This window comes from Lathyrus oleraceus, chromosome 5, assembly GCF_024323335.1.
Source record: "Lathyrus oleraceus cultivar Zhongwan6 chromosome 5, CAAS_Psat_ZW6_1.0, whole genome shotgun sequence".
Classification (NCBI taxonomy): domain Eukaryota; kingdom Viridiplantae; phylum Streptophyta; class Magnoliopsida; order Fabales; family Fabaceae; genus Lathyrus; species Lathyrus oleraceus.
In genome coordinates, this window is record NC_066583.1 from 377,311,524 (window position 1) to 377,455,702 (window position 144,179).

The window sequence follows — 144,179 nt, forward strand, 5'->3', positions numbered from 1 at the left end:
AATACTGAGTTGTAGGCTGATGAGCCAAAGTTGATTTAAGTTGTTTTGTTGAAAAGCTGTTGTGTTGCTGTTGCTATTATGTTGTTAAAGTTTCAAGTCATACATGTCATATACATCCATATGCATTAAGTCGGAGCTTCGTCTCACACCACGTTGGCCTGGATTGGCAAAAATATGGGGCTTTTGCTCACACCACGTTGGCCTGGATTGGCAAAATTTTAAGTTGAAAGTTGAAGGCTTATGCCTTGATGCCCACTAAACTGGCAATGATTTTAAGTTGGGAGTTTTACTCCAAATGGTACCACATGCATGAAGAGTCGAGTCTCATTGAGTTGCATTTTATGTTGTTATTGAGTTGCCTTTACGTTGTGTTTGAATATGATAATTGAGTTGACTGTGCCGTTGCCTAATGCATGATATAATTAGGGTGATTAACGTGTAGAATTACTTAACATAACATGATAAATTATAATATTTGTTATATCGATTGAGGAACTCACCCTTACAGCTATATTTTTCAGGTAACGAGCAGTGAGTCGAATAGAAGCTAGTGCTTGAAGTCTAGTGTGGTTAGAGGGTCATGCTCTGATAGATGTAACATCGGGACGGGATGTTTGAATTGTTGAATAAATGTTAATTTTGATGAATTACAGATGTTGAAATATTTTATCCGCTGCGTATTGTTAAAGAAGTTTTATGTTGAATAAAATTGAGCATGACTGATTTTATATTGACTTTTGTGAAGAAGTTGTTATGTGACACCCTTGAGATGCATGATTACTCTGATATGTATGATTTAATTGTTGTTGTTTTATTATTAAACATTTGGGGTATTTTAGAAGGGTGTTACATAAAACATCAATTGTGCTCTCGTACTATCCAATTTTCATTTCTATTGGGATTTAAACCTCAGAGAACATCCTTGTGAATTTCAACATACGGCTCAACCTCATTCTCATTGTGCAGAACATACAAATGCACTTGATCCCGTTCGACCCTTGATACTGCCACGATTTTATTTCCAATTAGATTTTTTCCTTCTTTCTTTTCGACAAGCTGAGACTTGGGGAGTCCGATTGACTGAACATTAGACAAATATTCAGTACAAAACTCAATCGCTTCTTCAACAATGTATCTTTCAACCATACAACCTTCTGGTCGACTTCGGTTCTTCACGTACCCTTTTAATATTTTCATATAACGTTCAACAGGGTACATCCATCTCATATAAGCTGGTCCACACAATTGTGTCTCTTTCACAAGATGAACAACTAGATGTACCATTATGTCAAAAAATGATGGAGGAAAAAACATTTCAAGCTCACACAAAGTAATAACGATTTCTTTTTGCAACATTGGTAAGATCGCAGGATTGATCACCTTACTGCAAATTGACTTGAAGAAAGAACACAACTTAGTTATAGAGCTTCTTACTTTTTCTGGAAGAATAGAACGTATACCTATTGGGAGAAAATGTTCTATTATAACATGGCAATCTTGGGTCTTTAAACTCTTTAACTTGAGGTCTTTCATAGACACAAGTCTTCTAATATCTGAAGAGTACCCTTCTGGAACTTTAACTTCACTTAGAAACTTACACAATGTTTTTTTCTCCTTTCTAGATGGAGTATAAGCAGCAGGCGGTAGATATGTTCGTTTTCCTTTCTTCAAGGGTCCTAATTCAGTTCTTATTCCCATCGCTATCAAGTCCTTTCTTGCCTTAAGGCCATCCTTAGACTTTCCTTGTATATTGAGTAACGTGCCAATAACACTTTCAAATACATTTTTTTTAATATGCATAACATCAAGAAAATGTCTCACATACAAGGACTTCCAATACGGCAATTCAAAAAAAACTGACCTCTTCTTCCACCCACTTTTGACAAGTGTGTGGGCAAAAGGCTTGCCAAACTGAGTATCCAAATCTTTCACCTTTTCAAAAATTTGATCACTCGTCAATATAGGTGGAGCTCTGCCTTGTTCTGTCTCTCCATTGAACGCCTTTCTCCATCCACGGTAGTGATGATTTGAATTTAAGAATCTCCGATGACCGAGAAAGACATTCTTCTGACGAAACTCCAAGCGCTTCCAATCTGTTTTATCTTCACAAATAGGACACGCACATTGACCTTTTATGCTATACCCTGATAGATTTCCGTATGCTGGAAAATCATTAATTGTGCCAAACAACATCGCCCTCAAGTTGAAACTTTCTTTCCTATATCCATCATAAACCTCCACACCGGTCTCCCACAAAATCTTTAAATCTTCGATTAAGGGCTTCAAGTACACGTCTATGTCATTCCCTGGTTGTTTAGGTCCAGAAATCAACATAGACAACATCATGTACTTACGCTTCATACATAGCCATGGAGGTAGGTTATAAATCATAATAATTACAGGCCATGTACTGTGTGAGATACTCTGGATACCGTGTGGGTTCATTCCATCAGTAGATAATGCCAAGCGAAGGTTTCTTGATTCTTCTCCAAATTCAGGATAATCATTATCAATTTTCAACCACTGTGGTGAATCTGCCGGATGTCGATACTTTCCATCTATAATTCTTTCATCTGCATGCCAGGTCAAGTGTCTTGAATCGGTTTCACTACGAAACATGCGTCTAAATCTCGGAATAACAGGAAAATACCACAAGACTTTTGCTGGAGACAACTTGTTCTTATATCGCGAGACACCGCATTTAGGACACTCATTTAACGATGCATACTCATTTCGAAACAAAACGCAATCGTTTGGACATGCATGTATCTTATCATAGCTCATGCCAATAGAGCACAACATCTTTTTGGTCTCATATGGTCGATTGGGAAGAACATTATCCTCAGGAAGCATATCTTTCAAAAGGGCTAATAACTCTGTGAAACTTTTATCCGACCATCCATTGCCCGCCTTTAAGTTGTACAACTTTAATACCGCAGACAATCTTGTGAATTTAGTGCAACCATCATACAAAGGTTTCTCTGCATCACTTACCAACCTCTCAAACATTTCGGGACAATCCTTAAGATCTCTTTCAAGTGCTTCTGCAATCTCTTCAACTCGATCACAATCGTATGTATCTGCGCCACTATAGTTTGAGGCATAGGTCGTACTATCCCCCGGTTCAACATTCTCGTTACTTTTCTCACCATGCAAATTCTAACATGTATAACTTCGATCAATTCCATGCCTCATTAGATGCGATGTCAACTGAACTGCGTCAACCCGTTTCCCATAACAACAACCCAAGCAAGGACATATCATTCTACTGGGGTCTTCGGCGTGCACAACGGCAAACTTAACGAATTCTGATACCCCATTCTCGTACTCTCTCGACAATCGATTCATGTATTATCCATTACTAATTAGAATAAATAAAAAACAATTTCAGAAGAGAAACCAAAAATGGGATGAGACAAAACAATTTCGCTTTATTGAGTTAGTCTCTGTGCAGGGCATTCATGTCTCCATTTACTCTATCAAATAACATCCATACCTAAACTTCTTAAGTTACTAGCTACGCTATGTATGCTAGAATAAATACACTCATAAGCTGCATAGTGTACCTTTGATTGGTAGAAGGTGTTTTAGATATTGCTGCCTGAATAGTCAAAAATTTGAAACTTTTTTAGGGTTTTACAAAATGTTGTTAAACTACAATCTAAGCCGCGAAATCAAAGGTTTCTAATGTCTCTATAATGCAACCATAACCGAACCCTAACAACAGTCTTTGAATGTGATTCATAGCGATATCAAATTCAGCAATTTAAAAACCAACCGTCAATTGCCTAATAAACCCAAACTATTTAAATGACTATGAATATTGAAACTTTACAGGTCGAAACAAATGTAGCAAGACAACAATAACATAAAACTGAAATGGGGCAAAGCTAAAACAAAGCAATAGTGCAAGTAATAATGTATGCTAGAATAAATACACTCATAAGCTGCATCGTGTACCTTTGATTGGTAGAAGGAGGAAACGTCGTAGATCTAACAGAGGTGGAAGGAGAACGCCTTAGAAGTAGCGAAAATCGTAGCAGTGAGAACCCTAACGTGAAAAAGAACGAAAATAACAGAGAGTGAAATAACAAAACGCGCAGTATGTTATAGTTTTAATGTTTACTAAAGGGGACCTTAGAGGGCGCTTGTGGAAAAAAAGCGCCCTCTAAAGGGGGCCTAAGAGGGCGCTTATGAAAGCGCTCTCTAAGGCTTTCCAGAAGCGCTTTATAAACTGGAAATGCACATGGACTTATAACAGCTCTTTTTTAAAAGCGCCCTCTAAGGGTAACCTTAGAGGGCGCTTTCTAAAAAGCGCCATGTATTGTTGTCCCTCTATCTCCTCCTTATTTTTTCGCTTCACCTTAGAGGGCGCTTTATTACAAAAACGCCCTCTAAAGTGCGCTATCTATTGCTCCTTATTTTTTTGCTTCACTTTAGAGAGCGCTTTTGTAATAAAGCGCCCTCTAAGGTGCGCTGTCTATTTCAGTTTTTGGCGTAGTGGCTCTTCAAAGCAATGGTTCATTCTCTATTAATTTATATTGCAAAACATCAAATTTGTTGAGAAATTGAATCATCTTCATCAATGTCATCATAATAATCTTCATCATTGATTAAAATAATGATGTTGATAGCGATGATGATGATTTCGAATTAGTCAACATATTGACGGTTTGCAAAATAAACAAGGAATGAACGGTTGTTTCGAATAACTCGGGGTATTAAATCAAATTCTACATGTTAAGAAGCAAGAGATGAATTATGATATTAATGCAATTTGAAAAGAGTGGTTCGTTTAAGTTGTTTTTAAAGAATAATTTAATTTATTAAATTATTATCTTCTACATTAATTTTAATGGTTGTATATCTTTAGTGAGGTGTAAGGAAAAACAATCAATCTACATATTTTATAATAAACTCATGGTACTTTTCACAACGGTTATCTTCTGTAACCATGGTGAAATGTTAATTATATTCCAAATAAATAGTTCCTGCTCTGGGTTTCGAATCCATGACCTAAATATATATGTCACAGCAGTTGTTTACTATAACCATTGTGATAGGTAGTGCGTTACCTAGCTTATAACCACAGCCATACGCCCATTGTGGAAACCACCATACATACAATCACACGCTACCTAACAACGGACGTGAAATCATTATTATATGTGTTTCGCTACAATCATTATATGTGTTTTCCATAGTAGTGAGTACATACAATATATATATACACCAAGAAAAAATGTATAAAACATTCTAAGGTAATAATTCCAAGTTTAAAACAAGCATACCCTTTAAAAAAAGATAATGCGCCCAAGCGCCTCCTACTTGTTATCAAATTTGTGTGGTAGAGTGTTTGTTGTTTGTCTTTGTTTCTCGAAGAGTTTTAGTTTATTCTTTTAATCTTTATATATAAACAAAACAAAAAGTTAAATATATTTTTTAAGCACGTGATTTTTTAGACACAAAATTTAAATATATCTTTTTACCGTTGAAAGAGATTAGACACGAAAGGGTGATCATGCAGCGATCACGTGATTTAATCTAGTCTAGGTTAATACACCTCATTCACATATCGCCTAACCAAACCTAATATGTCTTAGTCATGTAACACATGGGAATGTGTCAAGCCACATATTGGTAAGGTAACTATAGTTATCTTCGACTTCTGGCAAGTCAAACAAGCATAAACAAACTGCACAATGTATCTATTCGCTTATGGCCATCCAAAATATCTTCTTAAGATCTTGGTACATTTTAGTAGCCCTTGGATAGACACTTAAACTACTTCTGTGACTTTCCTCTAAAATCATTCTCTCATGCTCCGACACATCGGATATACACACTTTATTTTGAAACCTCAAGATTCCATTCTTATCAATTTTAAAGTCCTCAACTTCGCTTTAGTTAACTGATACCGAACGATTCAACAAACCAACATCTAACTTCCAACTCTCTCTATAATCTCTTTAAGAAGACCACTTACTAAGCTTCAGCATACTCAATCTCACACTATTGGTAGTCATATGTTTGAATTAATCGATCAAATCCAACTCTCCAACCATCAATGCTAACGTGTGCAAGGATTTCCGACTCGAAACATCTACTACAACATTGGTTTTACCGGGATGGTAATTCAAATTAACATCATAGTCCTTTAAAAGTTCTAACCATGTTAGATATCTCAAACTCCCATGATTTCTGAACACTTCGAACCTCGACCATATAACTAGTGCCTCCATATCTTCAGCATAAACCCTACAGCTGCCCACTCCAAATCACGTGTAGCATAATTCCTCACATGAATCTTTAATTGTCTCAAAGCATAAGTCACAACATGTTTACTATTTGTAAGTGTTCCACCTAGACTCATCTTATATGTGTCATAATAAACCATGAAGGACTTTTTTGCATTTGCCAAAATCATCGTTGGTGTTTTCGTTAACCTTTCTTCGGTCCTTGAAAAATTTATCCGCACTAAACAACCAGCGTAAAAGCTTGACCCTTTCGAATCAAATGGGTCAAAGGAAAAACTAACTAACCTCTTACCAATTGATCCATAAGGTTGTCAATCCTAGAAAGATGATACTTGTTCTTGATAGTAATCTAATTCAGCTTCCGATTCCTTTACCAAAACCACTAGAATTCCTCACGGCATAATACTTGAGCCGACAAATTTATTTTCAAACTGATTTTCTAATCAATTCTTCAGCTCACTCAACTTTGCCTGAGGCATTCTGTACGGAGCCATTAATATAACCCAGTATTGTAAACAAATTCTATGTTGAATTCTAATTATTCTAACAACTACTAAAAATCAAATTATTTAACAATTATTAATGATCTAAATTTTATTTTATCCGCTCTTAACCTCAATATTTTCCGTAATTATTAAATTACTAAAATACCACAAAATCCCCCCAAGAAACCAAAATAGCTCAAATACTCCAGAATAATTTAAATACACCAAATATCAAACACATCAACCCTTCAAAAATAAAAAATATTTATCTAAATTTGGGGTGTTACATCGATGAATTCCACACGCATGCGCCATCTCTTGTTTTCTTTCCTTACAAAAAACATGTTGGTTAACTAGGTAATGTATTTTGTTTCTGTAATGAACCAAGCGTCAGATTTCTTGCCTACTTCCTCGTCAATGGCGGTCATATTCTCCTCGCCATCTTTTTGCTTCATATGCGCCACTGGTTTGGAAAATGGATGGATGACGAGGAGATGGTTCACCACCTTAGTGTATGTATCTAGTATATCAAAGGGGACCTAAATGAACAAGTTGACGTTTTTAATGAGTTGGTCGACTAGCTTGTGTTCTTCTTCCTCCGTAAGCAAAGTACATATCTTTGTAACCTGATAGCGTGAGTCTTTTAACGTCCGCGCCCAACCTAGGAACCCAACAGTCGAGGTATACATTTGGGAATTCAGGGAGGGGGCACCCACAAGGGTGAGCTCTTCCCTCACTGTTTCTAGGATATTTTGATAGCATTATTGAGTGATCTTCTAGTCTCTCTTATCATACTGACTCACGCTTCAGGCAGTGGGTACTTCAAGACCAAATATTGGGTACAAATAATCATCTTTAGTACATTAGTGACAGGTCGACCTAAGATAATATTATAGGGCGATAAGGCGTCCATAATGAGGTAGCTAACATCAATCGTCTTGGCATCTACTCTCCCGCCAGATGTTGTCTCTAGGGTCACGTGGCCCCTTACTTGTACTTATTTGTTTGAATATCCTATTAACGATCCATTGAACACTTTGACATCGTTAGCATTAAGCTGGATTTTTCAGAAAGCATCCTAGAATAAGACATCATAAGAGCTCCCAGGATCTATCAAGACTCGTATGATATCTCAATTTCCATGTTGCACAGTGATGACCACAAGGTCATTATCATGATGGTTGACTCTGATGGCATCCCTGTCAAAAAATGTGACATTAACTTCTATTCCCCTCGTTCTCCCATGAGGAAACCAGGGGATATCACATCTGTAGCAAGCACTTGCCTTGCGTATATCCCCTAGGAGGAGCTGGAACTACCTCCACAAACGAAACCCCTGGAAATTGTGTTAGTGTTGGAGCGTAGAGTTTTATCGACCATCTTCGGAAGGGAGATGGAAGGAACAATATTAAAAGAGGTGAGGCTGAAGTTAGTTTTATCGGGCCCAACGGTAGGCGCCATTGTACTGGTCCAAAAGTACATATATGCATGGTATATATACAAGGGTGTTGCACCTCGAAAAATGAGAACACGACTTAGCGAAGCACAATCACACGCTCGCATGATGGACTGAATAGAGTCGCCACCGAACTTTATTTATTCCTAAAAAGGAAAGGGGAAATATCGATAAAACCCAAGAAAGAACGACAATGATTATGGTCGTCGCAACCAATATCAGGGTTCGGGAGTCGATTACGCAAGGGGAAGGTTGTTGAGACAGTTTTTAAGTGTCGGGTTTTTGTTATCGTATCCACAGAGATTGTAAGATATCACGGCCGTTCAATGGTTGAATTAATCTTAACTTAATGTAACACTAGGGTTTTGGTTTTAATCAAGTTATCTTGCATACAAAGTAATTAATTGCGGTAAAAGTTACGTTTTGATTAATATGAGAAATATTGTCAAAGTTAGGTTTCAATGATTACATTTGCTTTGCATGTATTTGCTCGGTCAATCATCTTATAAACTCCTTTAGATGATAAATAATTTCACAAAGTCCTCTCAATGCGTTTCTCTCGAACACCCATTGTGAGTTTTGCCATTTTGATCCATTGTTTCTCTCGAACACAATCTATCAAAAAGACAACGTTTTGGTTCAACCTTATGGTGAACAAAATCATTCGTTACTATCTCTAGCTAACAAACAAGTTTGGATGAAAACCTAGGTCAAGAATCGGTAAACATCTCTCGATCAAATACCAACACAAAGAGTTTTAAATAGAAACAAAGTTTTCATCATATATTTACCGTTAAAGAGTTTACATATGAGGATCCTTACATTTACACACAAAGCTTAGCAATCACCTACATCTAACCTTGACAAATGGAAGACTTAGCTACTCATTTTCATGGTAGCTTGGTCGGCAAGTAAGAAAAGAGGGTTGATCAACATCCAAGTCGAATAATCGAAGTTGGATGGGAATCCACCTTCTTTTTGTGGAAGATGGTAGCTAGATGAAGAGAAATGAAATTAGGGCATAAAATCTCCCACAAAGCAATGCTGTAAAATATCTAGGAGAAAGTACAAAAAATGGAAAAGTTGGTAAAAATGAGGTATGGTGCCCAAAAGTGGCACCTGCTACTTATAGACAAGTGCAGAACTGTCATGTTCGCTAGGCGAGCATAATATCTCGCCTAGCGAGGTCCTAAAATGGGCACAAAAAGCCCCTGCGCCCAGAGCAAACAGGGCCTGCTAAACTGTCATGTTCGCCTAGCGAACATACCTTCGCCTAGCGAAGGAAACGCTTCAAGCTCGCCCCCAGCGAGGTTGAGAGGTTTTGCTACTGGAATGCTCGCTGGGGACTCGCTAGAGCCTCGCCTAGCGAGTGAGTGCTGGCTGCACTTTTTCACCAAAATAGAATGAATTCGCTGCAGACTTCGCCATGAGCTCGCCTAGCGAATTAATTTGCTAATTTACTGGAGCTGTTCGCCAGGAGCTCGCCTAGCGAACCCATTCTTCGCCACAGCCTCGCCTAGCGAGCAGGCAGATGAAATGCTCCTTTGCTTTGGTTCCTTTGCCAATTCTCTTGTGTCTTTATTATCAATTAATTCATGCCTTTCCTGCACAATAACAAACACATCAAAGGCACCAAGCTTGTTTATCAATGTACGCATTCCATGTAAAATAAATGTGATTTTGACAATTTTAGCAAGGCAAAAGAGTGAAAGATGCCCACATATGATAGCTCAAATAAGCACTTTTGGGCATCTAACAAAGGTATTAGCACCCCTCACGTCCGTTGTACTCAACGGGAACCATTAGGTTAATTGTGCGTGTTAGTGTTAGTTTAGAAATGTTAGGCTTTCTCAAATTATTATGAGGGAAAGAATAATAGGATCAAAAGAAAAAGAGAAGATATTTTTAGATTTTTTACAACGAAGGGGACTAAACCTAAGCTTTTTATTAATGGGTCTGACAAGATTTCACAATCCTGCTCCTACGTATCTCAATAGAGAACTCAAGGCTCACGTAGTTCTGGGCAGAAAATGTTTGTTTGTTGGTCGATTTTAGCGAAAGCTATATTGTATTAATCGAAGAAAACATTGTTTTACCCAAAATAGATGAGGAGCGGACGTATACCACACATCGAATGGATTTACAAATCAACATTCGGAAAAACGTCACTTATCTCAACTCAACAATTGTGGCCGGAACATTGCTTTACATCACCTTAAAACAAGATGTCTTTCATTTTGAAAAGGTTTTTCTGATCAATCGCACGGCGGCGAAGAAAAGAGTTTGATTGGTCGGATGTATTTTTGGGCTTGAAAGACGAGTATTTATGACTCGCAAGCTCTTACAACTTGGGTCTAATACTCGGGACTACGTAATCTTTTTCTTTCAATTTTATTGAGAAAATACGTTTGAATATTTACAAATATTTTAAAGAGAAGACGAATACATAAGGCTTACAAGCTCTTACAACTTGAGTCTAATATTCGGGATTACGACTGGATATTCCATCCAGGGTTATCTTTTTCTTCAGATTTTATTGAGAAAAATATGTTTGAATATTTACAAATATTTTGAAAAGAAGACGAATACATAGGGCTTACAAGCTCTTACAACTTAGGCCTAATATTCGGGATTACGACTGGATATTTCATCCAGGTAATCTTTTTCTTCAGATTTTATTGAGAAAAATATGTTTGAATATTTACAAATATTTTGAAGAGAAGACGAATACATAGGGCTTACAAGCTCTTACAACTTGGGCCTAATATTCGGGATTACGACTGGATATTTCATCCAGGTAATCTTTTTCTTCATATTTAATTATGAAAATGTATTGAATAACAAATTAAAATAATTAAAGTACAGAGGTTTAAAATTATTGAAAGTTAAGTTGATGTTGCTTAAGAGCTCATTGTAAGAAGGCCCAAGAATAAGCCACGAGACCGAAATCCAACCGAAATCGAAAGCAAACCGAATTTTGCTCTAAACTAACTTAAAGTGGACTCATATATGAATCACTTTATAAGAAGTCGAGCAAGAGAATCTATGCGTCCAAGCGATTTTCGGAAGTCAAATTGGATTTTAACTCCCGAATCGCAATGCAATGAAAAATCAAATATGTTTATTATCATTATTGCACTTTTATAGTTTTTACATCAACTCAAAATAATAATAAAAAATACAAATTTAATACGACACATACATACTACTCACAATAAATCCATATTATTACGAAATCGACATAAAGCTAAGAATAAAATAAAATATAAAAACAATATTAACACACTATAATATATATATATATATATATATATATATATATATATATATATATATATATATATATATATATATATATATATATATATATATATATATATATATATATATTAAAAAACATTACAAAATATATAAACTTCATAGATGTATATATATAAAAAACAAATTAACTAAGATTATATATATCTATATATGAAACACAAAAGTATCCTAACTATATATACATATATAACTAAAAATAGAACAGTATATATATAATATATAAAACCCACGTAAAGCAAAAGTATATAAAATGAAAAATGAAAAAAAACAGAAAGTAATATATATATATATATATATATATATATATATATATATATATATATATATATATATATATATATATATATATATATATATATATATATATATAGATTCAAACTGGAAAAAATATATATATTATAAAACTATAAAAAAAATAAAAAAAATCTGCAAGTATATATATTATAAAAATATAAATAAAATAAAAAATCTGGAAGTATATATATTATAAAATTATAAATAAATAAAAAATCAGAATGTATGTATATATATGGTTGGTGTGAATAGAAATGGTTTACTTATTGTCATGAAGTTGTGAGGTGTTATGTGTAGAAATTAAGATGATATGGTGTGGGAAGAGGTTGTAGAGATTTGGAGTTGTGTTTTCTTTCTCTCTACACATTATTTAACATGGAATAAGTGTGAGTATGATTTGAAGCTTTTAATGGTGTTGTTGAAGAATGGATGAAGGTTGGTGTTGATACGGATGTGTATTCCTTCTAATGTGTAAGAAAGAAAACAAAAGAATGAAGAAAGAGTGTCTAGGTTGCAAGTGGTATCAATGTATCAGCTCTTCAAAATGAGATATAATTTTATTATGAATGGTCCTCTCAAAACCGTGTTGGATCTTAGCCTATGAAATATGACTTTTTTTTCTCTCTTATTCAATGCAAGTGAGAGAGAGGGTTCCAAGTCTAATTGAGAAAGAGAAAGTGAGGTGATGTTGGAGTTTTAAAAGGTGAAAAATAATGAGATGATGTTATGTGATGTAGAAAAGATGCAAGATGTGATTGAAAAGAAGAAGGAAATGTTGCAGGTGGTATGTTGAAAACGTGTTCTCTCCCTCCAACTTGCCTTGTCTCTATTTTTATTTTTCTAATTTGAAAATGAGAGTGATGTTGGATGTGAGGGGGCGCCGCATGTTGATTGGGATTCGTCCTCCGTTCCTCCTCTTCCACATTCTTATTTATACCAAAACTTATGGTTACTCATGCAATACAAATGTCATAAATGTCCTTGTGAATTAAAAAGAATTTAAATTATTCAAAACAAACAAACTCAAATAAATTAAATAAACATAATAAAATTGAAATGAAAACATGACTAATCTTATTTATTTATTTAGCACATATGGACAAAATGCAAAAACTAAAAGGGATAAAAATGAATAAAATTTGAGCACGAAAGTGCTCGAAAAATTAAACTGAATGCACCAAAATGATCACTGCGAAATAAACCTCTCAGAAATATACAGAGTTTGAGCCAATTTTGAAATAAAATTTGACCGGTTAAAAGGCTCAGACTATTTAAAATTCAACTGAAAAAGTAGTCGAAAAATTAGACGAGCACACCAGATTAAATTACACGAAACGTAGATCAATAAAACTGATATTTGCAAGCTTGATTTTGAAACTTTTTCGCCCGCTATTTTGACACACATTTGATAATTGATTCAACCGGTTTGCCTGTAGATCTGAAAACTTATTTCGATTTACATTTTAGGCATTATGCGATATGGAATGCATGTTATGATACGCAAAGATGCAACGACTATGACAAATGTGTTACATTGGTGATTCAGGGTTAAAATCGGGGTGTGACAAAGGGTAAGGGATAATCAAAAGTCTTAGTAGGTTTATAACAATTTAGGATGGTTAGAGCTTTTCTGTGGCGGCAGGAAGCCATGTGTGGTTGTTTTGCGGTGAATTTAGAGGACCTGTTCATGTAAGGTAAGAGGCTCTGTATATCAGAGTAATGTTTAGGTTTAAGTATGTAAGTAATGATATGTCATTTCTCCCGCTAGGGGAGAAATATTTATAGAGGCATTAAGCCTAGGGTATTTTTGGGAAGGGTCAATGTCCACTAAGTCAATTGTGTACTATTAAATCCCTATTTTTTAGAGAGACGTGGATCATCTACTAACACTAACTTATCTCTGTCTAAAAAAGCGTCTTTTCTCAAGTTTCCCATATTTAAGCGAGAGGAAGGTACTTAGGGTGAAGCAATACTTCCTTGAAGACAACATATGATCGTCGCTATTCCTATACCATTGAAAAAGGAAAGCAATTTTCATGCATGTACACATGCTTTATTTTATTTATACACAAAAAAGTTATATATATATATATATATATATATATATATATATATATATATATATATATATATATATATATATATATATATATATATATATATATATATATATATATTATATATATATATATATATATATATATATATATATATTACAATTCAAAAAAGAACTATTATTTCATAAAAGCTTTTAAAAAATATATTAAACTTATAATTTTTTAAAATGAATCACTTTATTATATAATGGATTAAGTTTATTGCTTATGTTATTCTTCTAAAGGATTTATTTTAGTTGAAATATTTTACACTCTTAACTAATATTTCTTCCGTCCCAAAATAAATATTATATTTGAAATTTTTACACAGATTAAAAAAATAATTAGAGTATTATAATTATCATTAATATAACGTGCGAAGAATAAATCATGGATATTAATCAAAAAAATAGAATTGAAAGATAAAATGTACATTGAAAAATAAATATGATATTTATTTAGAACAAATTATTTTTTGAAATATGACAATCATTTTAGAACGATGGAATAATAAATTTCTATAAAAAAAAATAGGATTTAATTGATATGTACTGACAGTGTGTTTTACACCGTCAGTTAATCATATTCGTTGGATATTGAAATAAGTTTGATTTTTATTTTAAAAACATATAAAATAATGCAAACGGATGATGGTGATGAATCGGCAATGTAAATCTTTTTACACTGACAATGCATAATGATTAATCCAAAAAAACTAATAACAAATAATTATTTACATGCATGACTTTTAAAATAAATTAGATTAGTCAAATAATACTCATTAGTTAATAATTATCTTTTAACTACAAAGTCTTTACATTGTGGATTTGATTAAGACTCATAATCTAAGTTAGATTTGTATGCCTGCAACAAGTGGGAGACACCTTTGTCGGAAGAGGACTTCTGTTCCGTGAAAGGAATTACTCACAATTGTAAAACCGTCGCAGTCGCCTTTTGCCGTTTGCATTTATATACTTAGCCCCACTATTTAATTTGCATAATTGTAATCTAAAACAAGCTGGCTCCTCTCCTTAAATCTCAAATAATAAATTAGAGAATTCATATAGGGATGTATATGGGGCGATACATCCACCTCTTGATTTTCGTCTTTGAAATTTGTCTTATGCAATCAAGATAATTCATATAGGGATGTATGTGGGGCGATACATCCACCTCTTGATTTTCGTCCTTGAAATTTGTCTTATGCAATCAAGATGCATGTGATCTTGTGAAGAATTGAGTAACACTATTTGAGGATAATGCCAGGAATAAACAAAAGGTTGCACGTAAAGATTTAAAGAAGAAAGATTATAAATTTCTCTATAAATCCATTAATGTGTTGATTCACACAACTTTGAGAAAGTTGATAATGTATATTCATCGAAGAAAGCATGAGACATCTTGGAGAAATATTTTGGAGGTGTTGAGAAGGTGAAAGAAGTGAGGTTACAAACTCATAAAAGAATGTAATAGTTGTTTCATATGGAAGAAAGTGAAAGTGTAGCTGCTTTCTTCACTAGGGTAGCAAGACTAGTAAATCAAATCAAAATATGTGGATAAATGTTGACATCAAGATCGATAAGTTGCGAAGATCTTGAGGTCATTGCTTCCAAAATCCGATCATGTGGTTGTAGCCATAAAAGAATCGAAGGACCTGTCAAGCATGACAAAAGAAGAACTTCAAAGGATGCTTGAATCCCATAAATAAAGAATGGTTGAAAGATCTGCAAGCAAGATGAAATATGATGTAGCTTTGCAAGCACAATCAATAAAAGAAAAAAAGGCAAAGGAAGATGGAACGACAACAAAAATAAAGGAGGTTACAATAATTCAAATGGTTGGAGTCACCAACAAGAAGGAAACTTGTCGACTAGAGACAATCCACAAACCAAAGCAATCACAAAGCTGGTGGTGCTGGTAGAGGGAGGGGTGGTGAAAAGAAACTTGATAAGAGTCATATTCAGTGATTCAATTCTCATAAACATGGTCACTATGCTAGTGATTATCCTGAAAACAAAATAAATAATCGATAAAGTGATCTAAGACTTGTAAAATAGGAAGAAAAATAAGTGTTGTTAATGGTCATAACAAAAGAAGAAGAAATATTCAAGGATCAATGGTACTTAGACTCAGGCTGCTCATCGCACATGACTGGAAGGAGAGATTGGTTTGTTAACATCGGTCCCTCTATGAAGAACATGGTGAAGTTTGAAAATGATAACACCTTAGTTGTTGAAGGTATTGGTGATGTTCTGATCATGAGGAAATATGCAAAAGGTCAATAATTTCCAACGTATTGTACATACCAAGCATGAAAAACAAATTTCTCACTACAAGGCAACTGATTGAAAAGAATTACAAGGTGTTGGTAAAAGATAAGATGATGAGAGTACTCAACTCAAGTGGCAAGCTAATCATGAAGGCACCCATGTATCAAAACAGAACCTTCAAGATTGAACTTGATGTGATGGAACACAAGTATCCAACAACTGTAGCTAGCAGTGATGAATGACTATGGCATTACAGACTTGGCCATATCAACTTCAAAGACATCAACAATCTAAAGAGAATAAACATGGTTTTAGGTCTACCATAAATCCAGATTCCAAATAAAGCGTGTGATGAATGTGTTCAGGAAAAGCAGCACAAAAACAACTTCAGCAAAGATGCAAGAAGTAATTCGAAAGTCACTTTTGAGATCATATAGTCGGATGTGTGTGATCCTCTTTAAGTAGATTTGATTGGAGGTAATTGTAACACACTAAACCCCAATAATAATTTATAAAACATTGCAGAAAATATTAAGATGAAATAAAGGTATCACATTGATAAAACATTAAATTTTCATTCCAAAGGTGTAATTTAAATGTAAGCATATCATAATAATCCAGTTTAAAAACGAGTCATAAGACATAACAAAGTATTTTTAACCTGGTGTTACACTATTAGATCAAAATCCGAAATATACTAATAGTCGACAAGGTCCGACGAAGACATAAATCAGAAGCAAAAAAAACTGAAGAGGAAAACTACGTCATGCTCCATAAATTCAACAACTATCACTCTCAGTATCGACTTGGGAATTATTCGTATAATGTGTGGAATCTTGTTTTGCAGGTGATGTGCTTTTAACAAGGACATCAACTTTTGATGATGACAACTAAAGTATTATGATAAGTCAAGCATGAATGATTAAACAAATAAAGATGCAAACCTATCTTTAGGATTTAATTAACTTTACTATCCGATGATGGAAAACAAAGAATGCAACTAAAGCCTCGTCTTAAGCCACTCAAGCATGTGTCAACATAAAGAGAAGTATCCAACAAAGGCTTGAAGCAATATATGGTGATATCCTAACTTAGTATTAGTGATTTCCTATTTTAGTATTGATTGAAGGGTTGTAAGGAAAAAGGACTTTAGCAAAAAAAGTTTAAGGCTAAAGTACACATACACACACACACACACACACTAAACCCTTTTCAAAATACTTTACCAAAAGAAAATACTTTGAAAAACATCTGGAAGTTGTATCAGGTGAATTGGGAGTAGTCAAAATAGCTACATGCAATTTTTTGACTTAGCTAATCGGTTAGAGTATTTATCCAATCGATTAGAAATGTTCAAACTTAAGGCCCAAGCTATCTTGAAGGGGCTTTGATTATGTGCAACGACTATAAATCTTAAACTTCCTTTTTGAGAACTTACAAACAATTATTTACATCTTCTAATCAATTAGGAATAAGTGTTAATCGATTAAATAATGGTAAAATGCATTTATTTCAAATTCCTTCTTTAGCCAACCTCGAGCCAGTAAATAGAGGTTCTATTTTTCGTTTCAAATAATCTAGAATCGTATTTTGACACTTTCATATCTCACTCTCTCACTCTAAACATTTCTTTAACTTTCTCTTACTATGTTTTTAGCCTAAGTGAGATCATTTTTGTAACTCTAGAATGAGCAGAACTGTAAAATTCACGAGAACCTTTTATGTATACCTTGATTAAATATTGTCGAATTAGGTATTTGATTGAATTAAAGCTAAACCCATAAAAAGCTTATGTTTGGGATTAGGTATTTCAATTCTAGTTTAGGTTGGAGATCAGTCTATGATAAAATATCCTAGGTTCTTGGACAACTCGGTATTAAAACCAAGATAGGTTGAAGCTCAACCCGATACTTAACAACTTCACAGGTTCGAGATCAACCTGATGTTAAAATCTCACTGATTTTATGAAACTTGAAGACTAACCGCTCTAAGGTCCATGTCTGTGGAGAGAAGACTAACTGCTTCAATCCATTATTTGGGAATGAAGATTGACCCCTTTACTCTCAATATTATTATGAAGAAAATACGCAAATGCACATATCCATAGTCTTGTATATTGTGATTGAAGATCAATCACAATTTCCTTGTATAAGGGGGTCCGTGATTCTTTCCTGTGAAATGCTCTCAAAGAATTATTGGAAACTCTCAAGATCAGTTCTTAGAGAGAGATAGTAGGTCCTTTTGTTTTTGACCGAACCTTTATAACTATTGACGTTCCTCTTTTCCCTTAACTCCTGTTATATCCGCAATTTATTTTCCGCTGCTAAGTTTAAAAATATTTTTAAAACTCTTTTTTTTCCAAAGTTTTTCCGATCCAAACAATTCACCCCCCCCCCCCTGTGTGTGAAGTCTCATTTCCAACATATTGTACATATGTAGAAGCATGGAAACAAAGAATGGGTCAAAATATATTCCACAAATTAAATGATGTAAAAACAGCAAGGATAGTACACAACATCATTTATAAACAGCATAGATATATAATTCGCAACATAGACAATATTAATTATGCAATGCTTATTTCCTATACTCCCATGCATGCGGTACAAATCATTGGATATCAGAAGTATGTTATTGAGTGATCCAAAACATTAGACCGAAGTCCTTAGCACTGGACCGAATTCCTAAACACTAAGCCAGAGTCCTAAGCTAACTCTAAAATACATGATGCATGATGTCACAAAAAATGAAATTCTCCATCCAAACCTCCTAGATTAACACTTCCCGTTAAGGATAACACTGGTTCTTATGTACCTAGACATATCAACACTTCCGGTTTTGCCTTGAACCTAAACCATTAATCTTCAACATTGCCTACTCATGAGGTGACTATCAATTAATTTGATCACATCATTATATCTCTTTCTCAACAGTTATCACTTAACAACTTGAAATAAGTCGAAGAACTAAAATTTATGCGAAAAATTGAGTCAAACATTTAAATTCGGTCAATTTAGGGTTGACGGTTGGTCCTTCAAGACCATATCGGTCGTTGCCCTTCTGGGATACTTACTCATCATCGCTGATAATATGGGGGAGTAGTGCACGTCATGAGATGCTGACGGATGGACCGTCATATGTCTGACGCCCATCATCGTTGACAACCTGGTGTCTTCTTCTCTGTTACGATGACGGTTGGACCGTCACGTGGGTGACGCCTGTCATCGCACCAGAATGCGATTTCTGTGTTTATCCATCAAAAACAAATTTGGGTCTTAATTTTTCTCCTATTTCATCTCATTTAAAAATATAGAATTCGACACATATGATTAAACAACAATTTCTACACAAAAATGGATGCAATTCCAACACATATAACCTCAATCAATCAAGTTTATTGATCAAATCAAAACAAACTCATATGAACATCAACAATCCAATTTCAACACATATTTACACGAAAATTCATCAGCAACATAATAAAATCAAAATCACAACACAACTTAATCATAGAGGTTTTACAAAAATCTCACATGTTTCAAAGGTAAGAAATCATAAAGAAAATGGGTTAAGGGAATCCCCAATATCCTTTAACCCATTTTCTTTATGATTTATTTCCTTTGAAACATGTGAGCTTAAATATCCATTATAGAACAATTTATTCCCTTACCTCAATTACGCAAAAAAAAAACTTTGGGTTCTTGGTGAGGGAAAATTCTACTTTGGCTTCTCTCTTTTAGGGTCTGCATTTTTTCTCCTTTTTCTCAACTGATACGGAAATTCATAACTTCCCTCATTCCAATAAAACCCTAGTTCCATTTTATTTATTTTATTTCTACTAATCCCCTTTAAATTTTTATTTTATTCTTTCCATCTCCCTTGTATTTCATAAATTTCTCTCTATTTACCCATAATTTCTATTATTCCTACTATTTTTATATAAACAAACTCTTAATTTATATTAATATTATTATTATAAAAATAACACACAAATAATTAAGAAATTCGCCAAAAATTAAATAAAAATTCTAAATAAAATTTCGGGGTGTTTCAGTAACAAGTACTTTATTACATTCATAGATGATTTCAGTCGAAAATTATGGACATACCTAATCAAGAAGAAAAGTGGTGTGCTTGAGGTGTTCATAAAATTTAAATCTATGGTGGAGAGACAACTGGCCCAAAGATCAAGACCTTGAGGACAGATGGGGTGGAGAATATATTTCAAAAGACGTTGATGCACTATGTGAAAGATAAGGGATTGTACATGAGGTGGTGCCACCATACACTCCTCAACAAAATGGTATTGTTGAAAGGAAGAATAAGACCGTCAGGAACGTGGTAAGGAGTATGTTAAAGGGTAAGCATCTACCAAATGAATTATAGGGTGAAGTTGTGTTAACTGTAACATACATATTAAACAGATGTCCAACCAAGAAGCTAGATGGAATCACACCAGAAGAATGTTAGTCCGATATCAAGCTTAGCTCAACTAGTGGATACAACTTGTTTGATCCCTTGAAAAAGAAAGTTGTGATTAGTAGATGTGTGATCATAGATGAGCTGAAGGAGTGGGATTGGAATGACAATGTCAAAAAGGATTTAGTAAGATTCATATATGATGAACTAACTAGTGAAACTTACAATGGAATTCAACCAAATGGAGGTGGGGTTCAAGCAGGCACAAGCAAACCTCAAAGGACAAGAAACATCCCTACAAGGTTTCATGAATGTGTGATTACATTAGATGATGTGGTAAATGATGAAGGTGGGCTGGTACAATTCTTTCTATGTAAATATTGATCAAATCAATGTAACTGAGGCATCGAAGGACTCAAAATGAATGCAAGCCATGTTGGAGGAACTAAAATCTATAGAGTTAACAATACCTTGTCACTAGTCGAGTTGTCACAAGGTAAGAAGGCAATTGATGTGAAGTGGATGTACAAAGTAAAGATGAATCCAAAATAAGAAGTAACCTGACACAAATCAAGAGTTGTATCCAAAGGATTTATTTAGAGAGAAAGAATTATTGATGAAATTTTCGCACCAGTTTCTAGGATTGAAACAAACAGGTTGGTTGTTGGCCTAACAAACATAAACAACTGATATGTGTCAAATGTACGTGAAATGTGAATTTCTGAATGACCCCTTAGATGAAGAAGTTTATGTAGCATATCAAATTGGTTTTGTAAAGCAAGGCCAAAAGGGTAAGGTATATAGGTTGCATAATGCTATGTATGGACTCAAACAAGCTATAAGAGCTTATAACAAGAAGATAAATGATTTTCTAAGGGAGAGAATGTTTTTAAAATGTACAACTGAGCATGGTGTATATGTTAGAAGAAACAAAAGTGAATTGTTCATACTTTGTGTATATGTAGATGACCTATTGATAATAGGCAGTTGCAAGAAGGAGATTGAAGATTTTAAATGTGACATGATCAAGGAATTTTAAATTTTTGACCTGGGAAATATCTCATATTTCCTTGGTATTGAATTCTAAAAAAGTATTGGAGGCTTGATGTTACACCAAAAGAAGATATACAAGTGAGATACTTAAAATATTTAAGATGGAGGGTTGCAACGCAACTTCGACACCAGCTGAACCAAAATTGCAACTGACAAAGAATCCAAATGAAGATGAAGTCGATCAAACTTAGTATAAAAGACGCATTAGATCATTAAGACACCTTTGTCACACAAGGCATGATTTAGCATACAATGTAGGTATGATGAGTTTTCTTGCAAAAGCCAAAGGTGTCTCATCTTGCAGCCTCCAAGAGGATATTAAGGTATCTCAAAGGAACACTAGAGTATGACATTTTATTTCCTACAATAGGTGAAGGAAAGGTGAAAACTAGTAGGATACACTGAATCAAGTTGGTTTGATGATGCTGAGAATAGAAAATCTACAGTTGGTTATGTGTTTATGCTAGAGTGTGCTCCAGTTGCTTGAAGCTCAAGAAAAATAACTAGATGTAGCTCTATCATCATGTGGAGTACATAAATTCCTCTCTTCGTGTATGTCAAGCAACATGGATGGTGAATCTGATTGAAAAAGTTGCAGGAGAAAATCATGAAGCAATGATCATGAAGATTAATATCACGTCTGCTATCAATTTGGCCAAGAATTCGATAGCACATGGAAGAAGCAAACACATTGAGATGAGATTCCATTATCTTAGAGAGCAAGTACCAAATGGGAAGTTGAACTTGAAACATTGCAGAACTGAAAATTAGATTGCAGACATCATGGTAAAGGTTGTGTAGGTGAAATTGTTCAAGAGATTGAGAACTATTATGAATGTAGATAGCTTAAACACAATGAATTAGGTGGTGTGTTAAATATATAATTCTATGTTAGACATGTTTTGAAGTGCAGAATTTGAAAGAGTCAAAGTCGAATGTATTCGATAGAGTAGTAGTTGAATATAGTTCGTAATAGTTAAATTTGCATGTATTCGACAGAGTTGAAATCAGCTAGTTTGAGATTACTTGATGTTCAAGTAACCTTTTTATAAATAGGAAGACATGTTGCATTTGTAAACAATAAAGAAAAACAGAAAAGAGAGAAACTCTTCATTGATAGAAAGATCAACAAACCTTCCTCCTTTCACTTCAACTCATACTCTCTTAATTACTCTCTTAACTCTACTCACTTATTTTACTTTAAAAAAAAAAATTCTTCTTAAATCATTGTGCGAGGGAATCATCTTTCAATCAAGATGTTGTTGAATCACTTGAGAGAAGAGTGAAGAATGAGAAAATCTTGAAACAATCAAGAAAGTGATTGAATTTTGTTCTATCAAAATTGATTCCAACATCGTCCTCTATACCGTTAGCATGTTTCAAGTTCAGCAAAAACAATTTTGAATTTAATTTTATAAAATGAAGAATATCCCTTTATATAAATTCTTTTAATGTTCTATCTTCCACCAAGGTGGGACTTGAATTTTTTTTAATAATTATAAAAAAGAGATAAGAATTCAAAGCTTTTTTTTCATATTATTCTACCTATATACCGTAATGTTTGTGAGATATAGACTTGTATCTAAGTAATGTGTAAAAGCCCGTACATAAATAGATCAAAAGGTTACTCCAAGCAACGTGAATAATTTCCTTTTTCTGACAATGGCAAGATAAGCAAAGTGTGGGACCTTACAAGACATTAACAGTTAGAAACTATATCCTCTCTTTTTCAAACGGAAACAGTTGAAAACATTTATGTATCCAACGCGTTATTGCATGGTTAAGAAGTTGTCCTTAATTTAAAGCGTTCTCATAATGATTCCAAAGTTCTTAATTATTATTTTTGCTTAAACCTTGCCTTTGGCATTTGCTATATAAACCCTAGCTTCACTTCTCTTTCTCCACACAAAATAACTTCAAGTTTTTTAAGTTTCTAGCCAAAAGCACAAGATGGCTTCAAGTTCTAGGGCTTTTCTTTTTGTGCTTCTTGGTGCTCTTGTTTGTAGTAGCATTGATGCAAGGAAGCTTGGGAGTGATAATGGTTTAAGGGATGAGAAGAATTTCTATCATCGTCCAGGGTTCGGCGGAGGTGCTGGCGCAGGAGGAGGTGGTGGTTTTGGTGGTGGTGGTGGTAGTGGAGGAGGGTTAGGTGGTGGTTCAGGAGGCGGATTTGGTGCTGGCGGTGGTTCTGGCGGTGGACTTGGAGGTGGAGGTGGTTTCGGTGGTGGTGGCGGCGGTGGATTCGGTGGAGGAGGTGGTGTTGGCGGAGGATCAGGGTTTGGAGGAGGATCAGGATTTGGAGGTGGTGCTGGTGCTGGTAGTGGACTCGGAGGAGGTGGTGGAGGAGGATTTGGAGGCGGTGGTGGTAGTGGAGGTGGACTTGGTGGTGCGGGATCCGGAGGAGGATTTGGTGGTGGAGCTGGCGGAGGAGTTGGAGGTGGATTTCCATGAATATAAAGAAGAATATTAATGATTGTCATTTTGCATGCTTTTGGTATTAATAGCATGTGTCTTTATGTGTTTCACGTATTTTCATCTGTAATTTGCTTCAAGCATATTCGTTTCCTTCTCGTGTTTCTAAATTATTCATCAAAGTGGAAATAAGTCAATTGTTTATTATATTATCCTTGTGTTTACAGCTACTATAGTTTGCTACTATTTCAATCTAGAGTTTCTTTTATATTGTCCATCAGTTTCTCAACATTGACCGTCTAATCTGAGAAAATAGCAGTATCACGTAATATTCACAAGGAGCACACAACAGAATATCAAACCAAATCTAGACCTACTTTAATTCTACTTTTCTAGACCTACTTTAACAAAGAGATTATTAGTTGAGTCATGTATCAGGTCCTTCTCATTAAGATATTGTGTGCTATTGTCTAAAGTTGTTCAAATACACTATCAATCACAGTTTTTAGAAAAAAATATTCCATTGCACTCTATGATATCTTAATGTACTGTTCGAACATTCAAGAATGCCCTCTCAAATATGGTATTAAGACCACTTGTAATAGTTTCTCCTATGAAGAGAAGTTTTTTTTATTTTTAAAATCGGCTAATCTACTTAAAGATTTCTTTTTATGCAACTTTTCTCTAAATAAAAGTATTTTTGAAGGCAACAAAGAAATGCTTAGAAATGTCAACAAGTAGAAAACTAAGAGGGAGTTCTATAAACTCAAAGAGCATAAAAAGAGTGAAGCGGAAGACTAAGAAATTTTGGCGTGGGTATTTTTTATTTCTAAACAATTCAGCTTCGTCCAAAGAACAAACCACTCAGAACATTTGATCCTAATAGAATAATAGAAATGGAAAGTCAAATGAAAACTGGTGGGATTGAATTTGGGAAAAAAAATTAATGAAAAAATATATATTAAACAAGAATTTAATTGATATACACCGACAGTGTAAAGATTTTTTACACTGTCAGTTAATTATAACCATTGATTTATTTAAAATGTTTGACTTTTATTTTAACCACTTAAAAAGTAATACAAACGGATGATTGTGATGCATTGACAGTGTAAAACTTTTTATACTGACAGTGCATAACAATTAATCTCAATAAATAAATAAGATAATACAACCAAATATAAGAGACCATGATCACACCTTAGCCTAGCACAAGATATGCCCGATAAAGGTTAGATAAAAACTACTCCAAAAGAAGAAAAGCTCTGAAAAACGAGAGGCAAAAAAAGCACAACCACCCGCAAAAGTACAACCACCAATACAAAACAGAACAACAAAGAAAACAAATCGGAAACTCACATATAGAGCCCAACAACAAGGAAACCCAAATATCTGAGCAGGATCTTGAAGGCGAGAAAAATAAACAAGAGGGGAAGAGGGTTGAATTATGTATAGATAACTATTTCAATTTCTGTAAAGAAACTTCATAATCTGAACAAGTTCATAATCTGATCTTAGAGATAGCAGCGGAGTTTAAAGATTCATAAGTAAATCAGAAATAAAGAATGACACACAAAGTTATTCTGGTTCCTTCCACAAACTAATAGTAGTCCAGTCCTCTTGTACTTCAAAAGACTTTCACTATAATCAAACAGATTACAACTTGCTCAAGCAAACTACCAAGAGACTTCAAATTGCTCAATCACATTCAAAAGAGACTTCTACTCAAGCACACAGGCAAAAGACTTCAACCGATCAACCAAACTAGCAAGAGACTTCCTAGACTATAAACAGTCAGTTTAGAAGAATAGATAACAACTACAATTGAGATATACTCAGAGGTGAAAAAGTGATACAACACACCCAAAGACTCTTAATACTTAAGACTTCTAAGATATACAAAGATAAGAAATCTTAAGGACTTGTACAAAGAAACTACTTTGTTCACGTAAGCTCAAAGTTGTTATGTAATGTGTTGTTATTTTCCTTCAAATATTCATCTTATTTTATATAGGTAAAAAGATAATTTGGAAGATAACTTGGACATGAGGTCTTTGCAGAGAAGCTTTTCCAAAATATACGTTGGAAGTTGTTATATAATGTTACTTCTATTGAGTTTTTGGAGCAGACATAAGGATACAAGTCAACAGTTCTTGAGCCTTGCGCTACCAAGCCCTAGTTGACCTTCTTCAAAGTCTGGTTCTGACAAAGTAGATTTACTTTAGAGTCTGAGCTTTTCAGAAGTCAAGTTCCCTTAAATTGGTCTTCAGAGTCTGAGTCATTAGATTCTCAATCTTCAGAAACTCTGAGTCTTTAGCTTCTCTTCATATGTTCTTTCAGAGTCAAAACTATGGTAGCTTATGATCCTGCAAATTTGAACATATGTTAGTACATCCTATTGTTCTTTAAGTACTTTGTTATCATCAAAGCTTAAGGGATATGAATAATTTTATTCCAACGGAGCTTCTACAATAAGAGGAAAGGAAAAACATTCCATCCGAAGAAGATCATAGACACTCAAAGCTATTATTAGCCCATAACGAGGGTAGGGTTCTCCAACCAAACAGAATAAGAGAAAGAGTAATTAAAGATATTCCCAGAACTTTTTTCAGACCAAAGTGATGCTCATGGCCTTCAGGTCATCCACTTTCATAGCTTTACCTTAAAAACCATATCATTATGACACTTTCAGATAACTCATACCACATAATGTCAGACCATCAAAATACCCCTTTTTTTTTATCTGAAACCCCTAAGAAACTAAAAGACTCAAAAGATGTAGGTATATTGCTATTAATCACATAAAATCAACCCAATCACCTAAATATCATATATTATAGAGGCAAGACAATATCACAAGTGACAAATAAATGATAAGTCGACTATGAACTACTCCTACAAAGCCCATAAGACACCCCTACATCACCCAGAAGAACCCCACCCTTAGCAAAATTCACTTTAGAATGGAACTTGTCTAGAAGAAGTTTCTAAGAGAAGACAATTATCTTTAATGTTAAACAATATCATGTGTTGTTAAATCAAAGTTGAATGTTTCACGGTCACATATGTGTCCTTAGTCAAAGTTGATTGTTCAGCAATCATATGTGTATTAAGTCAAATATAAAAGTTAATACCAAGTAACACGCCCAACCCATGCATGTGCTCGACCCAAACTAGATTGATGGAAGGAAAGTTTGTGGTATTATTTATTGATATCGCTCCTTCCATTGGCAAGAATGATACATCCCTAAAGGCACATCCCAAGGAGACTACCTCCCTTAGATAAACATTTAAAATATGTGAAAATTGTTCAATATGGAACTCAATGAGTTTTCAATTCACTTGTCACACTTGTGATTTAACACATTCTTGGAAAATGTTCCAATAACCCCCTTACTTAAATTTAAAATGATTTTAGAAGTAACATCAGTAAAGTTCTTGATTGACTTGAACCCTAACATAGAAAGTAATGTGTAAATTTAACAAGAGTGACCATGATCTTGAATTCTATTTCAAACATACATCAGTAAATTTAACAAGAGTGACCATGATCTTGAATTCTATTCCAAACATACATCAGACTCACGTATAATTTTTCTTAGGGTGTATTCTTAAAAATTATGTGATATAATGGTCATGCATGTTTATCATAGTTTAGTGAATGTGATAGGTATCTATGCATGAGATTTCATAGAAAGCGAACCTAATTTTACATTCATAAAGGTAAGTCTATCAAAATAATCATATAGATAGGTATTCCACTCCTCATAAAATATAAATCTCATTAAAGTTTCTATAGCTTCAACTTATAATCGCTTCAAATAGAATGGTTAATAACATGTTGATTTTCATATCACTTAATAATTTATTATTATCCATTATGAGTGAGTGACTGACTCATTTATCTAGTTGCAATAGTCTCATCTTCTTAAATGTGCTTTTGACTTTCTCTTTAGCTAATCCTTTTGTTAAAAGATCTTCTAAGTTCTCCTCAATACACTATAATTTATTAATTTTTACTTTATTCAATTATTTTTTAAATCAGAATATTCTAATAAATGATATTAATTTTATAATTAAAATTAACATATCTAATTATTTTCATAAAAATTGTCTATTGTTTAAATAAAAGATTTTTTTATGAATTTGAAGGAGTAACTTTTATAAAAAGTACTCCAATAGATGTTTAAGTCCATCCGCCGCTGGATAGAATGACAGAGCCGCAAATGTGAAAGCATTAATGTGAAACTATATTGATGCAAATAGCCAGAATAAGTGAGCCACAAATGTGAAAGTATTGATTTGAAACCATATAGATGAAAATAATTTATTACACTACTTCAACATTACCTAACCATCATAAATGCTAAGAATAAATTGATGAAATAGAATATGATTCATAGATTCATTAACTTAGCACCGAAAATATTGAATAGGTCTCTTCCTACACAACCATTACTTCATTAGTAGTAGTTTCTTTTCTTACTTTCCTAGCCAACCATTATTTTTATTATAAGCCAATATGAAATTCATTAAAACAGTAAGAAAAAGGGGTATTCCAACATGTTACAAAAACAAAACGCACAATACAACAAAACAGAAAACAAAATCAACAAGTTAAACACAGGCTCGGATTAGCATCTCAATCTACCAATAGAAAATCAAAATTACTTTTGATCTTAACTAATCATCATTCCCAAGTTTGAAATTTGACATTTCCAATATGTTCTTCATTCCTTATAACAAAATATTATATCTAGTCGGCCAAATAACCAAACACCCAGCAATCCACCCACTACAGAAAAAAAATAATTCATTCTTCAATTTTTTACCAACCAAGCAACTAACCATAATTATCTGAAATCACTACGCCAAAAACTGGAATAGACAGCGCACCTTAGAGGGCGCTTTATTACAAAAGCGCACTCTAAAGTGAAGCGAAAAAATAAGGAGCGAACAACTGGAATAGACAGCGCGCTTTAGAGGGCGCTTTTGTAATAAAGCGTCCTCTAAGGTGAAGCAAAAAAATAAGGAGGAGATAGAGGGACAACAATACAGGGCGCTTTTAAAAAAGCGTTCTATAAGTCCACGTGCATTTCCAGTTTATAAAGCGCTTTTGGAAAGCCTTAGAGAGCGCTTTCATAAGCGCCCTCTTAGGCCCCCTTTAGAGGGCGCTTTTTTTCCACAAGCGCCCTCTAAGGTCCCCTTTAGTAAACATTAAAATTATAACATACTGCGCGTTTTGTTATTTCACTCTCTATTATTTTCGTTCTTTTTCACGTTAGGGTTCTCACTGCTACGATTTTCGCTACTTCTAAGGCGTTCTCCTTCCACCTCTGTTAGATCTACGACGTTTCCTCCTTCTATTAATTCGTTGTTAGCTGTTCGATTTTGACACCATAGGTATTTTTCTAATCTTCATATTACTTGGTTTCTCTTCTGACGTTCGCTATTTTTCATTTTTGGTTTCATTTTTCTTGGTTCATACATTTATTGAGTATTCTCAACAATAATTATTGTGTTGCAATGCTAGTAATGGAGACTAGGCATTATGGGTTAAATTTCACCAACTGTTCCATTTGTTTCTCGATGTAGAAAAAGGAGGCAGCAATATCTAGGTTCTTGCTACGATTTTAACTTTGTGGTTAGCAGACAAATCTGGTCGCCGGCTTTTACTTATTGTGAGTCTGAGCTTTTTCGATAATTTTTGCATTCACATTACTATTTGTTTGGAGGGTAATAAGAGATTAATCAAAATCTCCTATTGCAGGTTTCTTCATCTGCAATGGCTTTGAGTCTTTTGGTTGTTTCAATATCATTCTACTTGAAGGTAATAATAATTTTTTTGTTTGTTATATTTTTTGAACATTTTTTTTTGTTTATTTTTATATATACATAATACATTAACTAGATATTACACATGCATTCATGCATAAATGTTCAGAAATTTGTAACACAGATTCACAGGATTATATATCAGTAAATTCTTCTTTATATTTTTGGTTTTTTATATGGATAATATATTTTATGTTGAATTTGCTCTCAGGAATATATATCACCAGATTCTGATTTATATGCGACATTGAGCCTCGTATCGGTGGTTGGAGTTGTGGTGTGTAAATACAACTTTATTACACAAATGATGGTTTCTATTGTTTGTTTCCCTAACTTCATTATTATAAACTTTCAATTTCTTTCAGGTCATGGTTATTGCATTCTCTCTGGGATTAGGAGCAATGCCATGGATTATAATGTCTGAGGTACAATTTTCTTCAATAATAATATGCATGACAACCCTATATGAACAAACCTTTGTTGTAATATAATGTGATAGTTGATGTGTTGAATATATTTTACATAATAGATTCTTCCGATTAACATCAAAGGCCTAGCTGGAAGTTTTGCAACACTTGCCAATTGGTTCTTTTCCTGGTTGGTTACATTAACAGCAAATTTGCTCTTGGATTGGAGTTCGGGAGGTTTGTGTGCATTGCCTATGTTAATTTTCTATAAATATCTATTGTTTCTAACCAGAAGCTTCCTATGTTTTTATCAGGAACCTTCACAATATATACTGCAGTGTGCGTTTTCACAGCAGGATTTGTTGCCATTTGGGTCCCCGAGACAAAGGGAAAAACTCTTGAAGAAATACAACAGTTTTTCAGATGAAGTTTCCTTTCGAGTAGCACTTCAGCTAGTGTTCACTCATGTATTCACATTCATATTTTTTTTTTCTGAATCAACTCAATTCATTTTTGTGCTCTTTGGTCTTGTTAAATATGAAAAATACCAAAATAGTGTGATTTTCTAATCTAGCAGCATACTTGCATTTTTGTTGTAATTGATTGATTATAAACAAATAAATGAAAGAGAGTGGTTATTATACATTTCAATTAGAGTAGCAGTGGTTTCAGTTCATGACATTTCAAATAGCAAGAGGATCATATAAACAATAAGCATATATCAGTATTTGTATTTTAATATTATAAAAGCATAAAAAGAACCTTTAGTTGCTCTTGTGAATTATAACAAGCAGTTGTATGCCATTTTCTTCTGGTTACCTCTTGTGATGCATGTAAATGTTAAATAACCACCCACTTTAGAGGGCGCTTTCCAAAATAAGCGCCCTCTAAACCCTTTAAATTTCCACTTTAGAGGGCGCTTTCCAGTAAAAGCGTCCTCTAAACCCTTAAAGGTTTCCACTTTAGAGGGCGCTTTCCAGTAAAAGCGCCCTCTAAACCCTTAAAAGTTTCCACTTTAGAGGGCGCTTTCTTTAAAAAGCGCCCTCTAAAGTGGCCCTTAAAGGGCTTAAAGAGCCACTTTAGAGAGCGCTTTCACCAGGAAAAAAAGCGCTGTCTTTACCTATGCCAGCGCCAGATTAGAGGGCGCTTTAAAGCGCTGTTATAGGCCAAAAAAAGCGCCCTCTTTTCCCTTATTTGGCGTAGTGAATGTGATGGATTTATTTGGTGTAAATAGTTATAAAAGAAAATAATTAAAAAAAAGTCAAAAAAACATAAATATTATATATATATTGAATTCAATTAGAGTGGTTAAAATGGAGAAGGGCTCCTGCTATTTTATGTGATGCGAATGTACGTTTAAGTTGAGGGGAAAGTTTTGTTAGATTGCGGTAAAATATGCGATTTTGTACAAGACAATGTGTTAGGCGGTTGAGAATCAACACGAGAATAAAGTAAGTGCAGCAGAGATGAGGATGTTGCGGTAGATGTATGGAAAGACTCGACATGATAAAATTATAAATGAAAATATTAAAAAGAGTGTCAGGGTAGTGTCTATAGTGGAGAAGATGATTGAAAATAGACTTAGATGGTTTGAGCATGTAAAGAGAAGACCGATAGATTTTATTTTAAGTATGGTAGACCAGATGGGGAGAAGGAAAATAATTAGAGAAAGGGGGAGACATAGAAAGACTATAAGAGAAGTTATCAAAAAAGATCTTGAGATTAATGATTTGGATAGAAGCATGGTCGTTGATATAACATTATGCCGAAAGTTGATCCATTTAACCAACCCCACTTAGTGGGATAAGACCTAGTTGTTCTTGTTGTATATTGTTCAGTTGTGGAATCAAAATTAGTGTGTATCAATGGTGAATGATCCTGAATCGATGGTGTTGTAGTTGCTTTTGTTGTATAGTAGTTGTTGTTGTTGTATATATGTTGAGCTCTTTTGATCAGACTTGCATTAGGTTGGGCCTTTTCCTTGGGCCTTTGGCAGACCTATGATAGTTGCCCCCAAGGCATGTTGGGAAAATATTAGTCGGGGAAGTCTTTAAAATCGTGGTCAGTTTCTAACAATGATGTTCGCCCTTAAAGAAAAGTGGGAGAGTCTTGGATCCGTTAAAAAAAGTAGTGGAGAATAGGCGAATTAAATGTTTTCCATCATTGAGATGTTTCACCATTCCTTATGAGCGCGTGACTCTAGGGATACAAGTTAGGGAAGGATTCCCCTGCCTAGGGTGCTTGAGTACATTTGATCCTGTAATGACCATGATTGGACGGTTGATTTTCTACCCTTAGATCTTCTTCAACTTTTAATTTGGACTATTGATTTGCTATTTATTTCCTTATAAAAGGCCAGTTTTACACCAAATGTCTCTTTTTGCTTCATTTACTATTCAACACTCACTCATTCTTTGTGGGTTCATTCATTTGTCCTCTTGTTCCGACATTTTGAATTTTTTACTGCTTCCTCACCTGTGGGATGTCTTTCTCTCCGTCATCCGAGCCGCTTCCTTAGCTCGTGCCGAATTCAAATTGGATATTGTTTTAACTAAGATAATATCGCATGAGATTGGTTGCTTCATGCATTATCTTGAGAGAAATCCTTCTAGCCAATGTTCTTGAGTTACTGATCAAATTGATTTATTTTATGATGTAGAAACTTAATTTGTTTGACTTGAGGAATTGATGGCTACGATAGTTGCAGGCAATTATTCTTGGGTAAACCTGGTGTATTTAGGGATATTTTCAATATTGGTATGAATGCTAAGGAAAATAGGTTCCACCCTAAAGAACCTTCTTCAACCTTTTTTTTAACCCTCCTTCAAGGAAAGGGTCTAGTCACATATTAGTTTACTTCTTTCAGGCCGAAAAAAAGATCTTTTCATGTTTACACAAAGAGTTGGAAGAAATTCAAGCATGGCTATTTCTTGGCCACCCCTATCTTCCCTACCGCTCATGCGAAATTTTATGTTGTTCCATCTCCCTCCTCTGAACCAACCAGTTAGATTGTCAAAGTTATATGACTCTAGTTCCAAGTCCACTTTGCAATGATGGTTGGTTCTTACTATGTTTCATATGATTCTCTTACTGCTGTGGAGAAAACCATGAAGGTGACTTTGATTTTGCTTTCCACATATGAGATAAGTTGAGCACGAAATCTGCCGAGAAGAGGAAGAATATCTTTAGTATTTGAGTTTCCTCTGTTCTGTTTGGTTGTTTGTTGAATTGATCGCGCTTACCCCGTCAATTTTTCCTTTTCTTTCATATGAGATCAAAAGGGAGAAGAGAGAAATGCCCTCGACTACGGTTGATCTGCATGTACGAGAGGTTGGATATTCTCTACCTGTGGAGGTAGTCCATATGTCTACTCAACCACCCTTTGAACGTTAGAGTAAGAAGAACAATTATATTCCTGCTCTGGCCAGGGCTAAAAAAGACTGTGATAAGGTGCTTGCCCGAGGAAGTCTCGCTAGAGGATCGAGGTTTTTTGGGTCTACTCATACTATTCACTTGTTGGATAATGTTGGGAACCTTCCTCTCCCGCTACGCCCCGTGTTGGATAGTCGGATATCTCGTACTACTATAGAGATAAAGGAATGTGTATCTGGTGAAGAATATGCACTTACGCGCAAACTCTCCAAAACATGCAATTCAGGCTTTCTTGTGGAGTCAACTTTTCAGCAGTTGCAAGCGACTTCCATCATGACTTTAATCGTTGTTATCCACAGGGAGATAATGTCCACCTATGTTCCTTCTTAAAAGGTTAAGTATTTGAAGGGTCACTACGGACTTGTCGAGTCAAAGGTTATTGGTTTCCAAGGAGATTCCTCGGGGCTACGCCAACGCCTAGATCAAATTTCTCCTTGGACAAGATGGACTTACATGGGGTCTACTGCGATCTTGGTTGTCCGGATAGTTTAACTCAAGGGCTTTCTTGAAGAGGAAAGGAAAGGTTCTCTTGAAGCAGAACTTGCGCTAGAGGCCTTGTTCTCAAGTGTCCTGGTAATTGGGACATATCTTAAGGAAGAGAAAGATGCTCGTTCTAGGGACCTGAAGACTTTCTTGAAGGAACAAATTAGTGTGGATAAACAACTGCTGGATCTTTCTAATGAGAAGTAATGGAGAAAACTTCCTTAAAGAATTTTATGGACCAACTGAAGGTCCTTGTTCCTAACGTTCGAGCATTTCATGGCTCATTTAGATTTGTTCTTAGAAGATCTTCATTGTAAGTTGTTGTTACTCCTTGTTTTGCAAACTAAAGGACATTTATCATAATGTCTTACTTATTATGTTTAGCTTTGACCATGTTATATAGAGTTTTCTTTATAATGCGTGTTACCTTAGTGGGGACCAACGAGATCTAGTAATAAACTTTGTAGTTTGCTTCGAGTGGCTACTTTGTGTCACAGAGAAACATCCTCGGCCAAGGTTTGAATCCCCTTCTTGGCTCCTGAGTTATAACTTGAATCGAGATAAACATCTTTGGGCTCCACCGCTTATGCTCTTGGAGTGGCTAGTTCCTATGAGGGGGTGCACCAGCTATGCAGAGATGCACTTAGTCTTTCTCACTTCCTATTTACTAAGAATAAAGAAAGAAAAAAAAACAAATGAAAGAAACATGGTGGTAGAAAAATATCATTATATTTTTCAATATATCAACATGTTACAAGGAAATGGACATTTCCTTTTAATTATAGTACCACTTTAACATGGAAATAATACAAGTTCTTAGTATCTCCTCTCCCGTGAGAGTTTCCAAGATGTAGGTTCCTTTCCTGATGTTGTCTTGTACTCTCTACGGTCCTTCCTAATTTCCTATCAGCTTTCCATCCTGAGAATTTCTACCTCCGATGTCGGCTCTTCATAGTAGCAGGCCCCCTGTCTAAAATTCCACAGGTTGGAAATGTCGGTTGTAACTAGAAGTTGCGGTCTGATTGACAACGACGCTGGTGAAAGATGGGGATATCCTCTTTTCTTCTAAGAGGTCGATTTATTCTCTGATCTCTCGATCATTCTCTTTTATCAACAAATGGTGAGCAGATCCCCAACTTAGCTCTTTAATTTCCACTAGAATCTCGACTTCAACCCCATAAGTAAGGAGGAAAGGAGTTTCCCCGGTGGTTGACTAAGGAGTTGTATGATAGGTCCACAAGATGTGAAGATGTTCATTGTCCCAATTTCCATTGGCTTTTTTGAGTCTTCTTTTCAGATCTCTAAGAAATACTCAATTAGCTGCTTCTGCTTGTCCATTAAATTGAGGGTGCTCTACCGAGGCGTAGTGTTGCTTGATCTTAAATTCTTCCAATATACTTTTCAATATCTTGTATATGAATTGCTTTCCACTACCCATCACAAAGGCTTAGGGGGACCCTGAATCTAACTAGGATGTACCGTTTGAAAAACACCGGGACATTAGCTATCGTGATGTTTGTTAATGCTTCCACTTCGACCCATTTGGTAAAATAATCCATTAATATGATCAAGTAACCGAGATTTCCTAGGGCTCGCGCGGACGTACTTGAGATATCCAATCCTCCATGTAGGAAGGGCCAAAGTGACGTCAAAATATGTAACCCGTGGATGAGGCGTTAAAGATGTCCCCATGTTGCTGGAATTGTTCCCACATCTTCATGTATTCCTTAAAGTCTTGAAACATGGTCGGTGAGGCTAGAAAAAATATACCTGAACATAGCGCATGCTCAAAGATACAACATAGTCGCCACCGAACTTTATTTATCCCAAAAGAGGGAAGGGAAAATATCGATAAAACCCAAGGGAAAAGAGAAATGGGTAAGAAAGTCAGTTATGAAAGGAGAAGGTATTAGCACCCCTCACATCCATGATACTCCATGGGAAACTTTTTGATTTCTCTTTGCTTGGATGGGTGTTACTATCTTCGTGTACCTGCAAAATAAAAAAATGGGTTAGAAAAAGAGTGCTCGATGGGGATTAGGGCCCTCATGCCTATGTATTCTCATTGTGAAATGAGAAAGTCAGAGCTTTGTAGTTCGTAGAACCAAAGAAAGAAAGGGGAGGGGGAAAGCAAGAAAAATGCTCGCCAAGGATTCGCATCCTCGTGCCTACGTATCCTCATACTGCAATAAGGAAGTCAGAGCTCTGCAGTTCGGAGGACTAAGACTGAAAGAAATATATGAATGGGGGTGGTGTTTAAATTGGAAAAGGCTAGAAACTAACTAAAGCAGTGTTTAAACCAAAGGAAAATGATTGTGGTGTTTAAACCAAAGAAGTTCGTAGTTCGTAGAACCAGAGAAAGAAAGGGGGGGGGGGGAGCAAGACAAATGCTCGCCAAGGATTCGCATCCTCGTGTCTACGTATTCTCATACTAAAATAAGGAAGTCAGAGCTCCGCAATTCGGAGGAATAAGACTGAAAGAAATATATGATTGAGGGTGGTGTTTAAATTGGAAAAGACTAGAAACTAACTAAAGCGGTGTTCAAACCAAAGGAAAATGATTGTGGTGTTTAAACTAGAGGCTACAAAATTGGCGGTGTTTAGACCAAAGAAGTGGTGTTTAAACCAAATGTCAGTGTTTAAACTGGAAAAGAAGCAAGAGTGGTGTTTAAACCAAAAGAGTGGTGTTTAAACCAAAGGCCGATGTTTAAACCGAAAAAGACGAAAAAGTGGTGTTTAAACCAAAAGAGTGGGATATGAGCCATAGGGCTAGCTGCAGACTTGACAGTGAATTGACTTGAATTGCACTAAAGTCTTGAATAGAGGTGGACACTTTGAGAAACTAGGTCATTTTTCTGGTACCCAAAATATTCAGAATGCGGATAGGAATGCTCTCTCTCACCCATTCTCTATTGCTTAAGGCTCGTGACATGGAATCCTTGTCAATGTCTGACAAGTTGTTGAAACAAATCCTCAGGAATGCTCTATGGGGATGAGGTCGATGTATGATACCTTGACTTGAGCTTGAGGCCTTGTACTTGTTGGGAAGCTTGAGCTCCAAAGTAACAAAGACAAGTCCCATCAAGTGACGAAGAGACTTATGGTCACTTGACAAAGACAGAGGGAATATGTGCAAAGTCAAATAAGGTTATTGATTTGATGAACATCATTTTTTGTTGGACTTTCATTCTTGTCCTTTTCATGATAGTTATCTTGCTCCTCATTAGGTTTCATCGTCTTAGGTTGATAAATCCCTTATTCGATTCTCTTGAATATGTCTTTTGAAGATACACCTACATCATGAAACAAAATATCTTTTCTGACATTTCTCGAATAGAAGCATTACACGTAATCTACACACTTTTACCAATTAATGAACACTAGTTGTTGACTTCCTTGGTCACACAGTCCTTCTTCCTTGCCACAAAGTCAATGAAATAGGGAGATGTCATCCGTCATATGTCTTGAGCATCCACAAACGAGATTCCATACTCTCTTCATAGAGCCAAGACATTTGTCCTGCAAGATCAATAAAAAATGCTAGGTACCCAACAAAAAAATTTATTTTCTAATATTTAAAAATATATATATATATATATATATATATATATATATATATATATATATATATATATATATATAAATTTAATGAGTAGTTATTGATTAAACTATAAAAAATATTTTTAAAGTATATTTAAGTAATATATAATGATAATTAAATTTTAAAAAATTAAATAAATATGGTTGATTAAATAACTCATTTAAATAAGTAATAACTTAATTCTGTGAGTAGTTATTCATAAACTCAAAAACAAATTTTATTAAAGAATATTTAAGTAAAAATTAATGATAATTTAGAGAAAAAAATTTAAAAATTTAAAGATGGATGATTAAAAAACCGTGGGGATAAAATTTAATTTAACTTTGTAACTAATTATTGATTAAATCAAAAAGAAATTCTATTAAAAATATTTAAATAAGAAATCATGATAATTAAAAAATAAAAAGTAAAGATGTTTGAATAGAAAGAATCGTGGTAATAAGTTTTAGTTTATTTATTTATTTTGGAAAAAACTTAGTTTCTTTTATAGAAATAAAGGTAGTTTTATTAATAAGTTAGTTATTAGTAAGTTTTTGAAAAGGGGAGTAAGGCAATGACATTATTAAATTTAAAACATATAAGTGACTAAGTTTTAAAAAATTATTTTTTCTTTTTTCTTTTTTTTAACAAAGGGAGGGAATTGAATTTTTTTTTTTAAATAACCGGTTTTTTTAAAATATAACCAATAATTATGAAGAGGAGGCGCCAATAGCATTGACGCATGCATTGGGCTCTTCATGAGGAGGCGCCAATGCTATTGGCGCATGCATTGGGCTCTTCATGAGGAGGCGCCAATGCTATTGGCGCATGCATTGACCCTCATGAGGAGACGTCAATGCTCCTGGCGCCTTAGTGTGTTCTTTATGGTGTATGCGTGTAATACCCCAAAATTTACCTTTCATTTTTCCTGGAAGCATACGCTTTACACCTCATGCATGCATTCATTTTTAGGTCATTTAGCATTTGCATTTCATCATGGCAATCGGAATCAGATCCAAGAAGTTTGAACATCATCCAAGACACTTTGTGGGCTCTATTTAGATGATCAGTCAACACAAGGGAAAGACTTGAGTTACTTCCAACAGGGGTCTATTCGTCAGTCAAAACGTTAATCTTGAAGGAGCAAAGGTCTGTTCATGAGCTGTCATGCTCGCTAGGCGAAGCCCACATGTTTTGAAAATAAATAAATAAATAAATAAATAAATAAAAGAAAAAATCTTGGACTTGGACCTCTCTCATTTGAGCCCACAGGTCCACAAAAATCAGGTTATAAATTCAGAGTTGCAGTGAAACAAAAGGCCATTCTATTCCTATTACCCTGTCTGGGAAAAAGATAGTGAGAGAAGAACCCTGGGGAAAAAGATAGTGAGAGAAGAGCTAACAGAGTTCAGAGCAACCTCCAGGCAACTCTGAAAGTTTCATTCTGACTCACACACTTTCAGCTCAAGCAAACCCTAACATTGGTTTGCAAATCCAGCCATGCCATTTGATTTCAACCGATCTCTCCAATCAGGTTTGCCCTTATTCCCATTACCTTTGTGCTTTGAAGTTGAATACTCTGAATGTTTGAGGTATGACGGATGAATTTCATTAGGTTTTTGCCCACAGGTTCATAATTATGTATGAATGTATAAATAATGCCTTGAATGCTTAATCATTTAATTTCTGAAGTGTATGCCACAGGGTTTGAGGTTACTGAAACCCTACTGTTATCCGTGAAAAACCATATTGTTTTGCTCTAATCTGACTTACGTTTGTCATAGCATGTTTTCTCCTAATCCTTATCTTGTTTCACTAACCCTTTTGTTGAGTTTTTGTGAAGGCTCACATGACTTTTGCAGGGATAGCTCGCTGGATATTCCACTTTGCTTGTGGGATACCATTTGGGAGATTTATTCTGATTGCCTTGTTGGCACATTTACTTTATACATGTTTGTTTTGTATGTGTTAGTATCCCCGCAGGTAGCGTGGTTCCTTCGTCAAGGACTGCCTTTTTACATGAGCATCCCAAACCCTAACCCTTCATTGATTTTTCTTCTCCTAAACACACGTTTACTCCTTCTACTACAGGTGAGTAAGTCTCCAAAGGTCGAGCATCCGGTAGATTGCGTAGTAACGTCGTCCGCCCCCAAACATAATCCTTAACCCCGTAGTTAGCCGAACTACGGCTTGCTCTGATTCTCATTCCAGATGAGATACGTAGGCATAAGACGCGATGTCTTAGCGAGCACACATCCCCCCAATCCATAGGTCAGCCGAGCTACGAAGACTCTGATTCTCATATTCAGATGAGATACGTATGCAGTGGATGCGACATCCGCGCGAGTCATTTTCATTTAACCCCTTTTTTAGTAAACAACACAAGATAAACTCACACCCTTTAGACAAGAACTACAAAAGTGGATCCCGTAGAGTACTACGGATGCGTAGGGGTGCTAATACCTTCCCTTCGCATAACCGACTCCCGAACCCAAGATTTGGTTGCGAGACCTTGTCTTTTCCTTTCCTCTTTTCAGGTTTACTTCGAGCGTTTCCTTTCCCTCCTTTGGGATAAATAACGCACGGTGGCGACTCTTCTGTCATTTTCTTTCGCCGATTGTTTTTTCGCACACTGTATTTTTCAGGTTGCGACAGCTGGCGACTCTGCTGGGGACCCGGTTTCCCTAAGCGAGTCCCTCCTAGCTTTTGTAGTTTGTTTGTTTATTGGGTGTTCATGCTTTTGTACAGTTATTTATTTACCTGCTTTAGCTTATTGCATTGTGTACATATCATTGCTGTATCTGTTGGCTGGCTATGGCTGCTTGGTGATCTTTGTGAGATGAGTTCTATACCCGAACTCGAGTGCACTTAGGATAGGAGAATGGCATAGTCTTGTCGACTTGTGTGGAGTTATTCCTTAGCAAGTTGACTTGCAAGCCCATTCACTTGGTGGAGGTCATGTTGAGATCAATAATGTCACACAAGTAAGTTGTGGTTAGACATTACTTTTTCTAATATAGACCTTAGAAGCCGAGGACCTTAGTTTACCAAACCCATCTTGGCCTATTCGTAGGACGTAGTGCGAAAGTCGTTCAAGTGTAAGATTTGATACGATTGTTACGCGATACTACACTCATAAGAGTCTCTCTTGAGAATATTTTTGGAATACGAGTAGTCGTTCCTCCGATAATATCCGAAAGATGGGATTATGACTATGGGAACCTTTTGTAGAACATGTTTGGCAAGTTTAAACCTTAGTACACTCCTTTTGGGTGGTTCTTAACCTAAACTCCATGCTCGTGACTTGCAACAAACCCTTAATTCATGGTTGATCCGATCAGGTATCCTTAATATCAATGAAACTTGGGTGTTGATAAGGTGTAAACCATAATCCACCAAAATGGGTGGTTGATATTAAGGATAACATGATCCATCCCATGACCTTTGTTTGGTGTGCTCTTAATTTCTCTCCAGACAGTGCAACCTGACAGATGTTCAAGCAGATACAGCGATCCTGATTCCCATGCCACTGCACTGCATTCACATCATTTTGCATCACATCATTTTGCATTCATAATCATTCACACATGTTTATCCATTTCTGTGGGGTTTATATCTTCTACTTGATTCTAGTTGGAATTTTCTCCGTTCTCATCAACGGCTTAGTCTTTTTTTTACATCGTTTATCTATTGAGAGACTGAAAACAAGGGGGTAGAATACCTTTGGAATTGATAAACATGTCATTGCATTTACATATTCATTAGCATGTCTTGCATAACAGGTACCGCCACAGTGTTCTCAGTTTGTTTGGTGTTCCATCAGCAGGATAGCTGACCCAGGCATTCACCGGTACGGTACCCGCAGAAACCAACAGAGAGTAATGGAGAGCCTACAGGCAGAGTTCGCCGAGATGAAAATCTGCATGAATCAATTCATGGATGTGGTTCAAGGGGTGGCTCAGGGACAGCAAGAGCTCAGGCAGATGATACAGAGGAATCCCCCTGCTCAACCAGAGACGATGACTAATCCTCCAGCTGGAGAGGCTAATGGACCCAATGGACCGGGGCCTATCCCAATCCTACATGTCACCTCTGGTCAACAGCTCGTTCATGATGATCAGGACGATCAGTTCCCCCTGCTGCAGGAAGACTTTGGTATAGGTCATGGTGTGGACCCCATGTTTAGAAGATTGGAAGAGAGGTTGAAGGCAGTCGAAGGACAGAATCCTCTGGGAGTAGATGTTGTTGACTTGGGGCTGGTCCCAGGTGTGAGAGTGCCACCGAAATTCAAGGTCCCGATATTTGACAAATACAATGGAAACTCTTGTCCGAAGACCCATGTGCAAGCCTATTTCTGTAAAATGGTTGCATACTCCGATGACGAAAAGTTGCTTATGTACTTTTTCCAGGACAGCCTAGCTGGGGCATCCCTGGAATGGTATATGAGGCTGGATAGAGCCCACATCCGTTGCTGGAGGGATTTGGCAGAGGCTTTCGTGAAGCAGTATCAGTATAATGCAGACATGGCTCCGGACAGAACTCAACTTCAAAATTTGTCTCTTAAAAGCAATGAGTGCTTCAGAGAATACGCTCAACGCTGGAGAGAAACAGCTTCCCGTGTTCAACCTCCTATGTTGGAGAAGGAAATGGCTAACATGTTCATGAACACTCTGCCAGGGCCTTATTTGGAGCGCCTGGTGGGTTGCAATGCCTCCAATTTTGCTGATGTAGTCTCTACCGGAGAGAGGGTGGAGAATTACCTGAGGATATACAAGACCCAGAGTGGAGGTGGATCCTCATCAGGGGTGAAGAAGCCGTTCATTCAGGGACAGAAGAGGAGAGAAGGGGATGCAAGTGTCATATCTTCTTATCAGAACAGGGATAACCGGAGGATTAACTTTCAGAACTATCATCAGCAACCGTATGTTGCGGCTGTGACCATTCCAGCTGCAGCACCACTACAACAACAACAACCACATCGTCAACTAGCTCAGTACCAACCATAACAACCGGGTAATAGACCCGCATATCAACCAAGGCCAAGGACGATGGACTGGCGTTTCGACACTCTTCCAATGCCGTATGCTCAGTTGCTTTCTAGTCTTCAACAACTACAACTTGTGCAGTTGCGCACTCTGGCTCCTCCCGTTGGTAGGCTTCCGGTGGGTTATGACGCCAACGCTAGGTGTAGATTCCACTCTGGGGCACCTGGCCACAATATTGAGAACTGCAAAGTTTTTAAGCACGTAGTTCAGGACCTCATTGATTCAAAGGTCGTTAACTTTGCACCAGCTCCTAATGTCGTCAACAATCCCATGCCCCAGCATGGTGGAGCCAACGTTAACATGGTTGAAGGAGAAGTCAAATTAGTCTCTGCGGTCAACAGTGAAGATGAGGATATTGATTGCGACATCGATAACTGGGTGCGTCCGAGGATCCCGGGTGAAGTTCTCAATAATTGGTCTTCTGAGGAGATTGTCCAAGCCACTTGTCTGGAGGAGTAATTTTCTTTGTTTATTCATGCATATCCAAGTCTTACGTTCCTCCAGGGCGTAATGACTCATTGTAGGGCTCATCTATGTGACACTTGCATTTTTTATCATAAATAAAGGACATCTTTTTGCATTCAAATATTTCGTTCCCTGTCTTTCTATTTTTGCAGTTTTTCAAAAAAAAAATGGCAATGTTTTGTTTAGTTTCCACTTTTTTTTCACACTCATAAGCACATACCATCACTCATGCAGATGCACATCACCAGATCCTATTGATAACGGTTCTGCTATGGCTCGCTTCGACTTTGAAAATCCAATCTTTCAAGCTGAAGAAGAAGGTGATGAAGACTGTGAACTCCCTGAAGAACTTACCAGGTTATTAAAACAAGAGGAAAGGGTCATTCAACCGCATCAAGAGTCTGTGAAGTGATTAATCTCGGCACCGAGGACGCCAAGAGAGAAATCAAGATAGGGGCTGCTTTGGAAGCAATGTGAAGAAGGGGTTGATTGAATTGCTGCAAGAGTATGTTGACATCTTCGCTTGGTCTTATCAGGACATGTCAGGGCTTGACACAGACATCGTGGTACATCGCTTGCCGCTCAAAGAAGGTTGTCCTCCGGTCAAGCAGAAGCTCAGAAGAATAAGACCAGAGATGGCTGTCAAGATAAAGGAAGAAGTGCAAAAACAGTTGGATGCAAGGTTTCTAGCAGTCACAAATTATCCGCCATGGGTTGTAAATATTGTTCCGGTACCTAAGAAGGATGGAAAGGTATGGATGTGTGTTGACTACCGGGATCTGAACAGGGCTAGTCCTAAAGATGATTTCCCCTTACCTCACATTGACGTTTTGGTGGATAACACAGCTCAGTTCTCGGTATTCTCCTTCATGGATGGCTTTTCTGGCTATAATAAAATTAAGATGGCACCAGAAGACATGGAGAAGACAACATTCATAACCCCATGGGGCACCTTCTGCTACAAGGTGATGCCGTTTGGTCTGACAAATGCCGGAGCAACATATCAGCGAGCGATGGTGACTCTGTTCCATGATATGATTCATCATGAAATCGAGGTTTATGTTGATGATATGATTGCCAAATCTCAGACAGAAGGAGAACATTTGGTGAATTTGCAGAAACTGTTTGAGCGTTTGAGGAAATTCAAGCTGAGGCTTAATCCGAACAAGTGTACTTTTGGGGTGAGATCTGGAAAACTACTTGGTTTTATTGTTAGTGAAAAAGGGATTGAGGTGGATTCGGCCAAAGTGAAAGCGATACAGGAAATGCCTGAGCCAAGAACAGAGAAACAAGTTCGTGGTTTCTTAGGGAGGTTGAACTACATTGCAAGGTTCATCTCTCACCTAACAGCCACGTGTGAGCCAATATTCAAAGTGTTGAGAAAAGATCAGGCTATCAGGTGGAATGATGATTGCCAAAGAGCGTTCGAGAAGATAAAAGAGTATTTGCAGATTCCTCCTATCCTTGTGCCTCCTGTCCCAGGGAGACCGCTGATTATGTATTTGACAGTACTAGACAATTCCATGGGTTGTGTTCTCGGTCAACACGACGAGATAGGTAGGAAAAAGCATGCCATCTACTACCTGAGTAAGAAATTCACAGATTGCGAGTCGAGATACTCAATGCTTGAAAAAACATGTTGTGCACTTGCATGGGCTGCGAAGCGATTGAGACAATACATGCTGTCTCACAGAACCTTACTGATCTCCAAAATGGATCCAGTCAAGTATATATTTGAGAAGCCAGCTCTCACCGGAAGAGTTGCTCGTTGGAAAATGGTACTGACAGAGTACGACGTCCAGTATACTTCCCAGAAAGCCATCAAGGGGAGTATTCTGTCAGACTATCTTGCTCAACAGCCGGTTGAAGATTATGAGCCGATGAAGTTTGATTTTCCAGATGAAGACATCATGTTCCTCAAGATGAAAGACTGTGAAGAGCCAGTTGTTGAAGAGGGACCTGATCCAGACGAAAAGTGGACTTTAATGTTTGATGGGACCGTCAACGCCAGAGGAAGTGGAATTGGTGTTGTCATTACAACTCCAAAAGGTGCCCACATGCCTTTCACCGCTCGTCTGACTTTCGAGTGCACCAATAATGAAGCTGAGTATGAAGCCTGTATCTTGGGTATTGAGCAAGCCATTGCTTTGAGAATCAAGACTTTGGACATCTTCGGAGATTCAGCTCTGGTAATCAATCAAGTGAATGGTGATTGGAACACTCTTCGGCCTACTCTGGTCCCCTACAGAGATTACACGAGAAGACTGTTGACTTTCTTCACAACAGTAAAGTTGTACCATATACCTCGTGATGAGAACCAGATGGCAGATGCTCTTGCTACTCTATCCTCCATGATCACGGTGATCCGTTGGAACCATGCTCCCAAGATCGACGTGATGCGCCTTGATAGGGCCGCGTATGTGTTTGTTGTTGAACTGGTAGTTGATGACAAGCCCTGGTATCACGACATCAAGTGCTTTCTGAAGAATCAAGAGTACCCTGCAGGGGCATCCAACAATGATAGAAAGACTTTGAGAAGATTGGCAGGCAGTTTCTTCTTGAACAAAGACGATGTTCTGTATAAGAGGAACTTCGACATGGTTTTGCTCAGATGCGTGGACAGACACGAAGCAGACATGTTAATGCAGGAAGTTCATGAAGGCTCCTTCGGTACTCATGCCGGCGGACATGCAATGGCTAAGAAATTGTTGAGAGCAGGTTATTACTGGATGACCATGGAATCTGATTGTTTCAAATATGCTCGGAAGTGCCATAAATGCCAGATTTATGCTGATAAGGTACATGTGCCGCTGAATCCTTTGAATATGATGTCTTCGCCGTGGCCTTTCGCTATGTGGGGCATCGATATGATTGGAAAGATTGAGCTGACCGCTTCCAATGGGCATCGCTTCATCCTTGTTGCCATCGACTATTTCACCAAGTGGGTCGAAGCAACGTCATTTGCGAAGGTCACCAAACATGTGGTTGCCTGATTCATCAAGAAAGAAATCATTTGTCACTATGGGATTCCCGAAAGAATCATTACTGATAATGGTTTTAATCTCAACAAAAAAATGATGAAGGAGTTGTGCCAGAACTTCAACATTCAGCATCACAATTCTTCCCCTTACCGCCCTAAGATGAACGGTGCTGTTGAAGCGGCAAATAAGAACATAAAGAAGATTGTGCAGAAGATGGTCGTTACGTACAGAGATTGGCATGAGATGCTACCCTTCTCCTTGCATGGGTACCGTACTTTAGTACGTACATCGACCAGGGCAACCCCTTACTCCCTTGTGTATGGTATGGAAGCAGTCCTACCTGTTGAAGTGGAGATTCCTTCTCTAAGAGTCTTGTTGGATGTCAAGTTAGAAGAAGCTGAATGGGTTCGGACAAGGTTCAATGAGTTGAGTCTTATCGAAGAGAAGCGAATGGCAGCCATTTGTCATGGGCAGTTGTATCAGAGTCGGATGAAGAGAGCCTTTGATCAGAAAATGCATCCTCAATGTTTCCAAGTCGAAGATTTAGTGTTGAAAAGGATCCTTCCTCCTCAGACAGATCACAGGGGCAAGTGGAATCCTAACTATGATGGACTGTATATTGTCACCAAGGTTTTTGATGGTGGGGCCTTAATGCTTGCAACGATGGATGGTGAAAACTTCACTTCCCTGGTGAACTCAGACGCAGTTAAAAAATACTTCGCATGAAATAGACCCGTTGGACAATAAAAAGAGTAGTCCAGGCAAAAATGGGCATCCCGGAGAACAAAGAAAATGAAAAAGGTTCGGGCAAAAATTAGGGATTAAAAGTGAAAAGATTGTGCACCCGGTAAGTTGAAAACCTGAAAAGGCAACTTAGGCAAAAATGGGTATCCTGGTGGATTGAAAACCCGAAAAGGGCGATCCAGGCAAAAGTTAGGGATTAAGCGAATGACTGCGTTCTGAGTAGTTCTGAATCTCATCTCGTGTCAATGACTGGAAACTTTTGAAGGATAGGAAACACTCCAATCACTCTTTCAGAAAGCTGATCATCTGGAGGATCTTGAAGACGAGCAAGTCATAGCAGAATTGAAACCCAATAGAAATCCATTTCACATTGCCATTAGATTAATGTTTGTTTTTATCTGTTGTGCGATTACCTCTTTCCAGGGATTGCTTCCTGATGTAAATGCCTATTCAGAGGCCGTTCAATCAATAAAATCATGTTATTCAGTATATCTCTGTTTTCATTTTCATTTTTCTGTTTTGTTTGCAAAAATGACGTCCGAATTTTTTGATAAACATTGCATCATGACACATAAGAGCTTTACAGGTACATGCTTAATAAACATTTAAAATTGCTGTAAATTTTAAGTGCTTTGGATCGTCTATTCAGAACAGGTACCCTCTGGGCATTTCCTTAAAATCCCATGCAGATGATCGTGAATGTTTTCCTCCAACAGACGAATTCGGTATCTTATCCCTGCAGAGCTAATCAGAGCGTTGAATTCTTCAATCCGCAGCAGGTTCTCACCACTGTACCTCCCCCCAAGCGGTGGTTTCAGATTATACACTCCCCAGTAGAGTTGACAGTGTCAAACTATATACCCCCAGCGGAGTTGACAGTGCCAGACTGTATCTTCCCAACAGAAGCGGCTGCTCCTCAGAGTTCGAGGCCAGATTGATAATCCCAATGCCAGATCCATGGTTTCTTTCCTTGAAGCAGAACCTCGGTACCATATCGGTGTTTTCTTCCCCTGCTGAGTCATCTCTCGCAGATCGTGGTTGCCAGAACCACTATCGCTTTCCCCAACAGCAGGTTTTCAGTGTCGTTCTCTCCCCAGTCAGAATCTCGGTATTTCATCATTGCTAGAACACCGTGTGGCGGGTCATTTCCCCACAGAATTCTTTGCGCTGTGCATCTCCAGCAGCCTTGCCAGGGTCCAGAAGATGGTGATCATTTCCCCAGCAGACCCCCTTGCCTCAGCTTGGCATTCTACCCAGCATTTCGTATCCCTGCATGTAGAATCATATTGTATTGCATCCTCCCAAATCGCGTAGCATTTCCATTTTCATGGAGCATTACGCCATTGAAAAATTCAAACATACGCATGTAAGCATAAAACATTCTCGGTATCCCAAGTGATAAGCCAGAAGTTGTTTCTAGTACTCAGACTGAAGATTGTTCATGACTTACCTTTGTTATCCCCAGCAAGTGTCATTGGCCCATACGCCGCCTCTATTATCGTTCCCTATTTCTGCCGATGCTGACAGGCATGAAGTTTCAGGTATTCAGACCGAAGTGGCGTTCAAGCCAGTTTTCCGATGTTCAAATCGAAGAAGTTTCCGACGTTCAGGTCGATGCAACTTGTGGCGTTCAGGCCAGTTTTCTGATGTTCAGATCGAAGAAGTTTCCGACGTTCAGGTCGATGCAACTTGTGGCGTTCAGGCCAGTTTTCCGATGTTCAGATCGAAGAAGTTTCCGACATTCAGGTCGATGCAACTTGTGGCGTTCAGGCCAGTTTTCCGATGTTCAGATTGAAGAAGTTTCCGACATTCAGGTCGATGCAACTTGTGGCATTCAGGCCAATTTTCCGATGTTCAGATCGAAGAAGTTTCCGACGTTCAGGTCGACACAACTTGTGGCATTCAGGCCAGCCTCTCGGTGTTCAGACTGATATTAATAATCTCATATCTCCCGATGTTCAGATCGAAGTCATTTCCAGTATTCAGACTGATGAGCGGCATTCAGGCCATGGTTATTTCTGTGTTACCATTTATTTTGGTATCCAGGTTAACATTCTTTTTCGGTATTCAGACTGACTCTCACCGTACCAGACAGATTCTTCTTTCAAGACCACCTCTTTGCCGATCTGACAGGCATTGTTACTTCACTTCACTTCAGTGCAAATTTTCGGGCTTTTATTGTATTCAATCCCTTGATACCTCGAAAGCACGAAAGCCGCTGCTATTTTCTTTCCAGGTCTCCAGTTGATTGAATAGGGGCAGCTGTAATACCCCAAAATTTACCCTTCATTTTTCCTGGAAGCATACGCTTTACACCTCATGCATGCATTCATTTTTAGGTCATTTAGCACTTGCATTTCATCATGGCAATCGGAATCGGATCCAAGAAGCTTGAACATCATCCAAGACCCTTTGTGGACTCTATTTAGATGATCAGTCAACACAAGGGAAAGACTTGAGTTACTTCCAACAGGGGTCTATTCGTCAGTCAAAACGTTAATCTTGAAGGAGCAAAGGTCTGTTCATGAGCTGTCATGCTCGCTAGGCGAAGCCCACGTGTTTTGAAAAAAATAAAAAATAAAAAATAAAAATAAAATAAAATAAAATAAATAAAATAAATAAATAAATAAATAAGTAAATAAAAGAAAAAATCTTGGACTTGGACCTCTCTCATTTGAGCCCACAGGTCCACAAAAATCAGGTTATAAATTCAGAGTTTCAGTGAAACAAAAGGCCATTCTATTCCTATTACCCTGTCTGATAAAAAGATAGTGAGAGAAGAACCCTGGGGGAAAAGATAGTGAGAGAAGAGCTAACAGAGTTCAGAGCAACCTCCAGGCAACTCTAAAAGGTTCATTCTGACTCACACACTTTCAGCTCAAGCAAACCCTAACATTGGTTTGCAAATCCAGCCGTGCCATTTGATTTCAACCGATCTCTCCAATCAGGTTTGCCCTTATTCCCATTACCTTTGTGCTTTGAAGTTGAATACTCTGAATGTTTGAGGTATGACGGATGAATTTCATTAGGTTTTTGCCCACGGGTTCATAATTATGTATGAATGTATAAATAATGCCTTGAATGCTTAATCGTTTAATTTCTGAAGTGTATGCCACAAGGTTTGAGGTTTCTGAAACCCTACTGTTATCCATGAAAAACCATATTTTTTTGCTCTAATCTGACTTACGTTTGTCATAGCATGTTTTCTCCTAATCCTTATCTTGTTTCACTAACCCTTTTGTTGAGTTTTTGTGAAGGCTCACATGACTTTTGCAAGGATAGCTCGCTGGATATTCCACTTTGCTTGTGGGATACCATTTGGGAGATTTATTCTGATTGCCTTGTTGGCACATTTATTTTATACATGTTTGTTTTGTATGTGTTCATATCCCCGCAGGTAGCGCGGTTCCTTCGTCAAGGACTGCCTTCTTGCATGAGCATCCCAAACCCTAACCCTTCATTGATTTTTCTTCTCCTAAACACACGTTTACTCTTTCTACTACAGGTGAGTAAGTCTCCAAAGGTCGAGCATCCGGTAGATTGCGTAGTAACGTCGTCCGCCCCCAAAACATAATCCTTAACCCCGTAGTTAGTCGAACTACGGCTTGCTCTGATTCTCATTCCAGATGAGATACGTAGGCATCAGACGCGATGTCTTAGCGAGCACACATCCCTCCAATCCATAGGTCAGCCGAGCTACGAAGACTCTGATTCTCATATTCAGATGAGATACGTATGCAGTGGATGCGACATCCGCGCGAGTCATTTTCATTTAACCCCTTTTTTAGTAAACAACACAAGATAAACTCACACCCTTTAGATAAGAACTACAAAAGTGGATCCCGTAGAGTACTATGGATGCGTAGGGGTGCTAATACCTTCCCTTCGCATAACCGACTCCCGAACCCAAGATTTGGTTGCGAGACCTTGTCTTTTCCTTTCCTCTTTTCAGGTTTACTTCGAGCGTTTCCTTTCCCTCCTTTGGGATAAATAACGCACGGTGGAGACTCTTCTGTCATTTTCTTTCGCCGGTTGTTTTTTCGGACACTGTATTTTTCAGGTTGCGACAATGCGCCAATTCATCTGGCGCATACATCCCTTGTATTTTATTTTAATTTTTAATTTTGTTTATTTAATAAATAAAAAATAGTAATGGAAAAAAATAAATTTATTGATGTTGTAATAATTGGTTACATTGGACTGACAATAAACTAATGACCGACCCGATTATAATGTCTCCCTGTTCCACATCCAGGTGCGTTAGTTTGTCTTTGAGGTCTCCCAAGATTTTCTTGAGGTGTTTAAGGTCTTTATGTGCTGACCTAATCGAGCGATGGCTGGTGGGAAGGTCTGGCGGAAGTTCCAGCGGTATTTGAGAGATGTGTCATCATTTGCTCCCAATATCCGGAGGGGCTCTGGCCAACGGCGCTTCCGTAATAGAGTTTGGTTCCCGTGTCATCGTAGTTAGGTCGTTGCGGTTGGGTGGATTGGGGACGGTATAGTTGCCCAAATTGGGCCATTGAGTCTTTTTGGAAATGAAACAATGGTTCTTGGGGCGTACTATAGTTGAGCAATGGTTGCGTGTTATGTTGATGAGTTGTTTGGGTGGTCATTGGTGGGGGGGCTATGATGAAGTGACCCATATGAATCATCTGGGCTATAGACGATTGTGGTTGCGGGATTTATTTCTTGGTATTGTGTTTGGGTAGGTGGTATGAATGGATTGCGACGTTGGATGGTTGGTTGTTGGGTGGATGGCATGAACGAGTTGCGAGGTTGGGTGTTTGGTTGTTGTGTGTATATGGTGGGTTGATGTTGTAAGGTTGGTTGTTGGGTTTGGGTGGGTTGACATTAGTGTTGGATGGGGAATTATTGTGGGGCGTAATATGACGAAGCAAGTTGGCGTGGATCCATCAAATACCGCGACTCAGATACAAATTGTTGAGTTGTTACCGACCTAAACTATGTCATATATTGTTGAGTCGGTCTTGCACCATGGATGACTGGTTCGTTTAAGATGTGTTATCATCGATTCCTCCATTGACGACACATCTCTTTTGCAAAGTCTCTCCAGTCAGAACAATCCCATTGTGCATCAACCCTTTTTTGATGTCAAATCCCCAAACACGTGGGAGATTCTGGAATTTGTTGTAGCATGCCGAACTGCAGTTTTACCCTGTCACTCTGGTGCATTTCCACCGTAGTGAATCAGATAATCAGTGTCTTTGCTGTCCAAAATGCAACATCGTCATGGTTCACATCATGATCAAGACCCAGATATGGTCTCCAGATAAACTGTAAAACAACACGAAACGATTAGAAGAAAAATAATTTGATAAGTATTTTTAAATTAAAATATAGTTATGTAGAAGTATTACATCGTCATGTCCAATGTGGTCCAATAGATTGCGATAGACTATAATAGCGTGTTTCAGACATCTATTGTAGTTCATCCCCCTTACTGACCACCTTAGATAAAAAAAAGTGAAAAATATTATTTACTGTTAATTGTAATATAAAATATAATTAACTAAATGGTAAAGTGTTAGACTTACTTAGTTGCAAACAAAAACACGAATGTGCGCTCGTTTATCGGGGCGAGCGACGACATTCTTGACCAACCCCAAGTTTGTCAATGCAGGTTATGCATTATCAGGATCTTCTTTCAAACACTACCATGGGGAAATAAGATTGTCAAACGAAGATGTAGTATGGTGGATCGATAGTATTCCATTGGAGAAATGGACTAGGGCATACGACAACGGTCAATGTTAGGGCCACATGACAACAAATCTTGTGGAATATATGAACTCTGTCTTCAAAGGCATCCGTAACCTACCTATAACCGCTTTGGTGCAGGCAACATATTTCAGGCTAGGGGCGCTGTTTGAAACCAGACGCTCAAAATGGAGTTCAGTGTTGCAATCTGGACAGTTATTCAGTGATGCTTCAATGAAATTCATTAGATGTGAAGCTGCCAAAGCAAACACACATGTGGTTACGGTCTTTGACTGCATTAAAGGTTGGTGTAGTGTTGCCAAGTCCATGGATCACAATGAGGGCATGCTAATGGGACAGTACAGAGTCGAACTAGACAGAGGTTGGTGCGACTGCGGAAAGTTCCAAGCCTTTCGTACCCCCTGCTCCCATGTAATTGCGGCATGCTCAAAGGTTCGAAGAGATCCATTCTACTTGCTATCTGAAGTTTACAAAGTCGTCAGCCTTTCAAATGTTTATAAAATTAGTTTTTCCGTAGTGGAAAAAGAGGATGATTGGCCAGAATATCAAGGGGACACCTTCTGGCACAACGAAGTTATGCGAAGGAAGAAAAAGGGTCGCCCAAACAACACCTAGATTCGAACAAAAATGGATACGGCGAACAAAATGGTTAGACTATGTAGTTCATACCGTCAGTCAGGTCATAATCGTAATAACTGTCCTAGTGTTGGAACGAGCACAACCAGATAAATTCACATGTACCTCTATTGCAATATATGAAAAACTAAATTTATTTCATATTAGACGTTTGTGACGAAAGTACCATTACATGAATAGTAACACAAATAATTATAACAAATACAATACAAGAACTATGCGATTACAACCATCAAAACAATTTTGAACATGTAATGCATCATCCTACAGGCGTCTTGGTCAGTCTTAATATCCACCCATTCGCGCATTTCTCCGTTTTGGTTGAACGTGGACACAAACCATTGTATTATTCTAATCCTTTCACCCTTTCCAATTTCTCCCTCTAACCAACTGTACGACGTACGATTAAGACGTTCAAACATATTTGTGTTCCAAAGTCGAATATGTACAGGAGCCGCAACGGCGGAAAATATTACATCAATATTTCGTTTTTGAATGTATGCAGACATTGTTAAAACAGAGAAACTTGAAGGTGATGGTGGTTGAACTAGAGAAATTATGGTATTAGGAGATGATTTTGAGTGAAAAATATTGGATCCAAGGCGTGATATTTATGGAGACTGAACATCAAATGTACATGACATGCAGGCGCCAGAGGGATTGGCGTCCACATGACATGAAATGTAAGCGCCAGAGGGATTGACGACCACACTGCAAATTGCACTAAGGCGCCAGGAGCATTGGTGCCTCCTCATGAGGGTCAATGCATGTGTCAATGCTATTGGCGCCTCCTCTTCATGGTTAGGGGATGCACCATTTCATCTAGCGCACCCTCTTGTAAAACTGGTTATTTTTATTTTTTTTTGAATTATTGATTATTTTCGATTTTTTTTTTTGAAAAAACTGGTTATTTTAAAAAAAATCGAGGGAACTAGACCCAAATAAGGAAAGAATTAGACGACAAGCCTTAGAGAAATCCTAGACCAATCCAGACTAACTAAACGCCCCAAACTGAGAGGACACTCATCTAACTAAGAAACCTCCAAAGCTTTAGACAGGCTCAGCTTCGCATGGTAGTCCGCACAAAGATTAGCTTCTGGAAAAATATGTTGAAACTGCACTTCTTCAAAAAGAGGAAGAAGACGACATATATGATTTATCAAAATAGAACCATGTTTGAAACTCCAGGAGGCCCCCGAGAGAGAATTCACCACGGTCTTGTTATCAATTTGAATAATTACTTTCCTAAAACCATGCTTCCAAGCTAAATCCCAACCCAAGAGAACACCCCAAAGCTCTGCAGCAAAATTGTTGCACTTTCCAATACCGCTGTGGAATCCGCCCAGCCAAACACCACAATTGTCGTGGAAATTGTTGGTGTAAGCCCTAGAGGCCAATACTTTTTGGTACTTGTATCGATTTATTTATTAATAATAAAAGGCATTTTCTTTATTATGGTTGATTAATAAAGTCCCTGTTATAGATAGTCCGTTTAATTATTAAGTATGACTTAATCATGAGAACACATTAAACATAAGGACACTATTCTTAAAGTATCCATAGTCGAGCTTTAGTGTGAAGTGGGATAACATTAAAGCATTAAGACTATTATGTTTGTAGACTGATGATCACATCTCATGGATCATGGATAAAGAGTTATCAAGTCTTAAACATAGGTATGAATATTAGGAGTAATATTTATACCGGATTGACCCGCTATGAGAATACTATATAGAAAGTTATGCAAAGTGTCATAAGTTATTCTCATGATGATAATAGTGTATTCCACTCTTCGACCTGAAACCACTATGGACCCTAGATGTAGAGTTGAGTGCTTTATTGCTGATCCAACGTTGTCCGTAACTGGATAACCATAAAGACAGTTGATGGGTACTCCACGAAGCATGCTGAGGGACATGAGTGACCTAGATGGAATTTGCCCATCCTGCATAACAGGATAAATGTCTATGGACCCAATATTGAACTGGACAAGGATGACACGGTATATGCCTTGTGTTCAATATAGACATAAGGGCAAAAGGGTAATTATGCACATAAGTATATCACAGAAGGAATTGTCAGATCACTTGACATTTTCGTGTCTTGGGTAGCAGTGATGTGTTGCTAGATACCGCTCACTGTTTATTATGTTAAATGTGTGATTTAATATAATTGCCAACGTAATGAAAACCTACAGGGTCACACACAAAGGACGGATTGATGAGAGATAGAGTAACTAAGGAATACCGTGAGGTACGGTGCCCTTAAGTGAATTATAGAACATCGTAAGATACGGTGTACTTGAGTAGAATATGAAATATGGTAAGGTACCATAGGCTTAAGTGATTTTGGGCATATTATAAGATATGGGCCAAAATACACTTAAGTGGGCCTTTTAGCTTAAAGCCCATACAAGTGGTTCTATAAATAGAACCCTTGTGCAGAAGCATTCATTGCGGTTGCATTTTTTCGTTTTCTCTCTCTCTCTCTCTCTCTCTCACACACACACACACACACACACACACACTCAAAGCCTTCATTCGTACCAGCTAGCACTGAGATTGAAGGAATCCGTTCGTGTGGACTGAGTAGAGACGTTGTCATCATTCAACGTTCGTGATCGCTCCGTGGATCTGCATCAAAGGTTTTGATCGTCATAAGAGATCTGCACCAAAGGTTTCAATCGTCACAAGAGGTAAATATTGTATCACTGATCATGACCATTCGTAAGGATCTCTAAAGGAGAAAATTTTAATTTCCGCTGCGTTTTGGATCGCAATTTGAATAATTACTTTCCTAAAGCCATGCTTCCAAGCTAAATCCCAACCCAAGAGAACACCCCAAAGCTCTGCAGCAAAATTGTTGCACTTTCCAATACCGCTGTGGAATCCGCCCAGCCAAACACCACAATTGTCGTGGAAATTACCCCCGTACGCAGCACTTGAATCCTCCTTAGCAGTCCCATCAGAATTTAAACAAACCTAACCTGAAGGAGTAGGTTTTCAGATAACTAAAGCGGGATTTCTGGGGATAGGCTGGACTTTATGCGTCAAAAGCTTATTTTCTCTATAAAGAGTAACAAACTTCTGAACCTCAAGACTAAGTTAGATAGGCATGATGGACAAATGACCGTGTAATTTCTTATTCTGCCAAATCCAAAGTTGATGACAACCAAACGCCCAGAGATCGACCTAGTCAACAAAGTTGGCAAGAGAAGGAGGAACGATGTTGGAAGTGATCCAGTTCATCAAAGAAGAAGAGATGAAACGAGCTTCATTTTGATGATTCACAAGTTGAGACCAGAAACGTTTAGGCAAGATACAGTCGTGCAACACATGAAGAATGGAATCTGGATCCAAACCACATAAGTCACACGAATCATTCCGTAAAGAAAGGCGATAAAGGTAAGAATTGGTAATGATACCCTTATGCCACATTTTCCAGATAAAATTACGAGTCCGCTAAGGAACTTGAAGGTTTCAAACGGCTCTCCAGATAGGAGTTTGACATCTTTCGGACATTGGTTTAGCAAGTCATACATACTAGATATCGAGAAGTTCCCAGAATTTGAGCCACTCCAAACACAGGTGTCAGACAGAATATCATTCGCAAAAGAAGGGTGAATAGCTCGAATTTTGTTAGAAATGTGAGTTGGAAATATTCTATCAATTAGAGCCCAGTTCCAAGTACATGTTGCATTCAGTAAGCTAGAAACACGAGGCAAACTATCAGTATTTCCCAACTGTGGAGTGACAAAGTCTTTGAGAAAAACCCTAGAGGCGACCCAAGCATCCTCCCACATCCTTATATTGAGATCGTTGCCCACATCCCAATACGCCATAGAGTCCAACTTTGTCTTAAGCTCAACAAGTGATTTCCAAATGCAAGAATTCGAAGGTTTAGCAATAATCTTGTTAAGAGATTGATACCGAGAAACATATTTGCTTTTCATGAGCCTACTCCAAAGCGAGTTGTGGCCTGTCTTGAACTTCCACCTCAACTTAGCAAGGAAGGCCTTATTCATAATGGACACATTCCTCAACCCAAGCCCTCCAAATTGCTTATCTTTGGTAAGAATATTCCAACGAATAGAGTGTACATGTTTCTTTTCCATCGAATCTCCCCAAATGAATTCTCTTTAACAAAAAAGTATTTATTCTGTATCTTTAACTTTATAAAAAAAATAAAACTTCATTATATTTTTAATATTTGATTTAGACGCATTAATGTGATTGACCGAAACATCGAAAGCCCTTCTGAATTACAAATATTTTCTCAAAAGAAATTCCTAATTTTTAATCATATTAAGATAATAAAAGTTGAAATTCTTAATATAAACATATGACATGCAAAGGTGACAGAAAATTTCAAAATCTTACCTCAAACCTCCAAAGATATATCTCCGGAATGTTTGTTAGTATTCATCTAGGATAACACTCATTTGATGCGACATAATGTTGGTGCATAGCGTGTTTAGAGATGCATCTCCGAAATTTGAGGGACAATTTTGATTTTTCATAAGATGTTTTTTCGCCCTATAAGGTGCTGCTATAAGAAATTCTCATTTTTATTTGAATCGATTTCAATTTGAACACCCTTAACTTTTGGATACCAAACAATAAATAGAGTAAAATGACAATATTAAAAATATTAATATACAATTTTATTAGAAAAAATAAAAAGCTTAATGATATTACACATATTCAATTAAAATATTCTGAAATATCAAATTATATAAATAATTTAAAATTTAAAAATCGATTTGACGGAATACATAATTGGTTAACCGTGTAAATATAATTTACACCGCCGTCTATTTTCTCAAAAATAATTAGAAAACTAAGGGAATAATATCATATACTTTTTTATTCTATATTTTTCACTTTATAAAAAAATCTAAAAATCAACTGTAATTAGCGGACGATGATTTGTCCTTTACCAAATTCTCCTTATCAATAGCGAGAGTTTCTCCAACAAAATCTCTAATTTCTTGTTATATTAAGATAATACAAATTGAAAATTTGAATATAAACCTATCAAACTGCAGCAACAAACTACACATACTTATTAATTAATGAATATTATTAAAATATAAAACATACAAGTAACTAATTTTAAAAAAGTATGTATTCCGTATCTTTAACTTAAAAAAAAAATTAAAACATAATTATATTTTTGAATATTTGATTTAGATGTATTAATGTGATTGACCGAAACATCAAAGCCCTTATGAATCGGAAAGATTTTCTCCAACAGAATTCCTAATTTTTAGTGATATTAAGAATATAAATATATGAAAGTGCAACAACTATGTACACTTTGATTTTGTGATAGTTCTAAACTCCCTTCTTTTTTCTTAGTTTCGGAAAAACTAAAAGGTCTTTCCCTTGTTCATATCTATGGAGGTAGATTGGGGGAATTTAGACTCACTTCCATTAGATTTGATTTTTGATAAGCTAGTAGAACCTGTAGATCGCATATATTTCAGTGTGGTATGCAAGAATTGGTATGCCATTGCAAAGTTTAATTATGAAAACGGACAAATACAAAATAATGTATTGCCGATGCTAATGATTCCCACGAAAAATAAGTGCAGAACAAAAAGAAGTTTATATGGGATTTCAACCAAAACAGATTACAACTTCAAACTACCAGTACCTCATAACAGAAGGTTTTGTGGTTCAAGTCATGGTTGGCTAGCTAAGGTGGATAATAGTTCTCAAGATACACTTATAACTATTAGAAGTAATTCATATTTATTAATTATATTATTTTCTTAGCCCCTAAGTTTGTTAGAGGGTATTTTAGTATTTTATCCTATTCTAGTAACCCTAGTTTTAGCTTATAAATAGGGTGACAATCATTGTAACTTTTTATCATGTTTTGTAGCCGTCATTCTCTTAATAGAATATTCATCTTTCATTCTACCTTTGCACCAACAATTGGTATCTAGAGCTCCGGTTCAGATTCATTGGGAAACACGGGAAACACGAGTGAACGTGAGGTCTTGTGTGTTTGATTTTGATTCTTAGATTCGTGTTGAATCTTGAACAAAATCTGATCAGAATTTTAATTCTGTGGGTTGGGAAACACTGTGTGAGAAATCTGAGTGTACTGTGCAAGGTAGAAAGATGAACGGAAACGACAACATGAACACCAAACTTCCAGTATTTGACGGTAAAAACTGGAATCGTTGGATGATCCAAATGCGTGTACTGTTCGGTGCTCAAGATGTTCTAGATCTTGTCACTGATGGTTATGTTCCGGTAGCAGCAGATGCGACGGATGAACAGAAAAACGCGCAGAAGGAAGTAAGGAAGAAGGATCAGAAAGCATTGTTCTTCATTCATCAATGTGTTGATGTAAATGTGTTTGAGAAGATTGCAGATTCAACGACAGCAAAGGCTGCGTGGGACACACTGGTTAGATGTTATGGTGGTGACGCATCAGTGAAGAAGGTGAAGCTTCAGTCCTTGAGAAAGCAATATGAGAATCTCAACATGAAGAATAATGAGAAAGTTTCTGAATACATCTCCAGAGTGATTCTGATCACTAATGAGATGAAAGCGTGTGGAGAAACTCTTTCTGAAGAAACAATCATGGAGAAGGTATTGAGATCCCTTACCTGTCAATTTGATTACATTGTGGTAGCAATAGAACATTCCAAAGATCTGAGCACCATGAGAATTGAAGAGCTGCAGAGCAGTCTAGAAGCGCAAGAGTTGCGTTTAACTGAGAGAACTTCTGAAAGGGAAGTAGAGCAGCAGGCTCTGAAAGCAACTTCTGATAGGAGGTATCAGAAGCAGTCAGAAGCCAGGAGAAGATCTGATGGTGGTCAGAAGTCAGAAAGCTCAACCTCTGATAGACAAAAGAATGCTCAGAAGGGAAAAGAGAAGTATGACAAGAAGAAAATCCAATGTTACTGCTGTAAGAAGTTTGGTCATTTTGCTAGAGACTGTTGGTCAAACAAGGAGAGAAAATCAGAAGAAGCAAATATAGCCAGAAGTTCTGATGACGAATCTGTGCTATTGATGGCCTCTGAATCTGATGATATGGATCTGATAGACTGGTGGTATATGGACACTGGCTGTTCAAATCATCTTACTGGAAACAAGAAATGGCTGGTTGACTTTAACTCTGAAAAGAGGACAAAGATCAGATGTGCTGATGACAAATATCTTAATGCAGAAGGTATGGGAAATGTCAGAGTGATTCTGAGCAATGGGAAAACAGCATTGATTCAGAACGTGTGGTATGTACCTGGCATCAGAAGCAATCTGATGAGTGTGGGACAATTAATTGAGAAAGGTTTTTCAGTTACCATGAAGGACAATCTTCTGAAGCTGTATGACTGCAATCAGAAGTTGATTATGGAGTCAGAACAGGGAAGGAATAGAACATTCAAGGTGAATGTCAGAACTGCAGACTCAGAATGTCTTAGTGCAACAAGTGCTGAGAAGGAGAGTGAGCTGTGGCACAGAAGATTTGGTCATTTGAATTTCAGAAGCTTAAAACATCTGAATTCAAAGAAGTTGGTACATGGAATTCCTGCAATTAAGAAGCCTGAAAAGTCATGCAAAGTTTGCATGGAAGGAAAACAACCACGATTGCCATTTGCGTCAGAAACTGCTCCAAGAGCAAAACATGCCTTGGGAGTTGTACATTCTGATGTGTGTGGTCCATTTCCAGTAGCATCGATTGGAGAGAATAAATACTTTGTGTTATTTGTTGATGAATTCACAAGAATGACATGGGTATCCCTTATTAAGTTTAAACACGAGGTGTTTGATGAATTTAAGAAGTTCAGAATGAAGGCTGAGAATCAGAGTGATCAGAAGTTGAAGATTCTTAGAACTGACGGTGGAGGTGAGTATAACTCCAAAGAGTTCCAGAAGTTCTGTGAGGAGAATGGAATTGAGTATGAGGTTACTGCTCCTTATACCCCTCAACACAATGGTCTTGCTGAAAGAAAAAACCGCACTTTGCTTGATATGGTGAGAAGCATGCTAAAGGAGAAGAAGCTTCCTCAGAAGCTCTGGGGAGAAGCTGTTGCCACTGCAACGTATGTACTCAACCGATGTCCTACGAAGAAGTTGAAGGAAATAGTTCCAATACAGAAGTGGACTGGAGATAAGCAAAGTGTTAGTCATCTGAAGGTGTTTGGTTCTGTTTGCTATAAACATGTTCCAGAAGCCAGAAGACAGAAGCTGGATGATAGAAGCAAAGTGATGATTCTGATAGGGTACCACAGTACAGGTGCATACAAGCTCTATTGTCCAGAAACCAATAAAATTGAATTCAGCAGAGATGTGATTGTGAAGGAATCAGAAGTTTGGAATTGGGATAAGTCTCAATCTGATTCTGATGTTAGAATTTCTGAAGAAAGGTCAGAGTTAAGAATTTCTGAAGTTGGAGTAAACTCTGACATTGATTCTGATTCTGATAGTGATTCTGACTCTGGAGAAGACTCAGAAGATGAAGGTGACTCTGATGATCCAGACTCTGATGACCCAGACTCTGATGGTAATCCAGATTCTGGTGGCAATTCAGACTCTGGAAATATGCCAGCCCCTGAAGATGGTCAAAGCTCTGGAGGAAGTCAACCATCTGAAGCTAGAAACTCTGAAGCTCAAGACTCTGAACAAGTTCAGAGACCACAAAGAATCAGAAACATCCCCAGAAGATATGTAGAATTTGACATGCTGCAAGACACTGAAGTAGACTCTGAAGGAGAAGTTATTCAGTGTGCCATGTTAGTAGACTCTGAACCCATAAGTACAGAAGAGACTCTTAAGCAGAAGCTCTGGCTGAAGGCCATGAAAGAAGAACTTGATGCTATAGAGAGAAACAAGACTTGGAAGCTGACAGAACTTCCAAAAGATAAGAAAGCCATCAGCGTCAGATGGGTTTTCAAGCAGAAGTTAAAGCCAGATGGTTCAATTGGCAAACATAAAGCAAGGTTGGTAGCCAGAGGATTTCTACAGAAACCTGGGTTGGATTACTCTGAAGTGTTTGCACCTGTAGCAAGACATGAAACAATCAGAATGGTGATTGCAATAGCTGCTAACAGGAATTGGCCTCTGATGCATTTAGATGTAAAATCTGCATTTCTGAACGGTCCATTAGAAGAAGAAGTTTACGTGTCACAACCTCCTGGATTTGTGATAAAGAATCAGGAAGGGATGGTGTACAGATTATACAAAGCTCTATATGGATTGAAACAAGCGTCCAGAGCTTGGAATCAGAAGATTGATTCATTTTTCAAGAAGCAAGGCTTTCAGAAATGTGAGATGGAGTACGGTGTCTATGTTCAGCATACTTCTGAAGGAAATATGACTCTGGTATGTTTATATGTTGATGATATACTGCTGACTGGAAGTTCTGAACAGGAGATAGCCAAGTTCAAGAAAGTTCTGATGAATGAATTCGAAATGACTGATCTAGGCAAAATGACATACTTTCTAGGGATGGAATTCAGATACTCTGAGAAAGGTATTATTTTGCATCAGCTCAAGTATGAATTAGAACTTCTGAAGAGATTTGATCTGAAGAATTGTAAGATTGCTGTCACACCTTCTGATACAAATCAGAAACTGGATTCTGACTCTGATGGAAAGGATGTGGACACTACAACCTTCAAACAGTTGGTTGGTTCTCTGAGGTATTTGTGCAATACCAGACCTGATATTTGCTATTCAGTTGGGATGGTTAGTAGGTTCATGAGTAAACCTAAGTGGTCCCATTACCAAGCTGCTGTCAGGATTCTGAGGTATATCAAGGGAACTCTGAGGTATGGAGTATTATTTCCTTCTGGAAGAAAGGATGAGTCAGAACTTCTGAGTTATTCAGATTCTGATTGGTGTGGAGACAGAGTTGACAGAAGAAGTACGTCTGGGTACTTATTCAAATTTCTGGGAGGTCCCATTTCTTGGTGTTCCAAGAAGCAACCTGTTGTGGCATTGTCAACTTGTGAAGCTGAATACATTGCAGGTGCTGTTACTGCATGCCAAGCTGTGTGGATTCTGAATCTATTGCAGGATCTGAAGATTAAAGTAAACAAACCTCTGAAGCTGATGATTGACAACAAGTCTGCAATCAATCTTGCCAGAAACCCAGTGTTGCATGGGAGAAGCAAGCACATTGAGACCAAGTATCATTTTCTGAGACATCAAGTTCAGAGGGGAGTGTTAGAAGTTGTACACTGCAGCACTCAGAAACAGTTGGCAGATGTTCTGACGAAAGCTATCAAGACTGATCAATTCCTCAGATTAAGGGATGGAATTGGTGTTACAAGCTTTGATGGAATATGAATTAAGGGATGGTATTAGAAGTAATTCATATTTATTAATTATATTATTTTCTTAGCCCCTAAGTTTGTTAGAGGGTATTTTAGTATTTTATCCTATTCTAGTAACCCTAGTTTTAGCTTATAAATAGGGTGACAATCATTGTAACTTTTTATCATGTTTTGTAGCCGTCATTCTCTTAATAGAATATTCATCTTTCATTCTACCTTTGCACCAACAATAACGCTCCTCAATCCTTTTAAAGATGCTCTTTCCATCACTTTACCGCCCATCTACATCATGGATATACAAAGAAGAAAAAAGGATTATGAGTATAATGTTCATAAGGTTGTTTTATCTGCAGATCCTACCATTAGGCCACATGATTATGTTGTTGTAGCTCTTTACAGTATGCGTAAATGTATTGCTTTTCTAAAAGCTGGACAAAAGATTTGGACTTATATTGATCAGGATCATTGTTCTTCTAATGATGCTATATTCTATAAAGACCTAGTCTACGTTGTAGGACGGTGGAATAACATTCTCTCTTTTGATTTGTGTAATTTGAAGAAAAAAAAGGTAATTCCCAAAATTCTTTCTTTGAAGGGGGATGATTATCTTGATCGAGCTTATCTCGTAAAATCATTAGAAGGAGAGTTATGGCTAGTAAGAAAATTTATTGATTTTCCTGAAGATGACGAAATGCCTAGCATTGGTGCCGAAAAATTCGAAGTGTATAATTTAGAATTGGATCATCAAAGTGGTAAACTTAAACGAAGGATAAAGCTTAGTAGTTTGGGAGACAATGTCTTATTTGTCGGTGATAGTGATTCTGTATCTATGTCGGCTTCATATTTCTCTAATTATCTTCAAAAGGATTCAATTTATTATACAGATGATTATTACGACGACGTGCCATATCCTTATCCTAATGGACCATTTGATATGAAAGTCTACAATGTTAAAGAGAAAAAGTTTAGCAAACATTGCCCTTTTCAACCTTGGTTTAGACGATCGCCACCTGCAATTTGGGTTATTCCACCATTTAGACTCGATTGACAATTTCAAATTGAAATAGATTATTTTGTTTTATTTTTTTTTCCTTTTCAAATTTGTTTGTTAGTTAAGTAAAAAATAATTATTTATTTAATTCCGTTTCTTTACTATACTACTTTTGACAAAGATTTACGCTTATGGCTTGTGAAAAGAATTTAAGATTTTTTATTTGAGAATAAAAACACTACATTTTAAACATTTCAATTAATGTCAAATTTTGTTTCTTAGAAGGAAATAATGCTTTGCATTTTTCATATATTCACCATAGTTATACTTTGTGTAATGTATCTTACAATGAATGAATCAGTTACACTAATCTCTTATATATGGTTAATACAAAGGGAAAAATTTGTTTAACAGAAAGCTAATAAACTCTTAACTTCTTCAACTAATTCTAGTTACAACACAAAGGTTGACCTAAGTCAAACTCAGAAATATCTCTCTAATACTTCTCCCACAAGGTCAATGTGGTGGAAGTAAAACCACTTTTAGCTTGTTCCTTAAGTCTTGAAAAGTTGCATTTGATAGAGGTTTTATTATAATGTCTGCTAGTTGAGTTGGGGCAGGAACATGTTGAATTTTGAGTTTATTAGCCATAACTCTTTCTCTAACAAAATGGATATCCAATTCAATATGCTTTGTTCTAGCATGTAGTATTGGATTATGAGACAATAGAACAGTACTTAAGTTGTCACCTAGAAGAGTATGAGAAAAGTACTTAATTCTTAATTCAGCAAGTAATCATTCCAACCAAAGTAACTCAGAAGTTGTATGTGCCAAGGCCCTATTTAGAACTCTAGGAAATCATATTTGAGTCAATGAAGATACAAGTGTCAGAAGTAGATCTTTTATCATCTGGATCATTTGCCTATTCATAGTCACTATATGCTCTTAGGGAGAGAGCTTGGTTAGGATTTGCAAGAGAAAGAAATAAGTTCAGTGTAAAAGTGACACTTAAGTACTTGAGTTGGGTTAGTATCTTCCAAAACAGATTTGTACAGAAGAGGATCCTCCACAAAATCAGTTCCAAACTTGCTAAGTTTGTATTAACTCAGTATAGTAGAAGGAACTCCATTTACAACTTCCATGTTGACTCTAGATAGTAAATCTCTGATATATTTTGTTTGAGTAAGTATAAGAGAACCATTTGTTTGATACTTAACCTCCAGTCCAAAAAAATATTCAGGTCTCCCAATTTTCTTTAGAGCAAATTGATCATGAAGTTGAGTAGTCAACTTGTGAATAAGATGAGAAGAGGATCATGTAACGAGAATATCTACATATACGAGAACATAAAGTGTAATACCTTGGTGATTGTATGTGAACAAGGAGTGATCACATCTGCTTGCTACAAAACTAAAGTGAAACAAGGTTTGATGAAGCTTTTCATACTATGACAGAGGCACCTACTTAAGGTCGTACAAAGCTCTTTTCAGTTTCTAAACAAGGGATGTGTTTTCATGTTCAAAACCTGGTGGTTGGTTCATGTACACTTCTTCATGAAGTGCTACATTGAGGGGTGCATTGTTTGTATCTACCTGCTAAACATCCCACTTATAGGTCTGAGCCAAGGTGAGAAAATGTTTCATGGAAGTAAGACCCATTTTGTTGGTTGAAGCCTTTAGCCACAAGCCTTGTTTTATATTTGTTCAAGGTACCATCAGAATTTTCCGTTAACTTGAATACCCATTTATAGCCTATGGCTTTCCTGTGGGAAGGGAGGGTGGTGAGAGTCAATGTATTCTTAGATACAAGGGCATTATATTCTTTTTGCATAGCCGATTTTGTAGGGATGAGTTAGGTCAAATTTTAATTATTTCATTGTATCACGAGATTATCGATTCTGGTCACCCACCATTTATATATGCGCACCAAGTCCAAAAAGTGTTGAATGCAATGAGGTGTATTGAAAAAACCAAGTCTCATATATCGATAATTCAGGTCATCCCCACCGTTTATACCCATGCGCCAATCTCAATAGTGTTGGGAGTAAAGGGTGTATTAGGAAAAACCCAAGTCCCAAATTGATAAAAGATAGAACACCCCTCACCTTACAAGCCGGTTTTGTAAGGTGTATTTAGGATAAACTATAATTTTATCATTAATTGTATTTTAATTTTAGAAATTGCAATGTAATTTTAAATTACTACATTGACCTTCACAAGGATTTAATAATTCAAGATTTTTAGGGTTATGCTTAGAATCCGTTAATATTAATTTTCTCTCGTTTTAGATATTGTTTGAACCCGCAACAATCTCTCTCCCTCCATCAGCGGAACTAAAGGGATATGAATTGATTTTAATAAGGATTTAAAATTTAAGGTATTTCAAATCCATAGAATATAAAAGGAGAAAATTTATGAGAAAATAAATTAAAGGGTCATTGAATACAAATAAAGAAAATAGAGAAAATATTATATCTTTAGTTCATGGAATTGAATGCATATATTGTTTTTTAAAATAGTTAATTATTTATGTTTTTAATTTATTAAATATACATATTTTAAAAAATAATTGTTTCTTTAATCTCTTAACCAGTGTCCCAGAGGCACTCGTTAACATTTTCCTAAATTATTTTAATTTCTTAAAGAATGTTCAACTTACATTTTTAATCTATTAACTAGTTTCCTGAAGACACTCATTAACATTTTCCTAAATTAAAATAAGGAAGGGACTTAGCTTCTAACACGTAGTCTCTTTCTAACACTTTAAATGTGTATGGTTAAGTTGAATTTTGTGGATCTCATAATTTATTGTAATTTATATATATTTTATTTTTACTCAATAATCACAATTAAAAAATATATCTTTGATAATATAATATTATTACGGTTGTTTAAACAACCATAGTAATAACTCATTTTCTTGCGCTTTAATTTTTTATTATTTTATTGAAGAAATTTCATCACAATCCTTAATAACAACTGTTATGATATGAAAGATTACTTGTTTCCATTCTCAACACCAACAATTTTTTTATTTTTTTGTTACAAAAAGAGTTTGTCCTTATACACTTATAAATATATTAATATTAAAATACTTATTACCATAATTATTATATAAAACCGTTGTGAATAATACTTATATTTTATTACGGTTTTTGTTAACAAGTGTGGTGATGCGTTTTATGTATATATAAGTGAAGTTATCAAGCTTTTGCATAGAATAGCCGTCACCTTGAAAACAAAATCCTAACATTTCTCTCCTCCACACGCAGCAAACTCGTCCTCATTATCTTCTTCATACTAAAAGGTAGTCAAGTTCATACGCTTTATCATTCTTCTTCTTTTTCATAAGCTTTTTTCCATGTTATTTATACGCTTTCTTCCAATTTTATGTGTATAAGTTCTTCCATATATCTTTGTTTTTCATACGCTTTCTCCTTTATTGTTATGCTTTCACATGTCATGATTTTTCGTGCTTTTTAGGTTATGTCAGTTACTATCTCTGATCGTCACTATCATCATCATTATTGTTTAAACTCCTCTTACAAATATAGAAAGTATATATTACTCCTTCTGAGAGTATACTTCTCTTCCTTTGGCGTTATCAAAAAGGCAAGAAATATAAATAGATAGATAAAAGCGAGAAAATATTTAAGCAGATAAATCACAGATAATTAACTAATGAAGGATGAATTTAATAATCAACCAAAAGATTATTCATTTAAAGAAAAACGATTATAAAAGAAAAAGATGTCGGAAACAAGAAAATAAGTTAGACAACAAAACAAGTAAGTCAACCAAGGAGTACTAAGTGTCCTTCTCATCGTCACTAAACATCCTTGACAGTAATGGCATCCCGGTATCAGCGAGCTTCAATGTCAGATCGTCAATCTTCTTGCTTGTATGTTTTTGCTCTTTGATTATGCTGTGGATAAAAGATTCAATAGAAGTAGTTTAACGGATTTCATAATCAAAGTCCTCAAAATTTGCTGGGCTTTATTGCTCATGTGCTTGTTGACTTTGAAAAGCTTTGCTTGCTTTAGCTTCTGCACCACCACTCCATCGATGATGATCATTCGCATCTTCCCCAATACATGTCTCTCTATCCTTTTCGAGTTACTAATGAATTTTTCTTCTTCTAGTTTTAAGTTAATATGCTTTCGTGATTATATCACCATATGGAAACCATGGAATCCCCTTTCTTTGGTTTTCCATCATGTGATAGATCAACTTGCATTCCCAATTAGTTTCAACTTTATTTGTTAGCAGTCAAGTTAAAATCAAATCAATTTTGAATGCTTTCCCAAAATTGTGTTTCCTTTGGATGAGGATATGTGTTGTTTCATAGAATGAGTTAATATATCTGGGCATATAGTCTGTGCTAAAAGGAATATGAATGTCATTATTTAAATTTGACAAGAAGGAAAGATCAATATTAACATAATTAAATTTTTCACCTACATCTATTTCATCCTGCTTGTATAATGAGCCGATGTAGGGAAGATCGCAGATTTCAACAAATTCTTCCACAATCAAGGAGATTGAATGCTTTTGTACCTCATAAATGATGATATCATCCTTGTAGTTGAGGTTGGAATATAACATCCTTGTGAAACATCTCTCTAGGAACATTCTTGATGAAGTCCTTCAACCCTGCTTGTGTGAAGACATTAAAAAGTTGTCAATTTTCAATGAGTAGGATGAGAGAAGATTCTTTGAAGCTAAAGTCTCTATTGAACTTATTCTTTTGTTCTTGCATTGAAAAGTCATTGGAGAATTAACCAGGAACATATGTGCTTTTAGAAGTTCTAATTATTTTTGATGTTATTAATGATGATAATAACACTTCAGTAGAACTGACAAATTAAAAAAAATTGTAAAAATAAATGAAAGCTAGAGAGTAAAAAGATAAAGAGAATATTGAAATGGTGGGAGAAAAATAGGAGGACAAAATTCCTTTCAATGGAATAAATTTGTGGCTAATCATTTAAACAATAATTTTTCGGTATTCTTATTTTCTTTCTTGTTTATTAATTTTATTTGATTCATGTTTACATATTTACCATCTTTTTTATTAATATAGAAATTGAGTGAAGAAAAAAATAAAAATAAAAAGAATTTAATTCTAAATTTAAGTACAGGGTATCATAACTGGCTTGGTTTGGGCTGGTTTTTTATTCTAAAAATGTTTGAATCGATGATACCTCTATCGGTTTGGTTTTGTTCGATTTTTAATGTTTTTCAAAAATGAAACCGAACCAAACTTATCGGGGTTTGATTCAATTGATTGATTTACATCGCTCTTTTTTTCAAACGTTATATGAATTTGTGTATTTTCCGCTATCATGTTTTTAAAAATAATTTCTACTATTATTTTTTCAAATATTATATTTCATATCATCTTTTTTATATATTTCATGCTCTACTTTTCAAATAATTTACAAGTTCATATAATCTTTTTTATTTATTTCATGCTCTACTTTTCAAACAATTTATAAGGTGTACTTAATTCATTAAAATTAGTAACAAATAAAATAAAATAATAATAATAATAAAAGGTTTTCATATACAAAAATAGCATACTTCACACCTCAAACACGTATCAAAATTAATTTACAACAAGACTAGAAAGAATCTTGTAAAATAAGAAGAAGCAAAAAAAATATAAAAAGAGAGAGGAAAACTAAACCAATAAAACTTAAAACACGAAGAAGGATAATTATAATCATCTGTTCAATTTATTGATTTGCCAATTTCTAAAAATTAAAATCAAGAACTAAACCAAACTACATTGATTTTTATCAATTTGGTTTGATTTTTGAATCAAACTATTAAAAATTGATTTTTTTTCAATTTGATTTAATTAAATTGTCGGTGTAATCATTTTTTTCTAATTCATTTACGCCCTTATAGAAATTTAAAAAGAAAACATATATCATGATGCTATAGATAATACTACATTAAATCCTTTTTTTCTTTAATTTATTGCATGGCGATAAATCTTTCTAAAAATCCCCATCTCTCCCGCTGTCAAAACAGCTAGGAACATCAACTCTAAAGACACAGATTTGAATTTGCAACATCTCAATTGTTTATCTGAGAAATAAAAAGATTTAAAAAACAAGTAAATTTTCTTGAGATTATAACTATTTCATAGAGCTCAACTTGTTTGCATTGCTAAATTTATAATAAAACACAATAAACTTGGTAATGAGAGATCATACACAAAAATATCACATTCTAAAGAGAGAAAAGTGATATTTTAAAAGCTATATGAATAACATACAACAGGGTTTTCATATTAATTCAAAGTGCATCTTGAAAATTGTCACTAATATGTTGTAATTTGTAGATCAGGACCATTATTATTATTCTAATGATGGTAAATAGTGATGATTCCCATAAATCATCTACCACAAAATATCGTTTTGGGCTCTAAGGCCACTCAACATCAAAACCAACATATCCAAATAACAAGATAAAAGAGAGCACAACAATATCTCTCAACATCAAAACAAATACAAGTTATCCCATAAACCCAAGTGTTACATGACCAGAGCACTATAGACTACCTAGTCAAAACACAACAAGAACTAGCCTCCGAATCTAATCCTTGTGCGGAGCACCACTATCTCTTGTACCTGAGTGATGTCGTGATAGAACATCATTCCAACAGAAGGGTGAGAATTCAAATCATTATAGAAAAACATAATAATATGAAATGTATAACAAACATACATATATTATGAGAATTTGTCACACTTCATACAAACATGCATCATATCATTTTATTAAAGAATCACATGTTTACCATCATATGACATGACTCAACAATCCACAAGTATTCATTTATAAATACTAAACGATGTACAAAAGTCATATTTCACAACATATCGATTTCATGTATATATTATCATCCATCATCATTTATAAATCATCATCAAATATGTATACAACTTTCACATGATTCCATAATGTATACAAGTCACCATTTCATCAGATGTATCACAAATATGCACACATATCACATCAACAACACATCAACAATCCATATCAAATGGATCACCTAAAATCCACGTATATGCATATCTACCAAAATCATATCCACACAATCATATCACATAATCGCACAAACAACAATTCACACCGACATGTGCGACTAAATGTGTGACTCAATATGATATGCATGTGGATCCCATCCGTTATCATTTACGGCTTACCGAGCATCTCTCAAATAGACTAGATAACCACCTTTAAAGCTCGATTCGGCCTTAAGCTTTCAAACCCCATTCGGCGTCAGGTTTGGGACAAGCAAATAATCTACGCGAGACTATCCAACATTGCCTCTTTCATAGACTCGTGCTAGTGTAAGTGTGCAGTAATAACAACAAGACTCGTGCAATTAAGACGATCGCAACCCCTTAATCATACATAAGCATACCACATCGAACATTTGCACAACATACACCTAACATGACTTCAACCCCAAACAATACATCAAATAGCATTCATCATCTCATCACAACACATTAACATAAAGCAAACAAGTCAATTCATGTTATTCGTCAAATTCACCAATTCACATCATCACATACGTAATTTCAAGTATTATGTTTCTTCACAAAATCCATCTAAAACCATCCAATACATGTCAAACAATAGAAAACATGTAATTCACATTCACCACACATACAACATACATCCATATTAGGATTCTTTTGATAAAATATTAATATATTGTTATCAAAATGAATATCACATTATAGATAATATTCTTAGCTTCGTAACGGTCCAAACGGCGCCTCAAACGGATTTACGGTTCAAAAGTTATTGAATTTACAAGTTTTTCAAAATGCTGTCAAAAACCAGAACAATTGTTGTTGCGAAAATGCTATCAAAAACCAGAAAATTTGTTGTTGCAAAATGCTGTCAAAAACTAGAAAAACTATTGTTTGCAAAATGCTACTGTCCAACACGAATTTTCATCCTAAAACCATATTAATCCATCATTTTTCATGAAATAAATAGTTATACAACCAATCTATTTCATATAGCAACTATTAGGATCATAGAAACAAGATTCTAAGCTCCACTAATTCTCACCAAAATTGCAAATCAACCATTTTCAAGTGAAACTCCAACATGCAATTATACACCAAATCATGTTCTATACACATACCCATTCATGGAATTCAATATAGAAACATCATAGCATAACATAAACATCAATTTCATGGATTAAAACATAAACACATGTTAGGGTTTCTCAAAAATCAAAATCCCCAAATCCTAAGTTCATGATATCTAACCCACATACATTACATATATTATATTTACCCATAACCACTTGAAATCCCACCCTTACCTTAGTATAAATGAAATCTCTAGGTCCTTCTTCTTCTAGTTTCCTCTTCTCCTCTTTCTCTTCTCTTCTCTTCTATTCTCTCTTCTTCTCTTGTTTTTCAAAACTAACTCTAATCTCTAAAACTCTTACTATCTTTTTAACTCATAATGGGCTTAACACACTTATCCACCTAATTAATTAGGCTCATTACTAGACAATTGTTATTTCTACTCATAAAATTCAATTATTCAAATAACACATATATTCAAATAATTCAAATAATCACCAAAACACATATTCAATTAATTATCACACCAAATAATGATTAATTAAAATAAATACCTAATAAATAAATACGGAAATTAAATCGGGGTGTTACAACATGCACCTTGATTATCTTTCTAGAGGTTTAAAGGTGTTTTAGAAAATTCAGAGATGTTTAAAAAATATTATGTGAGTGTGTGAGTTCCGTTAGTAATTTGATACTTACTCTTATATCTTTATATTTAAATGATCACTCAACACAAGACAAGGTGAGGTTTCACACTTCTTTTCTTTACACAACCTTGAAGCTTCAAGATCCCTTTCTTGATTCATAATTAACTTAAAACTTCATCTCGGACTTGATTCTTCTAATAAAAAAGGCTTGATATAACTTCTTTGTTAGATGAAAACATCAAGTTTTATTGGACAATAGATTATCAAACACTTCAACGAACACCGTTTGACATTAGGTGTTGTCCTTATTGAATTTTTCTTTACATCTTGATCTCACAAAAGCATATTGATAGAACATCTTGATCTTTACTTCTTCTTGACATATGAATATTTGACATCATGCAGTTTAACATGTTATGTTGTCATCATGAAAACCATCGTGAATATATGATAGTTGTAGACAGCTGTACCTGCAAGCACATAGATCAAGATTTTCTCCCTTTTTAGATGATGACAATGCATCTCTCAGGCAGGTGGAAAAAATAGGGAAAACATGGCTAAAAGATTGTAATGTTAAACTCCCCATTACAAATATAGAGAGTATATACTACTCCTTCTAAGAGTATACTTCTGTTTCTTTGGCATTATCAAAAAGGCAAGAAATATATACAGATAGATAAAAGAGGGAAATTATCTAAGCAGATAGATCACAAATAATTAACTAACAAAGGATGAATTTAATAATCAACCAAAATATTATTCATTTACAGAAAAACGATCACATAAGAAAAAGATGTCGGAAACAAGAAAATAAGTTAGACAACAAAACAAGTAATTCCAACAAGGACTACTAAGTGTCCTTCTCATCGTCACTAAACATCCTTGACAGTAATGGCATCCCGGTATCAGCAAGCTTCCATGTCAGATCGTCAATCTTCTCGCTTGTCCGATTTTTCTCTTTGATTATGGTGTGGATAAAAGATTCAGTAGAAGTAGTCTTAGGGATCTCATTATCAAAGTCCTCCAAATTTGCGGGGATTTATTGCTCATGTGCTTGTTGACTTTGAAAAGCTTCGTTGGCTTTAGGTTGCTTCTGCACCACCACTCCATCGATGATGATCATTTGCATCTTCCCCATTACATGTCTCTCAATCATTTTTGAGTTACTAATGATTTTTTTTCTCTTCTAGTTTGAAGTTAATATGCTTTCGTGATTATATCACCATATGGAAACCATGAAATCCCCTTTCTTTGGTTTTCCATCATGTGATAGATCAACTTGCATGCCCAATTGGTTTCAACTTTATTTGTTACTAGTCAAGTTAAAATAAAATCAATTTTGAATGCTTTCCCAAAATTGTGTTTCCTTTGGATGAGGATATATGTTGCTTCATATAATGAGTTAATATATATGGGAATATAGTCCGCGCTAAAACGAATATGAATGTCGTTATTTAAATTTGACAAGAAGGAAAGAGTGATATTAACATAATTAAATATTTCACCTGCATCTATTTCATCCTGTTTGTATAATGAGCAGATGTAGGAAAGATCGCATATTTCAACAAATTCTTCCACAATCAAATATATTGGATGCTTTTGTACCTCATAAATTATGATCCCATCCTTGTAGTTGAGGTTGGAATATAACATCCTTGTGAAACATCTCTCTAGGGACATTCTTGATGAAGTCCTTCAACCCTGCTTGTATGAAGACATTGAAAATTGTCAAGTTTCAATGAGTAGGTTGAGAGAAGATTCTTTGAAGCGAAAATCTCTATTGAACTTGTTCTCTTGTTCTTGCATTGAAAAGTCATTGGAGAATTAACCAGGAACATATGTGCTTTTAGATGTTCTAATTATTTTTGGTGTTATTAATGATGATAATAACACTTGAGTAGAACTTGCAAATTAAAAAAAAATGTAAAAACAAATGAAAGCTAGAGAGTAAAAAGATAAAGAGAGAATATTGAAATGGGGGGAGAAAAATAGGCGGACAAAATTCCTTTCAATGGAATAAATTTGTGGCTAATCATTTAAACAATAAGTTTTCAGTATTCTTATTTTCTTTCTTTTTTATTAATTTTATTTGATTCATGTTTACATATTTACCATCTTTTTTATTAATATTGAAATTGAGTGAAGAAAAAAATAAAATAAAAAAAGCATTTAATTCTAAATTTAAGTACTTGTTTGGTTTGGGCTGGTTTTTTATTCAAAAAATGTTTGAATCGATGATATCTCTATCGGTTTGGTTTTGTTCGATTTTTAATGTTTTTCAAAAATGAAACTGAACCAAATTTATCGGGTAATGGTTCAATTAATTGGTTTACATCGCGCTTTTTTTCAAACATTATATGAATTTGTGTATTCTCCACTATCATGTTTTTCAAAATATTTTCTACTATTATTTTTTCAAATAATATATTTCATATAATCTTTTTTATCTATTTCATGCTCTACTTTTCAAATAATTTACAAGTTCATATAATCTTTTTTATCTTTTTCATGCTCTAGTTTTCAAATAATTTACAAGTTGTACTTAATCCATCCAAATAAGTAACAAATAAAATAAAATAATAATAATAAAAGGTTTTCATATACAAAAATAGCATGCTTCACACCTCAAACACGTATCAAAATTAATTTTCAACAAGACTATAAAGAATTTTTTTAAATAAGAAGAAGCAAAAAAATATAAAAAGAGAGAGGAAAACTAAACCAATAAAACTTAAAACACAAAAAAGGATAATTATAATCATTGGTTCAATTTATTGATTTGCTAGTTTCTAAAAATTAAAATCAAGAATTAAACCAAACTACATCGATTTTTATCAATTTGGTTTGATTTTTGACGCAAACCAGAAAAAATTGATATTTTTCAATTTTATTTAATTAAATTGTCGGTGTAATCATTTTTTTTCTAATTCGCTTACGCAATTATATAAATTAAGAAAGAAAACATATATATATTGATGCTATAGATAATACTACATTAAATACTTTTTTCTCTTTAGTTTATGGCATGGCTATAAATCTTTCTAAAAATCCCCATCTCTTCCGCTGTCAAGACTGATAGCAACATCAAATCTAAAGACACAGATTTGAACCTGCAACATCTCAATTGTTTACCTGACAAATAAAAATATTTTAAAAAAATAGGTGAATTTTCTTGAGATTATAACTATTTCATAGAGCTCAGCTGATTTGCATTGATAAATTTATAATAAAACACAATAAACTAGCCTATAAAAATAAAATGTTGTGTGTGTCCATATAGAACCAACCCCAGGCATTACCATGAAAAATATCAAAATCTGTAAAATCAAATGATCAAAGATAGAATTAAACTTGGTAATGAGAGATCATACACAAAAATGTCACATTCTAAAGAGAGAAAAGTGATATTTTAAAAGCTATATGAATAACATACAACAGGGTTTGCATATTAATTCAAAGTGCATCTTGAAAATTGCCACTAATATGTTGTAATTATCAGATCAAGATCATTATTATTCTTCTAATGATGTTTTATTCTATAAAGACCTAGTCTAGGTTGTAGGACGGTGGAATAACATTGTCTCTTTTGATTTGTGTAATTTGAAGGGGGGGAAAGGAATTCCTAAAGTTGTTTCTTTGAAGGGGGATGATTATGTTCATCGAGTTTATCTCGTAAAATCATTAGAAGGAGACTTATGGCTAGTAAGCAAATTTATTGGTTTTCTTGAAGATGATGAATTGCCTAGTAGTGGTGCTGAAAGATTTGAAGTGTATCATTTAGAATTGGATCTCTAAAGTGGTAAACTTATACGAATGGTAAAGCTTAATTGCGTGTGTCCATATAGTAAACTTTTTTTTTTCTTTTTTCAAGTTTCACATTAATTATTGATTCAAATTACCTATAAGCTTAATACAAACAAACCTAAAAAATTCATTGTTTCAAATTTTATGACTTGTGATTCAAGGCACACATACAGTTTACTTTGACCATACGTTCAAACACAAAAACAGTTGTAATGGCTTCAGTCTAAATGACTGGGAGTGATAATTCAAGGTACATTTCTATGATAAAATGATGAAATTTAATAACGGGTAAAATGATACAATAAAATGATAGTCAAGTAACATATAAATTGATAATCCAGAAATATCTAAAAATGAAGTAAAACATGAAAACTACATAAATGATCTTAAACAAAATTAACATTGTTACTGACAATACATTTTCAATTATAAAAGAGACGAAACACTTTTTACTAAATTAAAATAAGTTTATCACACCAGAACTCTCACAAATATTTTTCACTCTCAAAGCATTAAGACAACTTTATGAAGAATTATAAATAGATGAAGTAAGAGAGAGTAGAAAGAAGAGATAATAGCTAGAGATTTAATTTTTGGTGTGAATAAAAAATGCGGAGAGAATGTATAACTATACAAGAATAATTTTCATAAAAAGGAAAAATATCCCTGGGCTTTTTAATAACTTAATCAATCCACACTTGGGTCTAATCGATTAAGATCTTCAAAAAGATGCAACCATAATCCCAAAACGGAATTTCTAATCAGTTATTTGTCTTAATCGATTAAGACTATTTCTAATTGATTAAGAAGTATTTTACATTGCTCTATTCAATTGTACTAAGTCCTTAAATGATTAGGAAGTGTACAAATGCTTCCAAAATGGTTAAGAACACTCTTGGTCAATTCCACATGCACCTTGATAGTTTTTCTTGAGGTTTAAAGGTGTTTTAGTAAATTCAGAGATGTTGAAAAAATATTATGTGAGTGTGTGAGTCGCGTTAGTAATTTGATACTTACACTTATATCTTTATATTTAAATGATCACTCAAATACAAGACTAGGTGAGGTTTCACACTTCTTTTCTTTACACAACCTTGAAGATTCAAGATCCCTTTCATGATTCATAATTAACCTAAAACTTCATCTCGGACTTGATTCTTCTAATAAATAAGGCTTGATATAACTTCTTTGTTAGATGAAAAGATCAAGTTTTGTTGGACAATAGATTATCAAAGACTTCAACGAACACCATTTGACATTAGGTGTTGTCCTTATTGAATTTTTCTTTACATATTGATCTCACAAAAGCATATTGATAGAACATCTTGATCATTACTTCTTCTGGACATATGAATATTTTACATCATGCTATTTAACATGTTATGTTGTCATCATGAAAACCATCGTGAATATATGATAGTTGTAGACAGTTGTACCTGCAAGCACATAGATCAAGATTTCCTCCTTTTTTAGATGATGACAATGCATCTCTCAGGGAGGTGGAAAAAATAGGAAAAACATGGCTAAAAGATTGCAATGTTTAAACTCCCCCTTACAAATATAGAGAGTATATACTACTCTTTCTGAGAATATACTTCTCTCCCTTTGGCCTTCTCAAAAAGGTAAGAAATATAAATAGATAGATAAAAGTGAGAAAATATTTAAGCAAATAGATCACAAATAATTAATTAACAAAGGGTGAATTTTGTAATCTACCAAAAGATTATTCATTTAAAGAAAAAAGATTACAGAAGAAAAAGATGTCAGAAATAAGAAAATAAGTTAGACAACAAAACACGTAATTCCATCAAGGACTACTAAGTGTCCTTCTCATTGTCACTAAACATCCTTGACAGTAACGGCATCCCTATTTCAGCGAGCTTCCATGTCAGATAGTCAATCTTCTTGCTTGTCCGTTTTTTCTCTTTGATTATGGTGTGGAGAAAAGATTCAGTAGAAGTAGTCTGAGGGATCTCATAACCAAAGTCCTTCAAATTTGCGGGGCTTCTTTAATAAGTTTAAGACCCTCAAATTTGTGAACCATTTCTTCAACAAGTTTATGAGCTTGGAAACCCTAATTCATCTAGGTATCTTGTGTGACTTATTCAACAAGTTTCTTCAACAATTGATCAAACCTTCCAAGGTATACCTCATATTAAATCATCTTACACATATATGATCCTCCATGAGTCCCAAAAGTCAAGAGAATGTCAAGCTAGCAAGATGGTTCATGGTGGTTGACCAGAGAAAGTCAACTAGTCAAAACTGGGGTTCCCTAGACCCTATCTCCTACACATTTTGTCATATGAAAATGATTCCAAGAGAAAAATTACTCAAAATGACATTCCAAACAACTTTCATGTTGAAGTCTAGAGCTAGTTTTGCTTGCAAAGTCATTTTTTATGGTGAAAGATTATAGGTCATTTTGTCTAAACCCTAGTTTGGAGGTCAACTTCTCAAGACCATAACTTGCTCAATGTTTATGATATAAAAGCCATTAAAATTCCCTGATCAAATTAAATATGTCGAATTCAACTTTTATGTTTAGAGGAAGTTCAAATTCAACTTGAAAATGCATGTGCCAAGAGGAAACATTATAGGTCATTTATGGCCAATACCATTGAACAAGTGATTTTCCTCAACTTCTAAAATGCATAACTCCTTCATGCCAAATCCAAATGAGGTTAAATTGGTGACCATATTGAAGAGGTTTGAAAGATTTACAACTCTGATTAAGGAACTTTTCTCATTTGAAGTCCATAGAAAACGTTATTCAAGGTGGAAGAAGTGAACATTTGACTTGGGACTTAGAAAATTTTCAAATATGTTTGATTTCCCAAACTTCCACCTCAAAATTTATCATTATCCAAGCTTCAAATGAAAAAGTGTTTAACATGAAAGTCTTTCCCCTTGATCTCACCTTTCCAAAAAGTCTAATATCATCTCATTTGGCCAAAGGATGAAGGACTTGTGCATGGGTGCAAATTGAAGAACCATTTAGATGATTTCCACTTCCACTTTTCATACACGATTGCATGGCCTTTCCACATGATTTCAGCATGGTTTACATTCAATTGTGGATCATATTACATCACTTGATAGGCCTATCACATGCCCATGCAAGCATGCAAGAGAATTACTCAAAATTTGCCAAAATTGGAAGTGTGTAGAAATCAATCTCATGGCCTATAAATAAGACCTTCATTGCTCAGAATTAAGGAACTCATGCCCAAGCTTTGAACCTGCAATCCCAAACCCTCACCATTGAAGGATAAGCTTGAAGATTTTATTTAAAAATCGAGTTTCAATTTTCCATCTGTTTTGAGATTGAAACTCCAAGAGTCCATACCTTTCATTGATCCTAATCACTTCCAACAAGCATCTGAAGCAAGGCCAAGCATAATTGAAAGCAAGATCATGCCAATCTGAAGCTCCATTGAAGGTGAATTTTCAGAATTTTCATCTCTTCGATTCTCCCTCAATTCTTCACCATTCTTGTTGATTTTTGTTTGTCTGAAGTCCTATCAATGTAGGCAAGAAGATTGAGTTGCTTTAAGGTCAAATCGAAGCAACTCAATTCATGATCCTCAAAATTCAAATCCCTATATCTTTTTATATACTTGGAAATGGAGAAAATTGAGGCCAGATTCATGCTCCTAAGCATTTTTCCTTCAAATTAGTGTATTCACTTTTCATTTTCCATAAGGTTTTGGTTGGACCAGTCCGGTGGTCCTCACCGAAGAAGATGACCGGAGCTAGGGCTTCGGTGGTGTGCTGACTTGTCCGGGACCATCTGATCTGAGTCTCATGTATAATCTCACACGTCCATTGTGATTACCCAGCGTGTGGCACAATTGACTCATGTACATGTGGAATGCGTGCTCTTGGCCATCTGATCTGCCACCTCAATTAATGAGGGAGATCAGATGGCCCTTGTTTTTTTTTATTTATATTTTACTTTATGATTTTTTTCATTTAATCCATTTATTTTGATTAATTCATATTAATTTCATTTTTAATCCAAAAAATCTGGGACTTTCACCAAAAAAATTCAAATATTTTCCACTTTCATTTTCTAAATTAAAATTATTTTTTGGATTAATTTTGACATTTTTTATGATTTAATTGTTTTTATGTATATTTTTAATTATTTAAAAATACTTCTGACTTTTCAAAAATTATGAAATTTTTTGTCTAAGGTCTTTTGACCTTGTTTGACCTAGGATAAATCTCTTGGCCATTTATTTGGTGTTTTAAAGAGGTTTTAGGTTTTTGACCAAACATAATTCAATTTAAATGCATTTTAATTTTGTTTTTAATTGATTAATTGTGTAGATATTATGTTGAGCCATTTTTATTTACTTGTGAAGTTTGACTATCTGTTTGGGCCTTGGTCAAGGTTGATTTGACTTTTGTTGGATTAAAATCATTGGACTTAGGGGATTGATGAAATGTACATTTCATCTTCCAAAATGAATGAATGATTTTAATTTGATAAAATTCCTCCCATGACCAATTTGTGTTTCTCTCATTTCCCCTCCCTCTTCATATTCAATCCCATTCTATCATATCCCTTCCATTGGCCAATGAAGTCTTAATATTCTAAGGCTAATTGGTTCATCAATAACTTTATTTAGATGAATCAATATAAGTATGGATGAGATAGGTCCATCCTTTGATCATTTTCTTTTTGTGTGTGGTATGTTTTAGGAGTATGGTTCATTATACCATATCTCTAACATGCATTAACACCAAAATTGTTATTGTCTGGCCTCAAATAGTTGTGACTTCTACATAAGTCCAATTACGATTGCTTAACATAGTGCTAAATTTTGACCCTAAAGGCATAGCATTCTAGTAAGTGAGATTGTAAGTCTCCCCCCTTTCATGGTATTGTGTGGAAACTTGGCCTTTTTTCCTTCCTTTGGAAGATGTCTTGGTTCAAGGATCCATGCTTGTGAATAGAGGGTTGAGTGTTCTCCAAAGAATGACTTAAACAATTGAAAATAAAAACACCACTAACATATAATCAATTAACATTTGACTAACTTTTTATTAATCTCACTTTTATTTTAAAGCCATTTACTTTATGCAATTTAAATTCAAGTCATTTACCAGTTTATTTGCCATTTACATATCATTTAACTTGTTTATGTTTATGTCATTTTCACTTTACTCACTTAAGCCATATATTGTGACCGTATATTTTTGTTTGTATATTTTGTTTGTGTTTGTGGTCTTAGGACCTTAAAATACTTAATAAACCACAAAAACCCTAAAAAAATATTTGTGAGGACTGTTGGATTTGATCTGAGCTTTGGACTTAGAATTAGGCAACATTCCCCATGCAAAAGGACTTGGCCAATGCCAACATTTCTGAGACCAAGTTATTATGATTTGAGCTTTCATCTGATGCAAGTATTGGGATCCACTTGAGTTCATATGCTACATGGTCTTGATCCAACTGTTATTTTGAACCTGTGCCTAATGCCTTATTCTGAGCTAAATCAAGGAGTATGTCATCTGACACATGAGAAGAAGAAGATTGTGAATTTGCTTGCTTGGATGTGGCTACCTTTATTTTATGCCTTGCTCTTCATATTGCTACTTGCTTATTGGTGTTGCCAAGTTTTAAAGTTCAAAGGAAAAGTGGGTTTCTATATGACATTCTTGTCTATTGGATTGCATCCCATTGGTCAGATCTTTTCAACTCTTAACTTTTAATTTTTATGCTTAGGTTAGTCTCTTCATCTCCTCCCACTTCTTAAATTTCAAATCTCTCCCCCTTTCAAAAATATTCTTTGCTTGTGATTTCAAACTTAGACATTTTTTAAATTAGAAACTTTGGCCTTATGCCAATGAATTTTCAAACTCTTTTCTTAAATCAAATTTTTAAATAAACTTAATCATATTGACATAAAATTTCAAAAGACAATAAGAACTAACACTCATTCAAACTTTTGGGCCCTGTGTGCCTCATTTTATTAAATCTTTTGATTAAAAGCAATTCACTCATTTTGAAATTGATACCATGAACTACGAGGTTTTGATCCCTTATTTTTATGTTAGTACGTAGACACAAGTCCGAAGGTCTTGTCAAACACAAAAATATAATCAACGAATTCTTTTCTCATCCTCACACTCTATTTTTCTCAAACATCTTTTATACCAAAACATATACACATATAAAAAAAGGGCTCCCTAGGAGTACCTATGACACTTTGGGTGCTAACACCTTCTCTTTGTGTAATCAACCCCCTTACCTGTAATTTCTGGCATTTTATTAGTTTTAATTTGAAAACTTCTTATCTTTGAGTTTTGTTCATACTTTTCCCTTTTCCTTTGGAAACAATAAAAGTGCGGTGGCAACTCTGGTTTTATTGATGTTAAGTTTATCCATAGCTTAATGGTCATGAACTTACCGCTACACCTCCCCAGTTAATTGTCTGGATGGATCCACTCCCCTTGAGTTATATCCTCATTGGGTTGAGTCCTTGTTTGACCGTTTCTTTCTAGTTATTACCTTGATAGATATTTTGGTCCCCTGAGAATTTACTACCCAATAACTGGTAATATTCTTCTCGATTTTTTAGTACTTTACTTTTTCCCAATACCCGGTAAAATGTAATCTACCCCTTTTGCTCTCCCCAGCGGATTCGTTTTCACATTTCCCCAGGTAGTCTATCCTTGATATGTTTATCCTAACCGGTGATGGATATTCTTCCTTTTGTGGTTTTCTACCCAGTAAAAAGGTAGTTGTAACCCCTATTTTTATTCCCCAGAGAGACTATCCTTGATATGTTCACTTTAACCGGTGAAGGATTTTCTCTCCCTTTTTGGTCTTCTGCCAGTAATCGGTAGTTGTAATTCCTATTTTATCTTTCCCCTCTGAGTCTATCCTTGATATGTTCATCCTAACCGGTGACGGATACTCTCTCTTTGGTATTCTATCCAGTAACTGATAGATATAATTCCTATTTCTCTCCGGCAGTTTATCCTTGATATGTTTACCCTAACCGATAATGGATATTCTTCCCCCTTCCCCAGGCGGTCTATCCTTGATATGTTCATCCTAATCGATGACGAATATTCTTCCTTTGATTTTATCCTTGATATGTTCACTTTAATTAGGTGACGAATACTCTCTCATTGGTCTTCTGCCCAGTAACCGGAAGTTATAAATCCTATTTGAATTCTCTCCCCCAGTAGTCCATCCTTACCTATAGCAGGTAATGAATACACCTTTTTCTCCTCAGGGAGTCATCCTTGATATGTTTACTCTAACCGATAACAAATGTCCCTCTGTCAGAGTGTATTATCTTCCTACCTAGTAATCGGTAATAGATAATATACCTCTGGGACTCCTATGTTGAAGTTCATTCTTCCCTAATTGAGTTTAAGTGCGTATTTCCTTAGTGAAATCACCAATCCTCTGTATGGTTTGGATATTTCAGTTTTGTTCTAATCTATTCCTATCCCCTGCAGATTTCCCTTATCCCCAGACCGAGTCTTTCCAGTGATTTATCTTCATGGAAATTCCCCTCGTGTCTTCAGCAGTTTTCAAGTCGTAACCTGGCCTATGCACAACTTTTATCCCCGGAGTCTTTGTCTCCCCAGTGAGTTTTCCTTACGGAATGCAGTACGCTCTTGTGAATTTTCAGTCTCTCTGGATTCTTTTCCTTTGTGGCAATATATTCCCCATAAATATTATTTTAACATTCATATCATATGCATCATGAGGTCTCTTAGGGACCAAAATTTGTTTCTAGACGTTGTTATTTAAGTTCATTCTACTGAGATGATACGAAGATTTTAACCTTCACATCCTTAGTTAGAATGTCCTTAAATAAGGGCACCTATAAGACCCCAATTTTGACCCTAAGATCCCTCATATTATCACATCATATGCATTGGCTTTGGGATCACACTTTGGCATCCTCCTTACCCCTCATTCATTGGGTTTTCATTGGGAGAGATCACCAAGCACTTTTGATTGTATCATACTTATTTTTTTCATTATTTACTAACCAAAATGCCAAAAATATGTCTATGTATAACTTTGTTTCTTTTGTAGGTAGTGTGTGCATCCACCAATGTCTCATCAAGCTCATATCTAGGGTTTGAGATCGTCAATGCAAGGATATTAATCAAGAGATGGTTCAAATTGTTTCTAGACGTAATATATGGATCCCCGTGATCTTCATTTATTATTTTGATCAAGAAATCAAGAGTTTGAAGCTTGTTTGCCTTGGAAGCCCTAATTCATCTGGGTATCTTATGTGACTTCCTTGACAAGTTTCTTCAACATTTGATTAAATACATCAAGGGATACTTCATTATACATCATATTATACATATATAATCCTCCATGATTCCAAGAGATCAAGATAGCCTCAAGTTTGCAAGTTGGTTCATGGTGGTTGTCTAGAGAAAGTCAATTGGTCAAAATCGGGGTTCACTAAACCCTATCTCCTACAATTTTTGTCATATGAAAATTATTCCAAGATAAACGTTACTTTTTATGACATTCCAAACAACTTTCATGTGTAAATAGCTATTTTTTCTTGGAAAGTCATTTTTTATGGCGAAAGATTATAGGTCATTTTGTTTGTTCCCTAGTTGGGAGGTCAACTTACAAGGACCATAACTCTCTCAATTTTCATGATATGAAGGCCATACAAGTTTCATGATCAAACTAAAGATGTATTATCCAACTTTTATTCTTTGAGAAACTTCAAATTCAACTTGAAAAGGCATGTGCCAAGAGGAAACATTATAGGTCATTTTGGGCCAATACCATTGAACAAGCAATTTTCCTCAACTTCTAAAATGCATACCTCCTTTATGCCAAATCCAAATGAGGTTAAATTTAGGACTAAATTTAAGAGGTTTGAAAGAGCTAGAACTTTTATGAAGGAACATTTTCCATTTGAAGCCCATAGAAAATGTTATTCAAGGTGGAAGCAGTGAACATTTGACTTGGTACTTAGAAAATTTTCAATTATGTTTGATTTTCCAAACTTCCACCTCAAGATTAATCATGATCCAAGCTTCAAATGGAAAAGTGTTCAACAAGAAATTTGTTCCCATTGATCTCACCTTTCCAAAAAGTCTAAAATCACTTCATTTGGATAAGGATTGAATGACTTGCGTATGGCTTTTCTTCAATGTTCCATTTGGATAAATCTCATTACCATTTTTCAATTCCAAATGCATGGCTCCATGTCACACTTTCAACATCACCCATGATCAACTTTGGACCTTTTGACATCACTTCATGGGCCTATCACACGCCCATGCATCCATGCAAGTGAGAATTGTTATTTTTGGTATTTGAATGGAAGTGTGTGTAAATATATTTTTGGCATTCAAATCAAAGCAACTTAGTTCATGATCCTAAAAATTTAAATCCATGTATCTTTCAATATACTTAGAATTGGAGAAAATAGAGGATAAATTCGAGCTCCTGAGCATTTTCCCTTTGAAATAGTGTACTCATTTTTCATTTTTCATTGAGTTGATGGTGGGCTAGTCCGGTGAGGTCCACCGGAGAAAATGACCGGAGCCCTAGCTCTGATGGTGTGTTGGCATGTCTAAAACCCTTTGATCATCATATCATGTTTTAATCTCGTCCCTTGGTTCTAATTACCATGCGTGTGATACATTGATTAAAGTCCATCATAGATAGCACGCGCGTGGCCATCAGATCTACCACCTCAATTTAGGAGGGAGATCTGATGGCCCTTGTTTTTTTGCTTTTTATTTTGAATTTCTTATTTTCTTTTAATTTCGCTTATTTTATTTAATTCATAGAAATTTCATTTTTAATCCAAAAAATATAGGACTTTCACCAAAAATCTTTAAATATTTTTCGTTTCCATATTCTGAATTAAAATTATTTTTTGGATTACTTTTGATATTGTTCATGAATTAAATGTTTTTGTGCATATTTTTAATTATTTAAAACTACTTCTGACTTTTCAAAAATAGTGAAATTTTTTGTCTAAGGTTCTTTGACCTTGTTTGACCAAGGATAAATCCATTGGCCATTTATTTGGTGTTTTGAAGGGATTTTAGGTTTTGACCAAATTAAAATGTATTTTAATTCATTTTTAATTTGATTTTTAATTGATTAAATGTTTAAAAATATTGTTGAGCCATTTTATGGTCTTGTGATGTTTGACTTTCTGTTTAGGCCTTGGTCAAGGTTGATTTGAATTTTGTTGGATCAAAACCATTGGATTTAGGGGATTGATGAAATGAACATTTCATCTCCTAAAATGAATGGATGGTTTTGATTTAATGAAATTCCTCCCATGATCCATTTGTGTTTCTATCTTCTCCTCCATCTTCATCTTCATCCATATTCTTTCCCATTCCCTCATTTGATCAATGAAATCTCTAATGTCTAAAGTCTAATTGATTCATCAATGACCTTGTCTTAGATGAATCAATACAAGTATGACTGAGATAGGTCCCTCCCTCTTGATCTTTTCTTTTAGTGTGTGGTATGTTTTAGGAGTTTAGTTCTTGATACCAAATCTCTAACATGCATTAACACCTAAATTTTTACTGCCCGACCTCAAATAGTTGTGACTTTTACATAAGTCCAATTACGATTGCTTAACATAGAGATAAATTTGACCCTTAAGGCATAACATTCTAGTAAGTGAGATTGTAAATCTCCCATTCTTCATGGCATTGTATGGAGACTTGACCTTTTTTGATTTCATGGGAGATAGTGGCATACTTGTTGAATTATCCAAGTTGGAGCCCTTCTCATGGAAGATGTCTTGGTTTAAGGATTCATACTTGTGAATGAATGGTTGAGTGTTCTCCAAAGAATGACTTAATCAATTAAAAATCACCATTAACTTTTGGCTAACATTTGACTAACTCTTGTTAATATTGCTTTACTTTCAAGTCATTTACTTTATGCAATTTAAATTTAAATCATTTATCATTAATTGCCATTTACATTTCATATAACTTGTTTATGTTTATGTTATTTTCACTTTGCTCCTTTGAGCCATATCTTGTGATTGTTTATATTTGCTTATTGTTTTGATTCTGCTTATGGTCTTAGGACCTTAAAATACTTAATAACAAGAAAAACCTTAAAAAACATCTGGTGGACTGTTGAACTTGATATGAACTTTTGGACTTAGGACTAGGCAACATTCCCTGTGCAAAAGGACTCGGCCAATGCCAACATTTTGAGACTAGGCTATTGTGAACTGAGCCTTCATCTGGTACAAGCCTTGGGAATTGTTTGAATTCATCTGTTACTCTGCCTTTGTGCTTAATTGTTATTTTGATCTTGTGTCTGATGTTTTGCTCTGAGTTGATCAAGGAATATTCCATCTGATACATGAGAAGACAAAGAAGACTGCTAGCTATGGGAATTGCTTGCTTGGATGTGGCTATCTTTATTTGATGCCTTGATCTTCATGATGTCTGGATATTGTTCATTGCTTATTGATGATTGCTTGATTAAAGTCCAAAGGATAATGGGTTTCTATATGACATTCTTGTCTGTTGGATTGCATCTCATTGGTCAGATCTTTTCAACTCTTAACTTTTAAATTTGTGCTTAGAATAGCCTCTTCATCTCCTCCCACTTCTTAAATTTCAAAATCTCTCCCTCTTTTCAAGAACCTTCTTTTCTTGTGATTTCAAACTTAGACTTTATTTTAATGATTAAAAACTTTGGCCTTATGCCATTGAATTTTCAAACTTTTTCTTAAATCAAATTTGTAAATAAACTTAATCATATTGACTTAAAATTTCAAAATACAAAAAGAACTAACAACCCCATTCAAATTTTTGGCCCTTTGTGCCTTTTCATTTAAACTTTTGTTAAACGAAATTCACCAACTTTGAAATTTTTACCACGAACTACGAGGTTTTGATCCCTCATTTTTATGTTGGTACATAGGCACAAGACTGAAGGTCTTGTCAAACACAAAAATATAATTAATAAATTCTTGTTCTCATACCCACACTCTATTTTTCTCAAACATTTTTTATACCAAAAACACATACACACATAAAAAAGGGCTCCCTAGGAGTACCTAGGACACTGTGGGTGCTAACACCTTCCCTTTGTGTAACCAACCCCCTTTACCTGTAATCTCTGGAATTTTATTAGTTTTGATTTGAAAACTTCTTATCTTTGGGTTTTGTTTGTACTTTTCCCTTTTCCTTTGGAAACAATAAAATCATAGTGGCGACTTTGGTTTTATTGACATTAAGCTTATCCATATATTGATGGTCCTGAATTTACCGCTTCAGTTTACAAATGACAAACAAGAAAAATTACACATAAAAAATGATAAAACAAAGTAATGGTTGCTGGAGTGATCAACTTTATTCCCCCCACAACTTGGGGTCTTGGTGCTTGCAGAAGCTAATGAAGTAGTCATATGGATGGAACTTCTTCAAATCTACCACTACTTTGACTACGGCATTGCAGATGTACTTGCTTGCATGGGGTTGTTCATTACATTTGGAACAGCTGGCGTGAACGATATAGCTTTTGAGTCAATCAAGTCTTGTACTTTGTGCTTAAAGACATTACAATTATCGATCGAGTGTCCTGGCATCCCAAAGTGATACTCACAGTTAACGTTCATGTCGTACCCGGGAGGAAGAGGTACTGGAGGAGCCTTGGCTTCTCTTAACTGAACCAACGAATCCTTGAGCAAATAAGCTAGCAGATGACCATATGGCATGGGAATTGGGTCAAACTTCCTGGGAGGCCTCCTTGGTTCTTGTCTACCCTACTGATAATAGTTTTGCCGCTGATTTGGATATGAGTTTGGCACTAGGTTATTCTGCCTTGGTCGGGGAACAGGAAATGACTACTGATGTGGAGCCTTTGAAGATCCAAGCTAAGGATGGCGTCCATAAAGTAACTCCTGGTGTGGATTAGAATCAAGCACGTTTACATGAGTGATCACTTCTGGTACAACAATTGGCATATGATAGCTCAAGATTACATTCATGATATCCAACGCACAGCCAAACTGACTCTTCAGTTCGTTGGGTTCCAAACTCAAAGCTTCATGACTTTCCAGCAACTCGTCCATGGTAACTCGAGACATACTTTTGGCTTGAACGGATGTCAGGTGATCAACTAGCTGTTCAAAAATAAGAGGTGATGTGAGGCCTTATTTAGAGATAGATGTATGGATATATACTTGATGCATCATGTATTCTTATTTTTGTTTTTATTCTCGGAGAAACCTTATATGATTTATAATGTGACAATAAAACATTATAAAATGGCAGATAGAGTAGGAACGCCGAATTCACACAAATCAAGAATTTTATTCATGAATTTGATATTACAATTACAAAGAGGTATAGTAAAGTAATTCAAAACATGAAAAAGGAAAACAATAAAGCTATGGTCAAATGACACGCTTTGCCTTTCGTTCCTTTATCTCCTTCAATTCAACTTTGAACCTTTTCATCATTCGATCACAAAGGTAGATGGATCGGAGCATAGAATGGGGAGTGGTTTTCTCATCAGAATCTTCTAGAGCATCCTCTAGCTTCCAAGGAACTTCCTTAGTTAACTCGTTGCATAGCTTCAACAAACAATCATACTTGGCTCGGTACATAGCGGAAGCATGTTGCAACAAGTTGACAGATCCAACATAAGTATCAAGAAGAATATTCATACAAGCTTTCTCGTTGAGCCATCCCAAACTCTCATTCTTCAAGGCAGAAAAAATATTTCTCCAATGTTCAGTACTCAAGGTGACAAGCTCAGCTTTGTGACATTTCTCTCTCTAGACTTGAGGGGTGATGTAGGAAACCTTGATTGCTTCCTCTTTGAGATGGTGTTCCACCTCTACTTTGGCATTGGCCTCGCGGAGGGAAAGGTCGAGTTTCTGAATCTCCGGGTCAGATTCATCTCTCAATGCTTTCTTCTCTTTGACATCCAACTCGAACAAACGGTGGTTGTCACCTCGCTCCTTTTCTGTCTGCTTTAACTGTCTTCGGAGAATTTAGCCCCATATCTGCTTGAGCTAAACCATCTTGGTATTTCTCTTTGAGGTTCTCCTCAAATTTCGCCTTCTTTCTGCTTTCTGATAAGAGCTCAATATCCTCTTCACTCTTTCTTTTCAACTTAGCATGATCTTTATCCAATGCATGGAGCTTCGATCGCAAGTCTTCGTTCTCTTTGGTTAACTGTGCGATAGTTGCTTTCAATGCATCTACTTCTTCCTTGGATGCATACACTGCTCTGGCTCTAGGGAAGGAATCTGGACATCCACACTGTATGGTAGCTTGACTTATTTCACCCTTTGTACCACCCACTGGCGATACGGCTCCTTAGCTCGATAGACACGTTTGCCTAGCTTTTTGCCTTTGTGATGAATCTGAGTCCAAGTTTGCGTAACCTTTTGCAACAGAGTTGGGTTCTCTATTCCCAAATCGGGCAGGATGAAGTCTTTTGGCAATTCATCCCTAGGTACATTCTCCATCGGATGTCCCAACTACCTCATGGCCAACGAAGGGTTGTAAATGATGTAAGCTCGCGGACCCATGAGTGACACATTTGGGAAGTCTCCACAACTCATGATAACCCGCTCTATGTTGGAGGTAGGAAGGTATCAAACCAAAGTTTCGGCAGTAAGGGATGCAAACTTTTGGGACCACCTTAAGTCCTTCAAGAAATCTACCCAAGGCCCCTTTTGAGGCATGTGAGATAAGATCCATGTGTACAACATTAAAGCACAACTCAGTATCATGCCCTTCCTCTTTTCATTCCTAGTGTGCAAGCAATAGTACACATCAGACACCAATGCAGGGACAAGATTCCCAAATATGAACACACTGATGATGGAATGGTTTATGTAATCGTCGTCATTTGGAAACAGGACGACTCTATAGATCAGTAGAGCTAGAATGGAATTGAAGGGCAACAATTTACCTTCTTTCTCTAAGGACCATTCCTTATCTTCCAAGAGCTTCCTAGAAAACACCATGGGTCCAAGACCAAGGGATACCTCTTCGATAGATAAGTGGAGTGCTTCAGCAACTGGTTCAAGTGTCAATAGTTCACCCAACTTTGTGAAGGGATGGTGGTCTTTCACATACCAACCTATAAGTTTCTCATACTCTTCAATAGTCGAAGCCAACTGAAAGTCTTTGAATGTAAAACATCTGAGTGGTGGATCATAATACTGGGATAAGGCCACCAAAGCTGAGCTGTCTATAGAGGTAGTAAGAAGATCCAGGATCTGTCCATATCTGCAAATGAAGTTGTTCTTATTACAAGGAGTAATCTTGCTGTTGAGAGCTAATAGGGTATCCACTCTTGGAAGCTTGAACTTGAGTAGAAGGGTGTTCTTTCTTTCTGATCCCATCTTGGAATGTTCACTGCACAATTACAAACCTTTAGGATTCTTCGAGAATAAGGCCCAAGTATGTATGCGATGCAATATGTTATGAATGCATGTGATACAAGAGGACATGATCATTGTAGATTCAAGGTGTGTTGGAGGTTAAGTCCCTACAAGAAACCATATACCCTCGCAAGGTGAGTATTAAGACTTTCGAAGATACTTAGATTCACAGATCATGAGGAAAAAGTATCATTATCGCCACATGATAACTTGTAAGTTAAAAACATTTTCGGGATGACCTCTTCCAAGTGAAGTTGCCTTTAACCTCGAAAGTCAAGGGTTGTCTAAAGATCCTCAGAGTCATGGACTCTCCTTGGAAGAATGTCTGTTAGTGTGAATGTGACTCACATGCCAGAAAAACTCCAAAAAAGAATCTATTCCGAGTGAGATCTCTGTATCTCCCCCCAAGACAACTACATCCAACAGGTTAATATGAAGAGCCCTCCTATCTTAGGTGAACTCTCTAAGCCTGTTTATTGGGCTTTTCAATCCATAGTATCCATCCCACAAGATCACAGCAAGATAATATATAACAAGAATGGATAAATAAAGCAATCAATAACAAAGGTAAACATCCAAGGGAAAGGATACATGCAAGTTGTTGATCGGGAAAATAGCCAATGTACTATTTTCACCGATGTAGTAATAAGAGGGGTGTTTCCCAAGATCGATCTCGAGGATTGCGCAACAATATAGGTGTAGCAGTCACTAAATTAAACAACAGTAAGAATTTTAGTTTGGTAAAATTCACTGTAAGTAAAAATAGAGCAAATAAATATTTTCACAGATTAATATGATATGCCAAGGAAGGTGTATAAAAATCTCATGTAATGACCCTTGAGTGTATATCTCCTTAATACTGAACATTGTTTCAATTACCGGATCTTAATATTATTTCCCCCTAAGACCTCAGAGGGAAACCTTTGGTATTCAATCTAACCCTCTAAGTCCTTAGGTGATTATAATGAAACCAAGCATTTTAAATTAACAAGAATAATCCGATAACCATATGGTATCCCTAGTCCTAGGTGATCTCTACTATGGTTTCACTATATGAAAACCTTAACCATTGTAGTCCTGCTAATCGTTAATCATACATCAATCTTAACTTTTGCCAAAAAGAAAGCATTACGCAAATCATACAGTGAAATTGAAATCAAATAACATGCATTAAGGGAAATCAAACATCAGAGTCATTACATGATCAATTCATGGACACCCCCCTAGCATTGGGGGGTTTAGCCTATCATATTATTCAAATCAGATACAAAGTAAAATTGAGAAATTACAAAAAGGTCAGAATTCCGTTGATCTTCAATCGCGTCCCCTCTTGAAGGGTCTCCGTTCTTCTTCGCTTTTCACTGCTTCAATCTTGATCGTCTCTAATTTTCTATCATGTAAAAAAAGTCCCCTTATCCAAATTCAAATCCACTGTATATAGTTCCTGATGACAATTTTCCTTGCATAAAAGTCCAAAATGCCCTCTGTGATAAGCTGTGCCAAAAACAGCAAAAAAAACTGGAAAATCAAGTGCCCAAGCCAACACTGGCTGTGTCAGGCAACACACCTGGTCGTGTTGGCTTCTGGGGACACTTATGCCTTGACATGCCCTTCAGGGAGGCCGTGTCAGGGCTACTGTAAGTCTCATTGATTGTCCTCAAGTGATGCTCGAGACATCAGGACGGTTGCCCCCAAATTTATCCATCCACAATGCTACTGCGATCTTTCGCGTTCTCTTGTTCACTTTTCAATCACAATTTTACTCTTTCCCGATTTCTGACTTTATCCACACTTTAACTTTGACACATCTTTTGGCCTGTAGCTTTTCACACTCTCACCAAATCTCTCGGGATCAAAGTCTTTACACTCAAGAAAACAGAGCATGCAAAGTCAACTCTTAGGTTTGAAATACATATACCTTCATAAAAAGCGACACACAACACACACTATTCGAGGACTTTTTTGGTTGTAACGGGGCTAAGGTATAGAAACAAAAAAAAGGAATACTAGGGGTTCAGGCTCAGATTACGTGTTGTTACCCCTCGTACCGTTGTTCAAATGTAAAACTCGGGGGTATTTCTTTTGGACACCGTTTTTTTGAGGTTCATTGGCGCATATATTTTCTTTTATTGCTCTTTTGATGCATGCTTTTTGCCAACCATAATATTTCTAGATAAGTGCTTCATGATTTTTTTTCTTCTTTTTTTCTCTTCTTTTTATTTGAATTTTTTCATCTTTTTGCACGTATCTAAGGTTTGCCAGTGTCCCCAAATTTGGATGAAACCCCAAACTTAAGATTTTCGGCAGCTTCGGGGTAAACAACACTTATCTAAGCAAGGTGTGGTAGTGTATGGGCTTATGGCTATATACAATGGTAAAATACAAACAAAAGAAAATATGGCTCAAAATTGGTGAACGAAGGGTAATAATGACGGGTTGGCTTGAAAGGCTCAGGGTTAAAATACAAATAAATAATGCCTCAGTGTGTATAGTGTGCTATGCAATTTCAGTATCTCTAATGCAAACCCAGAGAGACAAAGTCATACCTGAACAACTCTCATGATGACAAGTGTTTGGCTTTTTGTAGTTCTCACCATGTTTTGTCTAGCTTTCAGGCTTCCAAGATGTCTCTCAGTGTGATGTAGCTTCATCTTCTCTTCGGTTGTGGAGTATCCCTACATAATCCAGTGACAGAGAGTCGCGTCCGATTTTTCAAGTTGGTAGCATCAACCTTCGGGGGTTTCCAGAAGAGCAAGTAGATGGGTGTGTCTTCCATCCAATCGCTCCAAGCTTCATCGTTCATCCGACATGAATGTCCTTTATCTGTAACACATAGAGTATCACACAACTAATTAAAACAAGAATATTAAGAACAAAACAAACAATAAAAATAAATAAATAACCAAAAACAACAAATAATAAAAAAAACCACACTTGAACTAAACATTGTCTGTAATGTTTAAATCCAAGATAGAGAGGGATTCACACCGGCTCACTGCGGTGGCGGAAATTGCAACATCAGAAGTTGCATCATCGCGTGCATCTCATCCATCAGATTCCCTTGACTGGCTTGCTCTACACCTTTGCGTGTTTGCTCCGCTCGGAGATCTCCAATTTCTGTTTGCATCCATGGCCATTGGTCTGGCATCACATATGACGAACCGGCACCAGGGTGCATGGAGTCCTCAGGTGGTGCAACAAATTGCTCCTGATCCTGCATATATTCCTGTACTTCTTCCTCCTGTGGGTCACCTGCAGCAAATTTGTCAGCATTGTGCTCGTCCATATCATCTTGGACGACACTTTCATATAGCCAATTGGCTGTGTTTGAGATGCTAATTCGTGAAGGGTCAGGAAGAGCCATAATAAACTGACCCGAACTCATTAAGGCATAATAATCAGAAACTTGTGAAATCATACCTTGTTGGACCAATGCGTTCATGTCCAGTTTGTTCTTACCTGCTACCGGTGTCTCATTAAGTGCAGTCGGGTCATATCCGAAATGGTGGGCAATCTGAATGATGATGCCTCCTATGGAGATTCCTCTTTGGGTTGCTCTCCCCGCGCGACCCAGATAATCTGTAGCAAATGCTGCAACACTCACAGCTACCCGGTTTGCCATGGCGAACAAAAAGAACAACTCTCTAGGTAGCTACACTTGTACTGTCACCCCTGTCAAATAGTGTGAAGGCTAGCACCTTTTGGGCATACCTAAAACAGGGGTTTTGAATACCCAACGCCTTCGCCCCTTTTGCCACATAGTCGGATCGTCCCATAATGGCCGACCAGAACATCTTAGCATCAAAGTTGTCTGGTACGACTCCAGGTCCATAAAGGGGTAGGCGAAGAATTTTGCCCAACTGCTCTACCGTCAACTCGTGGTCGACATTTTACAACCTGAAAGACATGGTTCCTCCAAAGTACATAGTTATACCCGTCCAACCCTTTTTAAGCTTTAACTCAATTGTGCTCAGAAATTCTAATCTGATGCGCTCATAGGTTGGCGCTTCACAATGGACAAACTCTAGCATTCCAAGCACATGAAACATCCTATCCATTTCTTCAGACATACCTAATTGAAAAAGAGTGTCGGAGCAAAGGTACCTGGTCTGAGTGATTTTCCATTTGACATGAGATGTGTACCTCCATTCATGCTCCGGGTTGTCAAAAATTATGTCATGTGAATTTGGATTACGGATTGTCCGTTTCCTTGGACGGGATGATTCTGCATCAGCTTGTTTCCCTTTGGAGATTCTTTTCGGCGGCATTTTTGTTTCCTGAAATACAAACTATCATCCAAACTTTTGTTAAGGAAAACGGAAAAAGATTACCGTATCTTTATAGAGGATGGCGAGTAGAACAACTTTCGTGAAGGGTGCCGATAATTTGGACAGGGAATGGCGGTAAAGTTGGGAGCTTTATGTGAGTTTTGTAATGGAGGAATGTAGAGAAAGTGAGAGGAAGGAGAAGGATAATGTGAAAATGAGAGAGAGAGAGAGAGAGAGAGAGAGAGAGCAAGAAAATCAGATTTTACTGGTAGATTGTGGGTGAAATGTGTTTAAGTGGTGAAAATTTCTGGTGGGGTCCACAAAAACACAAAAAGACAAAGTTTGAAAAATATGGTCGTTGGGCTTGACAGGTCGTGTCAGCTGACACGGGCGGTCGTGTCAAGCCACTGTAATTGGAGGCGTGTCCCAGTAGGGCTGACACGGGCCGTGTCAGCTGACACGGGAGACCGTGTCAGCCTACTGGAAAAAATGGTTTTGGCTGCCTTTCCTGACACGGGCGCCCGTGTCAGGGCCCTGTTTTTTTCAAAACATTTCGAGTTTTTTTTCACCGTTTTCGGATTTATCCCTGTTCTTCCGGTGTCCGACAATCTTAATTAACCCTTCTCTTCTGAACTACACGATGTAACCGTGAACCTACGAATGAACCTGTAAATACATCAAACAATGGAAATAGTTAGATAAAAACCGTGTGGATTACCTCCCACGAAGCGCTGCGTTTAACGCATGGCTCGACGATCGTCTCCCTCATCCTTGGAGATGAACATTCTCAATCAAACCACTTTCCTGTCCCTGATAGTAGTGCTTCAACCGTTGTCCATTTACCTTGAAGGTGTCCCCATTATTTGGATTTTTCAGTTCGATCGCTCCATAGGGAAACACTTTGTGAACCAAAAACGGACCCGACCACCTAGATTTCAACTTTCCTGGGAAAAGCTTTAATCTAGAGTTAAACAAGAGCACTAGCTGTCCCTCGACAAACTCTTTTCTCTGCAACTTCTAATTGTGCCATTTCTTTGTTTGTTCTATGTATAGCTTAGCATTTTCATACGCTTGATTTCGAAATTCCTCTAACTCATGGAGCTAAAGGATGCGGGACTCACCTGCTTTAGCCAGATCATAATTCAAGAATTTGGATGCCCAAAATGCTTTGTGCTCCAACTCTACTGGCAAGTGACAAGCTTTACCATAAACTAATTGATTCAGGGACATACCTATGGGCGTTTTGAAAGCTGTTATGTATGCCCATAGTGCATCTTCTAACTTTAGTGCCAAATCCTTCCTAGATGTGCACACAGTCTTTTCCAATATTTGCTTAATCTGCTTGTTGGACACTTTGACCTGGCCACTCGTTTGAGGGTGATACGGAGTGACGATCTTGTGTTTAACATTATACTTCTTCAGCAGGTTTTCCATCAGTTTGTTTAAAAAGTGAGTGCCTTCATCACTGATAAGTGCTCTTGGCACCCCAAATCTTGAAAAGATATTGTTCTTCAAAAATGTCACCACCACTTTAGCATCATTGGTGGGTAATGCTACAGCTTCCACCCACTTGGATACATAGTCAACTGCTACCAAGATGTAATTTTTCCCACAGGATGGTGGAATTGCCCCATGAAGTCTATTCCCCAGACATCAAACAATTCAACCTCCAGCATAGCATTTTGCGGCATTTGATTTCTCTTTGAAATGTTCCCCGTTCTTTGACATCTGTCGCATTCTTTGACTACGTCCTGTGCATCTTTGAATAAAGTAGGCCAATATAGACCTGATTGAAGAACTTTGGTTGCTGTTCAGTCCCCACTGAAATGTCCTCCATACTCCGAATCATGACAAGCTCTAAGTACATCCCTTTGCTCCTCCTCCGGGACACATCTTCTGACCAACCCATCCATTCCTCTTTTGTATAGGAATGGGTCATCCCACAAGTAACACCTGCAATCATGGACAAACTTTTTCTTTTTGTTAGAATCAAAATCATTGGGGATTACATCCCCTACCAAATAATTTGCGTAGTCTGCGAACCACGGGATACCAATAACAACTAGGATGTGTTCATCAGCGAACTCATTCTTTATCGGTCTCTTTTCTTCTACTTCTTCAATAGGTGACATGCGGGATAGATGATCCGCCACTGTGTTTTCACACCTTCTTTTGTCTCGGATCTCAACATCAAATTCTTTGAGGAGTAAGATCCACCTGAGGAGTCTCGGCTTAGAGTCTTGCTTAGAAAATAGATATTTCAAGGCGGCATGATCCTTATACACTACAACCTTTGATCCCAACAGATACTGCCTGAACTTGTCAAAAGCGTAAATCACGGCCAACAACTCTTTTTATCTGGTTGCGTAGTTCATTTGTGCTGAGTTCAACACATGACTCGCATAGTAAATGACATGAAATAACTTCTCTCTTCGCTGTCCTAAGACTGCCCCTACAGCAATATCATTGGCATCACACATGATCTCAAATGGTAGAGACCAATCTGGGGCAATAACAATAGGTGTAGAAATCAACTTGATTTTCAATGTCTCAAATGCCATGGTGCATTCTTTGTTGAACAGAAACGCCTTATCTTTAACCAACAAGGTAGTTAGCGGTTTAGCAATTTTTGAGAAATCTCTTATGAACCTGCAGTAAAAACCTACATGTCCTAAGAAACTCTTGATACCCTTCTCATTCACCGGGGGTGGGAATTTAGAGATCACTTCCACTTTTGCTTGGTCCACTTCAATTCCCTTATAAAAAAATTTGTGACCCAAAATTATCCCCTTGCGCACCATGACGTGACATTTCTCCCAACTCAGAATTAGGTTTATTTTCTGGCACCTATCTAAAACAAGAGAGAGATTAGTCAAACAGTTATCAAATGAAGATCCAAAAACTAAGAAGTCATCCATGAAGACTTCCATATGCTTTTCGAGCATGTCCGTGAAAATGGAAGTCATGCACCGTTGAAAGGTGGCCGGAGCATTACACAACCCGAATGGCATTCTTCGGTAAGCAAAAACACCATACGGGCATGTGAATACCATCTTTTCTTGGTCTTCTGGTGCTACAGTAATCTGATTATACCCGGAGTATCCATCCAGAAAACAGTAGTAGTCATGCCCGACTAACCTCTCCAACATCTGGTCAATAAATGGCAAGGGGAAATGTTCCTTCCTAGTTGTTGTGTTCAATCTTCTGTAATCAATGCAAACGTGCCACCCGGTTATTGTTTGCGTGGGAATTATCTCATTTTTTCATTCCTTATCACGGTGGTCCCCCCCGTTTTTTGGGACAACATGCACCAGGCTCACTCACAGACTATCAGAAATGGGATATATAAGACCTGCATCCAACCACTTTACCACTTCTTTCCGAACCACTTCCTTCATTGCCGGATTGAGTCTCCTCTGGGGTTGGACTACCGGCTTGTGGTCGTCTTCCATTAAAATTTTCTGCATGCACACAGTAGGGCTAATACCCTTCAAATCCTCAATTGCCCATCCAATAGCATTTTTGTACTTTTTCAAGACTTGGATGAGCTTTTCTTCTTGGATGTCCTGAAGGCTTAAGTTTATGATAGCAGGACATTTTCCTTCAGGTTCGATAAAAACATATTTGAGATCGTCAGGAAGTTGTTTCAACTCTATTTCCTTTTTAAGTTCTTCATTCTCCTCACTAGATTGAGGTAGGCGTAAATCCTCCCACCGGCGTGGTCGAGATCCTTCCACGGGGTTTGTGCGTCCAACAAGGCAAGCACTTCAGATTCCCCGTTGTCCACCTCTTTATCCGACTCGAAAATGGACAAACTCAACACTCTTTCCAAAGGTGACTGAGGCGTAGGAAAAGGGTTATCATATGTCATCACCTGATCCAAAACCTCTATAGTATGACTGGTACAAATATCATCCTTGTACCTCATGGTGTTTCGAACATCGATTTTCAATTCTTCATCATTAACTTTCAGTGTAATTGTTCCTTCTTCTATGTTTATCAGGCACCGTCCCGTCTCCAGAAAGGGTCTCCCTAGAATGAGAGGGATCTCTTCATCTTCCGGCATTTCAAGAATTACAAAATCCACCAGAAATAAAAACTTATCAATCTTCACCAGAACGTCTTCAACGATGCCATACGGTTTCTTGACCGAATGATCGGCGAATTGGAGTGTCATTCTGGTATCTTGCACATCCCCTATACCAAGCTTCTTGTAAATAGATAATGGAATGAGACTCACACTAGCTCCTAGATCAATCAAAGCTTTGTTGAACGACCTATCTCCAATAGTACATGGGATAGTGACAGCTCCTCGATCCTTCTTCTTTATCGGAATCTTCATATCCTGCAAAATAGCACTACAAGTTTCAGTTAGAATAATTGGGTTAGTGTCGGCGGTACGCCTATTTGAAATGATATCCTTCATGAACTTGGCATAGGTAGGCATTTGTTCAAGTGCCTCAAACAATGGAATGTTAATTTCCAGCTTCTTGAACAACTCTAAGAATTTTTCAAAGTTTTTCTCATGTTGTCCTTTTTTCCTGTTTCTTGTGGGGAATGGGAGCTTAACAACCGGCTTGGGATCAATGGCTGTTTCTTTCACAGTTGGTTTCGGTGCCACCACTTCTTCTCTAACAACTTCATTTTCTTTGATCTCAAGGTCCACTTTGATCAATTGGTCTTCCTCTTCATCCACTTCCTCAACAACTTTCTCAGATTTACAACTTCGTGTTGTCACCGCGCTCACATTATTATGCCCTCTAGGATTTGTCACGGTTGCGCTAGGTAGAGCACCTTGTTCTTGAGAACTCGAAGCTAGTTGCTGAGTGATTTGCCCCATTTGGACTTCAAGATTCTTTATAGATGTCGTGGTCTTTTTCTGATTGTTCCTGGTTTCTTCTTGAAATTGAACATTATGGGCAACCATTCTTTCAATAGCAATTTCCCAATCAGCTTTCTTAGGGGCATGTTGTTGTTGTTGTTGATATTGAGTTTGGTACTGACCATGTTGAGGAGCGGTTCCTTTTTGGTCTTTCCATGAGAAGTTGGGATGACTTTTCCAGCCCGGATTGTACATGTTGGAATAAGGATTATTCTGCTTCAAAAATTTGATTTCCTCTACCTGTTGAGGAGTTGCAAAATAATAACAAGTTTGGTGTGGACCACTATAAATTTCACAGCATACAGTAGGGACCGGTTGGATTTGTGCTACCGGTTGGATGATTATATTCATTGCCTTCATCTTCTTATCAACTTCAACATCTATAGTATCTTCAATACGAATTTTATTAGTTTCCAGCTTTAAATCTATAACCCCTTTCGGTTTTCTTTGACACCTATCATACAACTCCATGTGCTCATTAGCAGCAATAGCTTCAATGATCTTCTTAATACCGGTGGCTGTTGAAAAATTTGTAGAACCACCGGTTGCGGTATCAATCAGATTTTTGGTATTTATTTAAGATCGTTCACAAACATCTGCATTTGTTCAGTAGCATCCATATTATGGGTAGGGCAGGCTACCAGGACTCTCTTGAATCTCTTATAGGCGTCTCCCAAAGTTTCCCCGTCCTTCTGTTTAAAATTCCGAATTTCATACCTCTTCCGCAGAAATACCGACGCTGGAAAATACTCATTCAGGAATGCCTTTTTCATTTCTTCCCAAGTTGTGATACTGCCGACGGGTAAAGAATAAAACCATTCTTCAGCTTCTTCCGCTAAGGTAAACGGGAACATTCTCAATTTCTTGGCTTCTTCAGTGTGACCATCAATTTTCAGAGTGTTGCTCATGGTTAGAAACCTCTGCAAATGCTTGTTTGCATCTTCATTCACTTTTCCAATAAAATGCTTCCTTTCAAGCTGATTAATGGTACTCTGGTGCAGCTGTAAATTGGTCACATTCACTGGTTGGTTGACAATAGTTAATCTGCCGGTTTGTGCATTGGCACCTCCGTAGTCTCCCAACAGTCTTACTGTTGGCAGTGGAACATCAGTCGTAGTTTTGATCTCTCTATCAGAACCTGAATCTGAGCTTGAATGGATGGGAAGATGTTCTTCGTCTGATTCCAATCTGGCTAATCGATCTTGTCTGAGTCTTGCCCGCAAGGTTCTCTCAATTTCTGCGTCAAAAGGAAAATCAGCTGAGGTCTTACCTCACATACAAATATCAGACACAGATTCGTTGATATAATCGAAATAAAATATTCAAAATACGGTAATTAAATTTTAGTTGCAGAGCAACAAATTTTCAATTGAGATAATCTTAAACTCATATTTGGCAATCCCTGGCAACGGCGCCAAAAACTTGATCGGAAAAATAGCAAGTGTACTATTTTCGCCGATGTAGTAATAAGAGGGGTGTTTCCCAAAGATCGATCTCGAGGATTACGCAGAAATATAGGTGTAACCGTCACTCAATTTAACAAAAGTAAGAGTTTTGGTTTGGTAAAATTCACTGTAACGAAAAATAGAGCAAATAAATATTTTCACAAATTAATATGATATGCCAAGAAAGGTGTATAAAAATCTCCTGTAATGACCCTTGAGTGTATATCTCCTTAATGTTGAACATTGTTTCAATTACCGAATCTTAAGATTATTTCCCCCTAAGACCTCGGAGGGAAACCTTGGGTATTCAATCTAACCCTCTAAGTCCTTAGGTGATTATAATGAAACCAAGCATTTTAAATTAACAAGAATAATTCGGTAACCATAGGGTATCCCTAGTCCTAGGTGATCTCTACTATGGTTTCACTGTATGAAAACCTTAACCATTGCAGTCTTGCTAATCATTAACCATACATCAATCTTATTTTTTGCCAAAAAGAAAGCATTACACAAATCATACAGTGAAATTGAAATCAAATAACATGCATTAAGGGAAATCAAACATCAGAGTCATTACATGATCAATTCAGGGACACCCCCTGGCATTGGGGAATTTAGCCTATCATATTATTCAAATCAGATATAAAGTAAAATTGAGACATTACAAAAAGGTCGGAATTCCATTGATCTTCAATCGCGTACGCTCTTCAAGGATCTCCGTTCTTCTTCGCTTTTCACTGCTTCAATCTTGATCGTCTCCAATTTTCTATCGTGTAAAAAAAGTCCCCTTCTCCAAATTCAAATCCACTATAAATAGTTCCTGATGACAATTTTCCTTGCGTAAAAGTCCAAAATACCCTCGGGGATAAGTTGTGCCAAAAACAACAAAAAACTGGAAAATCAAGTGCCCAAGCCAACACTAGCCGTGTCAGGCAACACACCTGGCCGTGTTGGATTCTGGGGAAACTTATGCCTTGACACGCCCTTCAGGGAGGCTGACACGGGCACCCGTGTCAGCTCCCTGTTTTCCATCTCTAAGCCTCTTCTCCTGACACGACCCGTGTTGGCCAACACGGGTGGCCGTGTCAGGACTACTGTAAGTCCATTTTTCTTCTCCTGTTAGGCCCGGAATGCCTGGTTTGCTTGTCTATCCCTCTGGTGCACTTGTTTATACCTGAAACCAAAAGTACTACCACAAAAGGACATAAAATGGAGTATGATGATGCATATAACATGTACTCAACAAATAGAGACAACAATACCAAACATATAAATAACTGAACAAAATAATAAAATAAGTGAACTAATATGTTACCGATTTCTTACAAAGGTGTCGAACGAGTGTCAGAAAACAAGGAGAATTGGAGACTGATCAGCTTTCATACCCCAATTTTGTCTGAGCATTTTTAAAACCTGCATATATTCGACTTTAAGTTTAGTTTGCATCATTTGTATAGCATGACACAGATTTCATAAAAAATAATACCTAAAATATCACCCAGAATAAATTCTCGAATATACAGATATACCGGTTGAATTATTTCACAAATACGTGGCAAATCAGCGGGTAGAAAGTTTCAAAATCAACCTTACAAACATTAGTATTATTAATCTAAGATTCACGTAGTTTAACCTGGTGTACTCGTTTTATCTTTCGATGACTTTTTCAGTTGTATTTTGATCCATCTGGGCCATTTAACCGGTCAAAAATTATTTCAAAATTAAATCAAACGCTGTATTTTTCCAAGAGGTTTATTCTGCATTGATCATCTTAGTGTATTCAATTTAATTTTTCGAGCAGATTTACGCCAGACTTTTATTCATAATCAGTCATTTTTATTTTTATTTCTTTGTCCAGATATCCGAATTAATTACTTAGAATTTTTCTATTATTTAGTTTGAATTTTGATCATGAATTTTAAATAAGCATATTTTCTTTAGTAATAAAAATATAATAATTGTTTCAAAACAAAAGAAATTGACAGCATTGGATTCCTTTAGCAATTGGGCCAACCAAACGCCAGCTCACACGTTCCACATCAAGAAAAGGGTGAAAAACGGTCCACTCCCTAAAGGCTCTCTCTCTCCAACGAACAAAAACAAGAATAAGGGGAGAAGGACAGATGATTCCTTATTTTTCGGACCAGTCACAACAGCTTTTTCCCAACAATAAAAAGGACTCCCTCTCTGCACATCTCAAGAAAAAAAGAGAGAAAAATCCTTTCCTCTCTCTTCAAACGGATAGAAAAAACAAAAGAACAAAAAAGAGGAACTCTCTCAATGGTACACTCACAAAACCACTCACCAAAATCCATATCCCTCTCACTCCTTACAACCAGTGTCGCGTGTCCCGTTCCTCTATATTTAACAAATAATCTCAGCATAAAAAAGAAGAGCCCCTTCCTACATAAAAAAGGGATCACACTCGTGCCTCACACTCTCTCCAATGTCTCTCTCTCTCTCTCTCTCTCTCTCTCTCTTCCAACATTGAAAAACCTCTTCTTCTTCCTTCAACTGATTACTTCTTCCTCCCCTTGGAAAAACATACCACACCATAACCTCATCAAAACTTCTATTTTTTTATCTAAATTAAACCTCCATAAATAGAACCATCTCCATTTTCATTCGTGTTCTCCTTCTAAAATTTCCACGATCTACTCACTAAGAACTCAACCTCTTCCATTTGCATCGTCACCATCATCTTCTAAAACACAATAGCTCACCACTGCTACTCTTCTACTTCCTCTTAAACACCCATGTATCCACCATGAAACCCAACCTCAATCGTCGTAGTTCATCGTTCGAACTGCCTAACCTCCATCAAATCTAACTTCAAAGTTGCACCACCTGTATGTCCGAAACGACCACCCTTCATTTTCTTTTCGCCTTCGAAATTCACTCCTCCGATCTATAACCCCCAACAAATCAGAACTTCCTTCGACCCATATAACCATTGCTCTCATTTCCATCAAAAACCCAACACCTAAACTTTATTCACTATGAAGCATAATAACTCTTCCGCCACGAGTCTCAACCACCGACCCAAACGCCTTCCTCCGCTGTGCAAGACCTTCCTTCGCCGTGTCGAAACCATAATAGAACTCCGCATCACAAGCCTATTGTTTCGTCATTACAATTGTTTGTCTTGCCACTATATTGGTTCGATATCGCGCCTCCACAAATTCTCGGCAGAAGTAATAGGATCCGAGATTTGTGATTCCTTATGAACGGTCGATGAAAAGCTTATAGAGCTTCGAAGACAGCAGTAGAAAAATCAAACTAGCTTTCTGTTTAAATTCATTTTCGCATTCCGGTAATGATTTTGGGTACTTTTGAACGAATCTATATTGTTGTTATTTATTGCTATGAACTTTCAGTTTCAATATCGATTCCATTTTGGTGAGTATTGATCGATTTGTATGTGTTTAGTTACACCGTTTTGGTTTCGAATTTAATTATTTAGCTACTATCGTCATATTCTATAAATTTATTGCAAATTTGTTTTCTCCTATATAAAGGATTTGTTCTCAGAAAAACTATTGTTATTTGGCTTCAGTTTGGTTGTGTATGTACGATATTATGCATTCCGATCGTACGTCCATTCCGATTGTGTTCAAATGCAACCATGTAAATCTGTATCGACTTATTGCAGCCATGTAATGTCTATGATAATGTGTGTTTCATTCCTTTTTTTATGTTGATAAGGAGAAATTTTCATTAAGCTTGATGATTTTTTTAATGTTAGAATGTCATCTCATTTCACTTTGAACATTGTTTTCAAAAGATGTTTGTGGTGGTTGTGATATCGACTAGAATTCAATGTATATTTTGTATAAATTACTTTGTGGTAAACTATTTGATTTAAAATCTCAATTGTGCAGTATATGTATTGTGGCTTAGTGATTTGACTTTGTTTCGAATGGACATTGTATTTGTAAACATTGTAAATACTAATGTATTGCGGCCATTCCATTTCTTTTAATTTCCATTGTGATTAATCAGATTTTTAAGTCCGTGGATTCAACAATTTCATGTCGTTATGCCATCCAAAAATTTCCATAAATTAATAGAGCGTTTCACCGTGTTATGATCTTACAAATGACATTAATCGTGTTGTCATTTCGTACAAACCGGTTTTTGAGCATATTATCGTTTTGAATCAACATTGTTAATTATTTAATTAAATTTTGTTTAATTAGTTAATTTGGACTAATTGATTTTAATTAACTTGATTATTTGATTTAATTAAATAATTTTGATAATTAATCTTAATTCACTTAATTAATCGATTTAATCAAGTTTTAATAAATTAATGTTGATAATTAAATGTTGATCGACTTCTTTCACAACCGTTTCAATCTCATTGATTCAAAACCATGATAAACAACTAAAATCACACAACTCTCGATTCAATGTTGAGCCCATATTTCCATACCTTTGTAAGTCGATCGCTTTTAGCATCGCCATCAACCTCACATAGCTTACTCTTGGGCTTTCTTGCAATGAGACCTATTCGATTTTGATTAATCGAGTAGACGATTGATTCATACTATAATTAAATTTATCCATTAAACACAATTTTAAAACCTCGATCCAACATCGAGTATTTTTTATTCAATCAAATTTAAAATACCTAACCATGATTAACCACCACTTCATTTGGAAATGAAAAGGGGAATGGTTTTGAGCCTTCAACTCCTCTCCTCAATTGTTTGAATACGAGTTCCCTTACTCGGTTAGTCAAATAATTGTCATTTCTCCTAAAAACTTATAAACCTATTTAAATCAAATCATTTTCATAATAAACTAAACGAAAAGGGAGATGGTCTTGAGCCTTCGATTCCTCTCCTCAAATACTTGGATATGAGTTGCCTTACTCAGTCATTCAAGTACTTGTCGTTTATCTAAAATACATCAACCATACGCAAACTTCTTATCAAATCCTTTTATAATTAAGGATGAAAAGGGAGATGGTCTAGAGCCTTCGATTCCTCTCCTCGACTATTAGGATACAGTTGCGTTACTCGACTATCCGAGTATTCATAATCCATTCAAAACACCTTAACTATTATCAAATCCTTTTACAATTAAGGATGAAAAGGGAAATGGTCTAGAGCCTTCGATTCCTCTCCTCAACTATTAGGATATGAGTTGCCTTACACGACTATCCGAGTAATCATCATCCAACATAATATCTTAACACATCAAATCATCTTTTCTCTCCCCCGTGCGATCGAAACTGTAAGACCCCAAATTTGACCCTAAGATCCCTCATGCTATCTCATCATATGCATTGGCTTTGGGATCACACCTTGGCATCCTCCTTACCCCTCAGTCATTGGGTTTGCATTTTGAGAGATCATCAAGCACATTTGATTATATCATACTTTGTTTTTCATTATTTACAAACCAAAATACTAAAAATATGTCAATGTATAGTTTGTTGCTTTTGTAGGTAGTGTATGTGTTCACCCATGCTCCATAAAGCTCATATCTAGGGTTTAAGACCCTCAATGCAAGGATATAAATCAATAAATGCTTCACAATGGTTCTAAACATCATATATGGATCCCCATGGTATTCACATGTTATTTTGATCAAGAATTCATCAAGAGTTTGAAGCTTGTTTGCCTTGGAAGCCCTAATTCATCTAGTATCTTGTGTGACTTCCTCAACAAGTTTCTTCAACATTTGATCAAATATTTCAAGTGATACTTCATATTACTTCATCTTACACATATATTATCCTCCATGAGTCCCAAAAATCAAGAGAATGTCAGGTTAGCAAGTTGGTTCATGGTGGTTGACTAGAGAAAGTCAACTGGTCAAAAATGGGGTTCCCTAGACCCTATCTGTTACAATTTTTGTCATATGAAAATGATTCCAAGATAAACGTTACTCCTTATGACATTACAAACAAATTTCATGTTGAAGTAAATATCTAGTTTTGCTTGGAAAGTCATTTTTATGGTGAAAGATTATAGGTCATTTTGTTTGAACCCTAGTTAGGAGGTCAACTCCCAAAGACCATAAATTGCTCAATTGTTATGATATGAAAGCCATTCAAATTCAATTATTAAATTAAATATTTCCTTTTCAACTTTTATGTTTGGAAGAAGTTCAAATTTAACTTGCAAATTCATGTGCCAAGAGGAAATATTATAGGTCATTTTGGGCCATTACCATTGAACAAGTGATTTTCCTCAACTTCTAAAATGCATAAATCCTTCATGACAAATCCAAATGAGGTCAAATTTGTGACCAAATTGAATAAGGTTTTAAATAGCTAAAACTTTGATGAAGGAACGTTTCCCATTTGAAGTCCATAGCAAAAGTTATTCAAGGTGGAAGAAGTGAACATATGACTTGGTACTTAGAAAATTTTCAAATATGTTTGATTTCCTAAACTTCCACCATAAAATTCATCATGATCCAAGATTCAAATGGAAAAGTGTTAAACATTAAATTTGTTCCCCTTGATCTCACCTTTCCAAAAAGTCAAAGATAACCTAATTTGGCCAAAGAATGAAGGACTTGCGCATGGGTTCTTTTCAAGGGACCAATTGGATAAATTTCACCTTCACATTTCAAATTCTAATGCATGGCCACATGACATGAAAACGGCATTGTACTCAAGAATTTTTGGACCTGAATAAATCACTTGATGGGCCTATCACACGCCCATGCAAGCATGCAATGAGAATTGCTAAATTTGGTAAAATTTGGAAGTGTGTGGAAATGAATTGGAATGCCTATAAATACAACCCTTCATGCTCAGATTTGAGGACCTCATGCCCAAGCTTTGAACCTGCAATCCAAACCCTCACCATTAAAGGATAATCTTGAAGGTTTTCATTTGAAAATTGAGTTTCAAATCTCATTTTGTTTTGAGATTGAAACTCCAAGAGTCCAAGTCATTTTCTGATCTTAATCACTTCCTACAAGCTTCTGAAACCAAGCAAAGCACAATTGGGATCCAGATCAAGCAAGGTTGAAGCTCATTCAAAGGTAATTTTCCAGAATTTTCATCTCTTCGATTATCCCTCAATTCTTCACTATTATTTGTGATTTTTGGTTGGATGAAGTCCTACCAATATAGGAAAGAAGATTGAGTTGCTTTGAGGTCAAATCGAAGCAACTCAGTTCATGAACCTCAAAATTCAACTCCTTGTATCTTTTTATATACTTGGAATTGGAGAAAATTGAGGCCATATTCGAGCTCCTGGGCATTTTCTCTTCAAAATAGTGTCCTTGTTTTTCATTTTTCATGAAGTTGAGGTTAGACTAGTCTGGTGGTCATCATCGGAGAAGATGACCGGAGCTAGGGCTCCGGTGGTGGTTCGAAGGTCCCAAGCCATCTGATCTGGTTCAAATGTTTTAATCTTGGCCCTTGGTTGTGATTACCACGTGTGTGGCGCTTTGACTCAGGTCTTTGGTGGATAGCACACGCGTGGCCATCAGATATGCCACCTCAATTAATCAGGAAGATCTGATGGGCCTTGTTTTTTTGTATTTTCTGATTTTTTATTTAATTGCTTTATTTTGTTTAATTCATAATAATTTCATTTTTAATCCAAAAAATATGGGACTTTCACCAAAAATCTTTAAATATTTTTCTCTTTCATTTTATGAATTAAAATTATTTTTTGGATTAATTTTGATATTTTTCCTGAATTAAATGTTTTTGTGCATACTTTTAATTGTTTAAAAATACTTCTGACTTTTCAAAAATGATGAAATTTTTTGTCTAAGGTCCTTTGACCTTGTTTGACCTATGATAAATCTCTTGGCCATTTATTTGGTATTTTGAAGAGATTTTAGGTTTTGACCAAATTAAATTGAATTTTAATGCATTTTTAATTTGATTTTTAACTGATTAATTGTGCAAAAATTATGTTGAGCCACTTTTATGGTCTTGTGATTTTTGACTATCTGTTTGGGCCTTGGTCAAGGTTGATTTGACTTTTGTTGGATTAAAATCATTGGATTTAGGGGATTGATGAAATGTACATTTCATCTCCCAAAATGAATGAATGATTTTAATTTGATAAAACTCTTTCCATGGCCAATTGGTGTTTCTCTCATCCCCCTTCCCCTTCATCTTCATCCCTATTATTTCCCACTTCTTTAATTGACCAATGAAGTCTCAATATCCTAAGGCTAATTGGCTCATCAATGACCTTGTGTCAGATGAACCAATACAAGTATGGATTAGATACGTCCATCCCTCTTAGATCTTTTCTTTTAGTGTGTGGTATGTTTTAGGAGTTTGGTTCATCATACCAAATTCTAATATGCATTAACACCTAAATTTTTATTGCCTGGCCTCAGATAGTTGTGACTTCTACATAAGTCTAATTACGATTGCTTAACATAGATCTAAATTTGACCCTAAAGGCATAGCATTCTAGTAAAGAGATTGTAAGTCTCCCATCCTTCATGGTATTGTGTGGAAACTTGGCCTTTTTACTTCCTATGGAAGATGTCTTGGTTCAAGGATCCATGCTTGTGAATGGATGGTTGAGTGTTCTCTAAAGAATGACTTAATAAATTAAATAGCAAAACCCCACTAACATTCAATTAACCTTGACTAACATTTGACTAACTCTTGTTAATATTGGTTTACTTTCAAGTCATTTACTTTATGCAATTTAATTTCCAGTCATTTATCATTCATTTCCATTTACATTTCCTTTAACTTGTTTAGGTTTATGCCATTTTCACTTTGCTCATTTGAGCCATATCTTGTGATTATATATATTGTTTGTGCATTTTGATTTTTTGTGTGGTCTTAGGACCTTAAAACACTTAATAAACAACAAAACCCCTAAAAAATGTTTGGTGGACTGTTGGTCTTGATCTGAACTTTTGGACTTAGGATTAGGCAACATTCCCTGTGCAAAAAGAACTTGGCCAATGCCAACAGTTTAGAGACCAAGCTATTGTGCATTGAGCCTTCATCTGATGCAAGTCTTGTGATTTATTTGAACTCATCTGCTACATTGTCTTGATGCAAATTGTTATTGTGTTATTATGTCTAATGCTTTTCTATGAGTTGATCAAGGAGTATTTTATCCGGTACATAAGAAGACAAAGAAGATTGTTAGCTAAGGGATTTGCTTGCTTGGATAGTGTTATCTTTATTTGATGCCTTGATCTTTTTTATGATTGGATTGCTAATTGCTTTGTTGATTATTGCTTGATTCAAAGTCCAAAAGGAAAGTGGGTTTTCTATATGACATTCTTGTCTATTGGATTGCATCCCATTTGTCAGATCTTTTCAACTCTTAAATTTTAATTTTATGCTTAGGGTAGCCTCTTCATCTCTTCCCACTTCTTAAATTTCAAAAACGTTCTTTGCTTGTTATTTCAAACTTAGACTTTATTTCAAAATAGAAACTTTGGCCTTATACCAATGAATTTTCAAACTCTTTCTTAAATCAAATTTGTAAATAAAGTTAATCATATTGACTTAAAATTTTAAAAGACAAAAAGAACTAACACTCATTCAAACTTTTGGGCCTTTGTGCCTCCTTTGATTAAAACTTTTGATTAAAAGCAATTCACTCATTTTGAAATTGATACCACGAACTACGAGGTTTTGATCCCTTATTTTTATGTTGGTACGCAGACCCAAGTCCGAAGGTATTGTCAAACACAAAAATATAATCAACGAATTCTTTTCTCATCCCCACACTCTATTTTTCTCAAACACCTTTTATACCAAAACACATACACATATTAAAAAGGGCTCCCTAGGAGTACCTAGGACACTTTGGTTGCTAAAACCTTCCCTCTTGTAACCAACCCCTTACCTGTAATCTCTGGCATTTTATTAGTTTTGATTTGAAAACTTCTTACCATTGGGTTTTGTTCGTACTTTTCTCTTTTCCTTTAGAAACAAGAAAAGCGCGGTGGCGACTTTGGTTTTATTGACGTCAAGTTTATCCATAGCTTGATGGTCATGAATTTACCACTACAGAAACCAATCAAACAAAACATTCAACATATTAACTCAACTTGTCACCCCTGTGTGATCAAAACTCTTTTCAGAAAAAACATTGTTTAATCCTTTCTAATGCGCATAACAAACTAGTGCTTAAGCCTCCGTCGATAGTAGACAAGCCAATGTTTAGCCTTTAGAATGCGATCTAAACAACTATTCACTAAAAGACACAAACAAATTGTAGTTCCCTGAACTACGAATGCTCTAATTTCCTTATTGCACTATAAGGGTACGTAGGCACGAGATTGCGAGATCTTGGCGAGCTCACTAATAAAAAATCTCCCTTTCCCCCCTTCTAAGGTTACCATTCATCTCTATTTTCAATCTTTTATTCACTCAACGAAAAAAAATAACATCAGCTAACATTCAAATCGCAAATTAGACTAAAGGTTCCCGTTGAGTACAATGGACGTGAGGGGTGCTAATACCTTCGCCTTGCGTAATCGACTCCCGAATCTGAATATGGTTGTGACGACTATTATTCAATTTTTCAAAGGTTTTACCGATATTTTCCTATTACCTCATTGGAATAAATAAAGTTCGGTGGCGACTCTGTTCAAACTATTTTTTTTTAGACCATCGCGAGGAATCGTATTTTTCGAGATGCGACAATTGGCGACTCTGCTGGGGACTAATTCTCCAAGCAAAAGAGAGTCAAGCCTTACTTAGTTCAATTTTCGTTTGAATGATAACCTTGTTTGTTTGTTATCTTTATTATGTTATTATTATTGTTATTTTGTGATTTATTGATTGATTCTTATTTTGCTATTGGGGGCTCTCTGATTATTGGCACTTTGTGAGATAGGCTCTCTACCCGAGTCTGAGGAAAAACATAGGATTAAGATGGTGGTTGTGTAGTAGAGGCCCACAAGGAGCCTTCCTTGTTGGGATGATACGAAGACCCCGCATAGAGTAGATTCTCTTGAGATATTATTGTCAGACAAGCCTTCGTCGTGACGATGGTATTTTCAAGTTGGATCAATGACTTTAGGGACCTTTTAACCCGTTCCATCCATGGTGGTTATGTAGTATTAACCTATGAGGCTTTAGACTTGTGGGGTTAATACGAAATCCCTAATCAGATGAGATCCCTTGGACGTATTACTATCTTACAGTAATATTTCCAACCTCTATCTATGACTCTGAGAACCTTGTTAGAACCTTGGGCTCAAGAGTTGTGTAGTAGAATCCCCAAGGAGCCTTCCTTGTTAGAACAATACGAAAACCTCACCTAGATGAGATCATTTGAGGGTATTACTGTCCGATGAGCCTTCATCGCAACAATGACGTTCTCAAGAAGGATCCATGACTCTAGGAACCTACTAACTATAGAGCCTAGCTATGGGGTTCCGTTAATTAGAGATATCAGCTATTTACCCGTTGTTCTGTTAATTAACCTGCAAACTTACTTATTCCTGTGATCCTGAACATTGCATCACATTTCATGCATTTGTATGCATGCATATCATTTTCCAATACAAAAAAACTCATCTCGTCCTTTTGCCAATTACCAGCAGGCTGATTTCCCGACACTCGTATTGAACCCTTGAGAGCTACTAAAAGACAAGGGAGCACTGGGAGCATAATCAAGTTGAGCCGAAAATGGATAAGAACATAATGAAAGGCAAGACTGACCAAATGTTGGAAGCTAGGCTAGCCCAGTCAAAGAACAATTTTCAACAGGGTGTCACAAAGAATGTTGGTTCGTCATCAGGCTTTACTATAATTACCAACCAGATGTATGACCCTCTGCCTGACTATGATCCTCCACAAGAGAACATTCCTAGTCAATCCCAGTTGATACCAATGACCAATCCTGATGTTAAAAGGCTTAGTTCCCTTGAGGAGAGAGTCTGAGCAATGAATGTGAATGACAATCTTATGCTTGATATGTGCTTAGTGCCAGACCTAGTGATCCCTTCGAAATTCAAATTACCCAACTTCGAGAAGTACAAAGGGGATAACTGTCCAAGGAACCATTTGGTGATGTTCTTCTGAAAAATGACATCATATACTCGCAATGACAAGCTGATGATTCACTATTTTCAAGATAGTTTGATTGGAGCTTCATTGAGTTGGTATACAAAGTTAAAAAGAAACCATATTCAGTCATGGGAAGACTTAGCCAATGCTTTTTTGAAGCAGTACAACTACAACTTGGACATGGCTCCAGACTGAAGGCAGTTGCAAAGCTTATCCCAAAAGAGAAACGAATCTTTCAAAGGATATGAACAGCAATGGAGAGAATTGGTAGCCCAAGTGCAACCACCACTCTTGGATAAGGAATTGGTTGACTTTTTTATGGATACCTTTCATAGTCCTTACTTTGAAAGGATGGTAGGCAATGTGTTATCAGACTTCACCCACTTAGTGACAATTGGAGAATGCATCGAGAGTTCCCTAAAAAGCAGAAGAATCCAAGGCGCCTCGAGCAGCCAAGATAGCGAGACAGAATCCCTCAGCAATTCCTAAAAGGAAGAAGAGGATGAAACTAATGCAGTCATAATAGATGTTGGGTATTCGCATGGTGCACCAGTAACACCTTATGATCCCTTATCTTTTTAGTGGTCACCAGTTCCAACACCATATTATCCTTATGGGCAACCAGCAACGCCTAGAGCTCCATTCAAGCAACCATGGACTGCTCCTCATACAAATCAAAGATCTTATTGTCAAGGATATCATAATTAGCATCTGAACCAGCATAGGCCTCAAAACAATCTGGAAAGAAGGAATGCTCGTCTCGATCCAATACCTATGTCATACAATCAACTTCTGCCATATCTGATTCAAAGCTCACTGGTGGAGCCCAAGTCTCTCAGGCCATTGCTGGAACCTTTCCCACCTGGGTATGATCCCAATGTGCAATGTGGATACCATGTTGGATCAATAGGGCACTCGACTGAAGATTGCAACGCTTTCAAAGTCAATGTTCAACAATTGATTGAGAAAAGGTACATATCCTTTTTAGAAGGAAGCCTATTGGTGCATGATAGCTTCTCGCCCGAATGAGTTCGAAGACTTCATATAGTATCTCCTGATGCCATTGGTTCAGATAGGAAGACATCATTGGAAATCATTGGACTAATTTGTTTTTATCATTACATTTATAATTTCCTTGTTGTTAAATGCTACTTGTTTTTGTACATTGTTGTTTTTAATGGTAATATTAATGAAGTAATCAGGAATGTTTTGAATCAATTATCTCACATTCGCTCATTTTTTTCTCTTATATCAAAAGCAAAAAAATACATCCATGTTTCTCCCACTTCACTTTCTTTATTATAACTATTGTTTTAGAAAAGATTCGAGGGAGGATGACGGAAATAAAATACCCATAATTGCTGACTGTATGCTTTCGGATAAAATCTTGCTAATGATGTACATGCATTGTTTCAAATTCCCAAACACTTGAGAGATAAGGATTTAATCCCTAGTCAACCACTTCGAACCTAGAAGTAGGTGTTTCTTTCAGATCTACAAACTCTTATATTTAACCCAGGGCAGGGTAGTGTTCAGTTAATCTGACTCCACATTTTAATTACAAGAGAATACATCCCATATGGAGATCAACCACATGATGTTATTCACACACATCCTAAAGTGTCAAAGGAACCATACAAAATCCAAAATTTATGTCGGCTGTTCTTCAATGACCAATGACTTGGCAGTCACAATTTTTCAAAAAAGAGCCCGCTAAGTCGAACACCCGATAAGGCGACTTAGGCAAAAAAAATGGGGCAATCTCGATGGACTAAAGCTTCAAAAAGCTGTCCAGGCAAAAGTGAGGGATCAAGACAAAAAATCAAAAGAGGTCACGAAAACCCTCAACAAAACAAAACAAGATTCAGTGACCACCATACCAAAATCAAAGGGTCACCGACATCCAAAAGAACAAAATAAGGTGACTTCCATTTCAAGAGACCTTGAATCATCATCTTTATCCTTACACCTTCAAAACCCTCTTAAAAGATGAATGTGTATGTTGAATTAATTGAGCATAGGATTGGAGTTTATCAAGAAGAAGGGTGGGTATAAAAACAATTTTGAGCCTCATATCCTTTGTTTCGAAAACCATGAACTAGGCCATGTTACAACCCTTAAAAGACCTAATTGAAGCATGGTTTATTCTGAAAGCATTTCTACAACAAGGTTGTGTAAATTGACTCTTAAAGATTTGCTAATCTTTTACTTTGGTATAATCTTCTCGATGTATCTTTCACACTTTGAATTGCTAAATCAACATTGCATTTGGACTAATGTTCCACTCGCCACACACTATCGCATCGTTCAAATAAATGATTTTTTCCAAAACCCGCATGAGTATCACATTAAAATTACCATTTCTGAATGAATAATTTTAATTGTAATTCAGCATTTGACAAATTTCAACAAAGAGCAATCAGAGAAACTTGATCATTTACCGGAATCAAGACTATCTCATAACCCATGAATCAAGGGCATGTCACCCAAAACATCAAGTTGATCATATGAAGATTACTCCAAGAATTGGTCAGTCTGAAACAGTCTCCAAACATCTATTCATCAGGGGGCAAGTCATTTCAAGAATCAGTTGATCCAGAGCAAACCATCTCAGAACTCTATTAACTAGGGGTAGATTACCTAGAGGTTCTCTTGGCCAGGGGCAAACCCCTTCAATGTTCAGCCAGGGTGAGTTAAGTGCTTCAACGCTCATACTAGAGCAAGCTACATCGAGTGTACAGGAAATTCAACCACTCTGAGAGTCAGTTAATCAACGTAAAGTCTTTTCATGACTTCAAATCCTAAAGCAATCCGTCTCCAAATTATGGTACAATAACTTTCAAAATAGTTTCGAGGTAAACATATTGCATAGACCCATCACACTGGGGCAAGATAAGCCATATAGGAGTAAGCCCTCTCCATGTTTTCAAAGTTGTTCAAGCAAAACCTTTATCGCACGTCAACAACTGCAGAGTTCAAGATGAGTATCGGGGAATCATGTTATCACCCCATAAAATAACCATTTGACAGACATAAGCCTTGCTGCAAAGAACCTTATCTTCCAATACCCACACATGGGCATTTTTGGAAACCTTCAAGTCATTGCATAAATCATTCTCATGCATTAGTCATGTCGCTTTGCTCTAGCATAAAGCCATGCATATCATATCATTCATCAGGTCTAACCCCCAAAACATGAAGCTGACATCAAAAAGCCTTGAAACACAAAATCTGACACCAAAGCCCAACATCGCTTGGCAATTCAAAGTCCAATTCTCGTTTGGCAGTTTATTTCAAAGTCAAGTTCTTGTCTGGCAATTTATTTCAAAGTCCAGTTCCCGTCTGGCAGTTTATTTCAAAGTCCAGTTCCAGTCTGGCAAACCTTTTCAAAGTCCAGTTCTCGTCTGGAAATTTATTTGAAAGTCCAGTTCTCGTCTAGAAATTTATTTCAAATTCCAGTTCTCGTCTGGCAATTTATTTCAATGTCCAATTCTCATTTGGCATTTTATTTTAAAGCCCAGTTCCCGTCTGGCAAACCTTTTCAAGGTTCAGTTCTCGTCTGGCAATTTATTTCAAAGCCCAGTTCCCGTCTGGAAATTTATTTCAAAGCCCAGTTTTCGTCTGGCAATTTATTTCAAAGCCCAGTTCCCGTCTGGAAATTTATTTCAAAGTCCAGTTCTCGTCTGGTAATTTATTTCAAAGTCTAGTTCTCGTCTAGCAACTTATTTCAAAGTCTAAATCCCGTCTAGCGAACTATTTCAAAAATCAGTTCTTGTACGACAAATAATTTACCAAATACCAGTTCTGGTATGGTAAATTATCTCTTAATACCAGTTCTCGTCTGGTAGGTCACCTATTTCGATACTAGTTCCCGTCTGGTAGTCTATTTTTTGTAACCAGTTTTCGTCTGGTAGCCTACTTTAAAAGTCAGTTCCCGTTTGACAAACAAAAACAAAGCCAGTCCCATCTGACATTTCAATTATTTTCACCAGTTCTTGTCTGGTAACATATCCTTCAAGTTATGTTCTCATCTGGCAGTTCAAATATTTTTCACCAGTTCTCATCTGGAAGTTCTCATTTAAAGTCCAATCTCATTGGCAATCAAGAATAAAACCCTACGAAAATCCAATTACTTGTTTGCATTCCCACATGCATTGCATACAACATACACGCATATCATTCTTCCCACTGAAATGGGAAGCTCCATCAAAATAAAAGAAAAAAATATTCGCATCCCTACATGTACATCCTAAATATCCCCAACGATTGCATACTTACATATATCTCATGCATCATTACACGCACAGGTGCTTCCATAAAAAATGGAGCATCATACAAAAAACATAACATAATCCAGGATTCACGATCAATCATATGTATCCCAGACATTCCTCATTTAAGTCGATCATATTTCTCTAAATAGAGTTATTACCCTGCACGTGCTAATGGAATTATTTCCCAACAAGTTATTCTTCAACTTTAGGGTTGATAATGATATTCCCTGGCATTTTCGTTATTTCTCCCCAAGCAGAGGTTACCCTAAAAAGTCTTTTATGAGCTTTTCCCCTGCAGAGCTATGCTAGTAAATTCCTTCTAATTGGAGTATTTTTCCGAACTATTTCCCCCAATAGATGAACATTTAAGATACTGCTTTATTTATCTGAAGAATCTCATTTATCTGTTTGAGATACTACTTCATTTATCTGAAGAATCTCATTTATCTGTTTGAGATACTGCTTCATTTTATTTGAAGAATCTCATTTGTTCTGAGAGATACTGCTCTAGTATCCTCGAAGAGTCTTAGATACAATTAAGGTATCATTTCTGTGTTGGAATATCTTGATTATATCATGTAAGATGATGCTTCATTGATTCAGAGAATCTCATTTATCTATCTGAGATACTGCTTCATTGATTTGAAGAGTCTCATTTGTTTTAGAGATACTGCTCTAGTATCCTCGAAGAGTCTTATATTCAATTAAGGTATGGTTCCTTTGTTGGAATATCTTAATTAGATCATATAAGATGTTACTTCGTTGATACAGAGAATCTCATTTATCTGTTTGAGATACTGCTTCATTAATATGAAGAATCTCGTTTGTTGCTCGAGACATTGCTCTAATATCCTCGGAGAATCTTAGATAAGGTTGAAGTATTATTCCCCCATTAGAATATCTCGATTATATCATATAAGATATTGCTTCGTTGATCCTCAGGGAATCTCATGTGTTCAGTTCAAGACATTGCACTGCTAATATTTAGAAAGTCTTAGATACAGTTGAGGTATCATTCCATTTTTGGAATATCTCGATTATGTAATCCAAGATACTATTCTGATGATTCCCAAAGAGTCTTTATCGTTTCATTTATCTTATATTAACCTATCTTACTATATTTCTCACTGCATTTTCTTTATGCATTTTGTAACACCCCCAAAACTACAACTACTCAAATACAACATACAATTGCATAATTAGAGTAAATTAAAGCATGCATACACGAGGGTGTCACATTTACTTCTGCCATAAACAATACATGCCATTGTCACATACAAGTAACACAGATTATAAATCAAAACCAAATAACCAACATGCAAACTCACACAGTGGAATAACATCTCTCTTCATAAATGGTAATTAGTGATGATTCCCATAATTCATCTACCACAAAATATCGTTTTGGGCTCTAAGGCCACTCAACATCAAATCCAACATATCCAAACAACAAGATAAAAGAGAGCACAACAATATCTCTCAACATCAAAACAAATAAAAATAATCCCATAAACCCAAGTGTTACATAACCAGAGCACTATAGACTACCTAGTCAAAACACAACAAGAACTAGCCTCTGAATTTAATCCTTGTGCGAAGCACCACTATCTCCGGTACCTGAGTGATGCCGAGATAGAACATCATTCCAATAGAAGGGCGAGAAATCAAATCATTATAGAAAAACATGATAATATGAAATGTATAACAAACATACATATATTATTAGAATTCGTCATGCTTCATACAAAAATGCATCATATCATTTTATTAAAGAATCACATGTTTATCATCATACGACATGGCTCAACAATCCACAAGTATTCATTTATAGATACTAAATGATGTACAAAAGTCATATTTCACAACATATCGATTTCATGTACATATTATCATCCATCATCGTTTATAAATCATCATCAAATATGTATACAACTTTCACATGATTCCATAATGTATACAAGTCACCATTTCATCACATATATCACAAATATGCACACATATCACATCAACAACACATCAATAATTCATATCAAATGGATCACCTAAAATCCACATATATTCATATCTACCAAAATCATATCCATGCAATCATATCACATAATCACACAAACAACAATTCACACTGACACGTGCAACTCAATGTGTGACTCAGTGCGATATGCATGTGGATCCCATTCGTTATCATTTCCGGCTTGCCGAGCGTCTCTCAAATAGACTAAATAACCACCTCTAAACCTCGATTCGGCCTTAAGCTTTCGAACCCCATTCAGCATTAGGTTTGGGACAAGCAAATAATCTACGCGAGATTACCCAACATTGCCTCTTTCATAGACTCATGCTAGTGTAAGTGTGCAACAATAACAAGACTCATGCAATTAAGACAACCGCAACCCCTTAATCATACATAAGCATACCACATCCAACATTTGCACAACATACACCTAACATGACTTCAACCCCAAACAATACATCAAATAGCATTCATCATCTCATCACAACACAATAACGTAAAGCAGACATGCCAATTCATGTTATTCATCAAATTCACCAATTCACATCATCACATACATAATTTCAAGTATTATGTTTCTTCACAAAATCCATCTAAAACCATCCAATAGATGCCAAACAATAAAAAACATGTCATTCACATTCACCACACATACAACATACATCCACATTAGGATTCTTTTCATAAAATATTAATCTATTTTTATTGAAATGAATATCACGTTATAGATAATATTATTAGCTTAGTAACGGTCCAAACGGAACCTCAAACGGAGTTACAGTTCAAAAGTTATTGAATTTACAAGTTTTTCAAAATACTGTCGAAATCCAGAAAATTTGTTGGTGCAAAAATGTTGTTAAAACCAGAAAATTTGTTGTTGCAAAAATGCTGTCAAAAACTAGAAAATTAGGTGTTGCGAAAATGTTGTTGTCCAGCACGAATTTTAATCATAAAACCACATTAATCCGTTCAAAACACCTTAACTATTATCAAATCCTTTTACAATTAAGGATGAAAAGGGAAATGGTCTAGAGCCTTTGATTCCTCTCCTCAACTATTAGGATACGAGTTGCCTTACTCGACTATCCAATTAATCATCATCCAACATAATATCTTAACACATCAAATTCATCTTTTCTCGCCCCCGTGCGATCTAAACTGTAAGACCCCAATTTTGACCCTAAGATCCCTCATGTTATCTCATCATGTGCATTGGCTTTGGGATCACACCTTGGCATCCTCCTTACCCCTCAGTCATTGGGTTTGCATTGGGAGAGATCACCAAGAACATTTGATTGTATCATACTTTGTTTTTCCATATTTACAAACCAAAATACCAAAAGTATGTCAATGTATAGTTTGTTGCTTTTGTAGGCATGGTGTGTGTTCACCCATGCTCCATCAAGCTGATATCTAGGGTTTAAGACCCTCAATGCAAGGAGATCAATCAAGAAATGGTTCACAATGGTTCTAAACTTCATATATGGATCCCCATGGTATTCACATATCATTTTTATCAAGAATTCATCAAGAGTTTGAAGCTTGTTTGCCTTGGAAGCCTTAATTCATCTGGGTATCTTATGTGACTTCCTCAACAAGTTTCTTCAACATTTAATCAAATATTTCAAGGGATACTTCATATTACTTCATCTTTCACATATATGATCCTCCATGAGTCCCAAAAATCAAGAGAATACCAAGTTAGCAAGTTGGTTCATGGTGGTTGACCAGAGAAAGTCAACTGGTCAAAACTGGGGTTCCCTAGACCCTATCTCCTACAATTTTTGTCATATGAAAATTATTCCAGGATAAAAGTTACTCCTTATGACATTCCAAACAACTTTAATGTTGAAGTCAAGAGCTAGTTTTGCTTGGAAAGTCATTTTTTATGGTGAAAGATTATAGGTCATTTTGTCTGAACCCTAATTAGGAGGTCAACTTCCAAAGACCATAACTTGCACAATTTTTATGAGATGAAAGCCATTCAAATTCAATTAATAAATTCAATATGTCCTTTTCAACTTTTATTTTTGTAATAATTTCAAATTCAACTTTCAAATGCATGTGCCAAGAGGAAACATTATAAGTCATTTTGGGCCATTAGCATTGAACAAGTGATTTTCCTCAACTTCTAAAACTCATAACTCCTTCATGCCAAATCCAAATTTGGTCATATTTGTGACCAAATGGAATAGGTTTTAAATATATATAACTTTTATGAATGAACTTTTTCCATTTGAAGTCCATAGCAAAAGTTATTCAAGGTGGAAGAAGTGAACATTTGACTTGGTACTTAAAAAAAATTCAAATATGTTTGATTTCCCAAACTTCCACCTCAAAATTCATCATGATCCAAGCTTCAAATGGAAAGGTGTTGAACATGAAAGTTGTTCCCCTTGATCTCACCTTTCTAAAACGTCCAAGATCACCTCATTTGGCCAAAGAATGAAGGACTTGCACATGGGTTCTTTTCAAGGGACCAATTGGATAAATTTCACCTTCACATTTCAAATTCAAGTGCATTGCCACATGACATGATTTCAGCATTGTACTCAAGTATTTTTAGACCTGAATACATCACTTGATGGGCCTATCACACGCCCATACAAGCATGCAATGAGAATTGCTAAATTTGGCAAAATTTGGAAGTGTGTGGAAATGAATTGGAATGCCTATAAATACAACCCTTCATGCTTAGAATTGAGGACCTCATGCCCAAGTTTTGAACCTGCAATCCAAACCCTCACCATTAAAGGATGATCTTGAAGGTTTTCATTTGAAAATCGAGCTTCAAATCTCATTCTGTTTTGAGATTGAAACTCCAAGAGTCCAAGCCATTTTCTAATCTTAATCACTTCCTACAAGCTTCTGAAACCAAGCCAAGCACAATTGGGATCCAAATCAAGCAAGGTTGAAACTCATTCAAAGGTAATTTTCCAGAATTTTCATCTCTTTGATTCTCCCTAAATTCTTCACTATTCTTTGTGATTTTTGGTTGGTTGAAGTCCTATCAATGTAGGCAAGAAGATTGAGTTGCTTTGAGGTCAAATTGAAACAACTCAATTCACGATCCTTAAAATTTAAATCCCTGTATCTTTTTATATACTTGGAATTGGAAAAAATTGAGGCCATATTCGAGCTCCTGAGCATTTTCTCTTCAAAATAGTGTCCTTGTTTTTAATTTTTCATGAAGTTGAGGTTGGAACAGTCCAGTGGTCATCACTGGAGAAGATGACCGGAGCTAAGGCTCCGGTGGTGCGTTGGCAGGTCCAGAGCCATCTAATTTGGTTCAAACGTTTTAATCTTGGCCCTTGGTTGTTATTACCACGTGTGTGGCGCTTTGACTAAGGTCTTTGGTGGATAGCGCGTGCGTGGCCATCAGATCTTCCACCTAAATTAATGAGGGAGATCTGATGGCCCTTGTTTTTTTGTATTTTCTCATTTTTCATTTAATTGCTTTATTTTGTTTAATTCATAATAATTTCATTTTTAATCCAAAAAATATAGGACTTTCACCAAAAATCTTTAAATATTTTTCTCTTTCATTTTCTGAATGAAAATTATTTTTTAGATTAAGTTTGATATTTTTCATGAATTACATGTTTTTGTGCATATTTTAAATAGTTTAAAACTACTTTTGACTTTTCAAAAATGATGAAATTTTTTGTCTAAGGTCCTTTGACCTTGTTTGACCTATGATAAATCTCTTGGCTATTTATTTGGTGTTTTGAAGAGATTTTAGGTTTTGACCAAATTAAATTGAATTTTAATGCATTTTTAATTTGATTTTTAATTGATTAATTATGCAAAAATTATGTTCAGCCATTTTTATGGTCTTGTGATGTTTGACTATCTGTTTCGGCCTTGGTCAAGGTTGATTTGACTTTTGTTGGATTAAAATCATTGGATTTAGAGGAATGATGAAATATACATTTCATCTCCCAAAATGAATGAATGATTTTAATTTGATAAAATTCCTCCCATGACCAATTTGTGTTTCTCTCATTCCCCTCCCCCTTCATCTTCATCCCTATTATTTCTCACTTCTTTCATTGACCAATGAAGTCTCAATATCCTAAGGCTAATTGGTTCATCAATGACCTTGTGTCAGATGAACCAATACAAGTATGGATGAGATAGGTTCATCCCTCTTGATCTTTTCTTTTAGTGTGTGGTATGTTTTAGGAGTTTATTTCATCATACCAAATCTCTAACATGCATTATCACCTAAATTTTTATTGCCCAACCTTAGATAGTTGTGACTTCTGTATAAGTCTAATTACGATTGCTTAACATAGAGCTAAATTTGACCCTAAAGGCATATCATTCTAGTATGTGATATTATAAGTCTCCCATCCTTCATGGTATTGTGTGGAAACTTGGCCTTTTTTCCTTCCTGTGGAAGATGTCTTAGTTCAAGGATCCATCCTTGTGAAAGGATGGTTGAGTGTTCTCCAAAGAATGACTTAATCAATTAAATAGCAAAACCCCACTAACATTCAATTAACCTTGACTAACATTTGACTAACTCTTGTTAATATTGCTTTACTTTCAAGTCATTTACTTTATGCAATTTAATTTTCAGTCATTTATCATTCATTGCCATTTACATTTCATTTAACTTGTTTATGTTTATGCCATTTTCACTTTTCACATTTGAGCCATATCTTGTGATTGTATATATTGTTTGTTCATTTTGATTTTTTTTGTGGTCTTAGGACCTTAAAACACATAATAAACAACAAAAACCCTAAAAAATGTTTGGTGGACTGTTGGTCTTGATTCAAACTTTTGGACTTAGGATTAGGCAACATTCCTTGTGCAAAAAGAACTTGGCCAATGCCAACAGTTTAGAGACCAAGCTATTGTGAATTGAGCCTTCATCTGATGCAAGTCTTGTGATTTATTTGAACTCATCTGCTACATTGTCTTGATGCAAATTGTTATTGTGTTATTATGTCTAATGCTTTTCTATGAGTTGATCAAGGAGTATTTTATCCGGTACATAAGAAGATTGTTAGCTATGGGATTTGCTTGCTTGGATAGTGTTATCTTTATTTGATGCCTTGATCTTTTTGATGATTGGATTGCTACTTACTTTGTTGATTATTGCTTGATTCGAAGTCCAAAGGGAAAGTGGATTTTCTATATGACATTCTTGCCTATTGGATTGCATCTCATTGGTTAGATATTTTCAACTCTTAACTTTTAATTTTATGCTTAGGGTAGCCTCTTCATCTCTTCCCACTTCTTAAATTTCAAAATCTCTTCCCCTTTTCAAAAACTTACTTTGCTTGTGATTTCAAACTTAGACTTTATTTCAAAATAGAAACTTTGGCCTTATGCCAATGAATTTTCAAACTCTTTTCTTAAATCAAATTTGTAAATAAACTTAATCATATTGACTTAAAAATTCAAAATACAAAAAGAGCTAACACTCATTCAAACTTTTGGGCCCTTTGTGCCCCCTTTTATTAAAACTTTTGATTAAAAGCAATTCACTCATTTTAAAATTGATACCGCGAACTACGAGGTTTTGATCCCTCATTTTTATGTTGGTACGTAGGCACAAGTCTGAAGGTCTTGTCAAACACAAACATATAATCAACGAATTCTTTTCTCATCCCCACACTCTATTTTTATCAAACATCTTTTATACCAAAACACATACACATGTGAAAAAAGGGCTCCCTAGGAGTACCTAGGACACTTTGGGTGCTAACACCTTCCCTCTATGTAACCAACCCCCTTACCTGTAATCTCTGGCATTTTATTAGGTTTGATTTGAAAACTTCTTACCTTTGGGTTTTGTTCGTACTTTTTTCTTTTCCTTTGGAAACAATAAAAGTGTGGTGGCGACTCTAGTTTTATTGACGTCAAGCTTATCCATAGCTTGATGGTCATGAATTTACCGCTACAGAAACCAATCAAACAAAACATTCAACATATTAACTCAACTTGTCACCCATGTGTGATCAAAACTCTTTTCATAAAAAAAATGTTTAATCCTTTCTAACGCGCATAACAAACTAGTGCTTAAGTCTCCGCCAAGAGTAGACAAGCCAATGTTTAGCCTTTAGAATGCGATCTAAACAGCTGTTCACTAAAAGACACCAACAAATCGCAGTTCCCCGAACTACGAATGCTCTAATTTCCTTATTGCACTATAAGGATACGTAGGCATTAGATTGTGAGATCTTGGCGAGCACACTAATAAAAAACCTCCTTTTTCCCCCCTTCTGAGGTTACCATTAATCTCTATTTTCAATCTTTTATTCACTCGAAGGTTCCCGTTGGGTAAAACGGACATGAGGGGTGCCAATACCTTCCCTTTGCGTAATCAACTCCCTAACCTGAATATGGTTGTGACGACCATTATTCAATTTTTCAAAGGTTTTATCGATATTTTTCTATTCCTTCATTGGAATAAATAAAGTTCGGTGGCGACTCTGTTCGAACTATTTTTTCCGCAACCATCGCGAGGAATCGTATTTTTTGAGATGTGACAACTGACGACTCTGTTGGGGACTAATGCTCCAAGCAAAAGAGAGTCAAGCCTAACTTAGTTCAATTTATTTTTGAATGTTAACCTTGTTTGTTTGTTATCTTTCTTATGTTATTATCATTATTATTTTGTGATTTATTGATTGATTCTTATTTTGCTATTAGGGGCTCTCTGATTTATTGGCACTTTGTGAGATAGGCTCTCTACCCGAGTCTGAGGAAAACCATAGGATTAAGATGGTGATTGTGTAGTAGAGGCCCACAAGGAGCCTTCCTTGTTGGTACGATACGAAGACCCCTCATAAAGTAGATTCTCTTGAGATATTATTATCCAACAAGCCTTCGTCACGACGATGGTATTTTCAAGTTTGATCAATGACTTTAGGGACCTTTTAACACATTCCACCCATGGTGGTTATGTAGTATTAACCTACGAGACTTCAGACTTGTGGGGTTAATATGAAAGCCCCAATCAGATGAGATCCCTTGGACGTATTACTATCTTACAGTAATATTTCCAACCTCGATTTATGACTCTAAGAACCTTGTTAGAACCTTGGGCTCGAGAGTTGTGTAGTAGAATCCCCAAGGAGCCTTCCTTTTTATAACGATACAAAAACCACACCTAGACAATATCATTTAAGGGTATTACTGTCCGATGAGCCTTCGTCGCGGCAATGACGTTCTCAAGAAGGATCCATGACTCTAGGAACCTACTAATTGTAGAGCCTACCTACGGGGTTCCATTAATTAGAGATATCAGTTATTTACCTGTTGTTATGTTAATTAACCTACAAGCTTACTTATTCCGGTGATCCAGGACATTGCATCACATTTCATGCATTCTCATGCATGCATATCATTTTCCAATACAAAAATGCTCATCCCGTCCTTTTGTCAATTAACAGCAGCCTGATTTCCTGACACTCGTACTGAACCCTTGAGAGCTACTAAAAGCCAAGGGAGAACTAGGAACATAATCAAGTTGAGCTGAAAATGGATATGAACAACATGAAAGGCAAGACAGACCAGATGTTGGAAGCTAGGCTAGCCCAGTCAAAGAACAATTTTCAACATGGTGTCACAAAGAATGTTGGTTTTTCATCAGGCTTTACTATAATTACCAACACAATGTATGACCCTCTGCCTGACTATGATCCTCCACAAGATAACATTCCTACTCAATTTCAGTTGATACCAATGACCAATCCTGATGTTGAAAGGCTTCGTGCCCTTGAGGAGAGAGTCCGAGCAATGGATGTGAATGACAATCTTATGCTTGATATGTGCTTAGTGCCAGACCTAATGATCCATTCGAAATTCAAATTACCCAACTTTGAGAAGTACAAAGGAGATAATTGTCCAAGGAACCATTTGGTGATGTTCTTCCGAAAAATGGCATCACATACTCACAATGACAAGTTGATGATTCACTGTTTTCAAGATAGTTTGATTGGAGCATCGTTAAGCTGGTATACAAAGTTAAAAAGAAGCCATATTTAGTCATGGGAAGACTTAGCCAATGATTTTTTGAAGTAGTACAACTACAACTTAGACATGGCTCCAGACCGAAGGCAGTTGCAAAGCTTATCCTAAAAGAGCAACGAATCTTTCAAAGGATATGCACAGCGATTGAGAGAATTGACAGCCCAAGTGCAACCACCACTCTTGGACAAGGAATTCGTTGACTTGTTTATGGATACCTTGCAGAGTCCTTACTTTGAAAGGATGGTAGACAATGCATTATTAAACTTCATCCACTTAGTGACAATTGGAGAACACATCGAGAGTTCCCTAAAAAGCGGAAGAATCCAAGGCGCCTCGAGCAGCCAAGCTAGTGAGATAGAATCGCTCAGCAATTCCCAAAAGGAAGAAGAGAATGAAACCAATGCAGTCATAACAAATGTTAGGTATTCGCATGGTGCACCAGTAAGACCTTATGATCCCTTATCTTTTTAGTGGTCACCAGTTCCAACACCACATTATCCTTATGGGAAACCAGCAACGCCTAGAGCGCCATTCAAGCAACCATGGACTGCTCCTCATACAAATCAAAGATCTCGTGGTCAAGGATATCAGAATCAGCATCTGAATCAGCATAGGCCTCAAGACAATCTGGAAAGAAGGAATGTTGCAAAGTTGTTCAAGCAAATGCTTTTCCGCACGTCAACAACTATTGAGTTCAAGATGAGTATTGGGGAATCATGATATCACCCCATAAAATAACCATTTGACAGATATAAGCCTTGTTGCAAATAACATTCTCTTACAATACCCACGCAAGGGGCATTTTTGGAAACTCTCAGATCATTGCATAAATCATTCTCATGCATTAGTCATGTCACATTTCTCTAGCATAAAGCCATGTGTATCATATCGTTCATCAGGTCTAACCCCCAAAACATGAACCTGGCATCAAAAAGCCTTCAAACACAAAATCGGACACCAAAGCCCAACATCGCTTGGAAATTCAAAGTCCAATTCTCGTTTGGCAGTTTATTTCAAAGTCCAGTTCTCGTCTGGCAATTTATTCAAAGTCTAGTTCCCGTCTGGCAGTTTATTTCAAAGTCCAGTTCTCGTCTGGCAAACCTTTTCAAAGTCCAGTTCTCATCTGGAAATTTATTTCAAAGTCCAGTTCTCGTCTAGCAATTTATTTCAAAGTCAAGTTCTTGTCTGGAAATTTATTTCAAAGTCCAATTCTCGTTAGGCATTTTATTTCAAAGTCCAGTTCCCGTCTGGCAAACCTTTTCAAGGTCTAGTTCTCGTCTGGAAATTTATTTCAAAGCTCGGTTCTCGTCTGGAAATTTATTTCAAAGCCCAGTTTCCGTCTGGAAATTTATTTCAAAATCCAGTTCCCGTCTGGAAATTTATTTAAAAGTCCTATTCCCATCTGGTAATTTATTTCAAAGTCCAGTTCTCGTCTAGCAACTTATTTCAAAGTCCGGTTCCCGTCTGGCGAACTATTTCAAAAATCAGTTCTTGTACGACAAATAATTTACCAAATACCGTACTTGTATGGTAAATTATCTCTTAATACCAGTTCATGTCTGGTAGGTCACCTATTTCGATACTAGTTCCCGTTTGGTAGTCTACTTTTTGTAACCAGTTTTTGTCTGGTAGCCTACTTTAATAGTCAGTTCCCGTCTGACAAACAAAAACAAAGTCAGTCTCGTCTGACATTTCAATTATTTTCACCAGTTCTCGTCTGGTAACATATCCTTCAAGTTATGTTCTCATCTAGCAGTTCAACTCATTTTCACCAGTTCTCATCTAGCAGTTCTCATTTAAAGTTCAATCTCATTGGCAATCAAGAATAAAACCCTACGAAAATCCAATTACTTGCTTGTATTCCGACATGCATTGCATACAACATACACGCATATCATTCTTCCCACTGAAATGGGAAGCTTCATCAAAATAAAAGAATTTTTTTTGCATTCGTACATGTACATCCTAAATATCCCCAATAATTACATACTTGCGTGCATATCATGCATCATTACACGTGCAGGTGCTTCCATCCAAAATGGAGCATCATACAAAAAACATAACATAATCCAGGATTCACGATCAATCATATGTATCTCGGACATTCCTCACTTAATTCGGTCGTATTTCTCTAAATAGAGTTATTACCCTGCACGTGCTAATGGAATTATTTCCCAACAAGTCATTCTTCAACTTTAGGGTTGATAATGATATTCCCTGGCATTTTCGTTATTGCTCCCCAAGCAGAGGTTACCCTAAAAAGTCTTTTATGAGCTTTTCCCCTGCAGAGCTTTTCCAGTAAATTCCTTCTAATTGGAGTATTTTTCCGAACTATTTCCCCCAACAGGTGAACATTTGAGATACTACTTCATTTATCTGTTTGAGATACTGCTTCATTTATCTGAAGAATCTCATTTATCTATTTGAGATACTGCTTCATTTTATCTGAAGAATCTCATTTGTTCTTAGAGATACTGCTCTAGTATCCTCGAAGAGTCTTAGATACAATTAATGTATCATTCCCTGTGTTGGAATATCTTAATTATATCATGTAAGATGATGCTTCATTGATTCAGAGAATCTCATTTATTTGTTTGAGATACTGCTTCACTGATTTGAAGAGTCTCATTTGTTTTACAGATACTGCTCTAGTATCTTCGAAGAGTCTTATATTCAATTAAGGTATGGCTCCTTTGTTGGAATATCTTGATTAGATCATATACGATGCTGCTTCGTTGATACAGAGAATCTCGTTTATCTGTTTGAGATACTGCTTCATTAATATGAAGAAACTCGTTTGTTGCTCGAGACATTGCTCTAGTATCCTCATAGAATCTTAGATACGATTGAAGTATCATTCCCTTGTTGGAATATCTCGATTATATCATATAAGATATTGCTTCGTTGATCCTCAAGGAATCTCGTGTGTTCGATTCAAGACACTGCTCAGCTAATTTTTAGAAAGTCTTAGACACAGTTGAGGTATCATTCCATTTTTGGAATATCTCGACGATGTCATCCAAGATACTGTTATGATGATTCCCATGGAGTCTTAATCGTTTCATTTATCTTATATTAACATATCTTACTATATTTCTCACTGCATTTTCTTTATGCATTTCATCCTTGCATCTCAAAGGACAAAATTTGGGTCTTTTCGTATTTAATTATCTTCTACCATGAATGTATAAAGACTGTTGTCATTCTTACCTTCTAGTTCAAGTTAATTAAAGAGGGGCAACTGTCATACCTCAATTTTGTCCGAGCATTTTTAAAACTTGCATATATTCGACTTTAATTTCAGTTTGCATCATTTGTATAGCATGACACGCATTTCATCATAAGTAATACCTAAAATATCACCCAGAATAAATTCTCGAATATACACACAGACCGGTTGAATCATTTCACAAATACGTGGCAAATCAGCGGGTAAAAAGTTTCGAAATCAATCTTACAAACATCAGTATTATTAATCTAAGATTCACATAGTTTAACCTGGTGTACTCGTTTTATCTTTCGACGACTTTTTCAGTTGCATTTTGATCCATTTAGGTCGTTTAACCGATCAAAATTTATTTCAAAATTAAATCAAATGTTGTATTTTTTCGAGAGGTTTATTTCGTTCTGGTCATTTTAGTGTATTCAATTTAATTTTTCAAGTAGATTTACGCCAAACTTTTATTCATAATCAGTCATTTTATTTTTATTTCTTTGTCCAAATATCCAAATTAATTAGAATTTTTATATTATTTAGTTTGAATTTTGATTAGGAATTTTAAATAAGCATATTTTCTTTAGTAATAAAAATAATAATAATTGTTTCAAAACAAAAGAAATTGACAGCATTGGATTCCTTTGACAATTGGGCCAACCAAACGCCAGCTCACACGTTCCACATCAAGAAAAAGGAGAAAATGGTCCACTCCTTAAGGGCTCTATCTCTCCAATGGACAAAAATAAGAATAAGGGGAGAAGGACAAGTGGTTCCTCATTTTTCGGACCACTCACAACAACTTTTTCTTAACAATAAAGAGGACTCCCTTTCTGCACATCTCAAGAAAAAAGAGAGAAAAATCATTTCCTCTCTCTTCAAACAGATAGAAAAAATAAAAGATTAAAAAAGAGGAACTCTCTCAACGGTACACTCACAAAGCCACTCACCAAAATCCATATTCCTCTCACTCCTTACAACCAGTGTCACGTGTCCTATTCCTCTATCTTTAACAAATAATCTCAGCATAAAAAAGAAGAGCCCTTTCCTACAGAAAAAGGGGACCACACCCGCACCTCACACTTTCTCCGACTTCTCTCTCTCTCTCTCTCTCTCTCTATCTCTCTCTCTCTCTCTCTCTCTCTCTCTCTCTCTCTCTCTTCCAACATTGAAAAACCTCTTATTCTTCCTTCAATCGATTGCTCATTCTTCCTCCCCTTGGAAAAACATACCACACCCTAACCTCATCAAAACTTCTATTTTTCTGATCTAAATAGAACCTCCATAAATACAACCATCTCCATTTTCATTTATGTTCTCCTTCTAAAATTTCCATGATCTACTCACCAAGATCTCAACCTATTCCATTTGCACCGTCACCATCATCTTCTAAAACACAATAGCTCACCACTACTACTCTTCTACTTCCTCTCAAACATCCATGTAACCACCATGAAACCCAACCTCAACCGCCGCTGTTCATCATTTGAAATGCCTAACCTCCATCAAATCTAACTTCAAAATTGCACCACCTGCAGGTCTGAAACGACCACCCTTCATTTTCTTTTCACCTTCAAAATTCACTCCTCCAATCTATAACCCCCAACAAATCAGAACTTCCTTCGACCCATATAACCTTTTCTCTCATTTCCATCGACAACCCCACACCTAAACTTTATCCACCGTGAAGTACAATAACTCTTCCACCACGAGACTCAACCACCAGTCCAAAGGCCTTCCTCTGTTGTGCAAGATCTTCCTTCGCCGCCTCGAAACCATAATAGAACTCTGCATCACAAGCCTATTGTTTTGTCATTATAATTGTTTCTCTCGCCACTATAGCGGTTCGACATTGCGCCTCCATAAATTCTCGGCAGAAGTAACAGGTTCCAAGATTTGTGATTCCTTAAGAATGGTTAATGAAAAGCTTATAGAGCTTCGTAGACATCAGTAGCAACATCAAATCATCTTTCTGTTTGATGTCATTTTCACATTCCGGTAATGATTTCGGGTACTTTTGAACGAATCTATATTGTTGTTGTTTATTGCTATGAACTTTCAATTTCAATATCGATTCCATTTTGGTGAGTATTGATCAATTTGTGTGTGTTGAGTTATGCTCTTTCGGTTTTGAATTTATTTATTTAGCTGTTATCGTCATATTCTATAAATTTATTTCAAATTTGTTTTCTCCTATATAAAGGATATGTTCTCAGAAAAACTATTGTTATTTGGTTTCAGTTTGGTTGTGTATGTACGATATTATGCATTCTGATTGTACGTCCATTCTGATTATGTTCAAATGTAACCATGTAATTCTGTATCAACTTATTGCAGCCATGTAATGTGTATGATAATGTGTGTTTCATTCCTTTTGTTATGTTGATAAGGAGAAATTTTCATTAAGCTTGATGATTTTTTTAAGTTAGAATGTCATCTCATTTCACTTTGAACATTGTTTTCAAAAGATGTTTGTGGTGGTTGTGATTTCAGGTTAGAATCCAATGTATAGTCTGTATACATTACTTTGTAGTTAACTATTTGATTTAAAATCTCAATTGTGTTGTATATGTATTGTGGCTTTGTGATTCGACTTTGTTTCAAATGGACATTGTATTTGTAAACATTGTAAATACTAATGTATTGCGGCCATTCCGTTTATTTTAATTTCCATTGTGATTAATCGATTTTTTAAGTTCGTGGATTAGACAATTTCATGTCGTTATGCCACCCAAAAATTTCCATAAATTAGTAGAACATTTCACCGTGTTATGATCTTACGAATGACATTAATCGTTTTGTCATTTCGTACAAACCAGTTTTTGAGCACATTATCATTTTGAATCGACATTGTTAATTATTTAATTAAAAAAAATTTAATTAGTTATTTTTGATTAATTGATTTTAATTAACTTGATTATTTGATTTAATTAAATAATTTTGATAATTAATCTTAATTCACTTAATTAATCGATTTAATCAAATTTTAATAAATTAATTTTGATAATTAAATGTTGATCGACTTCTTTCACAACCGTTTCAATCTCATCGATTCAAAACCATGATAAACAACTAAAATCACACAATTCTTGATTCAATGTCGAGTCCATATTTACATACCTTTGTAAGTCAATCGCTTTTAGCATCGCCATCAAACTCATATAGCTTAGTCTTGAGCTTTCTTACAATGAGACATATTCAATTTTAATTAATCGAGTAGATGATTGATTCATAATATAATTCAATTTATCCATCAAACACAGTTTTAAAACCTCGATCCAACATCGAGTACTTTTTATTCAATCTAATTTAAAATACCTAACCATGATTAACCACCACTTCATTTGGAAATGAAAAGAGGGATGGTTTTAAGCCTTCAACTCCTCTCCTCAATTGTTTGAATATGAGTTCCCTTACTCGGTTAGTGAAATAATTGTCATTTCTCCTAAAAACTTTTAAACCTGTTTAAATCAAATCATTTTCATAATAAACTAAAGGAAAAGGGAGATGGCCTTGAGCCTTCGATTCCTCTCCTCAAATACTTGGATATGAGTTGTCTTACTAAGTCATTCAAATACTTGTCGTTTATCTAAAATACATCAACCATACGCAAACTTGTTATCAAATCCTTTTACAATTAAGGATGAAAAGGGAGATGATCTAGAGCCTTCGATTCCTCTCCTCGACTATTAGGATACGAGTTACCTTACTCGACTATCTGAGTATTCGTCATCCATTTAAAACACCTTAACTATTATCAAATCCTTTTACAATTAAGGATGAAAAGGGAAATGGTCTAGAGCCTTCGATTCCTCTCATTGACTATTAGGATACGAGTTGCCTTACTCGACTATCCGAGTAATCGTCATCCAACAAAATATCTTAACACATTGAATTCATCTTTTCTCGCCCCGGTGCGATCGAAATCAATCAAACAAAACATTCAACATATTAACTCAATTTGTCACCCCCGTATGATCAAAACTCTTTTCAGAAAAAACACTGTTTAATCCTTTCTAACATGTATAACAAACTAGTGCTTAAGCCTTCGCTGAGAGTAGACAAGCCACTGTTTAGCCTTTAGAATGCGATCTAAACAGTTGTTCATTAAAAGACACCAACAAACCGTAGTTCCACGTACTACGAATGCTCTGGTTTCCTTATTGCACTATACAGATACGTAGGCATTAGATTGCGAGATCTTGGCGAGCACACTAATAAAAAACCTCCCTTTTTCCCCCTTCTGAGGTTACCATTCATCTCTATTTTCAATCTTTTATCCACTCGAAGAAAACAAATAACATCAGGTAACATTCAAATCACAAATTAGACTAAAAGGTTTCCATTGAGTATAACGGACGTGAGGGGTATAATACCTTCCCTGTAGCGGGAAATTCATGATCATCAAGCTATTGACAAGCTAGAGATTAATTAACAAGAGTCGCCACCACGCTTTTATTGTTTCCAAGGGAAAAGGGAAAAAGTACGAATAAAACCCAAAAAAGTAAGAAGTTTTCAAATAAAAACTAATAAAAGTCAGAGATCACAGGTAAGGGGGTTGGTTATATAGGGGGAAGGTGTTAGCACCCAAAGTGTCCTAGGTACTCCTAGGGAGCCCTTTTTATGTGCATATGTGTTTTGTACAAAGTGATGTTTACAAACAAATAGAATGGGGGGATGAGAAAAGAATTCATTAATTATATTTTTGTGTTTTACAAGACCTTCGGACTTGTGCCTACGTACCAACATAAAAATAAGGGATCAAAACCTCGTAGTTCGTGATACAAATTTCAAAATGGATGCATTGCTTTTAAAAAAATTTAAGTTTGAAAGGCACAAAGGCCTAAAATGATTTGAATGAGTTAGTTCTTTTTGGCTTTTTGAAAGTTTAGGTCAAGTATAGTTAAATTTATTCACAAGATTGATTCAGGAAAATAAGTTTGAAAATGCAATGGTATAAGGCCAAAGTTTCTATCTTTTTACAAAAGTGGTCAAAGTTTAGAACAAAAATAGTTCACACAAAGAAGATTTTGAAAATGGAGGGAGAGACTTTGAAATTAAAGAAATAGGGAGAAGATGAAGAGACTATCCTATGTACAAAATTTAAAAGTTTAGAGTTGAAAAGATCTGACCAAATGGGTAGCAGTCCAATAGACAAAAATGTCAATAGAAACCCAGAATTCCCTTGGACTTTTAGAATCAAGCAACACACAAATGCACAATTATATTATCTGGAAGAGCAAGGCATCAAATAAAGATGGCTTCATCCAAGCTTATCCATTTCATGATCTTCTTCAAAATAGCCCATGCAACAGATGAATTTCACAAGTCACATGTTCAAAATAACAGCTTCACAATGATCATGTTGTAGATGAATCTTATAGAGGTCTTCAAAGATGTATCAGATGAATTTCAAATTGAAATTCTGGTATCAGATATGAGATGTCGAAGGTAATATCACGACACTAATATCTGAACAATATAAACAGGATAAAAGATAAAGAACAATAGCACAAGTGACACAAGTAATTGTTAACCCAGTTCGGTGCAAACTCACCTACGTCTGGGGGCTACCAAGCCAAGAAGGAAATCCACTAAACATAATTAGTTCAAAGACTCTTAGTAAACAACTTCAAGTTATAGTCTTTTCACTTAATCTCTACCCGTGTGACTTCTATCTAAGAACTCTTAGATAAGAGATCCTACTCACTCCCCCTCAATCACATTAGTGATGTAAAAACAAATATTACAATGAAAGAAGACACTCTTCAAGAACACATACTTGATCTTGCTTAAAAGCTTCAACCAAGTAAACACACACTCATGCTTCAAAGCTTAGAATGGACAAATTATAACTCACAGTCCAATTCAATCATCAATGGATGAATGAATGGCTCACAATACACACGCTCACACAAGACTAAAACCCTTATTCTCTCTCACTATTTCGTTCGTTATTTCTTGTGTGTTAAAACCAGGTTTTCCATGCCCTTTATATAGAAGCGTTTGACTAGGCTTGGACATCATAAAACCCTAAAACTATTTTCCATCTGTATCTTCTTATGACAACTGATCATATCTTGTTAGAAAATAAATCAATCTGGTTTTAATTACTGATTGAATGGCGCGTTCAATCTTCACATCAATCACACATAGATTAGCATAAAAGCGCAATCACAAAATACATAACATTCAGACCTAATGTTCTGTATACAGATGTCTTGACATCGGGTCTGACATCTTAGCTAAATCCTGCACAATGATATTTTAAACACCCTGCAGGAACCTGTTATCTCATGTCAAGACAACACTTGTGACAACTTGTGAAAACTCTAGGTTTTACCAAAATTGATGCCAACACATAGAACCAACAAACTCCCCCTTTGGCAAATTTTGGCTAAAACATACATCAGATCATTTGTGTCACAAGAGAATAATCATAGTATCAGTTTAGCAACAGAAGTAATAAAACACACATTACTAGCTAAGATAGCAACTAGTAAACACATATTAAACACGCATGCGCTTGTGCTCCTCCTCCCCCTCCAGCTAGCACTTCTCCCTCTAAACACCTTCAACATCACCTGTGATAAACAGATTATCTTATCTCCCTCTAACAACACCTCCAACATCATCTTAAACATCATCTGTATATAGTATAGTATAGCTACTTTAGCTACTTCTCCCCCTTTTTAGCTAAAAGAGACCAAAGAGACAAAATAAATGTCTATTTAGTCAAACAAACAGAATGTCACATAGAATGTCAAAGCAGATTATTAAGTGTTATAGATCCAAGAACATACACAGCTTTACACAAGCTGAGAAAAAAGTCCAGAAAATCCAAAAAGAACCCAGAAAAAAATACATCAAGGTAGCAAAACATGACTACCAAAAGAAACACCAGAACATCCATCACAGCACACCATCAGAAGAGTGGGGGACAACTTCAACAAAACTAGTCAGAGGAGCTTGCATCTTCATCAGCATCAGAACCAGAACTGCCACTTGTTTCATCTTTAGATTCAGACCTCTCACTAGAGGTTTGGGCTTCTGTTTCCTTTGCCTGTCCAACATTTTCTCTTTCAGCTTGCTCCAAGCTTGCAATCAGAGCCTCCAAAGCTTCTTTCCTGGTTGTTGCTACCCTTATCCATGTATCCAATTCTTTACAAGTTTCTTTTAGCTCAACAATAAGACCACCTTTTGAAGTTGGCTTTTTCACAACATATGTCATGACAATGTCTTCGACATGACTGCCTTCAAACAATTTGTAGTGAACTGATAGAGGAGGTTTTCTTCTACTAGGAAGATCATTTATGCTCAGAATTCCAGGGTCCTGGCTCAGGATAATCCCACAAATCATTGAGGGAAAGCAATGGGCAGCTTTACTGCATTTGTAGAAGCATGTTTGACAATTTGTTCAAACATAAATCTACCATAATTAAATTTCAGCTTGGTTCCAACAACAAAGATGAACCTTCCAAGGGCATTTGAAATTTTAGAGATGTGGTTGGTAGGCACCCAATTTTCTGACCCTATCTTGTGCAATATAGCATATTTCACAATCAGCTTCCCAGCAGGCAGATGCTTCTTACTAGGCCACTCCTTCACCTGTCTTGCAGTAATTTTCCTACATACCTCATTGTCTGTGGCTTCCAGTTCACATGCACCTTATGTTCCTCTATCTAGAAACTTGTTAATCACAGTTGGAGAAAATGTGATACACTTCCCTCTTACAAACACTTTACAAAATTCCTTGTTGTTTTTATCAGCAATGTCTTCAAGAATATTGACCACAAATTCTTTAACCAATCCTTCATAACACTGAGATAACCCAGCAACAGTTTTCATTAATCCAGCATTTTTAATTAGGTTCATGACCTCTTTGACCTCCACAGCATCCTTGCCTAATTCTCTCTCCACCGCCACCCTTCTTTGGATTACAAACTTCCGTTTTGCTGCTCCATCTTCAAGATTGAAAGAAATATTGTCCAGGTGTACAACAACAACTTTTATAGGGGACTTCCTAATAGTTGTCCTCTTGACAGGGTAGATGTCAGGAACATCTTCTTCAACATCTTCATCTGACTCAGAAATTTCTCTCACTTTCCTCTTCTTCACCTCAACTTTGCTCCAAGATTTTGAGGGGCTTACACCAGTAGTCTTCTTAGCAGTTTTGGCTTACATCATTTCAGCCACTGACATACCCCTTCTAGTCTTCATCCTCTTAGCCACATTAGGCTTCAAGTGATGAAGCAAGTTATCATCTTGATCATCCGAAGTATCAACTTCTAGGTCAATCACCTTCTTTATAGAATCATGCTTCTTAGACTGTGAAGCATTGGTAGTAGGTGATGCCACAGTTTTCTTACCAGAAACAGTTTGCCCTAAAGAGCACAAACCTTCAGCAGCCATATCCTTTTCAGACCTAGAGGAATCATCATCCTTCTCATTATGAGGTCCAACCTCAGGAGAGGGGTCCCTTCTTGATAGAGGAGTAGAAACTCCCTTTACAGAATGTCGTTCATTGAGAATCCTAGTGACTAGGTTTCTTATGACACGATTAGTGTGATGCATGTCGTCCTTAGAACTAGGGGTATGAGTAGAGCTGGAAGGGATATTAGAAATGTTACCTTGAGTAGGGCATGCAGTGGCAGATGCATCCATGGGATGGTTGGAGTCAGGAGCTTCGCCTGGAATGACATACAGGGGAATCACATCTAAAATATCTTCATCAAGAAAGTACATAGAAGGCGTTCTATCCTTGGGATGGTTGGAGTGAGGAGCTTCTCCTGGAATGACAGACTAGGTGATGATTTACCATAAATGGGACACTTTATTTTAAGTAGGCAGACAATAATTTTATTACCTTTTCCACTCCAAATTAATTGATATAAATTCTCATAAATACAAATCCATAATTTCCCTCTTAGATATTCAAATTGATTTGCATCCAAGGCCTTTGTAAAGATATCAGCTAACTGCATTTCAGTAGCAACATGCTCTAGGACTATGATTTTATCTTCCACTAGTTCTCTAATAAAATGATGACGAATATCAATATGTTTTTTCCTGCTGTGCTGAATAGGATTCTTAGAAATATTTATAGCACTCAGGTTGTCACAGTACAATGTCATGACATCTTGTGTGACATTGTATTCAGTCAGCATCTGTTTCATCTAAACCAGTTGAGAACAACTACTTCCAGCTGCTATGTACTCAGCTTCAGCAGTGGACAGAGACACACAATTTTGTTTCTTACTAAACCATGATATTAAGTTGTTCCCCAAGAAGAAGCATCCTCCTGATGTTCTTTTCCTATCATCAGCACTTCCAGCCCAATCTGCATCATAGTATCCAGTCAGCACAGATCCAGATCCATGAGTGTACAACATCGCATAGTCACTGGTGCCATTGACATATTTCAGCATCCTTTTCACTTGGTTTATGTGACTGACTTTTGGTTCAGCTTGATATCTAGCACAAACACCTACAGCAAAAGCAATGTCAGGTCTGCTTGATGTGAGATATAGCAGACTCCCTATCATGCTTCTGTAGAGACTTTGATCTACACTAACACCATTTTCATCTTTAGAGACTTTCAGATGAGTAGGAGCAGGTGTCCTTTTATGACTTGCATTCTCCATGCCAAACTTCTTAACAATGTTTTTGGCATATTTACTTTGAGATAGAAAGATAGAATCTTCCATCTGCTTGACTTGTAGCCCAAGAAAATAGGTCAGCTCTCCAACAAAGCTCATTTCAAATTCAGACTGCATTTGTTTAAAAAAATGTTTGACCATCTTATTTGACATCCCACTAAACACAATATCATCCACATATATCTGAGCCACCATGAGTTTTCCTCCTTCATTTTTAACAAATAAGGTCTTATCAATGCCTCCCTTCCTGTATCCATTGTCAATGAGAAACACTGTGAGTCTATCATATCAAGCCCTAGGAGCTTGTTTCAAACCATAGAGGGCTTTCCTCAACTTATACACGTGCTTTGGAAGATTTGGATCTGTAAACCCTTTAGGTTGTTCAACATACACTTCCTCATTTAAGTAACCATTCAAGAAGGCACTTTTTACATCCATTTGGAATAGTTTAAACTTTAGAATACATGTCACTCCAAGCAATAGTCTAATGGACTCAAGGCGAGCTACAAGGGAAAATGTTTCATCAAAGTCAACTCATTCAACTTGAGTGTATCCTTGTGCTACCAATCTTGCTTTATTTTTAGTAACCACCCCTTGTTCATCAGATTTATTCTTGTAAACCCACTTTGTTCCAATAACATTTATTCCTTCAGGTCTTGGAACCAGTTCCCATACTTCATTTCTCTTGAATTGGCCTAACTCTTCCTACATGGCATTGATCCAAAATTCATCAGTTAAGGCTTCTTTGACATTCCTAGGCTCAATCTTGGACACAAAACAACCATGTGAGATCACCTCCCTTGATCTAGTTGTGAGCCCTTTATTTGGGTCTTCTATAATCAGATCTTTAGGATGATCCTTCTGAATTCTGATAGAGGGTCCCTTATTAATTTTGTCAGCTTCAGGTTTAGCTTGAGTTAGTTCACTCTCATTACTTTTGTCTGGGAAATTAGCTGGGACATCATTTAGAGATGTCTCAACATCGTTTGTGACATCAGTCTGTTGATCATCAACCACAACATTGATAGATTCCAACATTACTTTTGTTCTGGAATTAAAGACCCTAAATGCTCTGCTGTTTGTTGAGTAACCCAGAAATATTCCTTCATCACTCTTGGAGTTTGGGATTCCTCTGACAGCTTCAACAAATATAATCCTATTCATTCCTGTAAGATGCAGATGGCCCAATTTTTGATGCCATAGCTTCACTTCTTCTTCTTTGGCTAGAGTACACATTGATGAATAACCAGTTTCTTGAGAACTCCACATATAGCAGTTGTCCTTAGACCTGACTCCTTTCATGATCACTTCATTTTCTTTATTAGTAATCAAACATTCAGTTTTTGTGAAGTTTATATTTAGACCTTGGTCACACAGGTGACTGATGCTGATTAGGTTTGCAGTCAGTCCCTTAACAAGTAGCACATTGTCAAGGTTAGGGACTCCAGGGCAGTTTAGCTTTCCAATCCCCTTGATTTCACCCTTTGCTCCATCACCAAAGGTTATATAGTTGGTGGCATGAGGGTGAAGGTCAGTTAGCAGGTTTTTGCTTCCAGTCATGTGTCTGGAGCATCCACTGTCAAAATACCAGTCTTCTTTGGTTGAAACTCTGAAGGAAGTGTGAGCTATCAGGTTAGTAGCATCAGTCCTAGGAACCTACTGCTTTCTGTTGACAGGGATGTGGTGTTTGGGTCTAGGTTGATGCTGAGAAGGACCAAGATAGCCATACAACTTAAAGCA

The 144,179-nt window shown here is 36.2% G+C and overlaps 2 protein-coding genes across 2 annotated transcripts; both read left to right on the forward strand.

Annotated features, from left to right (window-relative positions):
- The first annotated feature begins 23,414 nt into the window (after positions 1–23,414).
- On the forward strand, positions 23,415–24,275 carry LOC127084894 (glycine-rich protein 5). The gene has a single exon (XM_051025415.1). It carries the CDS (start codon positions 23,602–23,604, stop codon positions 24,100–24,102), a length of 501 nt encoding a protein of 166 aa, XP_050881372.1. The 5' UTR covers positions 23,415–23,601; the 3' UTR covers positions 24,103–24,275.
- A 33,160-nt stretch (positions 24,276–57,435) lies between these two features.
- Positions 57,436–64,755, forward strand: LOC127080816 (F-box protein SKIP23-like). Its single transcript, XM_051021109.1, has 3 exons — positions 57,436–57,480; positions 58,789–59,141; positions 63,936–64,755. The coding sequence occupies exons 1-3, from the start codon at positions 57,436–57,438 to the stop codon at positions 64,753–64,755; spliced, it is 1,218 nt and encodes a 405-aa protein (XP_050877066.1).
- The last annotated feature ends 79,424 nt before the right edge of the window (positions 64,756–144,179 follow it).

Coding starts and splice junctions, on each gene's coding strand:
- LOC127084894 (XM_051025415.1), top strand. CDS start 23,602: ATGGCTTCAAGTTCTAGGGCTTTTCTTTTTGTGCTTCTTGGTGCTCTT.
- LOC127080816 (XM_051021109.1), top strand. CDS start 57,436: ATGGACACATTCCTCAACCCAAGCCCTCCAAATTGCTTATCTTTG. Junction 57,481..58,788: donor CTCCAAATTGCTTATCTTTG/GTAAGAATATTC, acceptor AAAAACTAAAAG/GTCTTTCCCTTGTTCATATC. Junction 59,142..63,935: donor AATAGTTCTCAAGATACACT/TATAACTATTAG, acceptor CTTTGCACCAAC/AATAACGCTCCTCAATCCTT.